At 56.4% G+C, this 126,665-nt stretch overlaps 2 protein-coding genes across 7 annotated transcripts; one reads left to right on the top strand and one right to left on the bottom strand.

Annotated features, from left to right (window-relative positions):
• Positions 1 to 10,189: 10,189 nt before the first annotated feature.
• Positions 10,190 to 12,404, bottom strand: FZD2 (frizzled class receptor 2). Its single transcript, XM_054176970.1, has one exon. The coding sequence runs from the start codon at positions 11,864 to 11,866 to the stop codon at positions 10,193 to 10,195; it is 1,674 nt and encodes a 557-aa protein (XP_054032945.1). The 5' UTR covers positions 11,867 to 12,404; the 3' UTR covers positions 10,190 to 10,192.
• A 13,511-nt stretch (positions 12,405 to 25,915) lies between these two features.
• GPATCH8 (G-patch domain containing 8) lies at positions 25,916 to 121,678 on the top strand. Of its 6 annotated transcripts, XM_054176980.1 has the most exons (10): positions 26,040 to 26,059; positions 55,153 to 55,227; positions 61,883 to 61,900; positions 66,468 to 66,540; positions 84,808 to 84,852; positions 89,499 to 89,566; positions 90,424 to 90,510; positions 100,760 to 100,903; positions 116,142 to 116,272; positions 116,973 to 121,678. In XM_054176980.1, the coding sequence occupies exons 6-10, from the start codon at positions 89,540 to 89,542 to the stop codon at positions 120,814 to 120,816; spliced, it is 4,233 nt and encodes a 1,410-aa protein (XP_054032955.1). In that variant the 5' UTR covers positions 26,040 to 26,059; positions 55,153 to 55,227; positions 61,883 to 61,900; positions 66,468 to 66,540; positions 84,808 to 84,852; positions 89,499 to 89,539; the 3' UTR covers positions 120,817 to 121,678. The 6 variants fall into 6 exon arrangements, with proteins under 6 accessions (XP_054032953.1, XP_054032955.1, XP_054032954.1 ...); XM_054176979.1 differs by lacking the exon at positions 84,808 to 84,852; XM_054176982.1 differs by lacking the exons at positions 26,040 to 26,059; positions 84,808 to 84,852 and adding an exon at positions 56,295 to 56,329.
• Positions 121,679 to 126,665: the final 4,987 nt, after the last annotated feature.

The raw sequence follows: 126,665 nt of genomic DNA, 5'->3' as shown, positions 1-126,665 counted from the left end.
GGGGCAGTGCAGTGCAGGGGTGCAGTGTGAGGGGGCAGTGTGCAGGTGCAGTGCAGGGGTGCAGTGTGAGGGGGCAGTGTGCAGGTGCAGTGCAGGGGTGCAGTGTGAGGGGGCAGTGTGCAGGTGCAGTGCAGGGGTGCAGTATGAGGGGGCAGTGTGCAGGTGCAGTGCAGGGGTGCAGTGTGAGGGGGCAGTGTGCAGGTGCAGTGCAGGGGTGCAGTATGAGGGGGCAGTGTGCAGGTGCAGTGCAGGGGTGCAGTGTGAGGGGGCAGTGTGCAGGTGCAGTGTGAGGGGGCAGTGTGAGGGGGCAGTGTGCAGGTGCAGTGCAGGGGTGCAGTGTGAGGGGGCAGTGTGCAGGTGCAGTGCAGGGGTGCAGTGTGAGGGGGCAGTGTGCAGGTGCAGTGCAGGGGTGCAGTGTGAGGGGGCAGTGTGCAGGTGCAGTGCAGGGGTGCAGCGTGAGGGGGCAGTGCAGGCTTTGGTGCAGCACGGCACTGGCATGCAGTGCAAGGCTGCAGCACCGTCGCGCAGCATGCTCCCCCCTAGAGCTGCACATTGCCAGGGTGCCAGGCAGGCAGTGGGTGCCAGGCAGGCAGTGGGTGCCCGTGGGGGTGCAGAGCCACCCCCAGCACGGGAGGCTGGGCAGTGCCCGGCGGCCTCACAGCCACCCAGAGAGCAGCTCCGAAGTGCTCAGGTGGAGCAGGAGCCCCCAGCACCCCCCGCAGTGCAGGGAACCTCCACCGAGGGGGAAGCAGCCCCGGGGAAACCTCCAGTGTGGGGCGGCCCTGCGCCCTTCACACCCCTGCGCCGGCTGGGTGCCCCTGACCCCCGCGGCGGGGCGCAGGGTGCCAGCACGCAGGGTGCCAGCAGTGCCCCGCACGGCGCCCAGGGCCCTCCCCTTGCTGCCGCAGCATTGCTATAAATGGTCCTGCAGCGCCTGCGGCTCGGGCCGGGCTGCAAGCACCGGGCACCGCGGGGGTGCGACCGCCTGGGGGGGCTGAGGGTGGGCACAGCTCCTGGCACTGCCCAGCGGGGCTGGGGACAAACCCAGCTCATCACATTGCCTGAGAGCGCTGAGGATGGGCACAGCTCCTCACAGTGCCCAGGGGGACCAGGAATGGGCACAGACCATCACAGTGCCCAGGGGACCAGGAATGGGCACAGATCATCACAGTGCCCAGGGAGACCAGGAATGGGCACAGACCATCACAGTGCCCAGGGGACCAGGAATGGGCACAGATCATCACAGTGCCCAGGGGGACCAGGAATGGGCACAGATCATCACAGTGCCCAGGGAGACCAGGAATGGGCACAGACCATCACAGTGCCCAGGGGACCAGGAATGGGCACAGATCATCACAGTGCCCAGGGGGACCAGGAATGGGCACAGATCATCACAGTGCCCAGGGGAAACTGAGGATGGGCACAGCTCATCACAGTGCCCAGGGGGACAAGGAATGGGCACAGATCATCACAGTGCCCAGGGGAAACTGAGGATGGGCACAGATCATCACGGTGCCCAGGGGGACAAGGAATGGGCACAGATCATCACAGTGCCCAGGGGAAACTGAGGATGGGCACAGATCATCACGGTGCCCAGGGCAGTGCCGGTGCCCAGCACACATCTGTTGGGTCCCTGCAGGGGAGCTGAGGGGCACGGTGAGGCCCCAGCCACCCCCAGCAGCCCCCTGGGGTCTTCCTGCTGCACACACACTCATTTGCACACCCCCTCACCAGCAGGGCCACAGCGTGGGCATCCCCCCCTGGCACACGGGTGCACCTGCCTGTGTGCTTCCCCCACACAGACACACTCACACCCCCCTGAACCCCCCTGCACCCCCTGCACCCCCTGCCTGTGTGCTTCCCCCACACAGACACACTCACACCCCCCTGCACCCCCTTGCACTCCCCCTGCTCACACACGTTCCCTGTGCACTCACACACGTCCCTGGGGTGTTCCCTGTCACAAGCACTTGCTCTGTGTCACACGTTGCCCCCCCTCAGCCGCCTGTGTCCCCCCTTGCACACACACAGCCCTCTGCACCCCCTTTGCACACACTCTTCCCCTTTCATCTCCCTCCCCACAGACTCAAGTGCCTCCCACTTGCACCCCCGCTCGTGGAAGCTCCCTTTGCACACCCCCTCCTTGCACCAGCTGCTACTCTCCTTTGCACCCCCCCTTGCACACTCTCCCCTTTGCACACCCCCCCCCCGCGGGCACACCCCCACTCACCATCCCCCAGCCCCACGCCCCTGTGCATGCACCCTGCTTGCACACACCCCCCCCCCCCGCACCCCACTTTGCACCCCACTGTGAACACCTCCACCTTGGCACCCTCCCTTGCACACAGACACACACTCCTCTTTGCACACTCCCCCCCCTGCACAGACTCCTCACCCCGCTTGTGCTCCCCTCTCCCTGCACCCTCCTTTGCACAACCCCTCCCTGTCCCCCACCTTGTGCACACCCTCCCTCCTGGACCTCCCCCCGCACAGACTCCCTCCTTGCACCCCCTCTTGCACACACATACCCACTCCTCTTTACATCCCCCCCCCGCCTTCCACACACCTACCCCCCCCTTGCACCCCCCTTGTGAACACAACCCCCTCTCCCTGCACCCCCCCATACACCCTGTCCCTGCGCCCCCCTTCATGCACCCCCCCTCCTTGCACCCCCCTTGCACGCACACACACACACACACACTCTCCTCTTTGCACACTCGCCCCCCCTTGCACAAGCCCACCCTTCCTTGCCCCCCGCCTTGTGCCCCCACCCCACCCCGCACAGATTCACACTTCCCTTTGCACAACCCTCCCCCGGCTGCCCCTTGTGCAATCCCCCCCCGGCGCCCCCCCCCGCCCCCTCCCCTAACCGACTCCAGCTGTAAAAACATTCCCCGCATTCAGAGGCGCCGCCGCCTCCGGAGCCGCCCCCGGGCCCCCCCCATCTTCATCCCCTCGGGTCCCCCCCGGCCCCACCACCCCGGCCCGCGCCGGATTCCTCCCCCCAGGACCCCCCCCCGCCGGGTCCCCCTCGGGCCGCGGCAGCTGCGCCGGAACCGCGTGGCCGTGGGGCAGCCCCACAGCAGGGCCCCGGCGGGCGGCAGGGGGCAGTGAGGGGTGGGATGGGGCTGGGGAGGAGGTGGGGAACCGTCTCTGCCCACTCCACTTGGGTCCGTCTACTCGGTTCCACCCATCCCAGGTCCATTCATTCCAGGTCCCTCCACCCCACATTCTGATCTGCTCTGGGTCCCTCTGTCCCACGCTGCCTCTGTGGGGTGCTTAGGTGGAGGTGGGTCCAATGTCCATCCATCCATCCATCCATCCATCCATCCATCCATCCACCCACCCATCCATCCATCCTTCCCTCCCTCCCATGTTCTCCAGGAGGTACACCAGGATGGGAATGTGGTCCCATGCCTGTCCATTCCACTTCCATCCACCCATGTTCTCTGGATAGGGTGCTGGGATGTAAATGGGGTCCCATGCCCACCCATGCCACTTCCATCCATCCTTTATTCTCCAGGATGGATATTCAGATGGACGTGGGGGGGCTGTGTACATCCACCCCATGGAGGCCCACAAGGATGGAGAGGGCTCCCAAGCCCCCCATCCCTTGTCCATCTGTCACACCTTCTCTGTGTGGGTGCTGGAATGGAGACAGGGTTCCATGCTGGGATGCAGAGGGGTACCCCACATCCTCAGCCCAAGATCTCCAGGAGGGATGCTGGGATGCAGAGGGGTAGGTACCCCACATCCTCAGCCCAAGATCTCCAGGAGGGATGCTGGGATGCAGAGGGGTACCCCACATCCTCAGCCCATGATCTCCAGAAGGGTTGCTGGGATGCAGAGGGGTAGGTACCCCACATCCTCAGCCCAAGATCTCCAGAAGGGTTGCTGGGATGCAGAGGGGTACCCCACATCCTCAGCCCAAGATCTCCAGGAGGGATGCTGGGATGCAGAGGGGTAGGTACCCCACATTCTCAGCCCAAGATCTCCAGCAGGACGCTGGGATAGAGAAGTGGCCCCATGTCCTCTACCCCCAGCCCCTCCAGGCTGACCCCTGCACAGAGATGGGGTCCCACACCATCAGGGTGGGATGGAGACAGGGTCCTCCTTCTGCTTTGGGAAAGGCACCCCTGGGTGGGGACACCCCGAGCCGCGGGGGGGGCCAGGCTGTGCTCCTTTAAGAGCGTGGCAGGCAGGAGCCCAATTTAGCCCCCGCGGCTGCTCGTCCTCGCTGGCGCCCGGCCAGGGCTCTGCCGGCCGAGATCCCGCTGCAGCGGCACGGCTTGGGGGACAGGGGGGCCGGAACACCCAGAGGGATTCCCTCTGCCCACAGCACCCATGGGTGCTGGTCCCCGTGGCCTCGGGTCCCCGACGGCTTCGTCCTCCCGGGGGTTGAGGCACACGGAGCTGCCAGCGCACCAGGCACAGCCAGCGGTGTCCCCGCTGGGGCACAGGGACCTGTCACACCGTGAAGAGCTAAGAGAAACGATCCCCGGGGATGTGTGATGTGTCACCAGGAGCTGTCCCTTGTCACCTCCCTGCTCCTCATCACCTCCCTCTGCCACCACCCCCGCCCCAATCACTACTGGGGATGGAGGACAAGGGGGGATGGTGACAGGAGGGAAGAGGGGAGATGGACACCCCCCCAACCCTGAGGGACTTGCCCCCGGGACTGAGCTGGTGGAATGGGTCCCCACAGGGCAAGGGGTGACCTAGAGCCCCCCTAGGGGAGTCCTCAGGGAACAAGGGACAGGACAGCCACGGGAACAGGACAGGACGGCCCATGGACCAGGGACCTGGAGGACAGCAGGCAGGGAGCTCATGGGTGTGGAGACAGGAGTCCCATGGGCCAGGGGACAAGAGTGACCATGGCCTGGGGGACAGGAGACAGTGCTGAGGACATCCTGTGACCTGTCCTTCTCCCAGTTCCTTCTTCCAGCACACCTTTCCCTGCACTGGTTTCACCCTGGGGCTGCCTCCCTGCTGGGACAGAGTCCGGTGCCATCACCCTGCAGGTGACCCAGGCAGGGCCCCTCCCGGGGACACCCCAGCAGATGGAGCCCTGTGAGCCGCCCTGGGCACCGCAGTCGTGAGCTGAGGGTGCTGTGGGGCCGGGCAGGGCCGGCGTTTGCTGGGGCAGGAGGGGTCAGGGTGTACTTTAATTGACTTCTGCTGCTGGGCAGCTGTGAAAACAGAGCAGGGCTCATCAGGGGACATCAAAGGACCCCTGGCACGGCCGGGCGGGGGGCCACGGCAGGACCCGCCACCGGCGTTTGCTCTCTCTTCACTCGGCTTAAAGGAGGAAGAGGAGGATGGGAGTCACCGGCCTGGGAGGGCTGAGGCTCAGCACTGTGCAGGGAGGGGGTCCCTGTCCCCAGGGTTAGCCAGACCTGGGGGGACCTATTCTCTGGGTTAGCCAGACCAGGGGTGAGCTGTCCCTAGGGTTACCTGGACGTGGGTTGACCAATCCCTGGGGTTGGTTGGACTTGGGGTGACCTGTCCCTGGGGTGACCTGTCCCCGGGGTGACCTGTCCCCGGGGTGACCAGTCCCCAGGGTTAGGTGAACCTGGAGTGACCCATCCCTAGGACAAACTGGCCCTGGGATGACCTACCCCCAGGGTGACCAGTCCTCAGGGTGGCCTGGACCTGTCACCAGCATTCGCTGGACCCAAGGTGACCCATCCCCAGGGAGATCCACTCTTGGGCATGGGGTGACCTATTGCTATTGGATTTGGGGTGATCTGTCCCCAGGGTGACCTACCCTTAGGGAGATCCATCCATGGGGTGACCTGTCCCTGGGGTTAGCCTGACCCAGGGGGCCCCATCCCTGAAGTGACAGACCAGGGCACAGAGGGGACACATGCTGACCATTGCTGGCAAACACCTTCCAGCTCCTTCCCTCCTTAGGCTCCAAAGAGCCCCAAGAGCCAAAGCTCTCCAACCCCCCTAAAACAGGACCTGAGAGAGGCCCTGGGCTGAGCCCCACAGCCGCTGCCGGGGCAGGATCCAGCCCAACGCCTCCAGCTCCAAACCTCCATGGACATTTCAGGAGCCTGTGAGGTTGAGGAGGGGGTGACAGACAAAGCCCCCCAGGTGGGTGCCAGCAGCACCTAAGGGGTGCTCAGCAGCCGCAGAGCCCATGGGCTGGGTGCAGGCTCCAATCCCAGCTTTGGAAGCCGGAGCTGGGACATCGAAGCCTTTCAAACCTCCTCATCTCCCAGCTCCCACATTCCTGGGTGGAGAGTTTACATTCCCCATCCTGCCATCCCAGCTTAGCCTCCGGAAAACAAAGCTGCCTCGGGTCAGAGCCGCCTTTTGGGGAGCGGGATCCACCTTTGGGGGGGCAGGAGCCAGCTTTTGGGGAGTGGGATCCAGCTTTTGGGGGGCAGGATCCACCCTTTCGGGAGTGGGATCCACCTTTTGGGGGGTGTGATCCAGCTTTTAGGGAGCAGGACCCAGCTTTTGGGGGACAGAATCTGCCTTTTGGGGAGTGGGATCTACCGGGGGGGGAGGGAGAGGGGCAGAATCTGCCTTTTGGGGAGTGGGATCTACCTTTTGGGGGGTGGGATCCAACTTCTAGGGAGCAGGACCCAGCTTTTGTGGGGCAGAGTATGGCTTTTGAGGAGTGGGATCTACCTTTGGGGGGGCAGGATCTGCCTTTTGGGGAGTAGGATCTACCTTTTGGGGGGTGGGATCCACCGTTTGGAGAGTGGGATCTACTGGGGGGGGCAGGATCTGCCTTGTGGGGAGTGGGATCCACTTCGTGGGGAGTGGGATCTGCATTTTGGGGAGCAGGACCTTCCAGCTGGAGCACAGGTGATGGGCAGCACCCCCAGGCCCAAACACCCAATGCCAGGGCTGGATGTGGCCCTGGGGGGGCCAGTGGGGGCAAAGCCACCCATGTGATGGCACCTTTGGGTGAGTGGGGTTGAGGGGTGCGGGGGGGGTCCCCCAACCCCCTGGCTGAGTCTTGCCCTGGTTCTGCTGCCCCTGGCCTCAGGAGGGAGGCAAAGACATCGCAGCAATAACACCAACCCCATTTTAATTCCCAGTCTGAGGGGCATCGAAGGCTTGGGGTGCTGGGGAGGGGCGCTGAGGGGGTGCTGGGGGGGGTCCCAGCCAGCCCAGTTCCACCCTCAAACTGCTTCTCCAAACCACGGAGCAGGGGATTCAAAAAAGAGAAACCCTTGGATCCGTTTCCCCCTCCCTGCTCTCTCCCCCCTGCTCTCTCCCCCCTTCCAAGTCATCGCTGGAAAATTAAACCGGATCCAAAGAGTTTTTCCTTTCCAAAATGTGCTGGAGAGGCTCTGCCTTAACCCCTTCGGCTCCACTCCTCCTGCAACGCACAACTCGGGGCTTTAAGGGGGTTTGGGGATTGTCCCAGAGCTTTGCTGGGGGAAGGGGAACGACTCCCCCCCACCCCCACCCCCCCCAAAGCCTTTTTTATGCTCAGAGAATCCCCAGGATCCCTCCAAACGATGGAGCTGAGAGACTCCAGACCTCCCCAGGGCTGCTTTTGGGGCTCCTGTGGGGTCCCCCAGCCAGGTCTCCCTCTCCCTTTTGGGAAGGATTTCTTTCTTTTCCACTTCCATTCAAGGCAGCTGATTAAATCCATCCTTCCCTGCGCCCAGCCCCGCTCCCTCCCCCGCGGCTGGAACCCCCCCCATCGCCCGACAAACCCGAGCAGAGCCAGGACCCGCTGCTCTCCAGAGACCCCAGGATCGGGGGCCCACGGCCAGCCCCAAAAAACCCTAATCCTGCAGAAAATGTGAGCTATTTCCTTCGGGGGGGGGGGGGGGGGGGGGTGGTGAGGGGGGGGGAAGAGAGCTTCCACCCCCCCCAACCCCCCCCCGGCAAACCCAAAAATCCTTATTTTAGGGGTTAAACGGCTTTCCTCCCCCCCCCCACGCTGTGAAGAGCTTTGTTCCAGCTGGAGGGAGGTGCTAGGTGGTGCAACGGGAGTGGGGGGGCCCGAGCGGCACCCATGGGACATCCTCCCCTCCCTGCCCCCCCCCCCCGCCTTTAAGTCTTTATTATTTTTTAGGGGGAGGGAAAGCCCTGAGGAGCGAGTCAGGAGTTTGCTCTTCCCGTTCGTAGTTGCAAAAAATCCTTGAAAAAGTGATTTGGGAGGAAAAATCTGCGGGCGAGCCAGGGTTGGGGCGGGGAGGGGGGAGGTGAGGGAGGGAGGGACGGACACACAGACAGGCGGAGGGATACGCAGGGACCCCAACCCCGGGTGGCTGCGCAGGGAGGGACCCAGCCCCATGAGAGCGGCTGGTGGGAGTGGGCAAAGGAGGGGATGAAAAAAAAATGAACTTTCCTGGGGAGCTTCCAAAAGGGAGGGAAGAAAATTGGGAGGTTTATTGCCTTTGGGGTTGGGGTTTTGGGGTTTTTTTCCCTCCCCCCCCCCCCCCCCTTTTTTTTTTCCAGCGGCTGGTGGAGCAGAGCCCGGGGAGCGGGCAGGGAGCGGGCAGGGAGCGGGCAGGGAGCGGGCAGGGAGCGGCGTGGGAGCAGCCGGTCCCGGGGCCCGTCCCAACCCGGAGCCATTCCCGCAGCCGTTCCCGGTCCTGGCCCCTCGGCCAACGCCGACAGCCCTGGCGGGGAGGGGGGGGACCCAAGCAGGCAGCGGAGAGAGGGGGAGAGGGAGGATGGGAATCTGCTCCCACACTCGGTGGAGAGTTTTTCCTTTTGCTCCTTTTCCCTCTCCTTTTTTTTCTCCTTTTTCCCAGCGTTTCTTCCCTTCTCCTTTTCCTCATTTCCCCTCTTTCCCCCTTCTTTTCCTCCCTTTTCTTTAATCTCATTTTACTGCATTTTTACTTCTGTTTTCCCCTTCTCCCCGTTTCTCTCCCTCTTCTTCTCTTTTTTCCCTCTTCAGCCTTTTCTCTTTCTCCTTCTCCCTCTTCTATTTTTCTCCTTCTCCCCATTTTTCCTTCCTCTTCTCCCTATTTTTCTATTTTCCTTCCCTCTTCTCCCCTCTTTTCCTTCCCTCTTCTCCCCTCTTTTCCTTCCCTCTTCTCCACTCTTTTCCTTCCCTCTTCTTTTTTTCCCTCCCTCTTCTCCACTTTTTTCTGCCTCTTCACCCTTTTTCTACCACTTCTCCTTCCTTCCTTTTTTCCTCTCTCTTCTTCCATCTCTTTTCTCCCTCTTCTTCTTCTCCCTTTCCTCCCTCTTTTCTCTCCTTTCCTCCCTCTTTTCTCTCCTTTCCTCCCTCTTTTCTCTCTTCTTCCCCCTTTCATCCCTCTTTTCTCTCCTTTACTCCCTCTTTTCTCTCCTTTCCTCCCCCTTTCCTCCCTCTTCTTCCCCCTTTCCTCCCTCTTCTCCCCCCTTTCCTCCCTCTTCTCCCCCCTTTCCTCCCTCTTCTTCCCCCTTTCCTCCCGCTTCGTCCCCCTTTCCTCCCTGTTCTGCCCCCTTCCTCCCTCTTCTTCCCCCTTTCCTCCCTCTTCTTCCCCCTTTCCTCCCTCTTCTTCCCCCTTTCCTCCCTCTTCTTCCCCCTTTCCTCCCTCTTCTCCCCCCTTTCCTCCCTCTTCTCCCCCCTTTCCTCCCTCTTCTCCCCCCTTTCCTCCCTCTTCTTCCCCCTTTCCTCCCTCTTCTTCCCCCTTTCCTCCCTCTTCTTCCCCCTTTCCTCCCTCTTCTTCCCCCCTTTCCTCCCTCTTCTCCCCCCTTTCCTCCCTCTTCTCCCCCCTTTCCTCCCTCTTCTCCCCCCTTTCCTCCCTCTTCTCCCCCCTTTCCTCCCTCTTCTCCCCCCTTTCCTCCCTCTTCTCCCCCCTTTCCTCCCTCTTCTTCCCCCTTTCCTCCCTCTTCTTCCCCCTTTCCTCCCTCTTCTTCCCCCTTTCCTCCCCCTTCTTCCCCCTTTCCTCCCCCTTCTTCCCCCTTTCCTCCCTCTTCCCCCTCCCCTCCTGCCCCCAGCTCCGATGCAAACAGCGACATATCATTAAATTTACAAATGCTATGTACAGGTTTAATTACAAACCCAAGGGCCCGGCGGGCAGCGCGGACACAGACACCCCTCAGACGTTAATAAATCTAACAAATAAAAAATATATAATAAACTTCCTTCCTCCCCTTCTCCCCCTCCCCCCCCCCGCCCCTTCTTCCCCCCCTTCCCAAGCCCCCTCTCTCCCCTCTCCCCCCCCCCCAACATTTCAAGCCACAGGGCGGCGGCGGCCGGGCTGAGGCCGGGGGGGGGTCACACCGTCGTCTCGCCCTGCTTGCTGTTGGTGAGCCGCGTGTAGAACTTCCTCCAGGAGTGCAGGGTCTTCCCCGACCATATCCAAAAGCCGGAGGTGATGCCCACGATGAGAGTCATGAGATACTTGATCATGTAGACGGTGAAGTCGGGGGTCATGCGGGGGGTGAAGTGGAGCGGGCAGGGGATGGCCAAGCTCTTGCAGTTCTGGCTGATCCAGCTGCGCTCCCAGTGCTCGCGGAAAGCCTGCTCGTAGAAGTAGCAGGCGATGACGATGGTGGCGGGGACGGTGTAGAGGACGCTGAAGACCCCGATGCGGACCATCAGCCGCTCCAGCTTCTCCGTCTTGGTCCCGCCGTGCTTCATGATGGTGCGGATGCGGAAGAGGGAGACGAAGCCGGCCAGCAGGAAGGAGGTGCCGATGAAGAGGTAGACGAAGAGCGGGGCCAGCACGAAGCCCCGCAGAGGGTCGATGTTGTTGAGGCCCACGAAGCAGACGCCGCTCAGCAGGTCCCCGTCGATCTGCCCCATGGCCAGGATGGTGATGGTCTTGACGGCCGGCACGGCCCAGGCAGCCAGGTGGAAGTACTGCGAGTTGGCCTCGATGGCCTCGTGGCCCCACTTCATGCCGGCAGCCAGGAACCAGGTGAGGGAGAGGATGACCCACCAGATCGAGCTGGCCATGCTGAAGAAGTAGAGCATCATGAAGAGGATGGTGCAGCCTTCCTTCTTGGTGCCCTGTACCACCGTGCGGTAGCCGTCCTCCTGGAACCGCTCGTTGCAGACCACCCTCTCCTCCAGCACGAAGCCAGCAATGTAGGCCACCGACACCATGGTGTAGCAGCCCGAGAGGAAGATGATGGGGCGCTCGGGGTAGCGGAAACGCTGCATGTCCACCAGGTAGGTGGTGACGGTGAAGAAGGTCGAGGCACAACACAAGACAGACCAGATGAGGATCCAGATGCGGGCGAAACGGATCTCGTCCTCGTTGAAGAACATGTGGCCGTCGGGCCGGGTGGGCTCGCAGGGCGCCGCGCAGTCCTTCTCCCCCAGGAACTTGTAGTTGAGGTAGCTGGGCACCTTCAGCGCCCGCGGGCAGTGGAAGGGGTGGTCGAGGGTGGCGTAACGAGGGGCGCCCGGGGTGCCCTGGCCGGCCAGCGGCGTGGCGCTGGTGAGCAGCGCCGGGGAGCCACCGTCCTCCGAGTGGTTCTGCCCCACGCAGATCTGCTCGGCGCCGTGCCGGGGGAAGTTCTCGCACCGTAACCGCTCGGGCCACTGGAAACCAAACTTATTCATGAGGGCCTCGCAGCCCTGGCGCGCCCGCTCGCAGATGGAGCGGCAGGGCGGGATGGCCTGCTCCAGCACCGTGCACACCGGCGCGTACATGGAGCACAGGAAGAACTTCAGCTCCAGCGAGCACTGCACCTTCACCAAGGGGTAGAACTGGTGGACCTCCAAGCCCGCGTCCTCCTGGTTGGTGTGTCCCAGCAGGTTGGGCATGATGGTCTGGTTGTAGGCGATGTCTGTGCAGAGTGGGATGGAGATGGGTTGGCAGAAGCCGTGGTCGGGGATGGAGATGCCCTTCTCGCCGTGTGGCTGGCTCCGGCACGGCAACGGCACGCTCAGCCCCACCAGCAGCCAGGCCAGGGCGGGCAGCATGCCGGGAGGGCCCATGGTGCCCGGATTTACCGTGCCCGGTGCCCAGCTAGCCGGACGGTCCTCCCGTCTGGATCTGCCGTGCCCGGTGCTGCCTGGATGTCTTCCCGGTGGTCAGTTTTGCCGTACTCGATGGTGCCTGGACGACTCCCGGCGACTCGATACACTCAGGTCCTGCCCGGATGACTCCCGGTGACCGGATTTGCCGTGTCCGGTGCCGCCTGGACGACTCCTAGTGATCCGATTTGCCGTGCCCGGTGCTGCCTGGAAGACTCCCGGTGACTGGATACGCTCAAGTCCCGCCTGGACGGCTCCCGGTGCCCGAAACGTGCGCGCCCCTCTGCTCGGTTCGCCGGCTCCTGGTGTCCCGATCTACCGTGCGCGGCAGGACAGCTCCGGGTTCTCGGACGTGGCGGTCCCGGTACCCGGCCCGGCCTCTCTCGGTGCTCCGCAGCGCTGCTCCGTGCCCGGAATCGGCGCTCCCGGTGCTCCCGCTGCCCCGACCCGGTGCCAGAGCCCCGGGGGGGTGGTGGCTCTGGCGAGGTGCCGGGGGTGGGTGGGGGGGAATGCCGGGGGGGGGATATCGGGGGGGGGTACCGGGGTGCCGGGTACCGAAGCGGCCGCACCGGACGCTCCCGCCGCCTTTGTGCGGGGCAGCGCCGCGTCCCCGCAGGGCGGAGCGGCCCCCCCGAGCCCCGCCCCCGGTGAGCCCCGCCCCCCCGCCCGGCCAACCACATTCAAACTCCGCAGACGCCCCGCCCCCGGTCCCGCCCCCGTTCTGCCCCCCCCGCCCCCGGGGGTCATCGGGCCGGGACCGGGGGGAGCTTGCCCCCCTTCCCTACCCCCCGGCTAACTTCTACCCCCCCGCGGCGTGGGGTCGGGACGGGGCCGCGGGGAAAGGTCCCTCCCCTGTGCCACCCCCGTGTCCCCTGTGCCCCACCCCGTACCCCTCTGTGTCCTTTGCCCTCCCGTGTCCCTCCTTCTCCTTGGTGACCCGTGTCCGCCGTACCCCTCCTCCGTGTCCCCTCTGCCCCCCTCGCGTCTCCTGCACCCCATCGTTTTCCTCTGCACCTCTCTGGAGTGCCCTGGGACCCCCCTGTCCCTTCACCGTAGAGCTACTTCACCCCCCTGGCCTGGGACCCGCATTCCTCGCCCCCCCCTTCACCTCGCTCCCGCCCCCCGGTGCAGTATGTGTCCCACTGTCCCCAGCCCCAGGCCCCAGGTGTCTCGGGGCAGGATCACCCCCCATGGCCCCTGGTCACTTACATGGTTCTCAGCCCTCTTGGGGCTCCCTCGGTCCCTGGGTGTCACCCGGGCTGTGCCACTGCCCACGAGGTGCCCGTAGCCACCTTGGGGTGCTGCTGCAGCCAGCCCTACAAGGCCACTGCACAGCCCAGAATGTCCCTGAAGTCCCCAAATCGGGGGGGGGGGGGGGCTGAAGGGGACTTCTGCCCAACGGGCTGCGGCGCTTCTGTCCCCAAACCTGGGGCAGCCAGGGGGGGCTGGGACATACCTGGAGAGGACATGGTGGGGGACTGGGACACACCAGGGAGACACCAGGACATGTGGTGGGGAGACTGGGACGCGCTGGTGTGACTGGGATGGATTTGATTCGGGGGGATTTGGGACGTGCTGGTGGGGGGTGGGACACATCACGGGGACTAGGGCACACCAGGGTGATTTGGGACATGCTGGGGAGGAATTAGGACACATGGAGGGGGTCTGGGACACGCTGAGAGGAGCTGGGACACGTTGGGAGGAATTGAGACACACTGAGGGAGCCTGGGGCACACTGGGACACGCCAGGGGCACTCGGGAGAGGCTAGGGGGATCCAGGCTGGGGAGGGGGCTCACTGGGACACACTGGAGAGGAATGAGACACACTGTGGGGACTGGGACTCGCCAAGGGGGAAGTGAGACACACTGAGGGACATTTGGAACAGGCCAGGGGGATCCAGGACACACGGCGGGGGCCTGGGACGTACCAGAGACCCTCATCAGGGACAGCCCCCATGGGAATCCCCCCCCCCCTTCACTTTGGCCGCAGGGTGGGAGGGGGACTTTGCCCTTCCCACAGCAGCATCCCGCAGCAGGGTCAGCCGGCCGGGGTGGGGGTGGGATGGATCTGGAGGGGTCTGGCTGGCAGCCCAGCGCCCCCGTCCCACTCTTTACTGGGGGGCTCGGGGTTGCGCTGGGCGGCTGCGGCCCCTCCGCCTCCTCCCTCCCTTTCTCGCCCCTTTTCCTGTAACTTCAGCTTTTGTTGTGCGCGGAGCAGCCCGGGCTGCCGTGAAAGGAGGGCCCCTCGGCTTTCAGAGCGTAATTGAAACCATTGCCGGCTCCTGGCCGAGGGGGAAGGGCGGGGGGGGGCTCCAGAAATCAAAGCTGGGGGGGGGGGGGGGGACGATGGGGGACACACGATGCGCACCCGCTCCTGTCCCCCCTCCTCCATCAGCCTTCCCGCCTGGCAGGAGGCTGGGGGCTCCCTGCCGCAGCCCAGGGCTTGGGGGCGGCAGCCAGGGGTGCCCCGGATGGGGCCGGGCCGGTGGCTCTGGGGAGCGGGGCGGGGTGGGATGGGGTCCCCCGGCTGAGGCTCCCAGGGGTGCTGCCTTTGAGGCCGGTGCCGAGCCCACGGCCGCCATGTGCCGGGGAGGGCGGCTGAGCACAGCCAGGCCTTGGCGGTGGCCCAGCGAGGCCTGATCCTGGCCAGCGGCTGCCTCCTGGCCGCTGCCCAGCTGCTCGATCGCCGGCGGGACGCGGGGTGAACTCTCGGGACGCCCGGCTGCAGGGGCTGGCTTGTGTGACCCCCCCCAGCCCCGGCGTCCCCTGCCCCGGTGGCCTCTGCCCCGGCCCTGCCGGATGGGGCTGGGGGCGTGGGGGTGCTGCGCAGCCACGTGGACCTCGGCTTCCTAAAAGCTTCGGATCTTGGCTTCTTTCCCGGGGGGAGGGGGATGCCGCTCCCAGTGGGGGTGGCAGGGGCTCTCCCCATCCTCCCGGGTGCTGCAGGGCTGCTGGTGCCTCAGGACGGGGGATCCCCAGGACCTCTGGGCACCAGGGACACAGAGGGATGTGGTCCTACCTGGAACGGGTGCGGAGTGCTCCTGGGGAGGGAGAAACCCAGAGCAGAGCTACAAGCCAGCCCCAGGAGGGAGCCCTGGGTGGGCTGGGGGTGTCAGGGAATCCCTTTGGTCCCAATCTCTTCCTGTCACCAGGCTCCCAGCTGAGTCCCCAGGGGTGTGATGAGCGGGAGATGGTTCAGTCCCCTCCCCCAGAGCTGTGGAGGGGCCCCCTGGGCAGAGGGGACCCTGTGAGGATCCTGCACCCTTTGGGAGTATGGGGCCAAGACCAGATCCCCCCAGGGCTTCCCTTTGCAGCCCCCCAAGAGCTTGTTAGGGTGGCAGGGACCCAGGAGTCCCTATCCTCCCACTGCTCCTTGCTCACATCATCCCAGTTCTGTACTGGGGGATGCTGGTAGGCACCTGGTGCTGCCTGCCCCCTTGTCCCCAGCACCCCGAGGTTCCTCCCAGGGGATGGCCCGTGGATGCCACCGTTTCAGGAGGGCCTGCTGCCTCCAGTGTCCACATGGGCCATGGTCCCCTTCCTGGGAGTCCTTCAGAGCTGTGAGATGTCAGGGTGCTCGTGGGGTCCTCCCTGAGGGTGCTTGTGGGGTCTTCCCTGCACCCATGAGGGCCGGGGATGGGAATGCAGATGGGTCCCCCCCGGATCTTGCCCTTGGACCCCCAGCAGCACCCCAAGTGGTGTCCAGCACACCCAGCTCAGCCCTGGGCTGCTCTGGTCCTACTTGAGCCTTCTCCCTGGGGACAGGAGGCCTGCTGCACCCATGGGAGACACGGGGGCTGGCACTGCCCCTGCACACTAAACTGCTTTGGGTTTGTGGGCAGCACTCCTTGGGAGGGCAATGATTTTTCAGGGGCAGGGGGGGCGCTGGCAGCACCAGCTCCCATCACCCCCGTTCCCGGGGGATGGGCAGGGAAGAGGGTGAGACAGAAACTGGAGGACGGAGCTGCTGTGCCAAGTGATGCCAGGCAGGATGGGGACGCCTGGGGGTCTCCCAGGAGCTCAGAGGAAAGGCCCCCCCGGCCCCTGCCCTCGGCTTTGTTTCACACTTAAGAGCTTCTAATTAAAACCAGCCACAAAATCCCTGGCTGGCGGCAGGCTGGAGGTGCCAGCGGAGGACGGGGGTCTGTCACCAAGGGAACTGAGAGGGGCACGGGGCCCCCGGCGTGGGCACCGCAGGGCCCCCTGCACCCCTGTGCGTGAGCAGCCACACGTGTGCACACACAGCAGCATGCACACACACCAACATGCACACACACAGATGTGCACACACACCAACATGCACACACACACCAACATGCACACACACCAACACGCACACACACACACCAACATGCACACGCACACACACAGATGTGCACGCACACCAACACACACACACCAGCATGCACACACACAGATGTGCACACACACCAACACACACACACCAGCATGCACACACACAGATGTGCACACACACCAACACACACACACACACACACCAGCATGCACACACACAGATGTGCACACACACCAACACACACACCCCAACATGCACACACACAGATGTGCACACACACCAACATGCACACACCAACATGCACACACACAGATGTGCACACACACCAACACGCACACACACACACCAACATGCACACACACAGATGTGCACACACACCAACATGCACACACACCAACATGCACACACACACCAGCATGCACACACAGCAGCATGCACACACACCAACATGCACACACACAGATGTGCACACACACCAACATGCACACACACACACCAGCATGCACACACACAGATGTGCACACACACCAACATGCACACACACACACCAACATGCACACACACAGATGTGCACACACACCAACACACACACACCAACATGCACACACACAGATGTGCACACACACCAACATGCACACACACACACACCAGCATGCACACACACAGATGTGCACACACACCAACATGCACACACACAGATGTGCACACACACCAACATGCACACACACCAACATGCACACACACACACACCAGCATGCACACACACAGATGTGCACACACACAGATGTGCACACACACCAACATGCACACACACCAGCATGCACACACACCAACATGCACACACACACCAGCATGCACACACACAGATGTGCACACACACCAACATGCACACACACACCAGCATGCACACACACAGATGTGCACACACAGAGATGTGCACACACACCAACATGCACACACACCAACATGCACACACACACACCAGCATGCACACACAGAGATGTGCACACACACCAACACACACACACCAGCATGCACACACAGAGATGTGCACACACACCAACACACACACACCAGCATGCACACACACAGATGTGCACACACACCAACACACACACACCAGCATGCACACACACAGATGTGCACACACACCAACATGCACACACACACACCAGCATGCACACACAGAGATGTGCACACACACCAACACACACACACCAGCATGCACACACACAGATGTGCACACACACCAACACACACACACACCAGCATGCACACACACACAGATGTGCACACTAACACAGATGTGAGCACACCAGCATGCACACACACACATAGATGTGCAAACACACACCAACATGCACACACACAGCAGCATGCACACACACACAGATGTGCACACACACAGAGAGATGTGCACACACACAGAGATGTGCACACACACACCAACATGTGAGCACACCAGCATGCACACACACAGATGTGCACACACAGAGAGATGTGCACACACACCAACATGCACACAAACACCAACATGCACACACACAGAGAGATGTGCACACACACAGAGAGATGTGCACACACACACCAACATGTGAGCACACCAACATGCACACACACACAATGTGCAGACTCACAGATGTGAGCACACCAACATGCACACACACAGATGTGCACACTCACAGATGTGAGCACACCAACATGCACACAGATGTGCACACTCACAGATGTGAGCACACCAACATGCACACACTCACAGATGTGCACACTCACAGATGTGAGCACACCAACATACACACACACAGATGTGCACAGATGCATACACACATGCACACACACAGAGGCACACACAGATGTGCATGCACACAGATGAGCACACACAGATGTGCACAGATGCATGCACACATGTACAGGGGCACACACAGATGTGCACACACAGAGATGTGCACACACCAATGTGCACAGACGTGTACACACATGCACACATGCACAGACAGAGGCACATACAGATGTGCACGCACACAGATGAGCACGCACAGGTGTGCACACACCCCAACATGCACACACACAGATGTGCACACACATGCACACACAGAGATAAGCACACAGAGATGTGCACAGACACATACACACATGCAAACACGCACACACAGAGGCACACACAGATGTGCATGCACACAGATGAGCACACACACGTGCACAGACATGCATAGACACAGGTACACACAGAGGCACACAAAGATGTGCATGCACACAGATGTGCACACACACCAACATGCACACACAAAGATGTGCACACACAGATGTGCACATACACACACACAGATGAGCACACACACCAACATGCACACACACAGATGTGCACACACACCTGTGCACAGACACATACACAGATGCACACACTGAGGCACATACAGATGTGCATGCACACAGATGAGCACACAGAGATGTGCACACACATCAACATGCACGCACAGAGATGTGCACACACGTATGTGCAGACACATACACGCATGCACACACACACAGAGGCACACACAGATGTGCACGCACACAGATGCACATACACAGATGTGCACAGATGTGCATACACACATGCACACACAGAGAGGCACACGCACATGTGCACAGATGTGCATACACACATGCACACACAGAGAGGCACATGCAGATGTGCACAGACGTGCATACACACATGCACACATGGATACACAGAGGCACACAAAGATGTGCACACACCAACAGGCACACACACACATGCACACAGAGATGTGCACAGATGCATACACACATGCACACACGCACACAGAGGCACACACAGATGTGCATGCACACAGATGTGCACAGATGCATACACTCATGCACACGTGTACACACAGAGGCACACAAAGATGTGCACACACACCAACATGCACACACACGTGCACACAGAGATGTGCACAGATGCATACACACATGCACACATGTACACACAGAGGCACACACAGATGTGCACACACACCAACATGCACACACACGTGCACACAGACGTGCACAGATGCATACACACATGCACACATGTACACACAGAGGCACACACAGATGTGCACACACACCAACATGCACACACACGTGCACACAGATGTGCACAGATGCATACACACATGCACGCACACAGAGGCACACACAGATGTGCACGCACACAGATGAGCACACACATGTGCACAGACGTGCATACACACATGCACATGTGTACACACAGAAGCACACACAGATGTGCACACACACCAACATGCACACACACACAGATGAGCACACACAGATGTGCACAGATGCATACACACATGCACACACACAGAGGCACACACAGATGTGAACGCACAGATGAGCACACACAGATGTGCACAGATGTGCATACACACATGCACACGTGTACACACAGAGGCACACAAAGCTGTGCACACACACCAACATGCACACACACGTGCACACAGAGATGTGCACAGATGCATACACACATGCACACACACAGAGGCACACACAGATGTGCACGCACACAGATGAGCACACACATGTGCACAGACGTGCATACACACATGCACATGTGTACACACAGAGGCACACACAGATGTGCACACACACCAACATGCACACACACGTGCACACAGAGATGTGCACAGATGCATACACACATGCACATGTGTACACACAGAGGCACACACAGATGTGCACACACACCAACATGCACACACACACAGATGAGCACACACAGATGTGCACAGATGCATACACACATGCACACACACAGAGGCACACACAGATGTGAACGCACAGATGAGCACACACAGATGTGCACAGACGTGCATACACACATGCACACGTGTACACACAGAGGCACACACAGATGTGCACACACACCAACATGCACACACACACAGATGAGCACACACAGATGTGCACAGATGCATACACACGTGCGCACACGTACACACGGACGTGCACACACGCAGGTGAGCACACACAGACGTGCACAGAGAGATGTGCACACACACACACGTGCACACACACACATGCACACACAGAGATGTGCACACACGTGTTCAGGCTCACATGTACATACACAGATGCACACACACGTACACACAAACAGTGCCCACAGGAGGGGTCAGTATGGGCATGTGGGGCTGGGGGCTGACAGTGTTGGGGGGAGTGTGTGTGAAAGGTCTGTTGGCACGTGTGTGTGCATGTGCGTGTGTGTGCGTGCTTGCATACCTGTGCCCAGCTTTCTTGCACCCCCACCATGGGTTAGGGCAGGCAGGAACCGGTGCCTGCTGCTGTCAGGCAAGGTTTGTACTGGTCTGAACTGGTGTCATGGTCTGCAGTGGCTTTCCACGGGGTGGGAGGGGTCTGTGAGCAGCACTGGCCCCGCAGGCAGTGTGGGGCAAGCAATGGAATAAACCAAGTCCTGGGTGAGATGCAGAGTGAACCAAGCCTTGAGGTGCCCATGGGGTTAGCTGCAGGGTGAACCAAGCCTTGAGGTGCCCATGGGGTTAGCTGCAGGGTGAACCAAGCCTTGAGGTGCCCATGGGGTTAGCTGCAGGGTGAACCAAGCCTTGAGGTGCCCATGGGGTTAGCTGCAGGGTGAACCAAGCCTTGAGGTGCCCATGGGGTTAGCTGCAGGGTGAACCAAGCCTTGAGGTGCCATGGGGTTAGCTGCAGGGTGAACCAAGCCTTGAGGTGCCCATGGGGTTAGCTGCAGGGTGAACCAAGCCTTGAGGTGCCCATGGGGTTTGAGGTGCCCATGGGGTTAGCTGCAGGGTGAACCAAGCCTTGAGGTGCCCATGGGGTTAGCTGCAGGGTGAACCAAGTCTTGAGGTACCCATGGGGTAGGCCATGGGGCAAGTCGAACCCTGGGATACCCATGGGGTTAGCTGCAGGATGAACCAAGCCTTGAGGTACCCATGGGGTAGGCCATGGGGCAAGTTGAGCTCCGGGGTACCTGTGGGACGTGGCAGCAGACCCTGGGCACAACGTGGCGGCTAAGCCCCAGCACCTGGAGGGTCCCCAGTATGGGGGTCAGAGGGCTGGTGGATACCCCCGGGAGCGGTGCGAGGAGCTGGGGGTCTGAGCCACACCGAGGGGGAGGTCTCACTGCCCCAGTCCCCCCGAGGTGCCTCCCCGCCGGGCCGGTGGGGGATAGCAGCCACCCCGAGGCAGGCTGGCAGGCCGGTGGCGCGGCGGTGGGCGCGGGGGGAAGGCGGCTAAGCCCACCTTGACCTTGCTGGCAGGGGAGGGATCCCTCCAGCTTGTCCGACACATCTCCTGCCAGCGGCCGGCATTGAGGCGGCGCACGGAGCAGCCGCCATGAAAAGGCAGCTTAGGCATCTCCTGCTGCGAGAGATGGATTAGGGGCTGCGGGGAGGGCTGGGGGACAGCCGGGGGACAGCCACCGCCGCGGGCTGCCGGGCACGGCCGGGCACCGTGCCGCCGCCTGCCCCCGCGCCGTGTCCCGGCGGCAGAAGGGGGCGAAAGGCCGGGCCCGGCGGCGCGGGGTGCTGTGGGCTCCCCGAAATCCAGCGTGGGGAGCAAGAGGAACTGTGCCGGCGTGGAGCGGGACGGCAGAGCCCAGGCCCGCCGGCTCCAGCGCTCCGGCGGCCGCCGGCCCCTCCGCGGGTCCCCAGGCAGCCGCTGCGGGTCCCCAGCTGTTGCTGTCAGGATTGGGTATTTTTAGCGCCGCCCGGGGACCCGCGGGTCGAGCCGTGACCATTTCTGCTGCTGGCAGTGGGCGGTGATGAGCCGGGGGAGGCAGAGGCTTTGAGAACCACCCAGCCCCCGGGAGTTTCCCTTCTTACTCTGATTTGGGGTCAGAAGCGTTCCCTGTGTCCCCTGCTGCTGGCAATGGGTTCTCAAGGTGTGTGTGGGTCCAGCCAGCCTGGCTCTGTCCGAGGGACACATAGAGGGGTTTGGGTCTGTGCTCCAGAGGTGGTGACAGCCCCAACCCCTGGGGAGCCTCAGGAGTATGCCCAGTGTGTGGGGTGGGGGTTGGTGGCCCTGGTGACCCCATGGTGGGGTGCCCTGCTGATGGGAGGGATGGGGCCCCCGTGGCTGTCCCTCCTGTCTCAGGAACAGCTGTGCCCCGGCTGGCGGTGGGGGGACCCTGCCAGCCCCGGGCATGTGACAGGAGGTGACAGTGCTGGCTGCTATTTATACCCAGCTCTTGTCAGGGCTGGCTGTGGGGGATGTGGGCAAGCCCATGCCATGAGGCCGGGGCGGTCCTAAGGGTCCCCTGGGTGCCTGCCTGTGCCTCAGCACCACCCAGACCCCCCTGCAGGGTGCGTGAGGAGGCTGCAGCAGCGCCATGAGGCCCATTCCCAAGTGTCACATGGCCACTCCAGCTGTCCCCAGCCCATGGGGACCCTGAGCTGTCCCTGTGCCCTACAGCGGCACACAGCCTTGCCCATGGGGAACACACTGAGCTGTCTCTGTGCCCAGAGGGGTTACAGAGCTGTGCCTGATGGGGACATCGAGCTGTCCCCATGCCCAGTGGAGGCACAGACTGATTCTCATCCTCAAGGGCATCACTGAAGCATCCTTGTGCCTGACAGTGGCATCAAACTGTGTCCAGCAGGGACACCGAACCCATACCCCCTGGGAGCAGAGGGCTGTGCCCAAGGAGGACACTGAGCTGTCCCTATGTCCCACGGAGGCCTCCAGCTCCTTCTTCCCCATGCCAAGGGGCTGGTGGGGCTGCAGCCCCAGCCCAAAACTCTTTCACCTTTGAAGAGGAGCCCAGGCCCTGCAGCACCACTCCTGGCCTGCAGCAAGGAGCTGCCCTCCTGCACCCTGAGTTCCAGGCCTCCCCCTGCTCACACTTGCACCTATCAGTGCACATTGCACAGACACACTCTGAGGTGGGGGGCTCCTGGCCTGGGGAGAGAAACCTCAGCCCACCCCACAAAGGTTGACTCCCCAAAGAGGGCTGGGCCCTGCCCCAGACCCAGCTCTTTGCTCTGCCCACCCCTATAGCACCGAGGGAAACTGAGGCAGGGGGAGGACCTGAGGGGCAGCACCTAACTCTAGGTTGGGGACCACACCTCCTGGGCTCAGCACTCCCATGGTGCCAGATCTCCTAATCCCAAACCCAAGCTGGCAGGGCTGAGTGGCCCCCACCCACTGGTTATGAAGAGCATCAGCTTGCTGCACCCAGCAGGGTGTGGGGGTCCATGGAAAGACAGGGCATAAGCAGGGTGGCAGCTGCCACCCTCCCTGGGGTTCACCAGGCACCTGCATTCCCTGCCTCAGGGATCAAAATGGGGACACATCCAGCTCAACCTTCCCACGGTGGGGGGGTGGCCCAGGCTGTTAGTGGGGTTCTGACAGTGGTGGGTCCCACTAGCAGGAGCTCCCTCTCATGGGCTGTGCTGAGCAGGGCCTACAGTGCCCATCTAGGACCCACGGGTGGGGTGGCTGCAGGACACACGTGTCCCTTCCATTGAGCCAGCCACAGGGCTGAGCCACACCCTGGGCAGGGATCCTGGCTCCACCCTGCTCGCTTGGATGTGTCCCGGTGCTGCTCAGGAACAGGGTGGGGACAGTCCTCTCTGAAAACTCAGCACTTTTGAAAGGAGAAAGGCTGCTCCCCTATGTGCCTCAGCTTCACCACCCTCCATGGGCAAAGCCTGGGGAAGAAGGAACCATAGGGATGTCATCACAGAAAATGACAATGAGCTGTGGAGAGGCTGAGGCCTGGCAGCTCCAGACCAGCAGCTGCCCCTTGCCCAGGCAGGTGTGCCCACAGACCTGCTGCGGGATGGGATGTGTGACCCCAGCACTGAAGAGCAGAGTGAAGCACAGACATCAACAGGGCTCTCTTAGGGCAATGAAGAGCAAATTCCAGCACAGTTCTGCCCAGCAAAAGCTCTTACAGCCACCCTGCAGTGCCCATGAGGTCTTCCTCAGCACACCAGGCTGACTGGTCCCCAGAGAGAAGCCAGATTAGGGTGATTTCCTGAGGGGATTTCCCCAGGGCTGCTGAAGGTGAGCAGCAGGATGAGAACCACATCTCTCCTAGCCAGCTGCAGGCAGCATGAGGGAGCTCCACGCAGGAGTTCTGGCAGCACAGCACAGCCTGGCACACTGCAGCTACAGATCAAGTCAATCCTGTTACAAGCTGCACCACGTAGCACAAAGCACAGCCACGGCTTCAGCCTCCACTGCATTCGACCCACGGCCTCGCTGCGTAGGGCTATCAGAGGCGTTCATCTCACCGACCAGTCTGGGGGCACGCTCGGAGGAGGCACGGTCTGCTGAACACGCCTCAGCCAGGCCCAGCTCCCAGCTCCTCCTTCCTCCTCGCTCTCGACACGGCAGCAGAGGGCAGCAAGCAAGCAGGATCCGGGCAGTGAGGCTCCTGGTGAGAGAAAGGAAAGGAATGAATGGAGAGACAGATGGAATCCGGTTTTCCTGCTGTCAGGGATGGGGGGAGAGACAGAGACACACGCTGCCATGCTTAGAGACAGCTGGTAACAGCTGTGCTGGTGCATAGAAAAGCAGGGCCTCATCTGCCACAGTTCCTGCACTCAAAGGCTGTGGGCTGCTGAGAGATGGAGACCCCCAGGCGTTGCCTGGTGTGTGCAGGCTCAGGGTGTTGCTTCTCTGCCACCACACGCAGGGACCTGGCTATGGTTACAAAAGCCATGCACACACCTTCCTGCTCAGGGGTGAGGAGAGGCCCCAGAGGCCTGGCTGAAGGACGAGTGGGAACAGAGCTACAACTAAACAGAGCTCTGCCTGTCCCTGCACACTATGCTGAGCCTCAGGGTTGGCTCAGGGAGCACAGTGGTGCAGCTCAGCCTTTGCACTGGGCACCAGGGCCTACCTCAGGCCTGATCCTGGGCACGATCATGTGCCTCAGGGGGAGTTCCAGGCATCATCATCAGCCTCACGGCTGACTCTAGACCCCATCGCTCACCTCAGCACTAGCCCCAGGCCTCATAATCAGTCTCAAGGCTGGCCTGGGGGCTTCACCACCTGCCTCAGGGCTGGCCATGGGCTCCACTGCCTACTTCAGGCGGGCCACAGACCGTATCAACCACCTCAGCTGACCCCTGGCCCTCACTTAGCTGGGCCACGGTATCTTCTCCACCGCCAGAGTGGTACCGGGATACCCTGACACCCCTTGCCGGCGCCCCCCAGCCCACCCGGTGGCCTCTGAAGACTGTCTGGGCATCCATCCACCAGCGACCAGCACGACCCACGGCGTGTGTTAGGGGGCAGTGGCGAGCCCGAGCTCCTATTGGTTCATACCGCCATCACTCGAGAGACTGAAGCAGTTCCATTGGCTAGGGCAAAGAGGGCGGGACGGCCAGAGAGGCGCTCTTCTGTCCCCGGGGTCAAGCCCTCGTCGCCTGACCGCGTTGCGCATGCGCACGCCGGGAGGCGGGGCAGCCCGCGCAACTCGCGTCATGGTTGGATGTTAGAGTGCGCGCGCAAGCGGGGGCTGGCGCATGCGCAGTGCATGCTGCGCGCTGAAGAGCAGTTGGGCCTGGGTGGGGGGACGTGACAGGAGCCGCCGTGGCTGGGGAGACCTAACGGCACAGCCCCGGTGCCCGCCGCCCTCCACTGTCCCGCCAGCCGCCTGTCAGCGGGCCGACTGTAGCGCTGTCCTTCGTTCAGGTCTACCGTGAGGGCGGACCAGGGCCCCGCATGTGACCTGCCCCGCCGCGCATGCGCGGAGCCGCCCGGCGCGGCGGAGGCGGCGCTGGAGGGAGGCGGCCGGAGGCGCTGGGCCGGGCCGGGCCGTGCTGGGCTGAGCGAGGCGGCGGCGGCGCAAAATGGCGGACAGGTTCTCCCGCTTCAACGAGGACAGGGACTTCCAGGTAACAGCCGCGCCACGGGGGGCGGGCGGGCCCTCGCTCTACCCCGGGGCAGCTGTAATCCCCTTAAGCCGAGGCGGGCCGCGCCGCGTCCTCCCCGCGTCCCCCTTTACCGGGGCTTTGTGCGCGGGCCCGGCGCTCCGCGGCGACCCGTAACGGCACAAAGACGGGAGCGCGGGGTGCCGGAGCGGGCTGTCAAGGTGACCCGCGGGAGGGGGACAGTGGACGGCGGTGTCGTAACGGAGGCAGCGGGGGAGCCGTCCCGCGGAGCGGGTCGGCGGGGGGCACTTCTCGCTGAGGTGACTCTCAGCCGGGGAGGTTTGGTGCTTTTACCGGGCCGGTTTTAGGGTCTGTTAGGCCGGAGGCTAGTGGGGAGCCGCATCCCGCTCTGTGACGTTCACCTGCCCAAGCGCTGCTCTGCTCTCTGTGCTGGGGGCTGCCCCCGCTCAAGCTCCGCTGCCCGGTCCAGCCATCCCCGGCTGCCCCTGCCCGTTCCAGCGGTCCCCTGCTATGTCGAAAACCCGTTTTTTTCCCTTCTCGTACCACCCCCCGGAATAAAACATCAGTATTTCAGCGCAATTAGTGCCACTGTTGCTCTTTTAAATAAACAATGGGGAAATGAACGTTGACTCATTAAGCCTGAACAATGACATTTTGTTTTCTGACTTCAGCCGGAGCGAGTCTCGAGGTTAGAAAGAAAAACAAAAGGAGCGATAATCAGCGCAGCTCCAGAGCAGCTGGGGATGAGCTTTTTAGGTGCCCTTGTTTCGGGAGCCTGAAGTTAGGGTCGAGCTTTTCAGCCCAAGTCGAGCTGTTCCTCCCAAGATCTGGGAAGGTTTTATACTCGCGGGGCTTGCGTAATTCTACTCGGTGTAGCACCGAGGTGCAATCCTGGAAAGGGTCAGGACATCCAGAAGTCACTTCTGTCGTTCCTTCTGGATGTTTTAGGGGGTACACGCTTGGCAGGTCGTTATTAAAGCTTTGTAAGTCATTGTGAAACTGTTAGGACCGCACAAGAAAGCAAGAATCGGCGTGGCCGGTGGCACCGTTTGTGTTTCACCTCATCGGGGAACTGCAGGTATGGCTTCCTAACAGCCCCTGCTTTGCATCGTGCCTTGCCTTAAACGAAGAAGTGACTCGTGATTAATACTGAAATGGTCTGATTTGGGGTTGAAGCTCCTGTGGGAGGAAGTGGAGCGAGCCAGATGTTGGGGTTGAAAATGCACTTGACATAATAGTTTGCTTTGCTCTGGGGAGAGGGGGGAGCCGGGGAGCCTCCACACCGCGTCGGGGTGAGCTCCGTGGTCGGTGGCGTGTTGCACAACTCCTTCCCATGTGCTCGGTGTCCTTGTTCTGGTCCCTCCGTGGGGCAACCCCTTTGCCAAAAAAATAATGGCAGCAGCAGCAGCAGCAAAACCTGTTACTGTGTCATTGCTCTGGTCAGGCAGGGAGAATGTGGAGTGATGTCAGAGAGGAAACAGAGCTCCATTACCCGATGCTGAAAGCTTCAAAGCTGCCGAGCATGCTCGGAACAATGACCCAGTCACAAGCCTGCTTTCCCTCCACTTTAAGAAAGGGCACTGGTCTTGACTGGGACTTTATCCATGTCAAGTATCAGACTTCCATTGTCTGTCCCATGGAGTGAAAAATTAAAGGGTAGGGTGGTCAGCTTTCCTGCTAGGGTAACTTTTCTGCCTGAAAACGTGCCGGTGGGAAGACATTTTATGTTGTGCCTTAAAGCCTCCTCGGTGGACAAAGTGGAATCAGTCCTCTGGGAAAGGGTGGTTTGGAGTGGCTTGCAGAGGATTGAGCATGGAAATGGTGAGCTATGAAAGAGTTCATTAGAGGGAGACCAGGCCCAGTTGTCTTGGCCAAGGTCATGCTGCATTGGAGGCAGCTCAAGAGCCTGTGCGGGTACCCCTGACACTACCCCTGAGGGGTGGTCGGTCTAAGCATTTTTCTGAAGCATATTGGTGAAGGAAGGCTTTTTTGTACCTTAGTTGTCTTCCTCCTTCCTCAAAACTGCTCTCAGAGAAGATTTTGAACTTTAAGGAAGGGACTTGCTCTGCTGAGGGCTTGCAGGTCTGCTCTGAATGCTGCACCGTGGCCATTGCTAAGCATAGGTAAAAATCTTCCTGCTCTGGGGAGCAGCTCCTGATTGGCTCCGCAGCGTAGCAGCCTCAAACCCACAGCAGAAATAAGACACTCTGGCAGTGTGAAGTCACTGTGTGCTATGTAGGCTCCCTTTGTAGGAGTGTTTCTGTCGTTCAGGAGTGCCTTTTTCTAGCAGTTATAATTCTAAGCTCCAGCGGGTGACATGTCAGTCCTTCGCCCGGGCACAGCCGCAGAGCTGAGCCGGTGCTGCTGCTGCTCCGTGGGGAGCCCAGCAGGCATATGGCACAAGGGTGCTCCAGAATTACCCAGCTTGGTGCTGCATGGTGAGGGGGAGGGAAGCTGTAGCTGTCCCTCGGGTTTTGTTTTTGGATGATCTGCTTGTGATCTCCTTGCTGAAGTAGGGGGATGTGTTACTGTCTCCGGAGAGGAAGAGGAACAAAAGGTCGGGAGTGAAGCGCATGGGTCAGAGGAACCTTCTAGCTGCTGGGAAGAAAGGCAGAGCCTTGGGATTAGTGATGTGGCTAATGGAAGAGAGTCCCTGGATGAAACAAAAGGCATTTTAAGAGTTCTTTTTATTCACAGTATATTAGAGGTTGGAAGGGACCTCAAGAGATCATCGGGTGCAACCACCCTGCCAACTTATCAGCCCTCTTACTAGAGAGAAATGGGAAAGGTTCTGGGTTTGGGAGGGTTACTTTAGCAAGTGTGAGTCAAGCATTGATGTGGGCAGGGGAGAGTTGAGGTTAGCAGAGGTGATGTTCCATGTTTCTGAGCCTCTGATATGCTGGAGAGAAGTGGATTAGAGCAGCTGGAGCTATTCTTTCCTCCCCTTGGGGCTCGGTGTAATCAGGAAAGGCAGGGGTGGAAACCTTCAGCGCTGGAGGGACATGAACTTGGCAAGGAAAGGACCTAAACCAGCTGAGGAAGAGAAGGTATGAATGGTCTGAAGTGCTTACAAAGGTGGTGAGGACCAAGCAGAGAGGTCAGCAAAGGACTGGGGAAATGAGAGGGAGTGAGGGATGTCACTGCTGCTGAAGCGAGGCCATGGGTATAGAGAAAGCTGCAGGGCGGACAGGGACACTGGCATGGGCTAGTGAGATCCCTGTGGAAGTGAGCAGCTAGAGTAGAAAGATAAGAAAGTCAAGTATCTTTAAAGATAGCTGGTGATATGGAGGGGGAGGAGAAAGATTATCTGCTGGGAAAGTGTTCCCAGCCCTCTCTCAGGTAGCGTGAAGGAACCTCCAAGCTAAGGGTGGCTGGAAAGTTGCACTTGCCAAAGGGAGCAGGAAGTGGCACGGGAGGATGTCTCCCAGTAAGGTGATTAAGAAGCTTTTGTTGTTTTGTTGGGTTTTCAATAGGATTGTCTGGGCTTTTGCTGTGTAGCTTTAGGAGCCACACACAGGGAGCAGACTTCCTTCTCTTTTGCTCTGTGTTCCCAAACCTTAGAAGAATTCGAGGGAAAGCCTCTGGTTTTGACTGTCCTTTGCAGGTGCTGAACTTGAGCTCAGCTCCATTGCAAGGCATTGCTCTGTGCACTAAAGACTTGATCCTTCCCTGCCCAGAGCAGCGCTGTAGCTTCTTTGGGAGACTTTAGGCAGTGAAATGAACTGGAGAGAGAGGAAGGGTATTACTGACCTTCCTTTATTGCCCACCTCTAGGCTCTGGCATGGTAAATGAAGTCTGCAGAAGGGCTTACCACGGTGAATCCCAACCTTTTATTTTCCCTGTTCCAGTTCAGGAGGGGTTAGTTTTGAGTTCAGTCCTCGGGTTAGAGGATTGTGCTACTTCTGTGTCACAGGGGTGTCTGCCACTTGTCTGCCTGTGTCGTCTCCTCGGCTGAGAGGCTTCCCCATGGCAGAGGCAGCTCCCCAGCCACCGCAGCATCGCGTACTGACGAGCGATAGCTGTCAGCTGTGTGCTGGCAGAGCGTTTTAGAGGCACCCCTGCAAGCTGTGTGAGCACCCCAGGCTGCTGCAATGAGTAGCTCTCCTTTTTTACTGCTACTTTTACAGTGCCACTCATTTTACTCTTCAGATCAACTCTGCTGGGCTCGGAATGACTACTGCGGCTGTCTTCCCCGCTGCTGAAATCCAGTGGGGCTCCCAGTGCTGCTCACAGCTGTTGAGAGAATGCTTTCTGGCCACATCTTTCTCCTTTTCATTGTTGAAGCAGAAATATTACAAGCCATATGTGACCATGTGTACAATAACTTCTTCTTCCTACGTAGAGTGCACTGAGTTGCATCATTAGCCAGACGGAACACAAACTGTTCTGTCTCTTGGATGTGGAGTTTGTTGTGTAGTTCCTATAATGGAACAACACTCCCCTCCTCCCCCCCCCCCCAATCCAGCAGAGTGGCCTGGTTTTCTAAACTAGGTTGAAATGTGGCCTCTCTGAACCTCAGTTCTGCTTCTCACAGATTGCATTGAGTTGGAAAGGATCCCCGAAGGTCGTCTTGTCCAACCCCCCTGCAGTTAGCAGGGACCCCTTCCAGGCAGCCCAGGACCACACCAAGTCTGATCTTGAATGTCTCCAGGGATGGGGTCTCAACCACGTCTCTGGGCAACCTGTTCCAGCACCTCACCACCCTCATTGTGCAGAACTTCCTCCTGCTGTCTCACCTAAGTCTCCCCTGATGTAGTTTCCAACTAGTGCCACTCATCCTATCACTGCAAGCCTGAGTAAACAGTCCCTCCCCAGCCTTCCTGTAGGTCCTCTTCAGATACTGAAATGCAGCTCTTAAGTCCTCCCTGGAGCCTTCCTTTCTCCAGGCTGAGAACTCCCAGCTTGTCCCTGAAGGGGAGGTTCTCCAGCCCTCTCCTCTGTGGCCTCCTTGGGAACTACTCCAGCAGGTCCTTGTGCTTCCTGTGCTGGGAGCCCCGCAGCTGGGCACAGTGCTCGACTCTTATGCCAAGGAGATAGGCAGGACTTCCCCTCCTAAGGATTCAGAGAGCTACTGGAGCACATCACTGTTATGGGTTGCTCTGTGCTTCCAGCCCTGCTGCTGCCAGCCAGCTGAGTGCTGATGGCCTGGGGATTTGGTGCTTTTTCATTGGCAGGATGTCAGGGACAAGTTTTGTTCCCAGGCAGCTTAGTCAGTTGGGTTTATGGATGTCTGGGCCAGCAGCATGGAGCTCTGAAACCTGTCCTTCTCCTGAGCCTCTGCCCTCCCTGGCTTTGGCTTCAGTTCACTTCTTAGGTGCTGCCTAAGTAAGGCAAAGGGGCTTTTATTTTTGTACCATAGGATCACAGAATGGTCAGGGTTGGAAGGGACCTCAAGGCTCAGCCAGTCCCAACCCCCTGCCATGAGCAGGGACACCTCACACCACAGCAGGTTGCTCACAGCCACCTCCAGCCTGGCTGCAAACACCTCCAGGCAGGAGGCTTCCACCACCTCCCTGGGCAGCCTGTGCCAGGCTCTCACCACCCTCCTGGGCAACAACTTCTTCCTCACAGCCAATCTCAATCTCCCCACTTCTAGTTCTGCTCCATCCCCCCCAGCCCTATCCCTCCCTGACACCCTCCAAAGTGCCTCCCCAGCTTTCTTGCAGCCCCCTGCAGATCCTGGAAGGCCACAATAAGGTTTCCTCAGAGTCTTCTCTCCAGCCTGCACAACCCCTGTGCTTCAGGGAGATAAATGGGGTCATTTTTTGGGTCTATTTCTACTGATTGGGAGAAGAAAAACTTTGTGTGGGGGAACGAGGATTGAAGTCTCTGCAAGGTCTGTTACGGTGAGCTTCCAGCTGATGCAGGAGCCCTCTGCATGGGTTTGCCTTTGACAGCCATAGCTGAGAGCTGTCAGGAGGTAGCCTGCTCCATGGCATGTTTCCTAACCTGAGAATTCATTCTGCTCTTTGGAGAGCCTCATTTATCATGAGAGCAGGGGTTTATTTCTGGCATGGTCAGGAAGAGCACAGCTCTTGCCTCCTTGGCAGCTCTTGTTGGCCTCTCAGTTGAGCAAAGCAGGAACATCAGCACTGTGTGTGAGACAAAGGGAGGGAGGAGAAGAGTAGGGGAAAGTGCAGGGGTAGGTGGAGTAGTATTGGATCCTTCTGAAGAAGATAATGGGAGAACCTGAACTTCAGTGTGAGCTCATGTGGTGAGTTAATACAGACCTTTCCTCTCTTGGCTCTACCTTTCCTGACTCTTTGTCACTCCTGTTCTCTTCTCTGGTGCAGTGATTGTCTCTCTTGCCAGGGCTGACTGTGTACAAGCATAGAGTCACAGCATGGTCTGAGTTGGAAGGGACCATCCAGTCCAACCCCCCTGCAGTCAGCAGATCAGGTTGCCCAGAGCCCTCTTGAGCCTCACCTTGAATGTGTCCAGGGATGGGGCCTCAACCACCTCCCTGGGCAACTTCTTCCAGTGTTCTACCACCCTCATAGTAAAGAACTTGCTGCTAAACATCTGCTCTGCTCTAGTTTGAAGCCATTGCCCCAGGCCCTGTCCCTGCAGGCCTTTGTAAGCAATCTCTCTCCATCCTTCTTGTAGCCCCTTTCAGGTACTGGAAGGCTGCTATTAGGTCTCCTTGGAGCCTCCTCTTCTACAAGCTGAACAACCTCAGCCTGTCCTTGTAGCAGAGGTGCTCCAACCCCCTGACTATTTTTGTGGCCCTCCTCTGGACCTGCTCCATCAGGTCCATGCCCTTCCTATAATGAGAGCTCCAGGCCTGTACACTGTAGTCCAGGTGAGGTAGGAAAGGAATCAGAGTCCCACAAACCATGTCTAAGCCATCTTGGCTTTTTCTGACTGGCCTTCTCCACAACTCAACCAACCCCTTCTAACTAGGCCCCTAACACCCAGCATGTGAGGGTGCAAAGCTTTGGTGGTTCATCTGATCAGAGCTCAGTTCTGGGCCAACACTCCCTCAGCTGACACACACTTCTCTCCTACCATTCAGCTTTAATCCTTTGTCCTTTTCACCTTCAAGCAAGCTCTGTGAGCAGTTAATTCATCTGAGGTTTCAGCCATTGACAGTTTTAAAGCCAAAAGTTGCTATGAAGATGCTGCTTTGAACATTCAGGTATCACTGAGCCTTCCACTTCCATCATTTGGCCCAGTTTTGAGTCCAGGCATTGGTGTTTGGCTACAGCATCTCTGGAAGACAACCTGGTGATGGTGAGCAGCTTCCAGGGGGATTTGGCCAGAAGGGGCATGCTCCTCTGTTTGTCTGCTAGGTGTTTCCATGTACAGCTTTTAGCTGGTGTGTCTTCTGTCCACCTCTGCTGGGCCAGAGCACAGGTTACAGAATCAGCCAGGTTGGAAGAGACCTCCAAGATCACAGTCTCACAGTATCACCAAGATTGGAAGAGACCTCAAAGACCATCGAGTCCAACCTGGCACCACAGACCTCAGGACTAGACCATGGCACCAAGTGCCACATCCAATCCCCTCTTGAACACTTCCAGGGATGGGGACTCCACCACCTCCCTGGGCAGCACATTCCAGAGGCCAATCTCTCTTGAAGTGAGGAGAAAGTTCTTCACAGCCAGCCTAAACCTCCCCTGGCACAGCTTGAGACTGTGTCCTCTTGTTCTGGTGCTGGGTGCTAGAGAGAAGAGACCAACCCCCACCTGGCTACAACCTCCCTTCAGGTAGTTGTAGAGGGCAATGAGGTCTCCCCTGAGCCTCCTCTTCTGCAGGCTAAGCAACCCCAGCTCCCTCAGCCTCTCCAACCAGGGCTGTGCTCCAGACCCCTCCCCAGCCTTGTTGCCCTTCTCTGGACACCTTCAAGTCTCTCAATGTCCTTCCTAAACTGAGGAGCCCAGAGCTGGACACAGAACTCAAGGTGTGGCCTAACCAGTGCAGAGTCCAGGGGCACAAGGACTTCCCTGCTCCTGCTGGCCACACTGTTCCTGATGCAGGCCAGGATGCCCTTGGCCTTCTTGGCCAGCTGGGCACACTGCTGGCTCATGTTCAGGCAGCTGTCAATCAGCACCCCCAGGTCCCTCTCTGTTTGGCAGCTCTCAGCCACTCTGCCCCCAGCCTGTAGCTCTGCCTGGGGTTGCTGTGGCCAAAGTGCAGCCCCTGGCACTTGGATTTGTTCAGTGCCATCCTGTTGGCCTCTGCCCATCTGCCCAGCCTGTCGAGGTCCCTGTGCAAGATCATCAAGTCCAGCTCATCACCCAACCCTAACTAATCAACCTGACCATGGCACTCAGTGCCTCATCCAGTCACAGTCTTCTCTTATGTGAGGGCACATTAAAGCTTTCCTGGCTCAGTCCTGGCCTCTTGAGACAGAACCAGCTTTCTGATCTGGGAGTTCTCTTGGTTTAAGGCATTTTGCCTTTCCTTTTGTGCTGTTACAGCTTCCTGCATCTTAACATTTTCCACATTTGTGGCTTGAGGACGTGCACAGAGGAGCCTTGAACCCACTCCATCTCCATGCTCTGGAGATAACCATCTTCACTGCTCCAATCCCTATTTGCTGTTCCATTGTCCCACACCCTGGCAGTGTATTTTTATCTTTTCTCCTGCCACCCTGGGATTTAACTGGGCTTTCTGCTGCCTGCTGGGGTGCAGCCCTGTGCTGCAGGAGTGTTTGTCCAGGGTTCTGAGAAAACAGAGCTGTGTGTTGAGTGAGCTCAGGCTGCAGTCACAGGGGTCAGGTTGCTCTGTACAGACACGTCGTCCACGCTGCTGCTTACCATTTGTTAGGCTTCCCACACGGAGCCAGCTGGGTGCTCTGTTGCCCCTCTGGGTCTAGAGAGACCTGGAGAGGCTGCAGAGCTGAGCCCAGGACAGCCTCAGGAGATTCAAGAAGACCAAGGGCAAGGTCCTGCAGTTGGCTCAGGGCAATCCCAGGCACTGCTACAGGCTGGGCAGGGACTGGCTGGAGAGCAGCCCTGAAGAAAAGGCCTTGGGGGTGCTGGGGGAGGAGAAGCTCAGCAGGAGCCAGCAGGGAGCACTTGCAGCCCAGAGAGCCAAGCAGAGCCTGGGCTGCAGCAGCAGAAGTGTGGCCAGCAGGGCAGGGAGGGGATTCTGCCCCTCTGCTCCACTCTGCTGAGACCACAGCTGCAGCTCTGGGGCCAGCTCTGGAGCCTCTGTGCCAGGAAGGCTCTGGAGGGGCTGGAAGGTGTCCAGAGCAGGGCAGGAGGAGGAGCAGAGGGCTGGAGCTGCTCTGCTGTGAGCACAGCCTGAGGGAGTTGGGGTTGTGCAGGCTGGAGAGGAGAAGGCTCTGAGGAGACCTCATTGTGGCCTTCCAGGATCTGCAGGGGGCTGCAAGAAAGCTGGGGAGGGACTTTGGAGGGTGTCAGGGAGGGATAGGACTGGGGGGGATGGAGCAGAACTGGATGTGGGGAGATTGAGATTGGCTGTGAGGAAGAGGTTGTTGCCCAGGAGGGTGGTGAGAGCCTGGCACAGGCTGCCCAGGGAGGTGGTGGAAGCCTCCTGCCTGGAGGTGTTTGCAGCCAGGCTGGAGGTGGCTGTGAGCAACCTGCTGTGGTGTGAGGTGTCCCTGCCCATGGCAGGGGGTTGGGACTGGCTGAGCCTTGAGCTCCCTTCCAGCCCTGACAGTTCTGTGATTCTGGTCATTGAGAGAAATGTTGAATGGTACCAAGTCTTGTGGAATGAGTTAGGAGTTTGAGGCAAGTTAATGTGCTCCTGGGTGAGCTTTGCTGTGGTGATCAGACTTAGAAAACCTCTGCATCAAGGCAAACACCAGACTGAGGGAAAGGGGGAAAAAAAGACCCTATTGTGAAAGCTTGGAAATTTGTAGTGGTAAAGAAATGATACCCAGGCATGAAATGATCAGCACCTGCCCCATTGTTTTCATACTGTGTGTTCAGATGTGTTTTTGTAGAGTCATGGACCTGTTTGGGTTGGAAGAGACCCCAAAGCTCTTCCAGTCCAAGCCCTGCAGCCAGCAGGGACAGCCCCAGCCCCAGCAGGCTGCTCACAGCCCCAACCAACCTCCCCTGCACTGCTGCCAGCCATGGGGCAGCTCCCAGCTCTCTGGGCAGCCTGGGCCAGGCTCTCCCCATCCTCAGTGCCAAACCTTTCTCCTTCTCCCCACTCTCAAGCTCCCTCTTGCCCTTTCCAACCATCCCCCCTTGTCCTGTCCCATCAGGCCCTGCTCAGAGCTCTGTCCCCAGCTCTCTGCTGGGCCCTTGAAGCACTGCAAGGCCACCAGAAGGTCTCCCTGGAGCCTTCTTTCCTGCAGGCTGCCCAAGGCCAACTCTCTCAGCCTGGCTCCCAGCAGAGGGCTTCCAGCCCTGCCAGCACTGCTGTGGCCTCCTCTGGCCCTGCTCCCCCAGGTCCCTGTCTGTGCTGAGGCCTCCAGAGCTGCCCCAGCACTGCAGGGGAGGTGGTGTGTGTCTGATCTGGAGACTCTGTTTGAAAGTCCTGTGAAGATGGAGGTGCTGGAACCTGCAGGCATCTTGTACATGCTAGGGAATGGCTCTGAGGAGGCTGGGGGAGGCAGAGCAGTGCTGATGCTCTTTGTGCAGTTGCTGGGTGGTTGGAGGAGTGCAGAGCATCCCCCGTGCGCTGCAACAGCTTTACAGCTGGCGTTGGTAGCAGCAGAAGGGATCTGAAAGCCATTAAATGGTTGGGTTTGGTGCCAAGGTATGCAAAGCTTAGCAGAGCAGGAACCTGCTGCTGGCTTCCTCTCCTTTCTGTGCAAGCTGTTTACCTCCCAGCTGCAGAACACCTTTTTAATTGGGCAGCTCCAGCTAGGTAGTTGTGTGCCCATTTCCCCCGGTGCAAAGCTCCTGACCTGGGAGGAGGCTGCAAGGTGTTGCCGGCTGGGGGGCGGGGGGGGGGTTTGGCAGTGGGTTTTGGACTTGACAGGTAGGATTCTGCCTTCAAAATGCACTTGGAGTTTGGTAAACAAAAGGTGTCCTCCACTTCTCACCCTGTAATTACAAGGTGCTGCTTTCAGGAGCTGCCAATTTCCATTCCCAGCCAAATCTTCAAGTGATTTGCTTTTGTTGTGTTGCCTTGAGAGGATTTTCCCTTTAAGTGCTCTGGGAATAATTGATGCTTGAGCTTGCCTCAAACGAGGTTTTGCTGCAGCTTCCACCAGATGTTGACTGTAAACACGAAGCTCTTTGGAGGGTGTGAAGATGTGCACTGTCCCTGCTTCCCCACTGCTGTTTGCAAGGAAGGAGTGGGAAAGCTGGCTGTGATTTGAGGAGGGCTGGGAGTGGGCTGGCTGCTGTCTGTGAGGGCTTTGCCTCGGTGTTGCTAGGGAGGGATGAGTGAGTTGTCTGTCTTTGCAGTCACTACAGGGAGCAACAAGGAAAAGGAGGGTTTTCATGGATTGACAGAATGGGTTGGAAGGGACCTTAAAGCTCATCCAGTTCCAACCCCCCTGCCACGGCCAAGGACACCTTCCCCCAGCACAGCTTGCTCAAGGCCTCAGCCAGCCTGGCCTTTGACACCTCCAGGCAGGAGGCAGCCACAGCCTCTCTGGGCAACCTGTGCCAGAGTCTCCCCAGCCTCACTGTAAAGAATTTCTTCTTCCCTTACAGTTTTGTCCTGGGAAACCTTAACAAAGGCTTTCAGGTGCAAGGCTAAAGCTGCTTTTGTGTTGCTTTTGGGGAGACACTGGCACAGGTTGCCCAGGGAGGCTGTGGCTGCCTCCTCCCTGGAGCTGTTCAAGGCCAGTCTGGATGAGGCCTTGAGCAACCTGGGCTGGTGGAAGATGTTCCCTGCCCGTGGCAGAGGGCTGGGACTGGATGATCTTTCAGGTCCCTTCCAACCCAAGCCATTCTGTGACTCTCTGATGATTCTTTTTGTTCGTTTTGAGCATCCCCACAGCCCTTTAAAACTCCCCAGGAGAGCTTCCAGGGCAAGCAGGCTTAGATGGAGTCATCTTCTAGGAGCTTTTTGGTCTTAAACATGTGTTTTCTCCTGGGAGCACAATGAATATTCAAGGAACACTTGAAGCTCCTCTTGCCTGGAGTTGGTTTTGCCTTCTCTGGCTGGGTTTCTAAACATCTACAGGGCTGTCTGCATCGATTACCTTTTGGAGCTCTTCCATGGTGTAGAGTCATCAGTTCCTGCAGAGCTTCAAAGAGCAGCAGAAATCCCTCCCTGAGACTTGCAGTCAGCACACACAGGGCAGTGTGGGCCTTGGGAGGAATTATTACCAACCCCTTAGGTTTTGATTGTAACAAACACTTGCTTAGCTCTGGGTTTGGTTCCGAGCCCTTTCCTCTCCTGTTTGTGTTGGCTAAGGTTTCCTGGGGAGCTTAGGGGATGATGGAGCTGATAGAGCCCCACAAATAAAACAGAACAGGAGGTGGCAGCACACCTTGCCACTCCTGCCTTCCACCTTTGAGCCTTGCTTGGGGTTGGTTTTTTCTTCTCCTGTCTCTGCCCCAGTGGAGCCCTGCAGCTGTGCTTGGTGCACATCTGACCTGCAGATGGTGTGACAGGAGTGGGGCAGGATGAGCTCAGGCTGTGCAGAGCTGGCAGGTCTGGGAACAGCCAACCAAGCTGGAAAGCTTTCTAAAAGGAGATCTAGACCCCCCAAATGCCACACACAATGAGATGAGTGTTGGTTGTGGTTTGCTGGAATTCCTGGTCAGCACAGAAGCATGGAATGCTTTGGCTTGGAAGGGGCCTTTAAAGGTCAGCTAATCCCCACTCCCTGCAGTCAGCAGGGGCATTTGCAACCAGAGCAGGTTGCTGACAGCCCCAAACAACCTCACCTGCAATGCTGCCAGGCATGGGGCAGCTCCCAGCTCTCTGGGCAAGGCTCTCACCACTCAGTGTCAAACATTTCTCCCTTCTCTCCACTCTCAAGCTCCCTCTTGCCCTTTCCAACCATCCCCCCTTGTCCTGTCCCATCAGGCCCTGCTCAAAGCTCTGTCCCCAGCTCTCTGCTGGGCCCTTGAAGCACTGCAAGGCCACCAGAAGGTCTCCCTGGAGCCTTCTCTCCTGCAGGCTGCCCAAGGCCAACTCTCTCAGCCTGGCTCCCAGCAGAGGGCTTCCAGCCCTGCCAGCACTGCTGTGGCCTCCTCTGGCCCTGCTCCAGCAGGTCCCTGTCTGTGCTGAGGCCTCCAGAGCTGCCCCAGCACTGCAGGGGAGGTCTCAGCAGGGGAGGCCTCAGCAGACTGCAGCTGCAGGGCACAGTCCCCTCCCTGCCCCTGCTGCCCATATCTTGGGTCAGGCAAGAGCCTGTTGCTGTCAGCTCTTTGCAGAGCAATTCCTGTGTCTGTCTCCTGGCCACTGCACTGGTGCTGGACTGGCAACCTTCATGCAAGTGTCCTGGATGAGTGCTTGCAAGACAGCTGGGGAGGCACTTTGGACAGGGGCTTGTAGTGCCAGGGTGAGAGGCAATGGCTTTGAGCTGGGAGAGGAGGGGTTTGGACTGGAGATGAGGAGGAAATTCTTTAGAGTGAGGGTGGGGAGACACTGGAACAGATTCCTGGGGAGCTTGTGGATGTCCCCTCCCTGGAGGTGTTGATGGCCAGCTTGGATGAGGCCTTGAGCTGGTGGGAGGTGTCCCTGCCCCTCCAGGGGGTTGGACCTGGATGATCTTGAAGGTCCCTTCCATCCCAGTCCATTCTGTGAATTGTTCCAGGAGCCATCCCTGGGGAAGGCTGATGGGTGTGAAAGGCCTTGGTACTGCAGAGGCTCTCAGAAATGCTTCCTGTCCTCCTTGACCAAAGCAGGTGTGTGTTAGTAGGATATTTGCTTCTGGAATCACTGAGACCTTTTTTCCCCTCTGGAGCTGTGAAGGTGCCAAATGCAGGCAGGCAGTAAGGCTTTGGGAGAGGTGGCATTTGCTCACTTGGGTTCTGCTGCTGCTTTGGTTCCTTGTGGCTGAGCTGAGCCATCCTGGGATGCCTGCAGGAAATGTCAGCTGTGCTGCCCCCACGCCGGAGCAGAGGCCTGAGAGCGCTGCAGAGAGCTCTGCTCTGTGGCTCAGGCTTCATCTGCACTAGGGAATGTCCCTTCCTGGGGGGGCACTTTCATAGAATCAGTAAGGTTGGGAAAGACCTCAGAGAGCATCAAACCCAACCTATCACCCAGCAACTCCTGACTAACCAAACCATGGCTCCAAGTGCCACATCCAATCCCCTCTTGAACACCTCCAGGGATGGGGACTCCACCATCTCCCTGGGCAGCAACACATCCAAGGGCCAGGGGCTGCACATTGGCCACAGCAACCCCAGGCAGTGCTACAGGCTGGGGGCAGAGTGGCTGAGAGCAGCCAGGCAGAGAGGGACCTGGGGGTGCTGGTTGATGGTAGGCTGAACATGAGCCTGCAGTGTGCCCAGGCAGCCAGGAGGGCCAATGGCATCCTGGCCTGCATCAGGCAGAGTGTGGCCAGCAGGAGCAGGGAGGTCATTCTGCCCCTGTACACTGCACTGCTGAGGCCTCAGCTCGAGTCCTGTGTCCAGTTCTGGGCTCCTCAGGTTAGGAAAGAGGTTGAGCTGCTGGAAGGTGTCCAGAGAAGGGCAAGAAAGCTGGGGAGGGGTCTGGGGCACAGCCCTGGGAGGAGAGGCTGAGGGAGCTGGGGTTGCTTAGCCTGCAGAAGAGGAGGCTCAGGGGAGACCTTCTTGCTCTCTGCAACTCCCTGCAGGGAGGTTGTAGCCAGGTGGGGGTTGGTCTCTTCTGCCAGGCAAGCAGCACCAGAACAAGAGGACACAGTCTCAAGCTGTGCCAGGGGAGGTTTAGGCTGGAAGTGAGGAAGAAGTTCTACACAGAGAGAGAGAGATTGCACATTGGAATGGGCTGCCTGGGGAGGTGGTGGAGTCCCCATCCCTGGAGGTGTTCAGGAGGAGACTTGCTGGGGTGCTTGGTGCCATGGGTTAGTTGTTCAGGTGGTGTTGGATTGGTTGATGGGTTGGATGTGATGATCTTGAAGGTCTCTTCCAACCTGGTTTATTCTATTCTGAGTGGAGCTGAATTGCTTTAGTGTTTTAAAGTTCCATTTTCTAAAGGCAGTGCAATGGGAATGGGGGGTTGGGGGGCTGGGTTTGTTTTCTTTTGCTGATACTCTACCAGTGTCAAACTAATTTCTGAGTATCTGAGGAGCACACTGTGCTCTTTTCAAGTGCAGCTGAGTAATCCTCAGCACGCTGGGCTCCTTTCCAGTGCATTTAAGAAATGAGGAGTGAGTGGAGGGAGGGTTGCCTGCAAAACTACTTCCTTTGTGCTGTTATCTGCATGGCCACAGGAGCAGGAGTTTCCATGCACCTTCCTGAGCTGGTCTTGAAGTTCAGTAGGGGCAGGAACAGAGTGTTCCATAGACCTCTTTTGGTGGGAAAAGACCTTTAAGGTCCTTGAGTCACAGAATCACCAAGGTTGGAAGAGACCTCAAAGATCATCAAGTCCAAGCTGTCACCACAGACCTCCTGACTAGACCACAGCTCCAAGTGCCACATCCAATCCCCTCTTGAACACCTCCAGGGATGGGGACTCCACCACCTCCCTGGGCAGCACATTCCAATGACCAATGACTCTCTCAGTGAAGAACTTTCTTCTCACCTCCAGCCTAAACCTCCCCTGGCACAGCTTGAGACTGTGTCCTCTTGTTCTGGTGCTGGTTGCTAGGGAGAAGAGACCAACCCCCTCCTGGCTACAACCACCTTTCAGGTAGTTGTAGAGGGCAATGAGGTCACCCCTGAGCCTCCTCTTCTGCAGGCTAAACAACCCCAGCTCCCTCAGCCTCTCCTCCCAGGGCTGTGCTCCAGACCCCTCCCCAGCCTTGTTGCCCTTCTCTGGACACCTTCAAGTCTCTCAATGTCCTTCTTAACCTGAGGGGCCCAGAACTGGAGACAGGACTCAAGGTGTGGCCTAACCAATGCAGAGTCCAGGGGCACAATGATTTCCCTGCTCCTGCTGGCCACACTCTTCCTGATGCAGGCCAGGATGCCCTTGGCCTTCTTGACCCCCTGGGCACACTGCTGCCTCATGTTTAGGTGGCTGTCAGTCAGCACCCCCAGGTCCCTTTCTGTTTGGCAGCTCTCAGCCACTCTGTCCCCAGCCTGCAGCTCTGCCTGGGGTTGCTGTGGCCAAAGTGCAGCCCCTGGCACTTGGATTTGCTGAATGCCATCATAGAGTCCAACCATTCTCTATACCTACCAAGGCTGGGGCTAAACCATGCCCCTCAGCACCACAGCTCTGTGCCCTTCGAACACCTTCATGCATGGGGATTCAGCCACCTCCCTGAGCAGCCTGTGCCAGTGTTTCAGCACCCCTTGAGTGAAGAAGTTTCTTCAAATGTCCAACCTAAACCTCCCCTGATGCAACCTGAGGCCATTTCATCTCCTCTTATCATTTGTTCATAGGAAGAAGAGACCAACTCTGACCTGGCTCCAGCCTCCTTTCAGGGAGTTGTGGAGTTCTGCTCTGACATCTCAGCAGCTGCATTCTGTGTTTTCCTTCCTCAGACATTGCTGGGTTTAGTGCTCTTAGGCAGAGGAGGTTTTCTGCTGGAGTTTTGCCCTGGTTTACTGCATGCACAGTGCTGAAGATGCTTTCAACAATGTTATCCCTGTGACTTGTGGAGCCAGGCAGTGCTTCTTCCAGGTGCTGTAGTTCTAGGCTCTTGGGGGCAGGAGGAGGGCCACAGGAATGATCTGAGGGCTGGAGCATCCCTCCTACATGACCAGCCTGAGAGAGTTGGGCTTGTTCAGCCTGGAGAAGGCTCCAGAGAGACCTTCTGGTGGCCTTGCAGTGCTTCAAGGGCCCAGCAGAAAGCTGGGGACAGAGCTTTGAGCAGGGCCTGATGGGACAGGACAAGGGGGGATGGTTGGAAAGGGCAAGAGGGAGCTTGAGAGTGGAGAGAAGGGAGAAAGTTTGGCACTGAGGGTGGGGAGAGCCTTGCCCAGTCTGCCCAGAGAGCTGGGAGCTGCCCCATGGCTGGCAGCAGTGCAGGGGAGGTTGGTTGGGGCTGTGAGCAGCCTGCTGGGGCTGGGGCTGTCCCTGCTGGCTGCAGAGGTTGGCCTGGATGAGCTGTAAAGGTCCCTTCCAAGCAAATAGTGATTTGTGACTAACATCACCATCTCATGTCAGTAGCAGAGCTGCTGGAGCTGCGCTCTCAGGCTGAGCAGCAGCTGAATGAAGGTGTTCTGAAAGCCAAGTGCTGCTCTCATGTCTCAGGTATCCTGCTCTTCTGTTGTCATTTTCCCCTGTCTCCAGGTGAGAGCTGTGCTCCAGGGCCTGGCCTCACTGCTGAAACACAGCCTGCCACTTCTCTTCATCTGAGAGAATCCATGGAGAACTTTGGGCTGCTCACCAGAGAGACCACTCACTGCAGCCAGGAATGCACACAGTGTGGAACAGACCCTGCACACTGCCATCTCAGTGTCCCCTGTGCTTGGGCAGGTTGGCAAGAGCCAGTCCAGTAATTAATACTCAGGGAGGTCTAAGAGCCTTGAGCAGCTGAAGTCACTCCTTGGTGTTCCCTGCTGGTGGTGAGGATGCTGCAGGTGATGTGGAAAATGCAGAGATCAGAAGTCAGGTCTGGGTTTGGATTCATGCTTTTGGGGCAGTGGAAGGGAAGGGCAGAGAATATTGTTCTTCTGCCTTGCAGTTAAGAGGCTTTTAGAAGGATTTCCCTCCCTGTGTGTCCTCAGATGCTTTGTCTGTGCCTATCCTCATGAAGAGGTGCCTCAGGTAGAGGAGAGAATTAGTTCTGTGATGCTGAGCTTAACCCTGAGCAATGGACCCAAATCAGCAACTCGTTTGGCTTGCACTGAGTCATGCTGCTTGACTGCTGGCTCAGCTTCAGACAGCTATGTGCTCAGGTGGCCAAGAAGGCCACCAGCAGCCTGGCCTGGATCATCAGTAGTGTGGGCAGCAGGAGCAGGGAAGTGATCATGCCCCTGTACTGGGCACTGGTGAGGCCACATCTTGAACCCTGGGCTCAGTTTTGGGCCTCTCACTGCAAGAAGGACATTGAGAGGCTGGAGCAGGGCCAGGGAAGGGCAACAGAGCTGGGGAAGGGTCTGGAGAGCAGGGCTGGGGAGGAGCAGCTGAGGGAGCTGGGGGTGTTCAGAGTGGAGAAGAGGAGGCTGAGGGAGACCTCATTGTGCTCTACAGCTCTCTGAAAGGAGGCTGCAGGGAGGTGGGGGTTGGGCTCTGCTCCCTAGGATCAGGTGACAGGAGAGGAAATGGCCTGAAATTGTGCCAGGGGAGGCTTAGGTTGGAGATGAGGAGAAATTCTTCCTGCAAGAGTGGTCAGGGACTGGCACAGGCTGCCAGGGAGGTGGTGAAGTCCCCATCCAGGAAGGTGTTCAAGAAACATTTGTCCATGGTCCTTGGGGCCATGGTTTGGTGGCCATGGTGGTGTTGGGTTCCTGGTTGGACTGGATGCTCTTGGAGGCCTTTTCCAACCCAACCAATTCTGTGACTCTGTGATTTGTCTGCAACAATTCTTGCTGCTAAAGGATTTGGACTGAAAGTACTGAAAGTGTGCTTGAGTTCAACAATTCTGTCTGATAGAATAGAATAAACCAGGTTGGAAGAGACCTTCAAGATCATCAAGTCCAACCTATCATCCAGCACCACCTAATCAACTAATCCATGGCACCAAGCACCCCAGCAAGTCTCCTCCTGAACACCTCCAATGATGGTGACTCCACCACCTCCCTGGGCAGCACATTCCCATGGCCAATCTCTCTTGCTGGGGAGGATTTCTTCCTAATATCCAGTCTGAACCTCCCCTGGCACAGCTTGAGACTGTGTCCTCTTGTTCTGGTGCTTCTTGCCTGGGAGAACAGCCCAACCACCACCTGGCTACAACTTCCCTTCAGGGAGTTGCAGAGAGCAAGAAGGTCTCCCCTGAGCCTCCTCTTCTGCAGGCTAAGCAACCCCAGCTCCCTCAGCCTCTCCTCCCAGGGCTGTGCCCCAGACCCCTCCCCAGCTTTGTTGCCCTTCTCTGGACACCTTCCAGCAGCTCAACCTCTTTCCTGACCTGAGGAGCCCAGAGCTGGCCACAGGACTCCAGGTGTGGCCTCACCTTCTATTATTATTACATTATACTGACCAGGTCTCAGCGCAGGAATGTTTGGGACCTTCTTGGTGAGATGGAACCAGGAGTTCTTCCCCTTGGCTACTGAACTTGAAGTGGTTCAGAAAATGCAGTGACTCCTCTTCAGTAGCATTGTTAGGCCAGCACTCTGAAGTATTTACAGCCCAAATAAGGGAGACTAAAGCTCTCAGACCCTGCCCTGAGACAGCTTGTGGTAGTTGCTTTTTTATGTCTGGCTTTGTTTTCCAAGTGCTGTGCTGCTCATAACTTGGTGAGGAAGGCTCAGGAGATGGGAGGCTTGGCCAAGGGTTTCATGCAAAGATCAAAGAGTGGGAAAGTGGAGGAGAGAGCTTGTGACTGTGAGTAAGCAGCAGGGGTAGCTAGCCAGAGTGCAGATGGTGCTGCACAGCACTTGGAGGACACAAAGGTGCTGGCTCCTGGAGCTGAGTGCAAGGAGGAAGCTGAGCGGAGGGCCTGCTCTCTCCTAAGGGTTGTTTAGATCCTGCAGGCTTGGCTCAGCCAAGGAGTAGAATGCATTGAATTTCCATGTAGTGAAGCACCTGGAGTCAGAGCCCTTCTGTGGCCTGAAGTGTGAGTAATAAATGAGGCTGGAGTGGAAACCTCTCATCTTATTAGCTCTAATAGCGTGGGATGGAGGTAGTGTCTGGAGGAGAGGGATGCAAGCAGCGCAAGGCAGCTGGGTTTGCAGAGCAGAAGCGAGGCAGCCTGAAGCAGGCAAGGTTAAAATGGAGGAGCAAGGGGTGAGAGAGGCTGAAAATCAGAGAATCACAGAATGGGTTGGGTTGGGGAAGCTCTCTGAGATCCAACCATCAACCCAACACCACCGTGTCCCCACGTGCCATGGCCACAGGTTGTGTGAACACCTCCAGGGATGGGGACTCCACCCCCGCCCTGGGCAGCCTCTGCCAATCCCTGACCACTCTTGCAGCAAAGAAATCATTTCTCATCTCCAACCTAACCCTCCCCTGGCACAATTTCAGCCCATTTAGTCTTGTTCTGTCCCCTGATCCAAGGCAGAAGAGACCAACCCCCACCTCACTGTGACCTTCTCTCAGGGAGCTGTTGAGGGCCATAAGGTCTCCCTTCGGCTTCCTCTTCTCCAGACTAAACAATCCTGAAGCCCTGAAAGCCTTGCCCAGGGGAGCAGGGCCAGGATTTTCCTGTACCTCCATAAAAGACAGGGGAGAAGATTTGGGAATAGTGTTTGGATGTGCTGGGCTTAAAGCAGCTCTTTCATGGCCTGGTATCCATTCTGTGGGGCTGGAATTCTCATTCTGAGTTCTAGGCCTCCTCTGAAGAGAGAAGCAGAGAGTCATACAATGGTCTGGGTTGGAAAGGACCTCCAAAGCTCATCCAGTCCAACCCCCCTGCAGTCAGCAGGGACATCCTCCACTAGATCAGGATGCCCAGAGCCCTGTTGAGCCTCATCTTGAATATGTCCAGGGCTGGGGCCTCAACCACCTCCCTGGGCAGCCTGTTGCAGTGTTCCAGCAGCCTCCTGCTGAAGGGCTTGTTCCTCACACCCAGTCAAAACCCAGCTGAAGTGTAGTCTGTGCTTACAGCCCCTCTTTGCCAGAGCTGGAGTTTGTTCTCAGCAGACTCAACATTAAGGGCTTAATTAATTGTTAGCTTGAAATGTGAAAGTATTTTGTCTTCCTCTGATTCATTTGCTCAGGCAGCACCAAAACAGAAGTGCTGCTTGGATCCCTTTGACGTGCCAGGCTGAGGGATTGGAAAAGAAGGAAAACAGATGGAGTTTCCCCCTCAGCTTGTTCTTTAGCCAGCCCCAGGGGTGATGAGGAGGGGTAGGGACAGACCCTGCTGCCTGCAGCCCCGGAGGCAGTCACAGAAGGCCTGGCTGTAACGAGCTGCTTGTCCTGGCCCCGGGAGCCAGAACCATTTCTTTCTTTGCTTGTTAGGCACCATCAGGCTGAGCACACTCATCAATTTGTCATGGACTTGCCCTCCCTCTGACTGATGCAGTCTCCTCTTGCTGTTTTCCAGGGTCAGCTGCTTTATGGGGGAAAGGAAATTTTCCCTTTATCATTTGTTTTAAGTATTGATCAATGCAAAGGAGCTGCTGGGCTGACTATTGATTGCAGTTCAGTTTGGGCACTTTGTTATTCTGATCCCATGCACTACCAAACCTGCAACAGTGAACCCCTCATGCAGCAGCACCCTGCCAGCACTGTTGGCACACCCAGGAGTTCAAAGTGATGGGAAGAGCCTTGGCTGCTTCTGGCAGCTCAGCTGTTAGTGTTGGTAATGGTTAAAACAAACAACCTGGCCCCACTCTCACTGCCAGTAACAAGTCCCCCAAAGCAGATGACACAGAGCTGTGTGGTGTGGTTGATGTGCTGGAGCAAAGGGATCCATCCAGAGGGTCCTGGACAGGCTGCAGGGGTAGGGCCTAAGCCAACCTCATGAAGTTCAACAAGGCTAAGTTGCAGGGTCCTGCACCTGGCTCAGGGCAATCCCAAACAGATCCAGGCTGGGCAAGTAGTGGATGGAGAGCAGCCTTGAGGAGGACTTGGGGGTGTTAGTTGGTGACAAGCTGCCCAGGAGCCAGCACTGGTCCCTGGCAGCCCAGAGCCAGCTGAGTGCTGAGCTGCAGGGAGAGCAGCAGCACAGGGAGGGGATTCTGCCCTCTGCTCTGCTCAGCCCCCACCTGCAGCACTGCCTCCAGCTCTGGGGCCCCCAGCACAGGAAGGACCTGGAGCTGCTGGAGAGGGTCCAGAGGAGGACATGAAGATGATCAGAGGCTGGAGACCCTCCCCTGTGGAGAAAGGCTGAGAGAGTTGGGGCTGTTCAGCCTGGAGAAGAGAAGGCTCCAGGGAGACCTCGGAGCTGAAGGGGCTGCAGGAGAGCTGGGGAGGGACTTTGGACAAGGGCTGGGAGTGCCAGGCTGAGGAACAATGGCTTTGAGCTGGGAGAGGGCAGACTGAGAGTGGAGAGGAGGAAGAAATTCTTGAGAGTGAGGCTGGGGAGACTCTGGCACAGGCTGCCCAGGGAGGCTGTGGCTGCCTCCTGCCTGGAGATGTTTAGAGCCAGGATGGATGAGGCCTTGAGCAAGCTGGCTGGGGGGAGGTGTCCCTGCCCATGGCAGGGGGTTGGAGCTGGATGATCTTTGAGGTCCCTTCCAACCCATTCTATGAATCCATAAGGCAGACCATAAACTCCAAATATGCAGAGTTTCTGGAACAGCCCTGAAAGGTTCTCAGACACCTCAGTGTGTGAATACATAAACCAACCCCAGAATATCCAAAGTGAGGAGCAGTGTGATCACTGCAGCTTGCAGGAGTTGCCTTTAGCTGCTCTCTGACTTCTCTGCACTTGGTTGTGGCCCAGGATTGAGTCTTTTGCCCAGTTTGGGGAGGAGACATTGATTTGAGCAGGGAGGAATGGAGCTGTAAAGCCTTGGATCAGCAGGATCTGCTTTCAGCCCGGGGCTGACCCCACGCCTCTGTCAGAACAGCTCTGACTCTGGTGGCAGGCTCTGTGCTGAGGGGGGTGGGGAGGGGGGCAGAAATATTTTGCCAGCTCCAGGTAATTTTTTTTTGGCATCCTCTCAGCTTGCTGCAGGCAGCAGATTTTGCTGTGAAACTGGGGAGGTGGGGGAAGGTCTGTTGCTGCTGAGAGTTTCAAGTGTTTAGCTGGGTGGGTGGTTGGGTGACAAGTGGTGTCCCTCAGGGCTCTGTACTGGGACCAGTGCTGCTCAATCTCTTCATCTGTGCTGCAGACAGTGAGATTGGGGCATGCTCAGCAAGTGGGCAGCTGACACCAAGCTGAGTGGAGTGGTTGGTAAGGGGATGGGATCCATCCAGAGGGACCTGGAGAGGTGGCATGAGGAGGACCTCGTGAGGTTCAAGAAGGCAAAGTGCAAGGCCCTGCAGCTGGGTTGGGGCAACTCTTGGTATCAATCCAGGCTGGGGGATGATGAGATTGAGAGCAGCCCTGCAGAGAAGGACTTGGGAGTGCTGGTGGGGGAGAAGCTGGACAGGAGCCAGCAGTGGGCACTGGCAGCACAGGAGGCCAAGGGCAGCCTGGGCTGCATCCAAAGCAATAGGGCCAGAGATGGGGAGAGGGGATCCTGCCCCTCTGCTCAGACCTCACCTGCAGTGCTGTGTCAAGTTGTGGGACCCCAACACAAGAGACCCAGACCTGATGGAGCAGGTCCAGAGGAGATCACAAAGATGCTCAGGGGACTGGAGCACCTCCCATATGGGGACAGGCTGAGAGAGCTGGGGCTGTTCAGCCTGGAGAAGAGAAGGCTGCAGGGAGACCTTAGAGCAGCAGGGGACCTACAGGCAGGCTGGGGAGGGACTGTTCAGAAGGAGCTGTGGGGATTGGATGAGAGGCAATGGTTTGAAACTGGAGCAGGGCAGAGTTAGGTTGGGCATCAGGAGGAAGTTCTGCACAGTGAGGGTGAGACAATGGAAAAGGCTGTCCAGGGAGGTGCTTGAGTCCCTGGCCCTGGAGACATTCCAGGCCAAACTTGATGGGGCCCTGGGCAGTCTGCTCTAATTGGAGATGGCCCTGCTGGGTGCAGGGAGGTTGGACAAGATGCCCTTGAAGGGTCCCCTCCAATCTAATACAATCTGTGAATCTGTAGATGCCAGCTGGATTTCATACTCCTATAGATAAAGCACTGCTGAGGCCACACCTTGAGTCCTGTGTCCAGTTCTGGGCTCCTGAGGTTAGGAAAGAGGTTGAGCTGCTGGAAGGTGTCCAGAGAAGGGCAAGAAAACTGGGGAGGGGTCTGGAACACAGCCCTGGGAGGAGAGGCTGAGGGAGCTGGGGTTGCTTAGCCTGCAGAAGAGGAGGCTCAGGGGAGACCTTCTTGCTCTCTGCAACTCTCTGCAGGGAGGCTGTAGCCAGGTGGGGGTTGGGCTCTTCTGCCAGGCAAGCAGCAGCAGAACAAGAGGACACAGTCTCTAGCTGTGCCAGGGGAGGTTTAGGCTGGAGGTGAGGAAGAAATTCTTCCCAGCAAGAGAGATTGGCCACTGGGATGTGCTGCCCAGGGAGGTGGAGTCCCCATCCCTGGAGGTGTTTAGGAAGAGCCTGGCTGAGGCCCTTGGTGCCATGGTTGAGTTGCTCAGATGGTGCTGGGGGAGAGGTTGGACTGGATGATCTCTGAGGTCTTTTCCAACCTGGTTAATTCTATTCTATTCATGTGCTTTCATGAGCAAATCCATTGCAGCAGGAGCACTCTGGATGGCTGTTGTCCTGGCTTGGTGAGGCTGGGCTGTGTCCCTGTGCAGTGGAGGCAGGTGGGATGCTGCCTCCTGCCTGCTGAGCTCCCTGCTGTGTGCAGCCTGCGCCTCTGCGCCGTGCCCCTCGCCGCCAGCTGCGAGCAGCTCAGCTCGGTGCCTGCACCGTGAGGCTGCCTTCAGCTCTGCTCCTAAAGACCATCCAAAAAAAACCCCAAAAGGATGGGAGCAGACTGGTGCCTGCAGATGCAAGGCCAGAGCTGCTGTGGAGAGGCCGTGGGAGAGGCGCTGGCTGGGAGCGGAGCGTGGCCGGGGTGAATCGGCGCTGCGGAAGGCGGCTGAAGGATGGGCTGGCACTTGGGACAGCAGCAGCATCCAAGCACATTCTCTTGGCAGCAGGATTCTGTCAGGATGGTCTCTTGCAGATTTGCATCACTGGAGATGAATGCTGGTTGCAAAAGACTTTTGGGGGTTGCTGCCTGGCCTGGGCAGTCCTGACAGGCCCTCCGATACGGCTCCAGTTTGCTCTTACGACGTGCTGGCTTTCATTAACCTTCTTGCAGGAGGATAGGGTGGTGTTGGTGGAGCAGAAGGGAGTGACAAGATGTTTCTCTTGGCAGTGGTGGCTGGGTGGTTCCTCCTCAGAGTAGCTGTGGAGCTGGGATGCAGATAGATCCTACTGGGGGTTGGTGTTGGCTGAGCAGGCAGAAGACTCTTTCGGTGGCCCTGCAGGGCATGGGAAAGGGACAGAGATGGCAGCCAAGGCCACAGCACCTTCTGGGGTTTGACAGGGCTGTGACACTTGGCAGTGCCCAGGAAATGTAGAAGAAATTATCTCCTTTGATGGTTTTTGTGTTGATCTCAGCTGCAGGCATCTCCCTTGTTTGCTTTTGGGTTTGCAGCTGGATTTTTTCCCTTCCCAGGGCTGTGGAATGCTGGTGGCTGCTGCTGTTACATCCCAGACCTGCTGAATGGTCTGATGGTTCACCTGGGTGCAACTCCAGCACTGTGAGGCTTCAGAAACCTCTGAGATCATAGCAGAGCTGCAACAGAGCTGGGTTCTTCTCTGAAAGGGCTGTGGTGTTTCAGCAGCAAGGGCTGTTCTGCAGGACAGACCCTGCTGTTTGCCCTCCCAGCTCAGCAGCCCTCTGTGAAAGGCAGAAGCCTGGAGGGTGGAGTTTTGCTGGAGTGGATGCTGGAGGAGGGTTGCTTGACTCCCCTGAGGGTGTTCCTCAGGACTCAGTATTGGGACTGCTTCAGTGATCTTGAGATAGAGAGCACCCTCACCAAGTTTGCAGACAACACCAAGCTGGGTGGGAATGTTGATCTGCTGGAGGGTAGAGAGACTCTGCAGCAGGGCTTGGACTGGATGGGATGGGCTGAGGTCAGTTGTGGGGTTCAGCAAAGCCAAGTGGGGGGACCATGTGGCTCACTTGGTAGTGCATAAGCCTTTTATTGGGAAGGTTGTGAGTTCAAGCCTGCAGTGGGCAGGAGTGTTCACACTGGGCAGCAGTGCCCTCCCTTCAGGAGCAGATGTTGGTCAGTTAGAGGGCAGAAGGGCTCTGCAGAGGGTCCTCGACCGACTGGACAGATGGGCAGAGGCCAACAGGATGGCATTCAACAAGTCCCAGTGCCAGGGGCTGCACTTTGGCCACAACAACCCCAGGCAGAGCTGCAGGCTGGGGTCAGAGTGGCTGAGAGCTGCCAGAGAGGGACCTGGGGGTGCTGATTGACAGCTGCCTGAACATAAGCCAGCAGTGTGCCCAGGGGGCCAAGAAGGCCAAGGGCATCCTGGCCTGCAGCAGGAAGAGTGTGGCCAGCAGGAGCAGGGAAGTCCTTGTGCCCCTGGACTCTGCATTGGTTGAGTCCTGTGTCCAGTTCTGGGCCCCTCAGTTTAAGAAGGACATTGAGAGGCTGGAGCAGGCCCAGGGAAGCTCAGCAGAGGTGGGGAAGGGTCTAGAGCAGAGGTCTTGCGAGGAGCAGCTGAGGGAGCTGGAGGTGTTCAGCCTGGAGCAAAGGAGGCTGAGGGGGAGACCTCATTGCTCTCTACAGCTCTCTGAAAGGAGGCTGCAGCGAGATGGGGGTTGGGCTCTTCTCCCTAGGAACAAGCTGATAAGAGGAGATGGAATGGCCTCAGGCTGCACCAGGGGAGGTTTAGGTTGCACATTAGGAATATTTTTTTCACTGAAAGGGTCCTCAGGCATCCCTGGATGTGTTTAAAAGCTGTGCAGATGTGCTTGGGGATGTGGCTTAGTGGTGCACTTAGCAGAGTAGAGTTAATGGGTGGACTTGATGATCTTGAAGGTATTTTCCAACCTGAATGACTTTATGGTTCTGTGATTGCATTCTCCACTCCAGTGCCTGCTGTGTTGTGCTTGTGTTGGGCAGGGGAGAGGCTGCCCTGTGCACACCATCATGACAGTCCTGCTTCATTGTCCTGTCCACTTCAGGGCCACCCTGTAGGACTAAAGATGTTCCATTGAGTTGCTCCAAGAGCAAAAGGAAGCAAGGTGCTTGGGTTCATTCCTCCTTGTAGCATTTTGGAGGGCCACTAAGATGATTGGAGGGGCTGGAGCACCTCTGCTGCAAGGACAGGCTGAGGGGGCTAGGGTTGTTCAGCCCTGAGAAGAGAAGGGTCTGAGAAGACTACTTGAAGGGAGGTTGTAGCCAGGTGGGGGTTGGTCTCTTATCCCAGGTAAGCAGCATCAGGACAAGAGGACACAGTCTCAAGCTGTGCCAGGGGAGGTTCAGGCTGGATGTGAGGAAGAAATTCTTCCCAGACAGAGAGATTGGCCATTGGAATGTGCTGCCCAGGGAGGTGGTGGAGTCCCCATCCCTGGACGTGTTCAGGAAGAGCCTGGATGAGGCACTTGGAGCCATGGTTTAGTTGCTCAGATGGTGCTGGGTGGTAAGTTGGACTCGATGATCTCTGAGGTCTTTTCCAACCTGGTTAATGCTGTTCTATTCAAGTACCTGAAGGGGGCTGCAAGAAGGCTGCAGAAGGACTGTTTACAAAGGCCTGCAGTGACAGGATGAGGTGCAGTGCTTTGAAATGAGAGCAGAGCAGATTGAGATTGGATGTTGGGAACAAGTTCTGCACCAGGAGGCTGCTGGAACATTGCAACAAGCTCCTCAGGGGAGGGGGTTGCAGCCCCATGCCTGCAGATCCTTGAGGTCAGGGTTAACAAGGCTCTGAGCAGCCTGATCTGGTGGAGGATGTCCTTGCTGACTGCAGAGGGGTTGGACTGGATGAAGACCCTTCCAATGCAATCCATTCCATGATTGTTGCTGTGAGGCTCTGCAGCCCTGCCTGGGGCACTCCCCTGCCTGTCCTTTCCTCAGGCCTGTGCCTGTCACTTCCCACACAGCAGCTTTGGCTGCTCTGCTCACAACTGCTCTCAGCTGGGACCTCTGGGACAAACAGTTCTGTTCTGTGGGCTGCTAGAGGTGGGACCAAACAGCTCTTTAGCATGCTGGGGGATCACTGTGCAGCTACCCAGGGGCACGGACAAGTGCTGTGGGCATGGAGAGAGGTTTCCTTTGGCACCACTGTGGGATTTGGTTGGCTTAAGGTGTGTGAAATCACTTGTGTGCCTCTAGCAATTTGGGTTCCCTGCTGGAAGGAAAACTTTCAAGAGAAAAGACAAGAAAACTCTTTGTGGGGGGTGGGGGTCAGTTCTTCCTGCCTGCCCTGTGTGCTGGCCAGCACTGGTCAGTGTTTTCATAGTCCTTCTGCAGGTAAAACCTCCAACGTGTGGCCAGCGTAAACGGTTGGTACTTTGCCAGCTTCTCTAGCTCATGATTGACATCAAGCTGGCTTAGTTTGTAGAGTAATTATTGGAATTTTGGCTTTTATAGCCTCTAGAGTGAATTGAGCCTGTGTTTAATAAACACATTTGTTAGCAAAATGAATACAGCACCGATCACAGCGTGGCAGAGTGCAGCGGGTTGGGAGAGACCCTCAGAGGTCATCTTGTCCGACCTCCCTGCACTCAGCAGGGACATCTCCAACTGGAGCAGGCTGCCCAGGGCCACATCAAGTTTGACCTGGAATGTCTCCAGGGACAGGGCCACCACCACCTGTGGGCAACCTGTTCCAGTGCCTCACCACCCTTGTGCAGAACTTCCTCCTCATGTCTAATTCCAGTCTCCCTTATTCCAGTTTCAAACCATTGCCCCTTGTCCTATCCCCACAGAGCCTTGTGAGCAGTCCCTCCCCAGCTTTCCTACAGGTCCCTTTCAGATACTGAAATGCAGCTCTCAGGTCTCCCCAGAACCTTCACTTCTCCAGGCTTGAACAGCCACAACTGTGTGATAGGATGAGGGGGAATGGATTTAAGCTTGAGGAGGGGAGATTTAAACTGGAGATGAGGAAGAAATTCTTTCCAGTGAGGGTAGGGAGACACTGGCACAGGTTGCCCAGGGAGGTGTTGAAGGCCAGGTTGGATGAGGCCTTGAGCAGCCTGGGCTGGTGGGAGGTGTCCCTGCCTGTGGCAGGGGGTTGGAACTGGATGAGAGTGGTGAGATGCTGGCACAGCTTGCCTAGGGATGTGGTTGAGGCCCTGTCCTTGGACACAATCAGTATCAGACTTGTGCCCCTGGGCAGCCTGATCCAGTTGGAGGTGTCCCTGCTGTCTGCAGGGGGTTGGACAAGATGCCCTTGGAGGGTCCCTTCCAACCTGATGCAATCTGTGAACCTTCGAAGTCCCTTCCAACCCCAACCCGTTCTCTGAACCTGTGAACCTGAATCACGGCAGCAGGCTGTTGGCAGCAGGTTTCTGTGCTGTGGAACTAACTGTGTTTTTCTTTCCCAGGGCAATCACTTTGATCAGTATGAAGAAGGGCACCTGGAGATAGAGCAGGCGTCTCTAGACAAGCCGATCGAATCGGTAAGGCACCCCCCGGCATCAGCCACCCACCAGAGATTAGGCCCTGCTCGGATGGTACTTGATGTGAATGCAGTCAAATTGGGCAGGAGCCAGCCTCTTCCTGGCAGCACAGGGTTAATTTTTGGTGGTAAATTGCATGCTGAGACCAAGTGGGCCTGGGATTTAATGGTTGAGTTGGTCTAAAACTGAAGGATGTTGGAAATTCTAGTTCAAGAGGATGCTTCAGAGATGATTGCAAATGCTCCTTCCTAGACAGTTCCCCTCCCCACACTTTTCTTTAAAGACTCAGGTAAATTCCTAGACAAAGCTGATGGAAGCAGGGTACCAAAACGTGTTTTGATCTTTAAGTTTCTGTTCTTCTGCAAATGAAGAGATTGGTTCAAGCCAAGCGTTAGGCTGAGGCCAGGCAGTACAGAAGCACTTCCCTGTGACTCTGAAGCTGCACTGGGAGCTGCTGTACAGCATTGCTTTGAGTCAGCTCTGGAGAGCATGGCCATGAGATGGGGAAGAATGGCATTTTTTTTTTTTTTTGCTCAGTTTTACCATTTGAAACTTCTGAATTGTCACCTTTGCAAAGCACCTTCTGCTGCTCTTGGGCACAACCTAAGCTGGCCCCAACCTTGGCCTTTAGCTTTAAGTTTGTGCGAGAGGGAGAAAACCTGGAGTGTGAGGTGTCCCTGCCCATCGCGGCAGGGGGGTTGGAACTAGATGATCCTCGAGGTCCCTTCCAACCCTGACAGTTCTCTGATTCCAATCATTGGGGGGTCACTGAGTTAATGTTGGGGGGGGTGGTGGTGGGAGGAAATCTCAACCCACCACAGGTGCCCTGCTTCAGGGTCGACTTTTTGTTCCGAACCCACCCCCCACCAAATCCCCGCCCAGCGTTTCCCCTTCCCTGTTGAACAACTGAAGCTCTCCCTTGGTGTGCACTCAGTGCTAGGCAGAGCTGGGTTCTCTAGCTGGTTCTTTGGTGTGTAGGTTGGTGTTGTGTGTGTTTGTGTGTGCGTGTTTAGATGTTTACACAGAAATTTACACAACTTGGGGTGTTCGACGTTTTTCTTCCGCAGCAGTTGGCCCATAGTAGCTAAGCAGCCCTGATCTGGTTTGTATTGCACGGTCTGCCTTTTTTAATTTCTTCTCTAGGGTTTCCTTTCTCCCCCCTCCCCCCCTCCCCCTTTCTGATTTCTGTTCTTCTGGTCCAGTGAACACTGCATATAGTACCTCCTGTCTTAATGTGCTGGCATGATGCTAGATTTAGGCATGGCAGTAATTGATGACGCATGAGATAATGCTGCAGAGATGGGAATTGGTATTCAATGTTCTCCTGAATACTTCAATCTGGAAACGCTGGGAGGTGGGGAGCTTAATTAAAATGCCAAGCTTGTTTCTTTACCTAAATATCATGAGGAGTGCTTCTTGGTTGCCATGCTGGAAACTGGCATTTCAAAAGAATTCAAATGCAGCTCGGCCCAGACTGCTTTAGCTGAGTGCTAAAAGTGCTTTCCCAAACGGAGGAGGGAGAGGTGGGCACAGATGCCATCTCTCTGGTGTTCTGCAGGGAGTGATGCCTGCAGGAGCCTGTAAAACGTTGGCACAGGACCTGGCAGCACAGGCTCGCAGGGCAGCTTGGATCTTGGTTTGTTGCAGTTTGATTAACGTTGAGCTGTGACAGAAACGGTAAATTCAGTCCTGGCTGGAAGGTTTGATTGGTGTACCTCTCCCTGGCCAACTGCTGGGGCATTGTTAATCTTCACAGCTTTTGAGGGTAGGGTTTAGGGAGCTCAGCTCAGCCTAATAGTTACATGTAAAAGCACTTTGATGGAGCGTGGATGAGGGAGTGGCTTAGTTCTTCAGGAGGAGCAAGAGGTAAAACCTCAAATTGCTCTTTAAAAGTCCACTTTGTTTCACTCTTGTCTGTAATGATGACCTTTGGAGGCCCCTTCCAGCCCAAACCAGTCAATGATTCGTTGAGTCTAATAAGAGAGACAGACATTTGAGATGTCAAACCCCAAGCTGGGACACCCAAGCCCTTGGATGGAGGGACAGAGCTCAGTAGTTTCCTGTCCTGCTTTGTCACAGCAGCCACGCTCGGTCAGAGTACCTGAGCTGGCTCCGTGGGCTGCTCCCAGAGCTTGAATGCTGTGAGTGCTGCACAGGGTGATTTCTAATCTCCTGAACAAGCCCTGTGTCAGAAACAACCTGGCCACTTTTAATCTTCAATAAATGCATTAGTGCTGCTTAAGTTCTGTAGCTGGGAAGCATGAATCATCTTGGCAGGTGGAAATGGTTCTGCTTCCACGCTGCTAATGACCTGTGTGCTTTTTGAATTGGCAAAGGACACCCAGCAAGAGAAGGACCTCTCCATCTCAGAGTTCAGTGGTGCACCTCTCCTGCAGGATTTTTTTCCCCCCAGGAAAGAGATGATCATCCTGCTGCTTTTGGGGGTTTTTGCTGGTTTTCCCAACCTTGTTTTGCTGACCCAGGAGGGGATGACATCTGTGAGCTGAAATCGAGAGGGAAGGAGCAAGGGCGAGCCTCTAATTTGCAAATGCCACCCATCTAAATATTTGCAACGTTAACAAATTGGTTTATAATCCTTAACCAGGTCTCTGTTAGCAGTTCAAGTGACCTTTAGAAAGGAATCTGCTCAGAGCAGTGAGTAAGAGCCTGTGCCTCACATTATGGAAATGATTTGGGTGACAGATGTCTGTGTGAGGAAGGCTGTTTGCAACCGCAGCTGATCAAAGCTCCTCCCAGTTAAAAGCTTCAAGTTTGGTGATTCTACAGACTGAAGAGTGTATTAAGAACAGTCTCTTAAATATGCTTCCTGCAGCTTCTCACATCTTAGTGATATGGAAATGCTTTAAGGGCTGAAGGCAGCTGGCATTTGGGAATGGCAGGGGCAGAGGGGGTTCCCTTGCAGCGCTCATTGCCAACCCCGCTGAGGCGGGATCCATCTCTGCAGCATTACCTGTTGAGAGGTGCTGACTGTACTGCTACAGCATGCAACTCAAAGGTGGCTGGAAAAATAGGTTTGGGAGTCTACAGATCATTACAATGTTGAAAGGTGCCCTCAATTAGCCTGCTGCTGGGTGGAGGTCCTGTTTTGGACAGCTTGTTTAGGCCAAAGCTGTCTGGACTGGGAGAAGCGACTAGAAGCAGAGCACATTGCTGGAGAGCAGAGCTGCCAGGAGCCAGTGGATGTTCACAGCCCAAGCAAGGAGCCAGCTATTTTCCATTACTAGCTGAAGAAAATATTTCCTATCAATGGACTCTTCATAGCTGCAAATACTGATATTTTCTTCCCTCCCATCCCCACTATTAAGAAGTTTTTTTGGTGGTGGCTGTTGCTCTGGTTTGCAAGCTGCTGTGTTTGCACTGACTCTTCCTGTCGGTGTCCTTGGCAAACCAGAGCCCCTTAGGCCCTTTGGGTTTGAAATTCAAGATGCTGCACGCATTTGTTGGGAGCTATTTCAAGGGCACCGAGTCCAGGTACTCGACTGGGAAGCCACCAAGTATTGCAGCTTAAATAGAATCCAGATTTTCTTCACCTCAACTCCTCCTTTCCCCTTGTTTCCTGACACTTGTTGCTGTGAATTTAGGGCTTTCTTTGTCCCAGCAGTGCAGGTGGAGTAGCAGGGAGCAACATCCCCCTAGAGCCAGCGCCAGAGGCAGCCCTTGGCCCGCACAGGCAGCGCGCAGCGCGTCAGGCGCTGCACCCAAGCTGTCACCACTGCAGGTTGGGGGCCAGAGTGCCAATCTCCCACCTGTTCTGGAAGCTTGGTAGTTTGCCCTTGTCCCAGCTAACACATGTCCTTTCCCCCCACCCCCTCCTAATTCTCAGTTACAGCAGGAGCCCCTCGAGCACGCAGGGATCAGGCGGCAGTTGGTGGCAGGGGGAGGCTCCCAGGCCGTTGGGGGTGACTTGAGGAGCCGAGGCTGGGCTTTGTTGCACTGATATCTGTACAGATCTGTGGACTCCACTAGTTCCAAAGTGTCATTTGATGAGGCTGCTGATTTGACATTTAGCAGTAGCCATCTGTGGAGAGCGCTATAAATAACGTGCTTCTTGAAGCTGAATGGTGTAGCATTACTATTGGGCTTTTCTCTCTGGTCTTCCATTGTGTCATCTGTAGTGAGCTCTAGGTTTTGTTTGGGGAATCTCTTCAACCTCTTTATTTGCATGGGTTCACCCAGTAGCATCCAGTCCTTGCTTCTAGATTCCTCCATACACAGTCAGCACAGCTTACAGCCCACTCAAGAGTCGGATGGTTGCTGCTCAGGGGCGGATGGTGTGGGCACAACACCCTGGGGGGGGGACCTCATGGCAAACCTGAGTTGGGTAAAACTACTGCTTGGTATATCCACAGCACAGCTCAACCTGCCCACTGTGGATTGTATCCCACCTATGGCATCACCAAACCTTCCACTGTACCCAGCTCTTCACTGAATGTGTTTTCTTCTTGGTCAGCAAGAGGTATTCCCATCAGGAATCATGGATAGGATAGAATAGAATAAACCAGGCTGGAAGAGACCTTTGAGATCGAGTCCAACCTATCACCCAGCACCATCTGATCAACTAAACCATGGCACCAAGAGCCCTATCCAGTCTCTGATAACCATGGAAAGCAGCCAGGGCTTAGGATGGGGAAACGAGGAGGTTGGTTTGAGCTGCTGGAGAAGGTAACTCTGAGGTTTTTCCAAAGTAGCTTAGCCAGCTCCTGTGAAGGTTGGGTGAGGTCAAGACCTTTCCATTTCCTAGAGGCTTTTGGAAAAGGCATGCTTCACCTGTAATGCAAAAGATCTCTATCTGTAAATTGAAATGATCCTTACTGAACAGCTCCACAGCTGGGAGAGCAGTGCCAGGAGGTGGAAATGGTTCCATTGAGGGCCTGCTGAGCACCCCACAGTCTGGTGTCCAGCATGTCTCCATGATTGGTGCCCTGGCAGATTGTGCTGGGGTTGAGAGTAGCTTGGACAGTGAAGGAGAGCTCCTTGCTCACTCAGACACCCATTTGAAGACTTGTTGTGGCTGCCTGGAGGATTTTTGTGGTGCCTGTAACACAAGGAGTTCCACAGGGTAGAAAGTGAGGAGATGAAGGTTAGCTCTCCAGGGGGATTTCCTCCTTGGGCTGATGCTGGCTTTGGAGCTCACTGCACCTCCTCATTGCTAGAGGGTGAGGATAGCTGATTGAAAAAGGAATGGCAGTTCTTGACATGGGCAGGAAGTTTGGTGTGCAAACCACATCTTTCCTGTGTGAAAGAGCCCAGAAGATTACAACCCTTCAACTTCAAAATGCAGTTTCACCACAAGCTCCCAGCTGCTGGAACATTTGCTGCCCCCTGTCATGTTTTGGTCCTGCTATCCCTGGCTGCTCCCCAGTCCTGCAGGGGTTGCAGAACAGCTCTCAGGTAGGAGCCCAGCAAGCCTGGCCTTCCATAAGGGAATTTTTAGGGCAGCTTTGAGGCTGTTGAGCAGCCCTGCCTCTGAGAGAGGGCTGTGGTAGCCATCTGAGCTGGAGGAGGAAGGTGGAACAGGGGTAGAAAACAGCAGGCTGACAACTAGGTCCCAGCTGAGATGTTAATGTTAAACTCCTAGGGTTGTTCTCCCTCTTCAGGGTATCAGATCTTTCCATTTCATGGACTCACAGAATGGTTGGGGTTGGAAGAGACCTCAAAGATCGTCTAGTTGCAACCCCTCAGCCATGGGCAGGGACACCTCCCACTAGACCAAGTTCCCAAATTGAGACTACTTCAAATCAGGAAGAGATTTCACTCCTTAAACAAAAAAGGGAATCACTGGGGGGGTGGGGGTGGGGAGGAACCCCCTCATTCCTGGGTACCATTCCAGTGCAATTCCAATTCCTTGTCAAACAACTGGTGACCATCCTCTTGAGTGGCTTTGTAAGAGTGGTGCTAATGTGTATAACCCTTCTAAAGTTCTTTTTCTTTTCTTTGGGTTTTTTTTTCCCTTTTTTTATTTTTCTCCCCCCCTCCCCTTAACATTTATTTCCCTACCCCCCCCATCCCCCTCCCCCTTCTCCCCCTCCTCCCCCTCCTTCCCCTTCACTGTGTCAGTCACAACACACCGCTCTCGAACCTCCCAGCTGGTCTTGACTTGTTGAATTTCTTTTATGCTTTTCACTCTTCTTTAATAAATACATTACTTGCAAGCAGTGAATTGAAAACAAAGCAGGAAAAAAAGGAGAGGGGAAAAAAAAAAAAGGGGGAAAAAAAAAAGGGGGGAAAAAAAAAGAAAAAAAAAGAGGAAAAAAAGAGAAAAAAAAGAAAGGAAAAAGGAAATAAAGGAAAGAGAAAAGGAAAAAGAAAAGGAAAAAGGAAAGGAAAAGAAAATAAAAAAGAAAAGGAAAAGAGAATTAAAAAGGAAAAATAAAAGGGAAAAAAAAGGAAAAAGAAAAGAAAAAAAGGAAAAAAGGGAAAAAAAGGAAAAAGAAAAGAAAAAAGGAAAAAAGAAAAAAGGAAAAAAAAAGGAAAAAAAGGAAAAAAAAGAAAAAAAAGGAAAAAAAAAAGAAAAAAAAAGGAAAAAAAAAGAAGATAAAAGCAAAAAAAAAAACTATAATAAAAAATAAAAGAACTACCATTAGTGATTGGACAGTTTCTTACTTTGTGTTACATTTAACTGTTCTTTTGACAGCCCAGTTTTTAAAGCCAGGTTCGTATGGAAATGCTTTCACTCCACTTGCACTGCTTTTGGAAATAGCCTACTTGCTTCATCTGTCTTTTCTTTTTAGTGCATTCATAACACAACACAGTCAGCACAATGTCTCATCTCCACCCAGCCAAAGGCTCCCCAAAAGTGCTCCTTGTCCTTTTCTCTTTAATTTGTTTATTTCTTTCTTCCCCTCCAAGCCCCAACCCCATCCCCCCCCTCCCCCCTCCCCAGAATCAAAGCAGCCATTTTTGGCAGCGCTGCCTTTTTACAGCTGGCTTCAATACTCCTTTGTCAGCCACCCTTGGGATGCTGGGGGTAGAACAATTGGGGTGTTCTCCACAACCCCTCTCACACCTCCCCACCCCCAGCTCTCTGGGCTCTCAGTGGGAAGGGCCTGGCTGTGGTTGTGGCTGGTGCAGAGCGAGCTGCAGCAGATGTGTTTGCAGGTAAGTTTGCCAAACCCTTCCCAACTGCTGAGCTCCTCCATGGTGGTGTGGTTGGAATCCAGGGTTGTGAAGTTTCCCTCTTTTTTTTCTTTTGGCATAGACTGGTTTAAGCTTTTATTATTCCCAAGTATTTCCTTATTTTTCTTTCAGTTATTGTGGGGTTTTTTTTTCCATGTAACCCTGCTTCTCTCTAGATCATAGAATGGTAGGGGTTGGAAGGCTCCTCCAAAGGTCACTGAGTCCAGCCCTCCTGCAAAGCAGGATCACCCAGGGCAGGTCACACAGGAAGGCATCCAGGTGGGTTTGAGATCTCTCCAGAGAAGGAGATGCCACAGCCTCTCTGGGCAGCCTGCTTCAGGCCTCCAGCAGCCTCACACCAAAGAAGTTTCTCTTCATGTTGGGGTGGAACCTCCTGTGACTGAGTTTACAGCCATTGTCCCTCATCCTGTCGCTGGCTATCACTGAAGAGACTGGCTCCATCCTCCTGAACAGCCACCCACCCCTCAGATATTTATAGACATTGATAAGGTCACCTCTCAGCCTTCTCATGTCCAGGCTAAACAGCCCCAGGTCTCACAGCCTTTCTTCATCAGGGGTTCTCCAGCACCTTCATCATCCTCAGAGCCTTCCACTGAACCCTCCAGTAGTTCCCTGTCCCTCTTGAACTGGGGACCCCAGAACTGGACACACTTTTGCAGATAGATGATCTCTAGAGGTCCCTTCCAACCCTTATGATTCCATGGCCTTGGGAGAGGTGGTGGGGTGTGGAAGCTGTTCTCTCTTGCCTTGAAAAAGACATCAAACCAAACCATCTAGTTTAATGCCATAGCAGAACAAACCAATCCACTATGGAACTGGTACTTGATGGAATGTATCTTGAGGAAAACCCTACCCATGCAGCCAGCATCCTTGGGAAGATCCTGACATTCAGGCTGATTCACCAGAAGCCTGCAAGCTGTGTGGTCATTTTCTGCAGTCTGGAGTGGTGAAAAACACCACTGCTCTGAAGAGTTCTGCTGATGACTTGGTTACAGCTTGGAACTGGAAGAGGCTGGATTTAGATTAGAAATGCTGGAGGGAAGGGTTCCATCCAGAAGGACCTGGACAGGCTGCAGAGGTGAGCCCAAGCCAACCTCATGAAGTTCAACAAGGCCAAGTGTGAGGTCCTGCACCTGGGTCAGGGCACTCCCAAGCACAAATCCAGGCTGGGCAAGGAGTGGCTGGAGAGCAGCCTTGAGGAGAAGGCCTTGGGGGTGTCAGCTGGTGATAAACTCCCCAGGAGCCAGCACTGGTCCCTGACAGCCCAGAGCCAGCCCTGTGCTGAGCTGCATCCAGAGCAGGGAGAGCAGCAGCACAGGGAGGGGATTCTGCCCTCTGCTCTGCTCAGAGCCCACCTGCAGCACTGCCTCCAGCTCTGGGCCCCCAGCACAGGAAGGACCTGGAGCTGCTGGAGAGGGTCCAGAGGAGGACACAAATTGGATCAGAGGCTGGAGACCCTGCCCTGTGGAGAAGGGCTGAGAGTTGGGGCTGTTCAGTCTGGAGAAGAGAAGGCTCCAGGGAGACCTCAGAGCAGCCTTCCAGTACCTGAAGGGCTCCAGGAGAGCTGGGGAGGGACTTTGGACAAGGGCTGGGAGTGCCAGGCTGAGGAACAATGGCTTTGAGCTGGGAGAGGGCAGACTGAGACTGGGGATGAGGAAGAAATTCTTCAGAGTGGGGGTGGTGGAACACTGCCACAGGCTGCTCAGAGATGTGGTTAAGGCCTCGTGCTGGGAGATCCTCAAGGTCAGGCTGGACAAGGCTCTGAGCAACCTGACCTGGTGGAGGATGCCCCTGCTGCCTGCAGGGGGCTTGGCCTGGATCACCTTGGGGAATCCCTTCCACCCCAGCCCCATTCTCCCATTCTAGGATGAAACCACAACCAAACAGCAGGCAGAGCCCTGCTCAGCCCTCCTTTGAGAAGCTGGCAGTGAATTGCTGCATTGATTCCAAACCAGCTTGTATTATTTTTCCCTTTGCCCCCCCCTCCATCCCTCCACCCCCCCAACCCATCCCCCCCACCCCACCCCGAGGATGAGACATTCTGCTCATTGTTTTCCCCTCCATGCACTAATGGTTCCTTGCTGTTAACTTACTTGCTAGGCCTGTTCCATTCTAACATCTTAGTATTTTTGTTAGTTTCCATGTGAAATGCATCACCCAAAGTCTGTGCTTGAGCTCATTTGATTTATTGATTTTTTATTTTTCTTAATTGATTTTTAGTTTCTTTTTATTTTGGTTTTTTTATTCTTATTTCCTATTGTTTTGGGGTTTATTTTTAAACTAACCTCACTGTTGGTTCTTTTGTTGTTGTTTTTGTCTTCTTTTATTTCAGTTGAATATTGGCTGCATGCTAGTTTATATATATTGATATATATATATACACACACACACACACACACATATTAAAACCCCAATCAAGTCTAGCCTGGATTTTGCTCTGGTTGTGTTTTGGGTCCTAGTGGTGGGGCAGCCTTGCACTTACAACTCAGCCTTCTCACAAGCCTTGACACACACAGGAAAATAAAACCAACCAACCAACCAACTAAACAAACACCTTGGTAGATTTTCTTGACCCTCCCTTCCCCCCCAACCCTCCCTTCACACCCCACACCCCCCCCAGACCCCAATGGCCACAAATCCTGAGAGGTGCTGTGTAGGTGATGGAAATGATTGTAGACATGAACTTGATTTCAGGCTTTTTATTTTGTTATGAGTTAATTTACTGTACAATTTTAGTGCTACTTTCTCTTTTTTTTTTTTTCCTCCCACATTTGCATTTTTTAAGTGGTTTTTTTTTCCCTCCCTTTGATTTTGATTTCCAAAGCCTTTGATTGATTTGGATTTTCTAAGCCTTTTGAGTTTGATTTTGATTTCCAAATCCTTTTGAGTTTGATTTTGATTTCCAAATCCTTTTGAGTTTGATTTTGATTTCCAAATCCTTTTGAGTTTGATTTTGATTTTTTAAGCCTTTTGAGTTTGATTTTGATTTTCCAAGCCCTTTGAGTTTGATGATTTTTTTCTCCCCTCCAAGCCCTTTGAGTTTGGTGGGTTTTGAGGTCCCCTCCAGGCCCTTGGAGTTTGATTTTTGGAGTCCCCTCCAGGCCCTTTGAGTTTGGTGATTTTTGGTCCCCCCTCCAGGCCCTTTGTGTAAGATTTTTTTCCCCACCCCCCAGGCCCTTTGAGTTTGGTGATTTTTGGGGTCCCCTCCAGGCCCTTTGAGTTTGGTGATTTTTGGGGTCCCCTCCAGGCCCTTTGAGTTTGATTTTTTGGTCCCTCCAGGCCCTTTGAGTTTGATTTTTTTGGTCCCTCCAGGCCCTTTGAGTTTGGTGATTTTTGGTCCCCTCCAAGCCCTTTGAGTTTGGTGTTTTTTTTCCCCACCCCCCAGGCCCTTTGGTGATTTTTGGGGTCCCCTCCAAGGCCCTTTGAGTTTGGTGATTTCTGGGGTCCCCTCCAGGCCCTTTGAGTTTGGTGATTTCTGGGGTTCCCTCCAGGGCCTTTGAGTTTGGTGATTTCTGGGGTCCCCTCCAGGGCCTTTGAGTTTGGTGATTTCTGGTCCCCTCCAAGCCCTTTGTGTTTGATTTTTTTCCCCACCCTCCAGGCCCTTTGTGTTTGATGATTTTTGGTCCCCTCCAAGCCCTTTGAGTTTGATTTTTTTTTTTTCCCCACCCCCCAGGCCCTTTGAGTTTGATGATTTTTGTTTCCCCCTCCAGGCCCTCTGAGTTTTGGCTATTTCGAATCCTTCCCCAAGTGATGCACCAAAGTTTGCCCAACACACCATCAGAAAGTGACCCTCCCTGACTTCCCCATCTTCCCTTTTCCCCTTCCCCCTCCTCCTCCCAGAGGAAAAACCCACCCTCCAGCCAGCAATTTTGTGACATTTGTCTCTCCCTTTCCTCGGGCCTAGAAATTGCCTTTTTCAGTAGCAGTTTTTCCTTTTGCATGCCTGTATGTATGTAGAACAACCAACCAAACCAAAAAAGCAGTCAAATCTCTCTTGCTCCTCACATGTTGAACTGTCAGTGGGAAGGGAAGAATATATTATTGGAATATTTTTGGTTTGTTCTCTCTCTTCTGTCTGTCAGGATAATATTGGACACCGCTTACTCCAGAAACATGGCTGGAAGCTGGGCCAGGGATTGGGAAAATCACTGCAGGGTAAGTCCAGCAGCTCCTCTCTGAAATGTGCAACACCAGCTTCAGTCTGGAACCAAATGATTTCTGCTCTCTTGTTCCTAGATTAGAGCTTTCTTTCCGTTGTTGATCCATCCAAGCAAAGGCACCGTGGAGTTTCCTTGAGTTTAGCACTTTGCAAGCAGAAGGTGCTGCCCCTCTTGGTCCAGGGCGGGTTGCTGGCCTTCTGGTTTGGGTTTGTGCTGCCCCTCTTGGTCCAGGGGGGGTTGCTGCCCCTCTTGGTCCGGGTTTGTGCTGCCCCTGTTGGTCCAGGTGGGGGTTGCTGGCCTTCTGGTCTGGGTTTGTGCTGCCCGTCTTGGTCTGGATTTGTGCTGCCCCTGTTGGTCCAGGGCGGGTTGCTGCTTGTCTTGGTCTGGATTTGTGCTGCCCCTGTTGGTCCAGGGCGGGTTGCTGCCCCTCTTGGTCCAGGTTTGTGCTGCCCCTGTTGGTCCAGGGGGGGTTGCTGGCCTTCTGGTCTGGGTTTGTGCTGCCCCTCTTGGTCTAGGGGGGTTTGCTGCCCCTCTTGGTCTGGGTTTGTGCTGCCCCTGTTGGTCCAGGTGGCTGTTGCTGGCCTTCTGGTCTGGGTTTGTGCTGCCCCTCTTGGTCTAGGGGGGTTTGCTGGCCTTCTGGTCTGGGTTTGTGCTGCCCCTGTTGGTCCAGGGGGGGTTGCTGCCCCTCTGGAACAGCTCAGCTGTGAGCTGTGTGTTGTGGATGTGTAAGAATCGCTGTGCTGGGCCTCTGTGGAGGGAGGTGGATTAACTGCCTGCTTACTAGCAGAGAGCTGTGCAGCTTCTGAAGCTCTGCTGATGTTCTGCTGGCTGGATGCTTTGAGAGACAAGAGTAGTTACAGTGACCCTGTGTGTGTGTTTCATGGTGGTGGCAGAAGCCATTAGAAGGCAAGTGAAGGACCCACTGAAGGCTGTAAGTGGTGATAGAAGCCCTCATGGTTGAGAAGCCTGCTTCTAGCTCTCCAGAGAGCTTTCATTTGGTTTTCTTTCTTTCTGTTCTTCAGGCCTCAGTCTGTCAGGGGTTTAGCTAACCTTGAGATGCTGTAGGGCTTGGTTGAACCAAAGCACTGAGTCCTTGTGCTGCCTTGTGCCTGAGTCCTCCCTGCTCTGCTGAATCCCACCATGGGAACTGAGCCAGTGCTGCTCTCAGTTCATGTGGGAGGCTTTAGCCATGCCCCTGGCCAGTAGTTCCTGTTCAGAGTGTGGCCAGCAGGTTGAGGGAGGTTCTCTTCCCCTTGTATTCTGCCCTAGGGAGGACACATCTGGAGTCCAGTTTTGGGCTCCCCAGGTCAAGAGAGACAGAGGGCTACTGAAGAGAGTCCAGTGGAGGCTGCAAAGCTGCTGTGGGGCCTGCAGCAGCTCTGTGAGGAACAAAGGCTGAGAGCCCTGGGGCTGAGAGCCTGCAGAAGAGCAGCCCCAGAGAGGGGAGCTGAGCAATGCTCAGCAAGAGGTTGGACTCAGTGATCTTTGAGGTCTCTTCCAACCTTAGTGATACTGTGAAGAGCTAAAGGCTGGGGGGCAAGAGGCTGGGGCCAGACTCTGCTCAGTGATGCCCAGGGACAGGACAAGGGGCAATGGGCACAGAGTGGAGCCCAGGAGATTCTGTCTGAGCAGGAGGAGAAAGTTGTTTGGTGTGAGGGTGCTGGAGGCCTGGAGCAGGCTGCCCAGAGGGGTTGTGGAGTCTCCTCTGGAAAGATTTGAAACCCACTTGGACCTTGTGCTCCTGGGCAAGCTGCTGTGGGTTGGACCTGTGAAGATCTTCCAGTCCCTGGTGGGATCCTGCCAGGGTGAGAGCACACAGTCATATTGTGCCAGGCAGTGCTGCAGTCAGCTTCTGGTGAGCTGCCTGTGTGTCAGCACCAGCTCACAACACTGTGGGTGAGAGGCTGGATATTCACCACAGGCACGGAGCTGTGTGCCCAGGGGGCTTCTGTGGCAACCTCTTGAAGTGCTTGAAAAGCTCTGAGTTCCTCAGAGTGACCTACTCCTGTTCCTGTACCTTTGGTCTGAAGACCTGGGAGCTTGTAATTGGAGCTGGTGCCCCTACAGGGAGCCTGGCTAGAGATAAGTGTGCCTGTGCCGTGGAGTACTGCTGAGAGGTAATGAGTTCCCTGAGCTATGGGAGTGGACATTAACCCCTGGGCCGAGGCACTCTGACCCCTCAGACAGTGCCTGGGTGGTCAGTGCTTCTTGCTTGCCCTCACCTGGAGTCCCTTGGTTGGTGCATGGCACTCCTGCAGCCCTCTCCTGGGCTGTGCTGGTGCCAGAGCTCAGGATGCGGTCGTGGTTGTCACCCCGTGCTTTGGCATGGCTCTCAGTGGCTCTGTCCTGTGGTCTGGCTTGGCTTTTGGGTGCCCTGTGTTGCTCTGTGTGTCGCCAAAGCGGACCCCCAGAGACTTGAAAGAAGCCAGAGCCCTCTGGCAGCCCCAGCTGGCTGCAGAGGCCCAGCCCTGTGCAGGGTGGGTGGCAGGCAGAGAGGCGACAGCGAGCAGCAGGTGGCTCTGGGCGGTGGCAGCGTGTCCTGAGATGCAGAGAGCCCGCAGGGCTGATCAGACCTTTGTGGCTTTGATCCTGGTCCAGATGTGGATGTTCCTCCCACTGTGCCTTTTGAAGCCTCAGACCTGTGACTCAGGGATTATTGGAGCTCTGCTGATCTGAACTGTCTGGAAGCTGCAGGCAGATCGTGGGGGTAGGCTGCGAGGGTTTTCCTGCTCCTCCTGATGGATGTGCAGGAGGGAAAACAGACCTGCTGTAGGTGCTGAAACCTTCCTGGCCTGGGCTTTGGAGAGCATGCAGCAATCATCTGGTGCCTTTCACCTTGCAGTGTCCTGTCCACCTGCCAGCCAGGCTCTGGAGCGCTGCTGTGCCTCAGATCTGCTCAGCACACACAGCAACAGCCCCCTGGGTAGCTAGGAGCAGCTGGAGCCTCTGGCATTGATGATGGACATGTTGGGAGGGTTTAATTCGTTATCCAGTGACCTTTTTACATGAATCTTGGGTTGTCCCAAATATAAACTGCTGGGAAGGAAATGTTTGCATCCAATTGTGACCTGGTTTTAGGAGTCTGAAGAGTGAAGTCACTTAGAAGAGAATCAGGGAATCATTCAGGCTGGAAAAGACCATCAGGTTCAACCTTTAACCCTACACTACCTAGTTCACCACTAAACTGTATCCCTAAGGACCTTTAAACACATCCCAGGGATGGTGACTCAGCCATTTGATATGCCCTGAGAATGGAAGAGCAAGCCAAAAGAGTTTCTTCCCCTCTTCCAACTCACCTCTTGCTCAGGAGAGGTGTCTGAAGGGGTGGAAGAACAGCAGGCACAGAGTATCTCTGTTGTAAACTCTGCTTGCTTCCTGCTGGGCTTGAGCCTGCAAATCTCACCCAGCCTGTGGGTAGGAGGTGCAGAAGTAGAACCACTTTCAGTGTGGATGTGGTACCTGACCTCCTGCAGAAGCCTTGGCAGCACCCCCTCAAACCCCTGCACTGGGAGTTACAGGTATGGGATGGATCCTGCCTTTCTCTTTTGTCCATGCAGTTGATTCTGGTTTGAAAGGAGGTTGATGAGCTCAGGGTGCTGCTTGTTGTTGTTAAGCAGCTTTTGATTCAGCAGTAAATTGGCTGACGACACCAAGCTGGGGGCAGGAGTTGATCTGCTGGAGGGGAGAGAGGCTCTGCAGAGGGACCTGGCCAGGCTGGGCAGATGGGCAGAGGCCAAGGGCAGGAGATTGAACACATCCAAGTGCCAGGGGCTGCACATTGGCCACAGCAACCCCAGGCAGTGCTACAGGCTGGGGGCAGAGTGGCTGAGAGCAGCCAGGCAGAGAGGGACCTGGGGGTGCTGGTCGATGGTAGGCTGAACATGAGCCTGCAGTGTGCCCAGGTGGCCAAGAGGGCCAGTGGCATCCTGGGCTGCATCAGGAACAGTGTGGCCAGCAGGAGCAGGGAGGTCATTCTGCCCCTGTACACTGCACTGCTGAGGCCTCAGCTTGAGTCCTGTGTCCAGCTCTGGGCTCCTCAGTTCAGGAAGGAGGTTGACTTGCTGGAAGGTGTCCAGAGAAGGGCAAGAAAGCTGGGGAGGGGTCTGGAACACAGCCCTGGGAGGAGAGGCTGAGGGAGCTGGGGTTGCTTAGCCTGCAGAAGAGGAGACTCAGGGGTGACCTTATTACTCTCTGCAACTCCCTGCAGGGAGGTTGTAGCCAGGTGGGGGTTGGTCTCTTCTCCCAGGCAAGCAGCAGCAGAACAAGAGGACACAGTCTCAAGCTGTGCCAGGGGAGGTTTAGGCTGGATGTTAGGAAGAAGTTCTACACAGAGAGAGAGATTGCCCATTGGAATGGGCTGCCTGGGGAGGTGGTGGAGTCACCATCCCTGGAGGTGTTCAGGAGGAGACTTGCTGGGGTGCTTGGTGCCATGGGTTAGTTGTTTAGGTGGTGTTGGATTGGTTGATGGGTTGGATGTGATGATCTTGAAGGTCTCTTCCAACCTGGTTTATTCTATTCTATGTATTCTAGGTGTTCATCTCAAGTGGGGCTCCAGTTAGGTTCAGGCAATCCTGAGGTTCTGCTGTGTCCCACTGGCCACTCAGAAATGGGAATTTCTTCTAGGGAGGCTGCTGCAGGGCTGTGCTTTGTGGTGCTTCTTGCTGACCACCCACTGAGGGTATCACCCAGCAGAGAGAGTGCTGATGTGGATGGCAACCAGAAGAGAGCCAGGTTCACACCTGCTGAGTGCTGCTGGTCACAGCCTGCAGCTGTTGTGCACAGGGACCCAGCAGGATGCTCTGCAGGATCAGAGAATGGTTTCAGGTGGAAAAGACCTTCCAGATAAACTCCAACCATTCTGGAGCTCTGCCAAGGTTAGGGCTAAACCATGGCCCTCACTGCCACACCTCAGCATCTTCCAGGGGTGGGCATTCAGCCACCTCCCTGGGCAGCCTGTGCCAGACTTTGAGAACCCTTTCAGTGAAGAAATTTCTTCTGATGTCCAACCTGAACCTCCCCTGGTACAACTTGAGGCCATTTCCTGTTGTACTGCTTGTTCCTTGGGAGAAGAGACCAACCCCACTTGACTCCCACCTTCTGCCAGGGAGCTAGAGAGCCACAAGGTCTCCCTTCAGCCTCCTCTTCTCCAGACCAAACTCACTCAGTTGCCTCAGCTGCTCTTCCCCAGCCCTGCTCTCCAGACCCTTCCCCAGCTTTGTTGCCCTTCTCTGGACCTGCTCCAGACCCTCAGTATCCTTCCTGTACTGAAGCTCATCCAGTGCCAACCCCCTGCCGTGGGCAGGGACCCCTGCCACCAGCCCAGCCTGCTCAAGGCCTCATCCAGTTTGCCCTTCAACACCTCCAGGGAGGGGACAGCCACAGCCTCCCTGGGCAGCCTGTGCCAGAGTCTCCCCACTCTCTACAGTGCTTCTTCCTCACCTCCAGTCTCAATCTGCCCTCCTCAAGCTTCAATCCATTCCCTCTCATCCTGTCACTAGAAGCCCTTGTCAGAAGTCCCTCCCCAGCTTCCTTGTGTTCCTCTCCTCTCTTCTCCTTGATCTTTTGCACATTTTTTTTGTCATCCAAAACCACCCAAACCCAACACCCCAGCTTGTGTTATATTTGGAGATGTTGCTTCAGCTTGCTAACAGGCAGTGAATCTGGAGAAGCAGGAGAGGAGGTTGCCAAGGATCTTTTTTCATCTAGGAAGCCCAGCTCCTGGAGCCACTGTTGTGTGGAGACTCTGATGGTTGTGCTCCAACAGATGAGGAAGGTTGTAGGATGCTTTCTCTGTGGAGATGAGCATGGGCAGCTAGTAAGCATAGAATGGCTCAGGTGGGAAGGGACCCCACAGATCATCTAATCCAAACCCCCTGCCATGGGCAGGGACACCTCCCACCAGCACAGCTTGCTCAAGGCCTCATCCAACCTGGCCCTTGAACCTGGCCAGGGAGGAGGCAGCCACAGCCTCCCTGGGCAGCCTGTGCCAGAATCTCAGCACCCTCATACTGAAGAACTAAGCTCCAGTCTAACCCTGCTCTCCCTCAGCTTCAAACCATCTCCCCTTGTTCTGTCTCCAGACACCCTCAGGAAAAGTCTCTCTGCAGCCTTCCTGCAGGATCCCTTCAGGTCCTGGCAGCAGCTCTGAGGTCCCCCTGGAGCCTTCTCCTCTGCAGGCTGCACAGCCCCAGCTCCCTCAGCCTGTGCTCACAGCAGAGCTGCTCCAGCCCTTGGATCATCTTTGTGGCCTCCTCTGGACTCTTTCCAGCAGCTCTGTGTCCTTTTTCCTTGGAGACACCAGACCTGGGGGCAGGGTTGGAGGTGAGGTCTGAGCAGAGTCCAGGGGCAGAATCCCCTCTGCTGCCCTGCTGCCCACCCTGCTCTGGCTCCAGGGCTGCAGGAGGCCACTGCTGGCTCCTGGGGAGAATCTGCAATTCTGCAGTCTGCTGAAAAAGGAAGCAGCAAAGGTGCTTCAGAACAGTGCTTGACCTTCATGTGAAGCCCTGTGGTAGCTGAGAGTGAGGCCTGGGGATAATCAGAGGAGTTACATAAGTGAGAAGGAGGAGCAGAGGGCTGAGTGAAGCCCTGAAGTCAAAGGCTCCAACAATTTCTCTTGGAATATGAACTGCCAGGATTAAGTGAAGGAATTGTTGTGAAAATCAGGGAGAGGTTGGCATGCAGAACAGGATTGTTTTAATCCTGCATCTGTAAATGTTTTTGTAAGCTCCTCACAATTTCCCTGGTTCCAGTGTTAGGGCAGATCTTGTCTGGAGAAACAAGAAGCAGCTAATTGTGCTGGAAGCTGCTGGGCTTTCTTTTGGGCTTGTGAGGAGGTAACAGAACTGCAGGGGCAGAGGTGTGAGACTAAACCCAGGAGTTCACAGGTGCATAGACTGTGTGGTGTTGGAAAGGACCCTCAGAGGTCATCTTGTCCAACCCCCTGCACTCTCAGCAGGGACAGCTCCAGCTAGAGCAGGCTGCCCAGGGCTACACCAAGTCTGATCCTGAATGTCTCCAGGGTCAGGGTCTCAACCACCTCCCTGGGCAACCTGTTCCAGGATTTCACCACCCTCATTGTGAAGAACTTTTTCCTGTTTTCCAACCTAAACCTCCCCTGCTCCAGTTTCAAACCATTGCCTCTTGTCCTATCCCCACAATCCCTTCTGAACAGACCCTCCCCAGCCTGCCTGTAGGTCCCCTTCAGGTACTGAAATGCAGCTCTGGGGTCTTTCTGCAGCCTTCTCTTCTCTAGTCTGACCAGCCCCAGCTCTCAGCCTGTCCCCATATGGGAGATGCTCCAGCCTCTGACTATCTTTGTGGCCTCCTCTGAACCTGTCACCAGCTCCATGTCCTTCCTGTGTTGGCCTCCACAGCTGGACACAGCCCTGCAGGTGAGGTCTCCCCAGAGCAGAGCAGAGGGGCAGGATCCTCTCTCCCCATCTCTGGCCATGCTGCTTTGGATGCAGCCCAGGCTGCCACTGGCCTTCTGTGCTGCCAGTGCTCATTGCTGGCTCCTGTCCTGCTTCTCACCCACAGCACCCCCCTCACTCCTTGTCTGCTCTCAGTCTCATCCTCCAGCCTGGACTGATACCAAGGCTTGCCCTGACCTAGGTGCAGGATGTGCCTTCTGAGGCAGTCAGTGGAAGTAGCAGTGGCTTGGCTGGGGCCTTTGGTCCCAAAGAAGTGCCTTCTGTCCCCTGATTGCTATTCCTCTGTAGTAACAGCAGCTTCCTTTTTGTTCTTAGCCAAGTGCTGGCATCACTTCAGCAGCAGTGTCCTGAGACATTGGCTGCACCTTCCCAAAGAGCAGCCACACCACTGCCATGGCAGAGGCTGCCTGTGCCCAGAGCTGTGCCTGGTGCCACAGGAGCTCCTGGCAGTGCCATAGGTACCCCTTCCTCATGCCTGTTCTCCTCCACTCAGACTAAAACCAGCAGCAGACCCTGTCCACATCAGCAAGGCAGTGCTGTGCCTGTTGCTGAAGGTGTGCTGCAGGCTCCTGGAGTGCACTGTGGGCAGCAGCAGTTCCAGGGGTGCCTGGCACAACCTGGGGGTTGTTTTATCCTTTCTTAAGCACACAAATGAGCAGGCTGTGAAGGGTCTGGAGAGCAGGGCTGGGGAGGAGCAGCTGAGGGACCTGGGGTTGTTCAGTATGGAGAAGAGGAGGCTGAGGAGAGACCTCATTGCTCCCTGCAGCTCCCTGGGAGGAGGTTGCAGTGAGGAGGGGGTTGGTCTCTTCTCCTTAATGTCAGGTGATAGAAGGAGAGGAAATTGTGCCAAGGAGCTCTGGGTTGGACATGAGGAAAAATTCCTTGCTGCAAGAGTGGTCAGGGATTAGACCAGGCTGCCCAGGGAGGTGGTGGAGTCCCCATCTCAAGAGATGTGTGGCCGTGGCACTCTGGGGCCGTGGTTTGGTAGCCATGGGGGTGCTGGGTTGCTGGTTGGATGTCCTCAGAAGGCTTTTCTAACCCCAACAAGTCCATGATTGTCTAAATCAGCTACCAAGGCAGCCAAATCAGTCATAGCCAGTTTGGTAGAAGGTGCTGGAATTCAGGCCCTCCACCAAACTGTGCTTTTGTTGCCTGATTCTCTATTTTAAAGGCCCAAGTGGAGCTCTGCTCTGACTTGCAAATGCAGGGAGGATAAATATAGTCCCTGCTACCCCCTCCCCCCCCACTTCCACTACCATGCAGGTCTTACTTGGCACCTTCTTCACTAAATCTGTTCAGACAAGCTCTTGTTTTCCTTCTTGGTGTAAAGGATGAGTAGAATGGGAAGGCAGAGCTGGCTGCCAGAGCTGCTGGGAGCTGTGTGTGGAGGGGAGAGCTGGCAGGTGAGAGCGGTCCCGAGGCTGCGGCAGGAAGCTGTCCTGTGGCAGCGAGAATGCTCCTGACCAAGATGAGGGGCAGCAGGAATCACTCTCCCACCACTGGCCCAGTGGAGGCCAGGGACAAGCAGAGGCCCTCAGGGATCAGTCCTGGGACCAGGCTTGTTCAACATCTCTGTGGGTGCCAGGGACAGTGGCACTGAGTGCAGCCTCAGCAGGGTTGCTGCTGGCACCAAGCTGTGTGGGGCAGCAGACAGCTGGAGGGAAGGGATCCATCCAGAGGGACCTGAGCAGGCTGGAGAGGTGGGCACAAGCCAAGCTCAGGAGGTTCAACCAGACCAAGGGCAGGGTCCTGCAGCTGGGTGGAGGCAATCCCAGGCACAAATGCAGGCTGGGCAGGGACTGGCTGGAAAGCAGCCCTGAGGAGAGAGCCTTGGGGGTGCTGGGGGAGGAGAAGCTCAGCAGGAGCCAGCAGGGAGCACTTGCAGCCCAGAGAGCCAAGCAGAGCCTGGGCTGCAGCAAGAGAAGTGTGGCCAGCAGGGCCAGGGAGGGGATTCTGCCCCTCTGCTCAGCTCTGGGGAGACCCCACCTGGAGTACTGCCTCCAGCTCTGGAGCCCCTATTGCAAGAGGGATCTGGAGGTGCTGGAAGGTGTCCAGAGCAGGGCCAGGAGGATGAGCAGAGGGCTGGAGCTGCTCTGCTGTGAGCACAGCCTGAGGGAGTTGGGGCTGTTCAGTCTGGAGAAGAGAAGGCTCTGAGGTGACCTCATTGTGGCCTTCCAGGATCTGCAGGGGGCCTCCAAGAAGGCTGGGGAGGGACTGCTCAGGATCTCAGGTAGTGATAGGACTGGGGGGAATGGAATGAAGCTGGAGGTGGGGAGATTGAGGCTGGAGGTGAGGAGGAAGTTCTTCCCCATGAGAGTGGTGAAGCCCTGGGATGGGTTGTCCAGGGAGGTGGTTGAGGCCCCAGCCCTGGAGGTGTTTAAGCCCAGGCTGGATGAGGCTCTGGCCAGGCTGATCCAGTGTGGGGTGTCCCTGCCCATGGCAGGGGGGTTGGAACCAGATGAACTACCTGAAGGGAGGTTGTAGACAGACGGATGTTGGTCTCTTCTCCCAGGCAGCCAGTACCAGAACAAGAGGACACAGTCTCAGGCTGTGCCAGGGGAGGTTCAGGCTGGATGTTAGGAAAAAGTTCTATACAGAAAGAGTGATTGCCCATTGGAATGGGCTGCCTGGGGAGGTGGTGGAGTCACCATCACTGGAGGTTTTCAGGAGGAGACTTGCTGGGGTGCTTGGTGCTGTGGGTTAGTTGTTTGGGCGGTGTTGGATTGGTTGATGGGTTGGACGTGATGATCTTGAAGGTCTCTTCCAACCTGGTTTATTCTATGTATCTTTGTGGTTCCTTCCAACCCTGACTGATGCTAGGATACTGTGACTGTGTCAGGTGGCCATGGGTGCTGCAGGCTGTTTGCTGGGTGCTGGCTTCTCTAGATGGCAGCAGCAGCAGTAAGCAGAGCTTTGCCCCTTCCAGGAACAGTGGCCAACGCGATCGCTTGGCAGCTGCGGTGTGGGGAACTAAGCTCAGGGTTTGAACTGCAGAAATAAGCTCAGGGTTTGATTGCAGAGGTCTTGAATCATAGAACTGTCAGCGAGGTGATCTTCATGTGGAGGCCTGAGCTCCAGCAGGGCTGCAGAGAGCCAGGACCATGCTGTGCCCAGCCACACTGCACCGTGGTCTGGGCTGCTCTGGAGATGCCAACCCCTCCCTGCCAGGGCTGGAGGAGGAGAGCAGTGGGAGGCTACACACAGGCTTCCTTCCAGGCTCTGCCTGCCTGAGGATGCTGCCAGTGCATCCCAGAGAAGGAAGTTGGCTCTTTGTGGATAGCAAAGGTTGGGGAGAAGATAGAATCACAGAATAGTCAGGGTTGGAAGGGACCTCAAGGCTCAGGCAGCTCCAACCCCCTGCCATGGGCAGGGACACCTCACACCACAGCAGGTTGCTCACAGCCACCTCCAGCCTGGCTGCAAACACCTCCAGGCAGGAGGCTTCCACCACCTCCCTGGGCAGCCTGTGCCAGGCTCTCACCACCCTCCTGGGGAACAACTTCTTCCTCACAGCCAATCTGAGTTTTGCTCCATCCCCCCCAGTCCTATCCCTCCCTGACATCCTCAGAAGTCCCTCCCCAGCTTTCCTGCAGCCCCCTTCAGATCCTGGAAGGCCACAATGAGGTCTCCTGGGAGCTTTCTCCTCTCCACACTGCACAACCCCAGCTCTCTCAGCTTGTCCTCACAGGAGAGCAGCTCCAGCCCCCTGCTCCTCCTCCTGGCCCTCCCCTGGACTCCTTCCAGCACACTGGGCTCTGTCAGCAGGTCACCAAGTGGTGAGCACATGAATAGATTTTTCCATTGGTTCCCTCCTTTGGTCTCCCCAAGGCAGGCAGAGTGTGGCTGTTTGTCAGGCCTTGAGAGCAGGGAACAATGAGCATCTGAGAGAAACACCGGGAGGAAACAAGGACTGTTCCCTTTCTCTGGGGAGAGGGGGGTGGGGGGTTGGAAGCTTTGGGTGAAACACAAGAAAATATGGCAGGGAAAGGTAAGAGAAGTTGGACAGTGCCTTGCTTCATGGAGTACGAAAGGGTTTGCAGTGGTAGCCCAGGCAGGGATGTGAACACCACCTTAGCTCCTTGTATCTGAGCACGTCCTCCCGGGAACCCGAGGGCTGGCATGGAGCTGGCTTTCCACACTTGTGCTTGCACCATAAATCACTGCAGGGGTTCAGCACCCCAAGGCTTTCCTGTGAGCTTTGCAAAGGCAGGGTGGCTCTGAGAGCCTGCCCTCGCCGCGCTGCGCTGGCATCGCTGCGCTCTTCGCGTTGGAAGCCGCAAGGGCCCAGGCCTGGAGCGAGGTCTGCAGGCTGACAGACTGCCCTGGGTTGTAAGGGACACTCAAAGGTCATCTTGTCCAACCCCCTGCAGTCAGCAGGGACACCTCCAACACTAGATCAAGCTGCCCAGGCTCTTACCATCTCATTCCCTCTCCCCATCCCTGGGCGTGCTGCTTTGGATGCAGCCCAGGCTGCCCTTGGCCTCCTGTGCTGCCAGTGCCCACTGCTGGCTCCTGTCCAGCTTCTCCCCCACCAGCACTCCCAAGTCCTTCTCTGCAGGGCTGCTCTCAATCTCATCAGCCCCCAGCCTGGATTGATACCAAGAGTTGCCCCAACCCAGCTGCAGGGCCGTGCACTTTGCCTTCTTGAACCTCACGAGGTCCTCCTTATGCCACCTCTCCAGGTCCCTCTGGATGGATCCCATCCCTCAGTCTTATCAACCACACCACTCAGCTTGGTGTCAGCTGCACACTTGCTGAGCATGCCCCAATCTCACTGGCTGTAGCACTGATGAAGATACCAGGCATCAATGCTGCAGACAGACTGGGGGCAACCTGTAGCATTGATGAAGAGATTGATCAGCACTGGTCCCAGTACAGACCCCTCAGGGACACCACTTGTTCCCCCTCCTCTGGGGACAGCAACTTGCCCCTTGTTTGCTTTTGAATGTGCAGGATCCTTCCTTTGAGTGGTGGGGGGGAGTTTTTTGGGTTCCTTGAGTGTGTGCAGTCAGTGAAGCCATTCTTCCTGCAGCCACATCTGTGTGTTGTGACAGAGACACCCTTGGCTTCGTGTCAGCCTCACTGCCCTTTGTGTAAGGCTAAAGCAACTTTATGAAGCTGTGGAAGATGTGTGTAGGAAGTGACTAAGCATGGCCCTGCACAAATCAGACAGGGCCCTTCAGCCCTCTCTCTGCTTCCTGAGATAAAGTAAACCAGCAGCTCTTCTCTCTGATGTCATTCTAGAGCAAGCAGGGTGTCTGCTCTTCCCCTGACATCTCCTGTGTTCACCAGTGCTGTTCAGCATCATTTGGGTGAGGGATCCACAGAGTGCTTTGGGCTGGAAAGAGCCTGGAAGGTCATCTAGTTCTAATCCCCTGCCATGGGCAGGGACACCTTCCACCAGCCCAGGCTGCCTGAGGTCTCATGCAACCTGGCCTTCAACACCTCCAGGGAGGGGACATCCACAGCCTGCCTGGGCAACCTGTGCCAGAGTCTCCCCACCCTCACTAAAGAATTCCTTCCTGACCTCTAGTCTCTATCTGACCCAGACTCCAGGAGGTGCTCTCCCTTGCAGAAGTTCAGGGAGCTCTGCTTGGTTTTTTTCTGCAGGTGTCACCTTTGGCTTGTGTGCTAAAGAAGTTCTGAGCTCTTTTCTTCAAGTTTTCCATCTGATTGGGGTGTTTGTAACTTGTCTTTAGCTTGGCATTTCTCTCCTGCTCAGTAAGGATGAAGTTCACAGCAGAGTTTTTAGGTGCCTGGAAAGTGGTTTCCCTTCGCTGGGTCTTTGATGCCTGTCACAGAGGATGACAGACATTCCAGACTTCACTTGAATCTGATTGTTCATGACCCCTTCCAGCAATCTGACATCAACAGGCTGAGCTCACACATCCAGAGCCCCAAAGGAGACCAAGATAAAAGGTCACCCTTGTTTGTTTGCCTGCTCCTTGCAGCGAGCTGGAGAGCAGAATGTCACTGCCAGCCAGCAAGGAGCATCGCACAGCACGCCAGAGCTTAGTCAGTCTCCTCCTCCCCCATTTGGAGGGACTGGCTGAGGAGTCTGGAGTTTTCAACAGGACAGCTGGGGGGCTGTTGAGATGTGGTAGGAAGGCTTAGAGAGGTTGGGGAGCCCTGCTGTGTGACAATGCAGCTCAGCCACGACCACGGCGACTCCTGACCTCACCCAGAGATGCTGTAGCTGGGTGCTGACTGTGCCCTGTGTTGCTGGGGGGGTTGATGCCTGGCTTCAGCCTCCTGCAGCGGGGTTTGTACTGCAGGGGCCTCAAAACTGCTCAGAGGGCTGGAGCACCTCTCCTGTGGGCACAGCCTGGGAGAGAGTTGGGGCTGTTCAGCCTGGAAGAAGGAAGGCTCCAGGGTGACCTTAGAGCTGCATTTCAGTATGTGAAGGGGCCAAAGGAGAGCTGGGGTGGGACTTTATAGAAGGGCTGGAAGTGATAGGGTGAGGGGTAGTGGTTTGAAACTGGAGTAGGGCACATTGAGATTGGACATGAGGAGGCAGTTCTGCACAATGAGGATGGTGGAACACTGGAATGGGCTGCCCAGGGATGTGGTTGAGACCCTGTCCTGGAGACATTCGAGTCCAGACTGGATGTGGCCCTGGGCAGCCTGCTCTGGTTAGAGGTGTCCCTGGTGAGTTGAGGGCATTTGGACAAGATGACCTTTGAGGGTCCCTTCCAACCTGATGCACTCTGTGACTCTCTAATCCATGAGAGCAGATCTGGGGATGTGATCAAGAAGCTGTCCAGTGCTGTGTATCTAACCCCTGCTGTAGATGCCCTTTCCAAGAGCCATTCAGACCTCCTGGTGCTCCTCTCAACAGCAGCTCTGGTTTTGGTTGTGGCACAAGGATGGTGACCAAGTCCCTTGTGCTGAGGGAGATCACATCCTGCTGTCTGTGTCTTCCCCAGACTCCCAGTTGATGCAGCTCTCCCCCTGTGAGCAGTGTGACAGCAATCAGGCTGGGATTGCAGCCCACCAAGTTGTACCTGGGAGGAATCTCTGTGAAGGTGTTGACACCACAGGCAGCATTAAGGCTGCTCTGTCACCCCTCTGGTGCCCACATGCTCTGCAGAAGTGATGCACTGAGACTGAGCTGTGGTAACAGAGACTTTTGGGGGTGCAATCTCTCTTTCAGTGGGAGCTTCCTGATCTTTCTCTGCCATTAGACCTTCAGGAACATCTTGTGCTCTGTGGGGGACAGGCTGGGACAATTGGGACTGTTCAACCTGGGGAAGAGAAGGCTCCAGGGAGAACTTAGAGCAGCTTTCCAGTACCTGAAGGGGGCTGCAGGAGAGCTGGGGAAGGACTTGAGTACCTTGAGTCCTGTGTCCAGTTCTGGGCCTCTCAGTTTAAGAAGGACATTGGGACACATGAAGGTGTCCAGAGGAGGGCAACAAGGCTGGGGAGGGGTCTGGAGCACAGCCCTGGGAGGAGAGGCTGAGGGAGCTGGGGTTGCTTAGCCTGCAGAAGAGGAGGCTCAGGGGAGACCTTCTTGCTCTCTGCAACTCCCTGCAGGGAGGTTGGAGCCAGGTGGGGGTTGGTCTCTTCTCCCAGGCAGCCAGTACCAGAACAAGAGGACACAGTCTCAAGCTGTGCCAGGCTTAGGTTTAGGCTGGAGGTGAGGAGAAAGTTCTTCCCAGAGAGAGTTGTTGGCCATTGGGATGTGCTGCCCAGGGAGGTGGTGGAGTCCCCATCCCTGGAGGTGTTCAGGAGGGGATTGGATGTGGCACTTGGTGCCATGGTCTAGCCATGAGGTCTGTGGTGACAGGTTGGACTCGATGAGCTTTGAGGTCTCTTCCAACCTTGGTGATACTGTGAGACTGTGACTTTTGCCAAGGGCTGGGAGTGCCAGGCTGAGGAACAATGGCTTTGAGCTGGGAGAGGGGAGACTGAGACTGGAGATGAGGAAGGAGTTTTTCAGAGTGGGAGTGGAGAGACTCTGGCACAGGTTGCCCAGGGAACTGTGGCTGCCTTCTCCCTGGAGATGATCAAGGCCAGGCTGGATGAGGCCTTGAGCAGGCTGGGCTGGTGGGGGGTGTCCCTGCCCATGGCAGAGGTGTTGGAACTGGATGATTTTTCAAGTCCCTTGCAACCCAAACCAATCTATGAATCACTTGCAGTGCCTGACGCTGCTGGAGGGAGGGGCTCTCTTGTCTGTAAATTGTCAGTGCAAAACTGTGGTGGTGTTTTTTTCCAGGTTGGACTGTTTATGAAAAGAGATAAAGCCATCAGTGGTGTTGACAGCACCAAGTGTTCCCAGCCAGGCTCGGAGGGCAGGACCAGCTGGTGGAGTGTCCTGGTCTGAAGAACCTTGTCCGGAGCTGGAGCATGCACCTGGCAGCTGCCAGGCAGCCATCCTCCATGTGCAGCACACCAAACCCCAGAGCCCTGGGATTAGCTGCCCCTGTACACTGCACTGGTTAGGCTGCACCTCCAGTCCTGTGTCCAGTTCTGGGCCCCTCAGTTTAGGAAGGAGGTTGACTTGCTGGAAGGTGTCCAGAGAAGAGCAACAAAGCTGGGGAGGGGTCTGGAACACAGCCCTGGGAGGAGAGGCTGAGGGAGCTGGGGTTGCTTAGCCTGCAGAAGAGGAGGCTCAGGGGAGACCTTCTTGCTCTCTGCAACTCCCTGCAGGGAGGCTGTAGCCAGGTGGGGGTTGGGCTCTTCTGCCAGGCAGCCAGTACCAGAACAAGAGGACACAGTCTCTGGCTGTGCCAGGGGAGGTTTAGGTTGGATGTTAGGAAGAAGTTCTATACAGAGTGAGTGATTGCCCTTTGGAATGTGCTGCCTGGGGAGGTGGTGGAGTCACCATCACTGGAGGTGTTCAGGAGGAGCCTTGCTGGGGTGCTTGGTGCCATGGGTTAGTTGTTTAGGTGGTGTTGGATTGGTTGATGGGTTGGACTCGATGGTCTTGAAGGTCTCTTCCAACCTGGTTTATTCTGTGTTAAATTCTATGTTAACATTTGTTCATTTCTGGGGCTGCTCTTTGCTCCTCTCCACAGACTTTGTGCATCAGGAGGGAGTGGGTTTGGAGAAGCAAGGCAAGGAAGGGTTGGCCTTTCAACCCACCACACCTGCCCAGCGCGGTGCTGCCTGCTCCCTGCTGCAGGCAGGACTCCAGGCAGGTGTGGGGCACTAGGAACAGGGGTGGTGGCTGTTGGGGAGTGTTGGGAGGTGACCAGTTTTTCATGAGCTGAGAGAAAGGTTTTTTCCTTGGCTCTGTAGGCAGAGGGGTTGGTCTCTTCTCCCAGGCAAGCAGCACCAGAACAAGAGGACACAGTCTCAAGCTGTGCCAGGGGAGGTTTAGACTCGAGGTGAGGAGAAAGTTCTTCACCGAGAGAGTCGTTCGGCATTGGGATGTGCTGCCCAGGGAGGTGGTGGAGTCCCCATCCCTGGAGGGGTTCAAGAGGGGATTGGATGTGGCACTTGGTGCCATGGTTTAGTCATGAGGTCTGTGGAGACAGGTTGGACTCGATGATCCTCGAGGTCTTATCCAGCCTTGGTGATACTGTGTAAGCAAACCAAGTGGATGTGGTCAGCTCTGCAATCTCCTCTCATTGCTGAAGCAGGAAACTGTAATTTCCCTGAAGAGATTTGGATTTGCTAAGGTGTGGCTCCTGTGCAAGCTGTTTGCTTTCCCCATCCTTTATGCTTGGTCCTCCCCACAGAGGTTTGCTCCTTTGTGGAAGTCTTCTAAGCACTAACCCTCTCTTGTTTGGGCTTTGTAGCCTGTGAGCAGTCAGGGAAGGAAAGTTTGTGACCTGGGTCAGGAGGAGAATCTATTTCCTGGGGTGGAGGGGCATGGCTGCAGCTCTGTGTTCTGCATGATTTGCTGTACAGGGAGGGTCAGTGCCTGCAGCCCTGCATAGTGGCACAAAGCCTGGGAATTCTGGCCCTTCCCTCCAGGCTCAGCTTTTGCCTTTGGAGTGTCTCAGTGCATCCAGGAAGGGTCAGCAGCGGCCCGAAACCTGCCGGCCCCGCAGTGTCCGAGCCCCACGTTACGTGCTGGGAGAGAGCCCACAGCAGGTCTGGAATAAATTGTCTTGAGGAAGTTCTTTGAAAGGAGAACTTAAAGAGCTTAACTTCAAAAGTCCCTTTTCCCCCTTTGGCTGTTCTCCAGCCCACTTGGCAGCCCGTGGGGGAGAGGTGGCCCTTCGGCAGCACCGAGCCTGCTCCTTTCCCTTCCCCTCTGCTGCAGTGGCTTTCCTAGGACACAGAGTGAAGTCCTCTCGCCCTGATGCCCAACCTTGTGGCCAGCAGTGGGTCCTGCTGCCCCAGCTGGAGCCCTGGTGCCAGGGCTGGGGCTGGGCACTGCTGCCTGGAGCTGTGTTACGAGCTCAGAGCGCTCGGTCCTGGACGTCGCTCCGGGCAGCCGCCGCGGTGTTCCGTTCCTCAGGCCACGACGGTTGGGTCCGAGACAAAGGCACCCCTTGTCACACTGAGCATTCTCCTCTTACCTGCAAACACAGCTGCCTTTGACCCCAAGCATCTGTGACTGCCTTCAGATCCCGACTGGTTTCCTTTGTAAGCTGCCTGCATACCTGGGTCATCCCCAGCAGCTCAACCCTTCCCCGAACCCCCATCTCCGAGCACCAAAGAACCCCCCCCAAACCACCTCCCCTCTCCCTGATTCCACAGGGCAAAAAAACAAAACCCAAAGCATGGTGATGGGGTGGAGGAGGAGGAGGAGGAGGGGGTGAGGAAGAAACCTCCTTATTTTGCTTCTTTTTCTTTAACCCTGCCTCCCTGCCTCCTGCAAACGGCCTGTTTCTGCCCCGGATGGTTTCTGCCTAACAAATGGTGTTTCTTTTTTACAGCGTTATGATCCTGGACTTGTTGTGGTGATGGTAAACTTAGCAGTGGTAATTTTTTATTTTCAGACTGAATTACTTCCTTTTGTCATCAGTGCACCAATATGTTAGGCTTACTTTCTCTGTTGTAGCCATCATCCTTCTGCTTGGTCTTTTTTCATTATTTTTTTTTCTTTATTTCCTCCCCCCCCCCCCCCCTTTTTTTCCTTTTTCCTTTCTTTCTGCACACTTGTCTGATCCTTGTTCATTCCAAGGGTATGGCTAAGAAGGGATCGTTTCTGTTTGTGTTAGAACTGCCAAAATCAGTTTCAATGTCAATTTCTAATACTGTCCAACCTTGATTTTTTTTTTTTGTTAGCTTGTTATTTTTATCCTCCCTCCCCACCCCCTGCCTCCCTCTCCCCCAACACAATGGGCGCTAGCACTTGCTACTGCAATTTCCCTGTAGATTTGCCTTTTGAACAAAAAACAAAACCAACCAAAAGCCTCCCTCTCAACCCAACCCCCCCCCCGCCAAACCCTTCCCTCTCAACCCAAAACCCACCACCCAAACCCTTCCCTCTCAACCCAACCCCCCCCCGCCAAACCCTTCCCTCTCAACCCAACCCCCCCCCTTCCCAACCCCTTCCCTCTCAACCCAACCCCCCCCCAAACCCTTCCCTCTCAACCCAACCCCCCCCAAACCCTTCCCTCTCAACCCAACCCCCCCCAAACTCTTCCCTCTCAACCCAACCCCCCCCAAACTCTTCCCTCTCAACCCAACCCCCCCCAAACCTTTCCCTCTCAACCCAAAACCCCCACCCAAACCCTTCCCTCTCAACCCAAACCCCCCCACCCAACCCCTTCCCTCTCAACCCAACCCCCCCCACCCAAACCCTTCCCTCTCAACCCAACCCCCCCCAAACCCTTCCCTCTCAACCCAACCCCCCCCACCCAAACCCTTCCCTCTCAACCCAAAACCCCCACCCAAACCCTTCCCTCTCAACCCAAAACCCCCACCCAAACCCTTCCCTCTCAACCCAAAACCCCCACCCAAACCCTTCCCTCTCAACCCAAAACCCCCACCCAAACCCTTCCCTCTCAACCCAAAACCCCCACCCAAACCCTTCCCTCTCAACCCAAAACCCCCACCCAAACCCTTCCCTCTCAACCCAACCCCCCCCACCCAAACCCTTCCCTCTCAACCCAAAACCCTCCCAACCCAAAAGCTTTGACTGCCTTAGAAGGCAAAAAGCATCCGATGCATTGTTCTGTACACAGGGGTTTACCAGGGCAATGAGGCAGCTTTGGAGAGTCTCTGTTGGTGGAGAGACACCCCCTGAAAAAAAAAAAAGAAAGGAAAGAAAAAAGAAATTTAAAAAGGCAGGGGGAAAAAAAAACCACAAAAAAACACGTTTTGGGGGGAAAAAAAGAGAGAAAAAAAATAGAAGGAGAAAAAAAAAGGTTGGGTGGGAAAAAAGGTTGGGGGAAAAAAAAGAACAAAAAAGAAAAGCTTTGGGGGAAAAAAAGGCAAGAAATAAAAAGGAAAGAAGAAAAGCTTTGGGGGGGAAAAAGAGGGGAAAAATAAAAGGAAAAGAAAAAGAATGGGGGAAAAAAAACCAAGAAAAGCTTTGGAAAAAAGAAACAGAAAAGGAAAGAAAAAAAAATAAAAGCTTGGGGGAAAAAAAAAACAAAACAGAAAAATGAAGAGCTTTGGGAAAAAAAAGAAAAGCTCTGGGGAAAAAGAGAACAAAAATAGAAGGGAAAAAAAGAGAAAATATTTGAAGAAAGAAAGTTTGGGGAAACAGAAACCACAACAAAGAGAAGCTTTGGAGAAAAAGGGGAGGAAGAAGGAAAGGGGAGAAAGGGGAGGAAGAAGGAAAGGGGAGAAAGGGGAGGAAGAAGGAAAGGGGAGAAAGGGGAGGAAGAAGGAAAGGGGAGAAAGGGGAGGAAGAAGGAAAGGGGAGAAAGGGGAGGAAGAAGGAAAGGGGAGAAAGGGGAGGAAGAAGGAAAGGGCAGAAAGGGGAGGAAGAAGGAATGGGCAGAAAGGGGAGGAAGAAGGAAAGGGGAGAAAGGGGAGGAAGAAGGAAAGGGGAGAAAGGGGAGGAAGAAGGAAAGGGGAGAAAGGGGAGGAAGAAGGAAAGGGGAGAAAGGGGAGGAAGAAGGAAAGGGGAGAAAGGGGAGGAAGAAGGAAGGGGGAGAAAGGGGAGGAAGAAGGAAAGGGAGGAAAGGGGAGGAAGAAGGAAAGGGAGGAAAGGGGAGGAAGAAGGAAAGGGAGGAAAGGGGAGGAAGAAGGAAAGGGGAGAAAGGGGAGGAAGAAGGAAAGGGAGGAAAGGGGAGGAAGAAGGAAAGGGGAGAAAGGGGAGGAAGAAGGAAAAGGGGAGAAAGGGGAGGAAGAAGGAAAAGGGGAGAAAGGGGAGGAAGAAGGAAAAGGGGAGGAAGAAGGAAAAGGGGAGGAAGAAGGAAAAGGGGAGAAAGGGGAGGAAGAAGGAAAAGGGGAGAAAGGGGAGGAAGAAGGAAAAGGGGAGAAAGGGGAGGAAGAAGGAAAAGGGGAGAAAGGGGAGGAAGAAGGAAAAGGGGAGAAAGGCAATATTTTAAACCACAAAGAAGAAAAGCTTTGGGGAAAAAAGAGGAAAAGTTTTGGAAAAGAAAAGCTTTGAAAAAAGGCTATGGAAAAAAAAAAGGAGAGCCTGGGAAGGGGAAGAGGGAAGGAGAGCCTGGGAAGGGGAAGAGGGAAGGAGAGCCTGGGAAGGGGAAGAGGGAAGGAGAGCCTGGGAAGGGGAAGAGGGAAGGAGAGCCTGGGAAGGGGAAGAGGGAAGGAGAGCAGGAAAGCTTCTTAAGAAAAAGTAAACTGAAGAGAACAGATAAATTTAAAAAAGCTTAAAATTGAAAGAAAAAAATGGAAGGAAAACAACCAAAAAGAAAAATGATAAATTGTTGGCCCTTGCTGCCAACCAATCCATTTGGGTCCCCCCCTGACCAGTAGATCCCTGGCTGAGTCGTTGTGACAGTGACATTGCACTTAGGAAGTCATTTTTATAACCTGTCTTTGATTTGGTCCTTTTGCTAAAACTTGCAGTCACTGCTTCCCTTCTTATACCTTTGGGCTTAAGAGAAGAGCTTCCAGACCCACAGCACTTCCCCCAAACCAAAGGCAAAGCTGCTGTGGATCAAGGGGAGAGCTGGTTTTGGTGGGTCCCTGCCCATCAAATGTGTGGGCATCTAAACAAAAGTGATGTTTAATGACATGGAATTGATGGCTTAGGTGGAACTGGCTGGGTGATTAGCCCAGCCTCACTGCAGGGGCTTGGACTGGATGACCTCTGGAGGTCCCTTCCAGCCCAAACCGTTCTGTGAGGCTGTGATGAAGGGAGTGGATTTGTTTTCTGGAAGCCAAAACCTACTTCTGGCCTTGAGGAGTTCACGAAAGACAAACCTGATCTGAGCAGCTTCCCTCTGAGCGCTCTGCCTGCCTCTCATAGCAGAGCTCAAGCAGCTCTTGGGAGAAGAGAATCGATGCCCAGAGAGACGTTTTGGAGGCCCTTTGAAAGCCTCGATCCTGTCCTGCCTGTGGCCGGCAGGGGAATACCTTCGGCCTGACGCAAAGCTTTTGGAGGTCTTTTAGCCCAAAGGTATAAGAGCTGTGTCTGTGTGTATAACAAAGCAGTTGTTTACACCGACCCCAGAGCAATAACCAGGGCAGTAAACACTCTGTTTTCTCACTCAAGGTCCCCCCTCCGCGGCAGGTAAGTACTTTCCTCAGGGGCCTTACATCACAACCCAGAGCCAGTTGTGATGTAACAAAACCAAACCAGAATGAGAACAATACCAACCCCCCCCCCTTGCCCTCCTCCCCTCAAAAGCTGTGGTAGTAAAGTGCTTGTCTGCCCCATTTATGCTTTGTTTGGCTGGTTATGAGTGGATTAAAGATGTTTGGGTTTTTTTGGGGGGGTTGTCTTTTTTTTTTCCCCCCTCTCCTTTTTTCCTCTTTTTTTTTTTTTTCCTCCTTTCAAACAAATAAAAAAAAAAATCTCCAGCCTAGTTTGATTAGTTCCAAGTCAATTTTCTTCGCTACCAGTCCTTTTCACAGCTTACCAGTGGCACAACCGGTGCTTGAGCAGCTAGCTTGGGAGCCTGGGGGGTGGGGGAGCAGCTGCTCCACCACCTGCCCTCGATGGTCGATTAGGGGTTGGGGCGGGGAGGGGAGAAGTTTGGCTCCTCTGCCAGCTTTCCTCACCCCTGGGGTGGGGCAAAACTTGGTGGGAGGGGAGACTTCCACAGCTCTGCCAGGAAAAGTCCTAATGGATGTATTAATGGGGGAGGGCAGGGGAAATGTATCGAAGAGCTTTGGGAGCAGAAGCTGAGGAGTCTGCATTGCCTCAGGTGGAAGCACGGAGGGGAAGGGTTTTGCTTTGTTGCCAGCCCTCCCCCTAGGACTTGAACATTAACCAGGAGAATATTGCCTGTCACCAGTTAATGTTCAGAAAGTGACCATTTGGCAGCAGCGGTGGGGGGGAGGGAAGGTGGGGCTGGGAGCAGCCTGGAGCTGAGAAGCAGGTTTGTCTGTAAGCTGTGAGAATGGCTCGTGTTTGGTTCACTGTAGCTTTCTGGTCTCTGCACTCCAAGGCAAGATCTCTAACCACCCAAACCCAATGTGTCAAGCGAGCTGTGGTGAGGAGCCAGCCTGCTGACCACCCCTGTGTGTGTTCCTCTTACAGGGAGGACAGATCCCATCCCTATCGTCGTCAAGTACGATGTCATGGGCATGGGGCGGATGGAGATGGAGGTAAGCAGCTGAGCCCTGCGCCCTGACGCCCCTTGCATGGCTCTCGGGGAGGTGGTAGGGAAGAAGTTAAGAGCTTGTGCTTCAAAGGTAAAGGAAAAACTTCCTCCTGGATCCACACAAGTCAGAAAGCTCTCCTCACAGCACACACACACACTGTTAAGCCCTGGGTGCTGGAGTTCTGGGTGCCATCTGTGGGGACAGGCTGGGAGAGTTGGGGCTGTTCAGCCTGGAGAGGAGGAGGCTCCAGGGAGACCTCAGAGCAGCTTCCCAGTACCTGAAGGGAGCTGAAGGAGAGCTGGGGAGGGACTTTGGCCAAGGATGAGAGGCAGCAGCTTTGAGCTGGAAAAGGGGAGATGGAGACTGGAGATTAGGAAGAAATCATTTAGAGTGGGGCTGGGGAGACTCTGGCACTGGCTGCCCAGGGGGGCTGTGGCTGCCTCCTCCCTGGAGGTGTTGAAGGCCAGGCTGGATGAGCAAGCTGGGCTGGTGGGGGGTGTCCTTGCCTGTGCACAGCAGCTGGGTTGGAACTGGATGATCTTCAAGGTCTCTTCCAACCCATCCCTTTCCATGGTTCTGTGAATCTGGAGTTCCTGGGCTTTGCCACTTTGCTGTAGTGGCTGCTGGCCAGGGCCAGGCCTGCGAGAGCCTCCACCTGGGAGGCGTAACAAAGCGCACTGCCTGTGGGCTGCACCGGGGGGTGGCAGAGCAGGGAGAAGCAAGTGCAGGGAGCAAAGCTGCTGCCTCAAAGCTCACCTCCTTCAAACTGCAGGCTCTGGCAGGCTGAGCAGTGCAGGGTATTGAGGGGACAAATCACATCTCTGCTGCTTTCCCCCCCCCCCCCCTTTTAACGTACCAAGCTTGACTACGCCGAAGATGCCACCGAGCGGAGGCGTGTGCTGGAGGTGGAGAAAGAAGACACCGAGGAGCTGAGGCAGAAGTACAAGGTACAGAAATGGGGACATCAACTGCAAAGCTGCTGTGGGCTGCATGGGAGAATGCTGTGGGCTGAAGGCAGAGGGGGTGGGTCCTGATGGGACACAGCCAGCTGGTTTAGCTGCGGGAACGGTGGTGGAAGCAAGCTCCTGGCCTTTGTGGGTGTTGATGGTTGCTTGCAGGTGACACCAAATTGAGTGTAAGTGTTGATGTGCTGGAGGGCAGGAAGGCTGCCCTCTGTTAGCTGAGGTCAATGGGATGAGGTTCAACGAGGTCAAGTGCCCAGTCCTGCACTTTACAGTCATGGAATTGTTTTGGTCATAAAAGACCTTTACGGTCGTGGAGTCCAACCAGTGGTAACAGCAACCCTGTGAATGCTCCAGGCCTGGGCAGAGTAGCTGGGAAGTGGAAAAGAACCTGGGGGTGCAGGCAGGCAGTTGGCACTGGCAGACAAGCCAGTGTGTGTGTACCCAGGTGACCAAGAAGGCCAACAGCATCCTGGCCTGGATCAGCAATGTTGGGAAGTGATCATGTGCCTCTACTGGGCACTGATGAGGCTGCACCTTAAGTACTGGGTTCAGTTTTGGATCCCTCACTCTAAGGAGGACATTGAGAGGCTGGAGCAGGTCCAGAGAAGGACAACAAAGCTGGGGAAGGGTCTGGAGAGTAGGGCTGGTGGGGAGCAGCTGAGGGAACTGGGGTTGCTCAGCCTGGAGAAAGAGCCTCAAGTTGCCCCAGGGGAGGTTCAGGTTGGACATGAGGAACAACTTCTTCCCCTTAAGGGTTGTCAAGGCCTGGCCCAGGCTGCCCAGGGCAGTGGTGGAGACCCCATGCCTGGAGGGGTTTCAGAGCCTTGCAGGTGTGGTGCTGAGGGCCAGGGGTTGGTGGTGCCCTGGCAGTGCTGGGGTAAGGCTTGGACTGGATGTTCTTGAAGGCTGTTTCCCACCCAGATGATTCAGTGGCTCTCTGGTTATTTGTTTTAACAAAGGTGGTGTTCACTTCCTGGAATTAACCTTGGTGTTGGCTTAGCTGCTGAAGAGCTACAGGATAACAGCAGGGCTTCCTTTGTGTGCTTCCCTCCTGTTGTGGAAAGACCAGTCCTGGGCTAAGCAGGACATTTCCTTCCCTAGCCTTGGGGCTGCCAACTTTCTGTAGTGAACCTGCCACATTTCCAGTGCAGAATCTGCAGCTGCAGTGGGCAGTTGTCAGCTGGAAGGGGAGTAGATCTTGGGCTGTTACTAAGCAAGCAGTGCAGTGTGATAGTGCTCCATAATCCTGCTTGCTTTGAGGAGAGGCACTACATGGCCCCAGGCTGCAGACATCCATGGGCTCTGTCTCTTCAGAAGAGCCAGCAGTGGCCTCCTGCAGCCCAGCAGGCAGCTGTGTGCTGGGCTGCTGCCAGAGGAGTGTGGGCAGCAGGGCAGGAGAGGAGATTCTGTCCCTTCACTCTGCTCAGGTCCTCCAATCCTGCCTCCAGTTCAGCACAAGAAGGACACAGAGCTGCTGGAGTGAGTTCAGGGGAGGCCACAAAGATGATTCAAGAGCTGGAGCAGCTCTGCTGTGAGCACAGGCTGAGGGAGCTGGGGGTGATCAGTCTGGGGAAGAGAAGACTCCAGGGGGACCTCCGAGCTGCCTGCCAGTGCCTGAAGGTATCCTCCAGGCAGGATGCAGAGGAACCTTTCCTGAAGGTCTCTGGAGACAGAACAAGGGGAAATGGTTTGAAGCTGAGGCAGAGCAGGGTTAGTCTGGAGCTGAGGAAGATGCTCTGCAGTGCAAGGGTGGAGAGGCTCTGTCACAGGCTGCCCAGAGTGGCTGTGGCTGCCTCCTCCCTGGAGGTATTCAAGACTGGAGTGCATGGAGCCTTGAGCAACCAAGTCTGGTTGAGAGGAGTCCCTGCCTGTGGCAGGGACTTTGAGGTAGATCTCTGAGGTCCCTTCCAACCTGAGCCATTCTGTGAAGTTCTCAGGCAGCATTAAAACTGAGCAGCACATTCTGCATCTCCATGGGCTTTGCAGAGCCCATGGAGGGCTTTGTGAGCCAAAGGCTGTTACCTTCTGAGTGATAACAGCTCACTCCATGGTGCTGCCTGTGAGTGTGACATGTTGGGGCTCTCTTGGATTAGTTGTCACCTGGTTTCTGTGCAGCCTTTGCTGCTCCTTTAATCCACTCTCCTGCTTACCAGCCTGGAAAGCACAGAAGCCAGGCTTGGGAATGCCTGCTTGTTAAATTGTGCTGAGATTTAAGGGGCACCAGGGTTGAAGAGCAGCCCCAGACAGCAGGATCAAGTGCTGGGTTTGCATACATTTTAATTCTTGAAGGAATAATGGGAAAGGAGTTTAAATCCCATTAAAATGTAAGCTAACTCCTGGCAGATTGGAAATTCCATTCCACTGCTCCAGCAGTTAATGAGCCCAGCAGCTTGGGCAGCCTGCTCTCCAGAGGGGTTTTGGAGGTGGTTGCTCCAGAATGGTTTGAGGTGGAAGGGACACAAAGGGTGGCAAAGCTGGGGAAGGGTCTGGAGAAGAGGGCTGGGGAGGAGCAGCTGAGGGAGCTGGGGGTGTTCAGCCTGGAGTTAAGGAGGCTGAGGGAGACCTCATTGCTCTCCACAGCTCCCTGGAAGGTGGTTGGAGCCAGGTGGGGGTTGGGCTCTTCTCCCTAGTCTCAGGTGGTATAAGGAGAGGAAATAGCCTGGGGTGGTGCCAGGGGAGGCTTAGGTTGGAGAGAGGAAAGCATTGTTTTCTGCAGGGGTGGTCAGGGCCTGGCACAGGCTGCCCAGGGAGGTGGTGGAGTCCCCATGCCTGGAGGTGTTCCAGAAACCTGTGGCCATGGCCCTTGGGGCTGTGGTCTGATGGCCATGGTGGGGTTGGGTTGACAGTTGGACTGGATGATCTTGGAGGCCTTTTCCAACCCAAACAGTTCTGTAAGGTCATGCAGTCCAAGCCCCTGCAGCCAGCAGGGACAGCCCCAGCCACAGCAGGCTGCTCACAGCCCCAAACAGCCTCCCCTGCAGTGGTGCCAGGCATGGGGCAGCTCCCAGCTCTCTGGGCAGCCTGGGCCAGGCTCTCCCCACCCTCAGCATCAATTATTTCTCCCTTCTCTCCAGTCTGAGTCTCCCTCTTCCATTTTCAAGCCTTTATCCCTTTGCTGAGGCTGAGCCTTTGGCTTGCTCAGTGCACTGCTGCTGTATTTCTTCATCTGAAAACCAAAGGCCATTGTGATGCCCTTCACAGCTACTGATTAGACTGGAGCTGAAGGCAGTTAACCATCTCCTCTGGCACACTTTGAAGTACCACTGTGCTCCTGGGTGGCCTTCTGCAGCTGGTGCCAGCTGGTTCCTCCACATCCAGGTGCACCTTCTCCTGGGAGGAGTCACAGATTGCATTGGGGTGGAAGGGGCTCTCAAAGGTCCTCTTGTCCAATCCCCCTGCAGTCTGCAGGGACATCTCCAATGAGATCAGGCTGCCCAGGGCCACATCTTGAATGTCTCCAGGGATGGGGCCTCAGCCACATCCCTGATGTTTCTCTTTCCATGCTCTCCACTCTCCTGTGGGCTGGCACTCTGCTGGCACATGGTGAAGGGCAGCTTTGGCTCTGCTGTTGGCCATTCTGGCAGGCCAGATCCTTCCCTGCAGCAGATCCTCCGTGCTGGGCACCCTTGGGCAGCAGCAGCTGTCAGGCACAGAGTGTTTGTGGGTGTCAGAGTGGTTGGTAGCAGCTCATGTGAGCTGTGTGGGGTAAGGAGGTGTCTCAGGTCTGCAGTGTCATTTATGGATGAGAGGAAATGGCCTCAAGCTGTTCCAGGGAGGTTTAGAAGCCTCTCAGATCATTGAGTCCAACCATCAACCTGAGAGCACCATGGCCATTAGACCATGCCCTGAAGTGCCCTGGCCACACAGGGACACTTGGGACAGGAGGAACAATTTCTTTCCCCAAAGGGTTGTGCAGTCCTGGAGCAGGCTGGAGTCCTCAGCACAGGAAGGATTGAAAAGCCCTGGAGATGTGGTGCTGAGGGACATGGTGAAGTCCCCATCCCTGCAGACATTCAAGGTCAACCTTGATGGGGCCCTGAGCAACCTGCTCTAGTTAAAGGTGTCCCTGCTCCCTGCAGGGGTTGGGCAAGATGACCTTAAAGGGTCCCTTCTGTGATTGTATTCTGTGGGTTAGCAGTGGCCTTGGTAGTGTTGGGTTGATGTTGGGCTTCAGAGGACCACAGAATGGTCTCAGTTGGAAGGGACCTCAAAGCTCATCCAGTTCCAACCCCCTGCCATGGGCAGGGACACCTCCCACCAGCCCAGGTTGCTCAGGGCCTTATCCAGCCTGGCTTTAAACATCTTCAGGGAGGGAGGAGGCATCCCCAGCCTCCCTGGGCAGCCTCTGCCAGAGCCTCCCCAGCCTCACTCTCAACAGTTTCTTACTCCAGTCTCAGTCTGCCCTCTCCCAGCTCAAAGCCATTGTTCTTCAGCCTGGCACTCCCAGCCCTTGTCCCAAGTCCCTCCCCAGCTCTCCTGGAGCCCTTCAGGTACTGGAAGGCTGCTCTGAGGTCTCCCTGGAGCCTTCTCTTCTCCAGGCTGAACAGCCCCAACTCTCCCATAGGGGATGTTCTCCAGCCCCTGATCCTCTTTGTGTCTTCCTCTGGAGCCTCTCCAGCAGCTCCAGGTCCATAGAATAGAATAGAATAAACCAGGTTGAAAGAGACCTTCAAGATCATTGAGTCCAACCTATCAACCAATCCAGCACCACCTAAACAACTAACCCATGGCACCAAGCACCCCAGCAAGTCTCCTCCTGAACACCTCCAGGGATGGGGACTCCACCACCTCCCTGGGCAGCACATTCCAGGGGCCAATTCCTCTGTCTGGGAAGAACTTTCTCCTCACCTCCAGCCTAAGCCTCCCCTGGCACAGCCTGAGACTGTGTCCTCTTGTTCTGGTGCTGCTTGGCTGGGAGAAGAGACCAACCCCCACCTGGCTCCAACCTCCCTTCAGGGAGTTGCAGAGAGCAAGAAGGTCTCCCCTGAGCCTCCTCTTCTGCAGGCTAAGCAACCCCAGCTCCCTCAGCCTCTCCTCCCAGGGCTGTGCTCCAGACCCCTCCCCAACTTCATTGACCTTCTCTGGACATGCTCCAGCAAGTCCTCCTCCTTCCTAAACTGAGGGGCCCAGAATTGGACACAGGACTGGAGGTGCAGCCTAACCAGTGCAGTGTACAGGGGCAGAATGACCTCCCTGCTCCTGCTGGCCACACTCTTCCTGCTGCAGGCCAGGATGCCATTGGCCTTCTTGGCTGCCTGGGCACACTGCAGGCTCATGTTCAGCCTGCCACCGACCTTCTTGTGCTGGGGGCCCCAGAGCTGGCCACAGCGCTCCGGATCCTCTCAGCCTTTCCCGCCTGGCTGTAGAAGCTGCGCTGCCGTCTGAGGCAGGTTTGCCCTGCTGCCCTTCCTCAGCACAGCTTCTCAGGCTGTCTGAGCAGCAGCAGCAGCCTCTCCCAGCTCTGGTGGGCTTCCCTGGCGAGGCCCTGTCCTTGGGCTTGCCCGATTCTGTATGAATCTGTGAAAAAAAAACCCTCGGCAGGAGTCGTTTTCCCCTGGCTCCGCAGGAGGCCATTATGCAACTGCCAACTGTGGCCGCATCCTGATGAAGCATTCAGGCAGTCTCAAAGGCACGGCAGATAACTCTGCAACCAAGAAATGGCCTTTAATTCCTCCCTTTTGTAGAGCCTCTGATCGCTCCCAGGGCTGTGTTTTCATTGTGGAGCCACAGGATGCTTTCTGAAAGAGCCCTGCACATGCTGCAGGAAGCTTGGTCGGGGCTCCAGAGGAACTTCAGACCTCGTTGCTCAGCCAGGCTCACGCTGCTCTCTTTCCCATTCTTCCCTTCCTGGGGACCTGCTTCAGCCTCCTCAAACCTCCAGACAGTTTTGCTGATGTGTTTCATCCTCACCATAAGAAGGGCCTCTGGTAATGGATGGAAGCAGGAACTTGAAACAGATTCTTTATGCAGAAGGTGGACAGGGCTCTAAATGGAAACAAAAACCCTCTTAGCAGCTGAACTCTTCAGATGTATTCCCCTCTCCCCTCCTGGCCCTTGGGGTGTTGAAAGTGGTTTTGCATTGGAGCAGACAAGCTCAGCAGCCTTGGTTTTGGTGGAAATGTGATGTGGTACCTGGGAGATCAACCACAGTGCCTGGAGCAAGGTCTTAAATCCAAAGGAAAAAAGGCTTGCAGGGTTTATCTTCTTTAAATGTGTGCTGGCTCCTGCCAGGATGATGCCAGGTAGAAGTTTGTAGAGTGATGGAATTGCTTGGGTTGGGAAGGCCCCCCAGGATCATCCAGTCCAGCTGCCAGCCCAGCACCACCATGGCCACAGGTTTCTGGAACACCTCCAGGGGTGGGGACTCCACCACCTCCCTGGGCAGCCTCTTCCAATCCCTGACCACTCTTGCAGCAAAGAAATTTCTTCTCCTCTCCAACCTAAGCCTCCCCTGGCACAATTTCAGGCCATTTCCTCTCCTCCTGTCACCTGATACTGGGGAGCAGAGCCCACCCCCCACCTGGCTGCAGCCTCCTTCCAGGGAGCTGTGGAGAGCAATGAGGTCTCCCCTCTGCCTCCTTCACTCCAGCTGAATGACCTCAGGTCCCTCAGCTGCTCCTCCCCACCCCTGTTCGCCAGACCCTTCCCCAGCTTGCTTGCCCTTCTCTGGACCTGCTCCAGCCTCTCAATGTCCTTCTTGGAGAGAGAAACCCAAAACTGAACCCAGGACTTGAGCTGTTGTCTCAGCAGTGCCCAGTGCAGGGGGGCAGAGTCACTGCCCTGCTCCTGCTGGCCTCACTCTTGCTGATCCATGCCAGGATGCTGGTAGCCTTCTTGGCCACCTGTGCCCATTGCTGGCTCAGTTTCAACTGCTGTTAACCAACCCCCCCCAGGTCCTTTTCCACTGGACAGTTTCCAGCCACTCTGCCCCCAGCCTGGAGCATTCATGGGGTTATTGTGACCCAGCACTTGGCCTTGCTGAACCTCATTCAGCTGTCCTCAGCCCATGGATGCAGCCTGGCCAGATGTCTTTGCAGAGCAACACTGCCACCCACTTTAACTCTCTGATCCCTCAAGTGTTAGGTGTTTGTTTTCCCTCCCCTCATTTCTCTTTATCCCAGTGCAGTGCAGCTGGTGAAGAGCTGTGTGTGGTGTGCTGTGTGAGCACAGCCTGCCTCATGCTGCAGCAGCTGTAGGGGGGTTAGCTCACAGCAGTGGAAGTGTTTCCACCCTGGTAAGGTAAACCTGCCCCTGCTTCCTTCCCAGCAGTGCTGTGTTGGATTAATTTGGCTGGAGGGGTTGTCACTGAAAGCACCTGGCTAGAGGAAGAGGCTGCTTAGACCTGGTGGTCATGGAATGCCAGCTTGGAAGGGACCCCAAGGATCACCTGGTCCAAGCTTGCTGGGTGATGGTTCTGGCCCAGCAGCCTGGCAAGCTGAGGCTGACAACTGTCCCATGCAGGGGACTCCACCACCTCCCCTGGGAGATGATTCCAGCCTCTGGCTGTGCTCATGGCCAAACCTTTCCATCTGCAGTCCCATGGGAATGTCCCCAGCAGTAACTTCTCCTCATCACCTCTTGTCTTCTCCAAGGGACTCCTTGTGAGGAGGGAGTCTGCATCCTCCTGGTAGCCACCCTTTCAGTGCTTGTCCATGGCAAGAAGGTCTCCCCTGAGACTTCTCAAGGCTGAACACCCTCAGCTCTCTCAGCCTCTCCTCCCATGGCAGGGCTGCCAGGCCCTGGAGCATCCTCCTGGTGTGTGAGAGTCTCTTGGTGCCAGGTGCAGTTCAGAGCCCTTGTGGCTCTGAGACCTCATTACTCTCTACAGCTCCCTGAAAGGAGGTGGGAGCCAGGTGGGGGTTGGTCTTTTCTGCCAAGGAAAAGTGATAGGACAAGAGGAAATGACCTGAAGTTGCTCCAGGGGAGTTTTAGGCTGGACATGAGGAACAATTTCTTCCCCTTGAGGGTTATCAAGGCTGCCCAGGGCAGTGGTGGGGTTTCAGGGCTGTAGAGGTGTGATGCTGAGGGCTGTGGTTTAGTGGTGCCCTGACAATGCTGTGGTAGTGTTGGACTGGAGGATCTGAAAGGTCTTTTCCAAGCAAAACAATTCACTGGTTCTGTATCAGGGGAAGAAGGAAGCACTGCCTGCTCTCCCGAGCTGATGTCCCTTCCCCTCTTCTGTTAGATGGCAGCCACCTGCACCCACTTCTGGTGCCACTGCTGTGTCTGAGCTGTGCTCAGTGGGCAGCATCTCTCCAGGGAGGGTGTCACTGTGTGGGGACAGTGCTGTGATCCAAGCCCAGAGCTTTCTGAGCTGAGCTTCTCCAGCCACAGGTCTGAGTCCCTCCTGTTGAGCTGCTGGCAGGCTGAGCTGCAGCAGACATCTGTTAGCGCTCAAGCTGGGGGAAGCAGCAGCAGTTAAAGTTCTGGGGTTCTGTTCCCAAAGCTCTTCCCTGGTTTGAGGCATATTGTGCACATCTTATCCAAGCAGGCAGCTGCCAGTTTGTTTGTGTGAGCTCAAGGCTTGGAGCCTCTCCTTTTATCTCAGAGCATCCTCCTGCAGCGTTCAGTGGCTGTCTGCGAGCAGTCTGCTTCTGATCCTCTGCTGAGGGCAGCCTGGTGGCCTGTGGGAGCAGGCTGAGTCACAGCTAGCTTGGTGCTGTTGCAAAGTTACCTTCAGAGGCTCTACACAGGGGCCTGGCCAGGCTGGATCAATGGCTAAATAAATGCCAGAGGGATCAGGTTCAGCAAGGCCAAGGGCTGGGAGCTGCACCTGGGTCACAGCACCCCCAGGAACACTCCGGGCTGGGGGCAGAGTGGCTGGAAAGTGCCCAGTGGAAAAGGACCTGGGGGGGTTGGTTAACAGCAGTTGAAAATGAGCCAGCAATGGGCACAGGTGGCCAAGAAGGCCACCAGCATCCTGGCATGGGTCAGCAATGGTGTGGTCAGCAGGAGCAGGGCAGTGATCATGCTCCTGTACTAGGCACTGGTGAGGACACACTTTGAATCCTGGGTTCAGTGTTGGGCTTCTCTCTCCAAGAAGGACATTGAGAGGCTGGAGCAGGGCCAGAGAAGGGCAAGCAAGCTGGGGGAAGGGTCTGGAGAACAGGGGTGGGGAGGAGCAGCTGAGGGAGCTGGGGGTGTTTAGTTTGGGGAAGAGGAGGCAGAGGGGAGACCTCATTGCTCTCTACTGCTCCCTGAGAGGAGGCTGGAGCCAGCTGGGGTTGGTCTCTTCTCCCTAGTAATAAGTGACAGAGTAAGAGGAAACAGCCTCAAATTGTGCTGGGGGGGGGTTTTAGGTTGGACATGAGAAACAATTTCTTCCCCAAAAGGGTTGTCAAGCTCTGGCCCAGGCTGCCCAGGGCAGTGGTGGAGTCCCCATCCCTGAAGGGGTCTCAGAGCTGTGGTGCTGAGGGCCATGGGTTACCATTGGACTTGGTAGTGTTGCTTAAGGGCTGGACTCAATGATATTCAAATTCTTTGCCATCAGAAATGATTTTGTGTTCTGGGATTTATGCCTTGGAATCTGCAAAGCCTGATCAGCTCAATCAATACAATGATTGCTGCATGCTGAGCTTTCTCTCAGGGCCTGTTTGCCCCTGCAGGCCTCCTTCATCTCCCAGCTTGTTGTGCAGGTGGCCTGCATCAGAAAGAGTGTGGTGAGCAGGGAGGTCCTTGTGCCCTGTGCTCAGCACTGCTGAGGCCACACCTGGAGTCCTGTCTCCAGTTCTGGGCTCCTCAGGTTAAGAAGGACATTGAGAGACTTGAAGGTGTCCAGAGAAGGGCAAGAAAGCTGGGGAGGGGTCTGGAGCACAGCCCTGGGAGGAGAGGCTGAGGGAGCTGGGGTTGCTTAGCCTGCAGAAGAGGAGGCTCAGGGGAGACCTTCTTGCTCTCTGCAACTCCCTGCAGGGAGGTTGGAGCCAGGTGGGGGTTGGTCTCTTCTCCCAGGCAAGCAGCACCAGAACAAGAGGACACAGTCTCAAGCTGTGCCAGGGGAGGTTTAGGCTGGAGGTGAGGAGAAAGTTCTTCCCAGACAGAGGAATTGGCCCCTGGAATGTGCTGCCCAGGGAGGTGGTGGAGTCCCCATCCCTGGAGGTGTTCAAGAGGGGATTGGATGTGGCACTTGGAGCCATGGTTGAGTTGTCAGGAGGTGTTGGGTGACAGCTTGGACCTGATGATCTCTGAGGTCTTTTCCAACCTGTCTGATTCTGTGATTCTATGAATTTTGCAGGACTATGTGGACAAGGAGAAGGCAATTGCCAAGGCTTTGGAAGACCTGAGAGCAAACTTCTACTGTGAACTCTGTGACAAGCAGTACCAAAAGCATCAGGAGTTTGACAACCACATCAACTCCTACGACCACGCTCACAAGCAGGTAACCAAGCTGCTGGCAGCAGAGCCCAGCTGCTTGCATCCATGGCAGTCACCTTGTCTGTGGTTGGTCACTTGGCACTTCCCCTGTGTCCCTGGTTTCCTCCTAGCCCCAGCTGTAGCTGTGTTCTGCTGATGGTTAAGGTTCCTGTGCCCACCACGCAGTTAATAAACTCCCCCTCCAAATAAGAAAGAGGAGGGGGGGGAGGGGGGGAAACAACAACAAACAAACCCCAGAGCAAGAAAGGAAAAAAATAATCCTCAAAGAAGAAAGGGGGAAAAAAAACAAACCCCAGAACAAGAAAGAAAGAAAAACCCCAAAACAAAGAAAAAAAACAAGCCCACACTCACCTCCTCTTCCCCCCCCCCAAACCCACACTCACCTCCTCTTCCACCCCCCAAGCTCACACTCACCTCCTCTTCCACCCCCCAAGCCCACACTCACCTCCTCTTCCCCCCCCAAGCCCACACTCACCTCCTCGTCCCCCCCCCCAAGCCCACACTCACCTCCTCTTCCACCCCCCAAGCTCACACTCACCTCCTCTTCCACCCCCCAAGCTCACACTCACCTCCTCTTCCACCCCCCAAGCCCACACTCACCTCCTCTTCCACCCCCCAAGCCCACACTCACCTCCTCTTCCCCCCCCAAGCCCACACTCACCTCCTCGTCCCCCCCCCAAGCCCACACTCACCTCCTCGTCCCCCCCCCAAGCCCACACTCACCTCCTCGTCCCCCCCCCAAGCCCACACTCACCTCCTCATCCCCCCCCAAGCCCACACTCACCTCCTCATCCCCCCCCAAGCCCACACTCACCTCCTCTTCCCCCCCACAAGCCCACACTCACCTCCTCTTCCCCCCCCCAAGCCCACACTCACCTCCTCTTCCCCCCCCAAGCCCACACTCACCTCCTCTCCCCCCGCCAGGCCCACAATCAAACCCACAAGCTGCCACACTCCCCCCACCCCCCAAAACCAACCTGCACCCCCTCCAAACAACAACCAAACCAAGCCCCAGTCGGTGGCTGGCACCCAGGAGCCTGACTGTGAGTGCCCCAGGAGCAGGGCTGTGCTGCTGTGCCCCTGGGCAGAGCAGATGTGGAGGGGGATGGCTCCCAGTCTGCAGCAGCTCTCGACCAGCACGGCTGGGGGACTGTGCAGGTGCCACTGGGGGTGAGCTGCAGCGCTCCAGGCTGCTGAGGAGAGAGTGAGGAGTCCTGGGGCTGTGGCAAAGGGATGGTGAAAAGCAGCCCCCCAGATTCTGGAGCCCTCAGGAGAAGGACATGGAGCTGTTGGAGGGAGCTCCAAGGGGGTCACAGGGATGATTCCAGGGCTGGAGCCCCTCTGCTGTGGGGACAGGCTGAGGGAGCTGGGGGTGTGCAGCCTGGGGAAGAGAAGGCTCTAAGGAGACCTCAGAGCTGCCTGCCAACACCTGAAGGGATCCTCCAGGAAGGCTGCAGAGGGACTTCTCATGAGGGTGTCTGGAGACAGGACAAGGGGGAATGGTTTGAAGCTGAGGCAGAGCAGGGTCAGACTGGAGCTGGAGAAGAAGATCTTTAGAGTGAGGGTGGTGAGGCACAGGCACAGGCTGCCCAGGGAGGCTGTGGCTGCCTCTTCCCTGGAGGTGTTCAAGGCCAGCTTGGATGAGGCCTTGGGCAGCTGAGTCTGGTTGAGAGGTGCTCCTGGGCATGGCAGGGGGCTTGGAGTAGATAACCTCTGAGGTCTGTTCCAGGCTGAGCCATTCTGTAGTGACTTGCATCTGTGTGGCACTGCCTCTGTCCCCAGGCAGGGGCACAGCAGAGTGCCTGCAGGGTGCTGCTTGCTGCTCAGGGAAGAGCAGAAGTTCAGGTGTCAGCCTGAGCCCTTTCCAGAGCTGCTAACTGAGATGTAAATGGGCCTCAGATGGCAGAGCTGTGAGAGGTGGAATTGCTCCAAGGAGGCTTTGTGTTACTCCTGCTCATAAATTCTAACAACACAATCATAAAAGCGAAGCTGCTGAGCTCTGGAGGATGTCTGTGGAGTGCTGGATCCTGCAAGCCAGCAGTGAAGCAGCAGCTGAAGGACAGGAATCTGCCATCAGAGTTTGGTGTTCTCCTGTCCCCTGTGGATTCAGCCTGGGGTGTGGGAGCTGAGGGTGAGGTCACCAGGGGAGCCTCGCTGCACCGAGCAGGGCAGTGCCTCTTGGAGTTGTGTGGTGAGCTGGGGCTGGACAGAATGAAGAGCAGGAATGAATTCATTGCCAGAGCAGCTCCCTTTGCCCAGTGCCCTGGCCCAGCTGGTGGCACAGGTGTGACACCTGAGAGCTGTGCCCTCCTCTGCAAGTTTTCCACCAGCTTGGCTGAAACCCGAGTGCAGAGGCATGCAGTGAGATCAGAGGTGGAGGACCTGGTGGTGTCACATTCCTGCAGCCTGCTGGTGCAGAATGGTTGTGTCAGCTCCTGTCTGAGACCCTGGGGTGATTATCAGGGGCCTGACATGAGGTGGGAAAGGCTGAGAGGATCTGGAGCACTGCCTCCAGTTCTGGTACCCTCAGCACAAGGAGGACCTGGAGCTGCTGGAGAGAGTCCAGAGGAGGCCACAAGATTATCAGAGGGCTGCAGAACCTCCCCTGTGGGGACAGACTGAGAGGGTTAGGGCTCTCTGGAGACTTCAGGAAGAGCTTAGAACAGCCTTCCAGTACCTGAAGGGCTCCAGGAGAGCTGGGGAAGGACTTTGAACAAGGGCTGGGAGTGCCAGGCTGAGGAACAATGGCTTTGAGCTGGGAGAGGGGAGACTGAGCCTGGAGATGAGGAAGAAGTTCTTGAGAGTGAGGCTGGGGAGACTCTGGCACAGGTTGCCCAGGGAGGCTGTGGCTGTCCCCTCCCTGGAGGTGTTGAAGGGCAGGCTGGATGAGGCCTTGAGCAGGCTGGGCTGGGGGGAGGTGTCCCTGCCAGGGAGGTTGGAACTGGCTGAGCTTTAAGATTCCTTCCAACCCAAACCTCTCTGTGAGTCTGTGAATGCAGGGATGCTGTGGAGGGAGGAACAGCCCTGTGGAGGGCAGCCAGCCCTCCTTGGTGTAAGAGGACTCATCAGCAGGGGTGCAAGAAGGGTGACCTGCAATGGAAACAGCTTGGGACACAACAGGGGTGGGTTTAATCTCCTCCTCAGCAGGAAGGATTTGGGGGTTGCTTGGTGCTGCTGCTGATTGTGACAGGCATTGCTGTCTGCCTTGGGAGCGGATGAGCCCTCAGGCTGGGCTTACCTCACCCAGCATTAATTTCTGGTTACACAGGGATTTAAACAAAGCAGCAATCATGCTTTGCTCAGGGGAAAAGAGGAGGCCAAAAATTGCTTGTCAAGCTCTCTGTGCTGTGGGGATGTGTGTGTGACCCTGCTGGGTCAGTGTGCAGGGAGGGAACTTGCAGCTGCCTAGGAGGGGCAGTTTGCATCCTTCACTCCAGCTCCCTCCTGCTCAGTCCCACTCCCTGCAGGCTCAATTCTGACAGACTGCTCTGCATGGTAAGGGCCTCTAAAAAAAGACAGACAAGCCCAGCCCTTCCCTTGTCTTCACACTTGGCTCAGGGATGGTTTGTGGTTTGCCTCTTGGGACAAGAAGGGCAAAGATGCCTAAAGGTTCGGTAGCGTTTTAGGCCTTTTTCTTGAGGTAAACCATGAAGCTTTCTTCCAAGCAGGCTAAGCAGTGAGCTTTGATGGGAAGAGGAGGCATTGCAGTGCCCTAGGTGATGCCCATCAAGCCCCTTTGCTGTCATGGTCTGCAGTGTTCTGTCTTCTCAGCAGGGACTCTTGAGGCAGCTTTGCCTTCTGCCTTCTCCCTGGCTCAGGGAGCAGCTCTCCAGGGCATCGGTTTGGCTGTTCGGTCCTCCCCACCACCTTCAAGTGTTTGCTTCTTCCCTCTGTGGCTCAGCCAGCCTTAGGCTGGCCCTGTCCATAGCTGCTCCATCCTCAGATCCCTCTCTTGCTCCCCAGTTATAAAGACACTGTCTTGTATTCCAGGGAGGAGCTCAGGATTATTGCGAAACAGGGACCCTAGGTAAGTGGACTGATCCCTACCGGCTGCATTTCTGGACCTACCACCTTCTTAACCACCAAAACAATTAAAGGGGAGGTTTTGACTCTTCTGATTTCCTGCCTCTGCTGGGTTTCACACAGCATTTGGGCATGGCTGGCTGGCCCTCAGCACCCAGTCTCTAGCTGTGTTTCGAGATTAGCTCAGCTGGGGAGCCTCATCTGCAGTTTCTTCTCGCAAAGCGTTGGGCTGTTGGACCCCAGAGGTCTTGGGGGAGCTGTGCAGTGTTGCCCTCCAGGGCCTAGGGGTGAGGCTGCCACTGGGATGAGAAGTGCAGGTGTTTTACAGAACAGCAGCTCAACCTCCTCAACCAAATGCCCAGGGGAAACCAGGCAACTTGAGTCTGTGCAGGTGGCACTGCAAGAGGGGAAAATAAACTCAGACCGCTTCAAGATCCTTCAGTGAGCAGCTGGAAAGAAAGCTGTGACCAGAGCTGTTAGACCATCTTGTGCCCTGGAAAGCCACTGAGGTCTCCAGTGGGTGGATTGAGATGCCAAGGAGATTTAGGTTGGATGTGAGGAACAAGTTCTGCACCGTGAGGGTGGTGGAAGTCTGGAACAGGTTGCCCAGGGAGATAGTTGAGGCCTCATCCCTGGAGATGTTCAAGGTGATACAGAATGAACCAGGTTGGAAAAGACCTTTGAGATCATGGAGTCCAACCTCTCACCCAACACCATCTGATCAACTCAACCATGGTACTGAGTGCCTCATCCAGGCTCTTTTTAAAGACTTCCAGTGATGGGGACTCCACAAGGCTCTGGGCAACCTGATCTAGTGGAGGATGTCCCTGCTGACTGCAGGGGGCTTGGACTGGATGACCTTTGGAGGTCCCTTCCAACCCCAGCCATTCTGTGATTGTAGCTGGAGGATCTTGAGCCTGGCAAATTCAGAGTGGTTATGAAGGACTCTGCCTCTGTCACACAGCCCTGGCATCAGGTACAGGAGAAAACCATCTCCTGCAGCTAGTGAGGGACCTGCTTGTGAAGGTGGACCTGGTTTGTGCTGCTTTCCTGCACATCTGTGGTGTCATAGAATGGCTTAGGTTGGAAGGCATCCCAGAGATCATCTACTCCAAACCCCCTGCCATGGCCAGGGACGCCTCTAAACTAGCCTTGGTTGTCCAAGGCTTCATCCAACCTGGCCTTGAAACCTCCAGGGAGGAGGACTCCACAACCACTCTGGGAAACCTAGAATCAGAATCAATCAGGTTGGAAAAGAGCTCAGAGCTCATCAAGTCCAAGCTGTCACCCAACACCTCCTGACAACTAAACCATGGCTCCAAGTGCCACATCCAATCCCCTCTTGAGCACCTCCAGGGATCCTGTTCCAGAGTCTCACCACCCTTGTACTGCAGACCCTCTTCCTAAGCTAAGTCTAACCCTGCTCCCCCTCAGCTTCAAACCATTTCCTCTTGTCCTGTTCCTAGACACCCTCATGAGAAGTCCCTCTGCAGCCTTCTGCAGGCTCCCTTCAGGTACTGGAAGGCAGCTCTGAGGTCTCCTTGGAGCCTTCTCTTCTCCAGCCTGACCAAGCCCAGTGCCCTCAGCCTGTGCTCACAGCAGAGGTGCTTCAGCCCTTGGGTCATCCATGTCCAGCTGCTCAAGAGCTCCTGCAGCCCTAGGGCACTCCAGGCACAGTGGGAACATATCCTTAGGGCACTGCACCCAAAAGGGCCTTTAACTGGAGGTTGGGCTTTGCCTTCAAGACAGAGCAGTTGATGTCAGCTTTGTGTGAAGATGAATGTGGGGCACTTCCCCTGGGGCTGTACCCAGCTTGTGCCTCCATGTCAGACAAACCTGGTGGCCCTCGTGGCCAAGGAGGCCAATGGCATCCTTGGGGTGCATTGCAAAGAGTGTGGCCACCAGGTCAGGGGAGGTTCCCCTCCCCCTCTGCTCTGCCTTGGTGAGACAGCTGCTGGAGTGTTGTGGCCAGTTCTGGGCTGCCCAGTCCAAGAGAGACAGGGAACTGCTGGAGAGAGCCCAGCAGATGGTGTGAGGATGAAGGGCCTGGAACATCTGTGTGAGCAGGAAAGGCTGAGAGCCTTGGGGCTGTCAAGCCTGGAGAAAGAAGGCTGAGAGGGATCTGATCAATGCTTACAAATATCTCAAGGGTGGGTGTCAGGAGGGGGCCAGGCTCTTCTCAGGGGTGTCCTGTGACAGGCCAAGGGGCAATGGACACAAACTGGAACCTAGGAGGTTCCACCTCAAGATGAGGAAAAACTTCCTTGGTGTGAGGCTGCTGGAGGCCTGGAGCAGGCTGCCCAGAGAGGTTCTGCAGTCTCCTCTGGGGTCTTTCAAGCCCCACCTGGATGTGTTCTGTGTGCCCTGCCCTGGGTGATCCTGCATTGGTTGGACTGGATGATCTCCAGAGGTCCCTTCCAACCCCTAGCATTCTGTGATTCTCTGACCTGTGGCCCCTGGAGCAGCTTGTGAGAGCTGTCAGAGTGGCAATTGCCTGCTGTGGGAGGGATGCAGCAATTCCAGGCAGCCTTTGCTGGGTTCTTTACTTGATCTTGGAGAGCTCAGAGACTCCTTCCTCCTGGCATGCCTGGTGATGGGCTGAGCTGTTGCCTGAGTCACTGACCCAGCAGAACAAAAACCCTTCACCTGCTGAACTGAGTGTGAAAAGCAAACATGCTCCTGTGTGAACTCTTGCCAGGGTAGCTGTGGGAACACAAACCTCTCTTGAAATGCAGCCTTTGCTCCAGCCTCTGTGTTGGCTGTTTGGAAGTGCCTGGGAGGTGTAGGTGATTCAGTTCAGCACAGATCCTCCTTGTGAAAGGACAAAGGGATTGTGTTTCCATCAAGAGGTTCTTGGGGAAGGAAGGTGGAGCCAAGAACTGAGCACAGGTAGTGCTCTTTGTGCCTTGATTATCTGATTCTGTGCTTTTGGTGCTGAGCAGGGAGGGATCTGGTGAAGCACAGCAGAAGTTGCCAGCAGTCACTGCTGGGCTTGGTGAGGACTCTGAATGCAACCTCTGAGCTTTTTGGTTTGGGCAGAGTTGGACTTGTGCTGCCCAAAATCTTCTGTCTTTAGTAAGAGCTTGGTTTGGAGGACTGAAGAGTCTCCCAGGTGCCACAGCTCAGCTGTGTGCTGGGCTGCAGCCAGAGCAGGGAGAGCAGCAGCACAGGGAGGGGATTCTGCCCCTCTGTTCTGCCCTGCTTAGACCCCACCTGCAGCACTGCCTCCAATTCTGGGCCCCCCAGCACAAGAAGGACCTGGAGCTGCTGGAGAGGCTCCAGAGGAGGCCACAGAGATGATCAGAAGGCTGCAGAACCTCCCCTGTGGGGACAGGCTGGGAGAGTTGGGGCTGTTAGGCCTGGGGAAGAGAAGGCTCTAGGGAGACCTCAGAGCAGCCTTCCAGGACCTGAAGGGCTGCAGGAGAGCTGGGGAGAGACTCTGGACAAGGGCTGGGAGTGGCAGGCTAAGGAACAATGGCTTTGAGCTGGGAGAGGGGAGACTGAGACTGGAGAGGAGGAAGAAATTCTTTAGAGTGAGGCTGGGGAGACTCTGGCACAGGCTGCCCAGGGAGGCTGTGGCTGCTTCCTCCCTGGAGGTGTTGAAGGCCAGGCTGGATGAGACCTTGAGCAAGCTGGGCTGGGGGGAGGTGTCCCTGCCTGTGGCAGAGTTAGAACTGGATGATCTTTGAGCTCCCTTCCAACCCAACCCATTCTGTGGCTCTCTGATCTGTTTAGCTGCTCAGCTGCTCCTTTGCTGATGGCTCTCCTCTCTGGGAGGAGAGCATTTCTGCATGGGGAGTGTTCAATAGGAGGCCTGGAGGTGGTGATGAGGAGTGGGGGTGCTGTCCCAGAGGGCAGGCAGGCAGGCAGGGTGGTGTCACTGGGTCATCTGGGCTGTGGGGACACCTGCTGTGTTGTGCTGAGTTGAAAAGGAGCTGTTGGGGAAGCACTGAAGATGGAATCAAGCTGCAGTTGGGTGCCCTTTCCCCTCTTGCTCTTCTCACTTCCTTGAGGAGTGTGCCAAGAATGTTGAGCAGCAAAGCTGAGCAGGGCTTGGTGCTGTGGCCTGCATGAAATGATGAAGGCTTCCATCCCTTGAGCTGATGTTTAGCTGAGGCTGCAGATCCCTGCCAGAAGCTTTTGTGGCAATCAAATCAAGCAAAACTTGAGTCAGGCAGCAGTGTGCTGGCTGGGAGTGAAAAGTCCTTCAGTGGTGTTTGAGTTCCTAGGGGCTGGCAGAGGGAGAGAGAGCAATGGCAGGGGAGCAGCAGGCTCCAGTGGGATTGTGCTGTCACCTGAGCCCACCTCAAACCAGGCCAGAAACCTCACCCTGCTTGGATCTTGGTCTCCTCAGTTTAAGGTTTGTCATCAAGGATCAGGTCTCCTAAAGCAGGTTTCTCATTGAAGAATCAGAGCTTTAAGATCTAACTCTGCCAAGGCTGGGGCTAGGCCATGGCCCTCAGCACCACATCTCTGCCTCTTTTAGACACCTCCAGGGATGGGGATTCAACCACATCCCTGAGCAGCTTGTGCCAGGGCTTAGGAAGCCTTTCAGTGAAGAAGCTTCTTCTACTGTCCAGCCTAAACCTTCCCTGATACAACTTGAGGCCATTTCCTCTTATCCTGTCACTCATTCCTTGGGAGCAGAGCCCAACCCCCCCTGGCTCCAGCCTCCTTTCAGGGAGCTGGAGAGAGCAATGAGGTCTCCCTTCAGCCTTCTCTTCTCTAAACTAAACACCCCCAGCTCCCTCAGCTGCTCCTCCCCAGCCCTGCTCTCCAGACCCTTCCATAGCTTGTCCTTCTCTGGCCCTGCTCCAGCCTCTCAATGTCCACAACTGAAGGCAGTATTCAAGGTATGGCCTCACCAGTGCCCAGTGCAAGGGGACCCTTCACCAGCTGCTTTACCCTTCTCTCAGCCCCCTCCAGCACCTCAAAATCTCTTTCTGCTTGACAATTTCAGGCAAAGAGAGAGCCTCAGCTCAGCTCAGCACAACTCTGTGGCTTTGTCACCTTAAATTGAGCAAGGCCATTTGCTGCTGTTTGGGCTTCTGACTCCCTGAAGGACACTGAGAGGCTGGGGAAGGGTCTGGAGAAGAGGGCTGGGGAGGAACAGCTGAGGGAGCTGGGGGTGTTCAGCCTGGAGAGAAGGAGGCTGAGAGGGGAGACCTCATTGCTCCCTACAGCTCCCTGAGAGGAGGCTGGGCTGAGGTGAGGGTTGATCTCTTCTCCCAAGGAAGCAGTGGCAGGGCAAGAGGAAATGACCTCAGGTTGCACCAGGGGAGGTTTAGGTTGGACATGAGCAAAAATTTCCTCACAAAAAGGATCACCAAGGCCTGGCCCAGGCTGCCCAGGGCAGTGGTGGAGTCCCCATGCCTGGAGGGGTTTCAAAGCTGTTTGGATGGGGAGCTTGGGGATGTGGTCTAGCAGCTGTCTACAGGGAGGGGGTTAGGGCCTGGTGGGGAGGGGGTTAGGGCCTGGTGGGGAGGGGGTTAGGGCCTGGTGGGGAGGGGGTTAGGGCCTGGTGGGAAAGGGGTTAGGGTCTGGTGGGAAAGGGGTTAGGGCCTGGTGGGAAAGGGGTTAGGGTCTGGTGGGAAAGGGGTTAGGGTCTGGTAGGACCTGAAGGTCTTTCTGTGCTTCTGCTGCCCTGAGCCTGAAAATCAGCCCCCTCCAGATTGGGACTGGGAGGCTCTTACCTCGATGCCAGCACCCCCTCACTAGCAAATCCCCTCCTGGGAGTGCCTGGGCTGAGTTCTTCTGTGGCAGGACAGTTCCTGCCTCCTGCCTGTCCCCTCTGCCTGAGCCAGCTGCCCTGCCTGGGGCCCTGCCAGGCTGCCGCACTGCAGCTCCTTTAAGCCGCTTTGGAGAGAGTCGTGAGGTAATGGCAGCCTCTGCCAACTTGGCCCCTCCTGAGCCATGCAGTGATGGGCAGATAATCCATTCCTGAAGCCTCTGTGTGCTGGAGTGCTGAGGGAGCTGTGGGTTTACAGGAAGCTGATCCTGAAGAGCTCCCTTGGCTCTCCCAGGCCAGGGCAGGGACTTCTTGTTAGCAGCGGGGCTGCAGACTGCAAATATTCTTAGCTGCCACCCACCACAGATTGGAGCAATTCATGGAGCCCCAGCTGAGGGGAGAGAGGGGGGAGGTGGTGAAAGTGCTGCTGCTGGCATGCTGGAATCTGGACAGTGCTGGAGGTTGGTGGCCCTGCTGCTGGTGGCCCTGCTGCTGGTGGCCCTGCTGCTGGTGGCCCTGCTGCTGTGGCCCTTCTTACAGCTGGAGGAGTTAAGCAGCAAGGAAAAAAGGTTTTCTTGGCTTCCTGGTGGCTGTCAGCTCCAGTTGGTGAATGTCTTGCTGCACAGAGAAGCCTTCTGCTCCCTCAGAGAGCGTGCTGCCAGGGAGGGGAAAAGGCTGCCTGGGTTGTAAATCCTGTAGTAGCATGAAGCTGTAGGTTTGATTGAGTGCAGGTTGGGGGCTCTGATCCCCTGGCAGGCATTATGGGCTTGCTGAGCGCTGTGGCAAGCCTGGAAAAGGCTGGTTTCACCCCAGGAAGAGGAGTTCCCAGGGCTTCTTTTCCTTCCTTTGGTGGGGGGAGAAGCTCCCTGAGGATGTTCTTTACCATGAGGGTGCTGGAGCACTGCAACAGGTTGCCCAAGGAGGGTAGTTGAGGCCTCATGCCTGGATGTAGCCAAGGTCAGGCTCAACAAGGCTCTGAGCAGCCTGATCTAGTGGAGGATGTCCCTGCTGGCTGCAGGGGGGTTGGACTGGGTGACCTTTGGAGGTGCTTTCCAGCCCAGGCCATTCTGTGGTGGAGTGAGTGGCTCTGCTTGAAACTCCTCTCTCGGTACCTTCATGGGGTGGGGGTGGGAAGGGGCAGCTGTGGGAGTCTCCCTTCAGCACTGTCCAGCCTCTGTGAGCAGCCACACAGAATTGCTGTGGTCCCAAAAAGTCATTTAGAGATTTTGGAGGATTAAAATAATGAAGCTTGCCTGAGGATTAGGTGGAAACTTCTTTAGTGTAAGCCTGGCTTAAATAGATGGGAGTTCAAACAGCTTTCTGGGGAGGCTCAGGCCTGGAGTGTGCTGCAGAGCATTTCCTTGCTTCCCTGCCCTCCCCTCACTGCTGAGGACAGCATCAGGCTCTTGATTGCTTCAGCCCAGTTAGGGCTGGGGAGGAGGCTGGGCCTAGCAGCAGCTAACTGCTTATCCCCTGGGAGGGAACAGCTTCTGATGGGGAGTCTGAGAAGCTGTGGCTATGCTCAAAGCTCAGCACTAACCAGCTGCCTCTGCCCCTGTGGTGGTTGGGGGCTGCAGGGGAGCAGCCTGGGCTTGTCCCTCCTCCTCCTTCCCCAGGCTGCATTTATGTAGAAGTGCAGCCAGGCTGTGTGGAGTTTGGCTCCCTGCAGCCCTGAGACATTGCCTCTGACAGCAGGAGCCTCAGTTGAGGTCAGTCACAGATGCTGAGCTGCAGTGTCCCCACTCTGACACTGCCAGGGAGGTGGCAGGCTGCAGCTGTGCAGCTTTTCTGTCCTGTGCTTACCCAGCCAGCCCCTTCTGGCCCCTGGCTCAGCCTTGAGGTCTCTCAGTCCTTTACAGTCAGCTTTGTGAAATCACAGCAGCTTCCCCCAGGCTAGGGAGGAATGAACTCTCAGCAGGTAGGGAGTCCTGCACCTGGGGAAGAGCAGCCCCATGGATCAGCCCAGGCTGGAGCTGAGCTGTTGGAGAGCAGCTCTGGGGAAAAGGACCTGGGAGTGCTGGGGCACAGCAGTGTGCCCATGAGCCAGTAGTGTGCCCTCATGGCCCAGAAGGCCAATGGCATCCTGGGGGGCACCAAGGAGAGTGTGGCCAGGGGTGACTGAAGCTCTCCTCTCCCTCTGCTCTGCCCTGCTGAGGCCTCATCAGGAGCCCTGGGTCCAGTTCTGTGCTCCCCAGTTAAAGGAGGACAGGGAACTGCTGGAGAGGTCACAGCAAGGGGCTGCTGAGGGGCCTGGAGCATCTGTGCTGAGCAAAGGGCTGCTGAGGGGCCTGGAACATCTGTGCTGAGCAAAGGCTGAGAGGATTGGGGCTGTTTGGTCTGGAGAAGAGCAGCCTGAGGGGGAGCTCAGCAGTGCTGAGCAATACTTCACGGGTGGGTGGCAGGAGGCTGGGGCCAGGCTCTGCTCAGGGGTGCCCAGGGACAGGACAGGGGGTAGGGGGCACAGGCTGGAGCACAGGAAGCTCATCTAAACAGGAGGAGGAACTTCTTTAAGGATGATGGAGCCCTGGAGCAGGCTGCCTAGGGAGGTGGTGGAGTCTCCATGTCTGGGGGCATTCAAGATCCACCTGGCTGTGTTCCTGAGGGACCTTCTGTAGGTGACTCTGCCTTGGCAGGGGACTTGGGCTCAGTGATCTCCAGAGGTCCCTTCCAGCCCTCACCATTCCTCAGGTCTGTGAAGGCCCAGGTGTGAGTGTGGCTGGCTGTTGCAGTACACCAGGGCAGCTCATTTGCTTCATCACTTCTAAGTGTTGAGGGTGGGAGGTTGAGGGCAGCAGGGGCACCCAAAGGGCAGCATTAAGGCACTGGACATCTGATCCTGGCCATGGCAACAAAGGCAGAGCTGCACTGCTACCAACTGTCTCTGAGCCTGTTCCATGGGTCTGGATGATCCCCACAGGTCCCTTCCAGCCCTCACCACTCTGTGACTGCAGTGCACAGGGAGGTGTTGGGGGGGTGGGTGCCCAGTTCCACCTTCCTCTCTGGCAGTTGAAGGTCACAGTTCAGCTCTGTTGTAAATAGCTGGCTGAGATGGTTTTCTCCAGCTGGGTGAGGGATCCAGGGCCTTGGCATCCAAGCCCAGTTAAACAGTTCTGTCAGCTGTTGGTGACTTGAACTCCCTGCAGCAGCTTTAGATGTGCTTTGGAAATCAGCAGGAAAAAAAGCTGATGGCATTGCTTAGCCCCTTTGGTTTGGTTCTGAGTTCTTCTCTCCTTCCCCTCCCAACCAACCCACCCAAATTGCCTCTTTTTTGCACATCCACCACAAACCCTCCTGAGCCCTTTACTTGTCCTGGTGATGAAGTAGCTCTGTGGTCCAGGTGGGATCATTGCTGTGTCCGTGTGTGGCTGTGGTTCCCCTCTCTCCTGCAGCCTCCCCTCAGCTCCCCACCTCCCCCTGGAGCTTTGCTGTGGCTCAGCTCCTGCTGCCTGCAGCAGCTGCCAGGGCTGGGGCTGCCTGGGTAGTAATGCTGCCTTTTTTTCCCCCTCCTTTCCCTTTGGTTTTCTTTCTCTTTTCCACTCCTGTTATATTTTTTTTTTCCCTTTTCACTTTCTTTTTCTCTTTGTGATGTGATGTTCTCAGCTGATCTAGTGAAAGCAAACCCTTCTAATTTGGGAGTCCAGATCACAAGAGTGAGTTTCTTTCTACTAGTGTCTGTAGCTGTAATTTGATTATTTCTCATTCATTGATTTTCTCTGTGTGTCCTTCCTCTGCCTCCCCTCTCCCCAGCCCCCCACCCCATTATTTTTTTGATGGTCATGCTCAACTGCATTTAGCAAATAGGATTAGGTAAGAGAATCCTCTCTGTCTTGTCACCTCTCCCCCTCCACCCTGTTTCACAAAGCAATGTTCTCTTTACATTGGGGCAATTCAATTCCTCTCATTTGGGGTTAGGTTGCAGATCTCTTTCTTCCTGTCCCAGTTCAGCTCTGCTCCCTCAGACAGGCAGCCAGAAGATCCCTTGGTGGCTTCTGAGCCCTGCTCCTGGCTGCCCAGAGCACCTTGGTGGCTTCTGAGCCCCCCTCCTGGCTGCCCAGAGAGCCTTTGGTGGCTTCTGAGCCCCCCTCCTGGCTGCCCAGAGCACCTTGGTGGCTTCTGAGCCCCTCTCCTGGCTGCCTAGAGAGCCTTTGGTGGCTTCTGAGCCCCCCTCCTGGCTGCCCAGAGAGCCTTGGTGGCTTCTGAGCCCCCCTCCTGGCTGCCCAGAGAGCCTTTGGTGGCTTCTGAGTCCCCCTCCTGGCTGCCCAGAGCCTGCACCTCCTGGCTGCCTTGGCTGAGAGGTTTTTTTCCCTACTGCTTTAAGTACCCTCAGCCTTTCAGGCCCCTTATGAAGTGCCTCAAAAGCCTTTCCCACAGCTGGGCACATGCTGCTCTCTGTAATTGGGCCCTTGGAAAGGCTTTGGAATTGTGCACCAAAAAGCCCCCAACAACCAGGCCAAGGACTCCCATGGGATGGCAGAGGTTTGTCTTTGCTGCTTTCTGTCACTCAAAGCACAGAGCACTCAGAAACTGCCTTCCCTTGTGTCCAGAGGACAAACAGCAGCCTCTTTTCCTGGTGTTTGGGACAAGGACTTTCAAACATTGCCTGAAGTCTTCAGATGTTCGATTTGTGATGGAATTGGAGCTGGAGGTTTCCTCAGTGATGTTTGAAATCCCTTGGGCTTGGGTTTCCCTCCTCTCAGGAGCAGATTCTTTTGGGGTTTAGTGGTTGTGATTTCTCCCTGCAGCACCCCCTCCCCACCACTGCCTTTTCAGAACACCTTGTTTCTGGAGAGCCCATCTCAGAACCACTGTCAGGAAAGCAGAGTAACTCTTTGTGGTGTATGTTGTGTTCTTGATTCTTTTCTGCTTACTTGGAACCACTTGCATGGGGATCTTTCGGGGGGGGCACCTTCTCTCCAATGTAACTTGTACATTGCTTTTGTAAGAGGAAAAAGTAACCTGGGTGACTCTTGCACCAGCTAATCCCTTTCTGCTCCTCAGCCCCATGCTATTGAGAGTCTGTCCTGTGCTGTCTGTCCCCAAGTACATTTCGCACCCTGCAAGAGCAGCAAGAGTCCTGGTTTGTTTTGGTTGTTTGGTTCTGTTTTGGTTTGGTTTGTTTTGGTTCCCTCCCCCCCTTCCCTCCCCTTTTTCCTCCCAGAAGTTGCTTGTTGCTTTGAAATCAGCTTTGTTGTACCATGCTAAAGAGAGTCCCGGTCCTGCCGATTGGAAATGCACACGCCCAGGCTTGAAGGCCATAGCCAAAAAGCTGACCAGCAGTTGTCTCCTAACCATCCTCCCAGCAGCTCAGTCACGTCTGCCCCAGTGGGTTTGCCGAGCTAAGATGCTCCTGCTCCCATCCTAGCCCACCAAATGCTGCTGGGGAGGGGTTTTGCCACGTGTTCCCCAGCGCTGCAGCAGCAGAGAGATGCTTTCGGACACTTCACTGCAGTCTGCTGCTCTCTAATCCCCTCCTGCTTTCTGTTTGCCTCAGAGGTTGAAAGATCTGAAGCAGAGGGAGTTTGCTCGCAATGTCTCCTCGAGATCACGGAAGGATGAAAGGAAGCAGGAGAAAGCCCTGCGGCGTCTGCACGAGCTGGCGGAGCAGAGGCGGCAGCCGGAGTGGTGAGTGGGGGTCACCCCTCAGCACCCTGCAGCATGGCTGCCTGAAGGGGTCCTGGGGGGGACTGCAGCCCTTCACGGGATCCCAGTGCGGTGGGGATTGGAAGGGACCTCTGGGGATCGTCCAGTCCAACCTCCCCTGCTAAAGGAGGGGCATCCACAGCAGCTTGCCCAGGGTCACAATGGCCACGTGGGTTTGGAATCTCTCCAGGCAAGGAGACTCCACAACCTCTCTGGACAGTCTGCTCCAGGCCTCCAGCGACCTCACACCAAAGAAGTTTCTCCTCCTTTCAGATGGAACCTTCTGGGTTCTAGTTTGTGCTCCTTGCCCCTTGCCCTGTCCCTGGGCACTGCTGACAAGAGCCAGGCCCCATCCTCTTGAAAGGATTCTGCACTGGCATTCTTGCTCCTCTAATCCTGCACAGCTTTGGAGGGCAAAAAGGTTGGCCTCATGCTGTGGTGTTGGTAGGAGTGAATTCACTGAAACAGAGCATCCCCAGCTTGCTTTGTCCAGCACTACCTTCAGATCTTCCGTAGCATCACAGCACTGCTCTGGCTGTGTGATGCTGGTTTAATGCAAAGTATTTCTGACACAAGAGTGCTTGAAGTGCAGAAAGGACTCTTGTAGGTGAGGTATGACTCCCACCACAGAGGTGTGCAGATGGCAGTCAGCTTTTCTCTCTCTCCTCCCTTGTTCACACAGCGCTCCTGGAAGCGGCCCCATGTTCAGAACCACCACGGTGGCTGTGGATGAGGAAGGTGGAGAGGAGGAGGATTCCGCAGCCAACAGCAGCTCCTTCGTCCAGACAGCTTCTGGCCAGGCCTCGGAGCTGCCTATGGACAGAGGTTTCCTAGGCATTGGCCAAGCGGGCGGCAGCCTCGCTCCCAGCCAAATGCCCCTCCAGACGACACAAGCCATCAGCTTTGGCATCAAGAGCACCCTGGGCACTCCGCTGCAGAAGATCGGCGTCTCCTTTTCCTTTGCCAAGAAGACGCCGGTGAAGCTGGAGACCATCGCCTCTGTCTTCAAGGACCACGTGGACGAGTCCAGCTCTGCAGATGGAGCAAAAGCTGATGAGAGAGGGTCCTCAGACACGGGCAGCCTGCAGAAGTCTGGCGAGGGCGAGAGCACCACCAACTCTGATGGCAAGGGGGAGGAAGATGACCAACACGACAAAGACGGTGGCTCCCTGGCCACTACCTTATCGAAGCTCAAAAAGATGAGGCGAGAAGAGGGACCAACGGCAGTCGAGCCGGAATACTACCACTACATCCCCCCAGCCCACTGCAAAGTCAAGCCCAATTTTCAGTTCCTCCTCTTCATGAAGGCCACGGAGCAGACGGAAGCTGAAAACGCCAACAAAAAGCCCAGCCCCGAAGCGAGGAAGGGCAGCTCTCCAAAACCCAAACCTGGCAAGCACCCAGAGAAGGCTGCCGAGAGCGGGGGGCAGCAGAAGGAGCAGAGCACTACTGAATCCGCAGCTCAGCAGAGCAAGACGGAGCCGAAAGAAGCCCCAGAGAATGTGAGCCCGCAGGAGGGCAGCAAGCAGCCTGCAGCCAGCGATGCCCCCGAGCCAGACGCTGCTAAAGAGGCCGCTCAGCCTGTCCCAGGCTGCAGAGATGCCTCTAAAGGACCAAAGCACCCAACAGGACCTTTTTTCCCCGTTCTGAGTAAAGATGAGAGCACCACTCTGCAGTGGCCTTCAGAGCTCCTCATCTTTACCAAAGCAGAGCCGTCGGTCTCCTACAGCTGTAACCCTCTCTACTTCGACTTCAAGCTGTCCCGCAACAAAGATGCGAAAGGTAAAGGGGGGGCAGAGAGAGCCAAGGAGCCCGGGGGGCTTTGCAAAGAGAGCCTTCAGAATGCAGAACCTGGTGAGGCCGGCAGAGCCAAGGAGGCAGAAAGCACGGCTAACAGCTCTGCCCTCAAAGCGGAAAGCAAATCCGTGTCCTCCTGTAGCTCCCAGAGCAAGCAGGAGTCCGCCGTGGCCGGTGTTAGTAAGGGGGAGGGGGAGGAGAGCGGGAAAGGCCTTCCCAGTAAGGGCAAGTCTGGCAGATCCCACAAACACAAAAAGAAAAAGAAGCACAAAAAGTCCGGCAAACACAAACGGAAACACAAGGAGGAGGCGGAGGAGAAGGGCCGGAAGAGCGACCCGGGCGAGGAGAAACCCAAGAAGCGGAGGAGACGCCGGCACAAAAAAGGCAAAGCCTCGCTCTCGGCCGACTCGGAGCGGGCGCCCAAAGCCGACCTGCCCGAGGAGTGCGGCCACTCCCAGCGGAAGAAGCGCTGCTCCCAGGAGTCCCAGAGGAAGTCCCTGTCTGCCGAGGAGGGGTGCAGCGGGAAGAAGGAGGAGGGCAGCAACTCCTGCCCGGAGCACGGCGGCAAGAAACACAAAGCGGAGCTGCAGCAGCCGCCCGCTCCCAGGAGACGCTGCTCAGGCCCTTCCCTGGGCAGGGCCGGGCGCCGGAGCCGGCCGAGCAGCGGCGAGGAGGACAGCGACGAAGGCTCCCAGCGCAAGCGCTGCCGCCAGAAGTCCCCCTCGCAGTACAGCGACGACTACGACTCGGGCAGCGAGGCCTCGCGCAGCCGCTCGCGCTCCGGCCGCCGCCGCTCCTCCCGCAGGTCCTACTCCAGCAGCTCCGACGACGCCTCCTCGGCCCACAGCCGCTACAGCCGGCGCCGCAGCTACTCGGACGACAGCTACAGCGACTACAGCGACCGCTCCCGGTGCCGCTCCAAGCGCTCCCACGACTCGGAGGATGACTCCGACTACAACAGCTCCAACCACAGGTCCAAGCGCCACAAGTACTCCTCGTCGGAAGACGACTACAGCTCCAGCAGGAGCAGGTCGAGGAGCCGCAGCCGGAGCCGCAGGTCGCGCACGAGGAGCCGGGGCAGGACGCGCAGCAGCAGCTGCAGCCGCAGCCGCAGCAAGAGGAGGAGCCGCAGCGGCACGGGGCGCAGCTGGAAGCGGAGCCGCAGCTACAGCAGGGACCGGAGCCGCAGCACCAGGAGCCACTCGCAGAGATCTCTGTCGCGGAAGGGGTCGAGGGGCCACGAGAGCCCCGAAGAGAGGCGGTCGGGGAGGAGGGACTTCATCAGGTCCAAGATCTATCGCTCGCAGTCTCCTCACTACTTCCGGACAGGCCGGGGCGAGGGCTCGGCCCTGAAGAAAGAGGATGGCAAAGGGGAGGACCTGAAGGGGTCTGGCTCCCTCTCGCAGAACAGCAGCAGCTCAGGCACGGGGAGGGTCTCGGAAGGGGACTGCAGCCCAGAGGAGAGGAACTCTGTCACTGCTAAACTCCTCCTGGAGAAGATTCAGTCCAGGAAGGTGGAGAAGAAGCCATGTGTCACTGACGAGATGCTGGCAGGGGCAAACAAGGTGGGCATAAAGCTCAAAGATCCTCCCCAGGGCTACTTTGGCCCCAAACTTCCTCCTTCCTTAGGCAACAAACCGGTTCTGCCCCTGATCGGGAAGCTGCCGACCGTGCGGAAACCCAGCGCCAAGCGATACGAGGAGTCGGGCTTGGAGAGGGGCGAGGAGCCAGAGCTGTCCGACTCGGAGGACGCCTCCCAAGGCACGGAGGAGGCTCAGCTGGCGGGCCAGTCCCTCCTGGAGGACGTGGTGATGGTGATGCAGGACAAGCCCCTGGATGAGCAGAAGCGTGAGGAAGCCAACGCGGAAGTGGCGTCCATCCCCCTGGAGGCGCCGGTGCTGCCCGAGTGCTTCGGCTCCGGGGAGCTGGTCATGCAGCACAGCTTCCTCTCGGATCCCGGCGACGGCGACGGGCTGGAAGCTGTGGATGGGGGCAGCCAGCCGGGCCCGGTGGAGACCAGCATGATGCCCTTAGTCCCAGATGTTGAGCATTTTCCTGGCTACGTGCCTCAGAGCGGGGAGCCCAGCATCGAAGGGGACCGGGAAGGAGAGGACTCCTCCCTGGCGCCCCTGGAGAGCCAGCCCATCACTTTCACCCCTGAAGAGATGGAGAAGTACAGCAAGCTGCAGCAGGCCGCCCAGCAGCACATCCAGCAGCAGCTGCTGGCGAAGCAGGTCAAGACCTTCCCCGCCTCGGCGGCGGCCCTGGCCCCGGCGGCGCCTGCCCTGCAGCCCATCCACATCCAGCAGCCGGCGGGCGGCTCGGCCACGTCCATCACGACGGTGCAGCACGCCATCCTGCAGCACCACGCCGCCGCCGCCGCCGCCGCCATCGGCATCCACCCGCACCCGCACCCCCAGCCCCTCGCTCAGGTCCACCACATCCCCCAGCCCCACCTGACGCCCATTTCCTTGTCCCACTTGACCCACTCCATCATCCCCGGGCACCCTGCCACCTTCCTGGCCAGCCACCCCATCCACATCATTCCAGCCTCCGCCATCCACCCGGGCCCCTTCACTTTCCACCCCGTTCCTCACGCCCTGTACCCGACCCTCCTGGCCCCCCGACCTGCCGCCGCTGCCGCCGCCACGGCCTTGCACCTCCACCCCCTGCTGCACCCCATCTTCTCAGGACAGGACTTGCAGCATCCCCCCAGTCACGGCACATGAAGGACAATAACCAGGTTCACCTTGGAGAAAGGGGAAATGTTGTTGAGTTGTGGGCAGGGGTTGAAGTTGGTCCAGCGGGCAGGTGAGGCCGGAGAATTTCCTTTCACTCTTTAGCAGCCAAAGAAGCCGAAGGCTGGAGGGGCTGGGTGGCAGCAGGCGGCGGTGTGGATCCACTCTGGGGGCTGGCTCGGTCCCTGACACCTCCATGCCTGTGGCAGTGCTGTCCTGGAAGGATCATTGCAGCTCTAGACCAGCAAGGCACTTGGAAAGGCCTTTTTGTTTTGGTTTGGTTTTGTCCCCCCCCCCCTACACTGGGTTCTTACACTTGGTCTTCTTCCTCCTGCCTGATGCTAAATGAGGTTTCATGCTCACTCATAGGTCTCTCCAAACCCTGTTAATGAGTTCATCTAATTAAAACAGTCAGCAAGAGCGACTCTGGCTTGGCATCAGCAGCCAGCTGGTCAGGAGCTGCCAGCTGGGGGGCTCTGGCCAGGAGGTGACAAAGGGCAGTGCCACTCTGCTTTGGCTGGGCCAGGTCTGAAGGCATTACCAGAGGCTTCCTGGCACCCCAGGGCTGCACGCTTGGGATTTTCCCTGCTGCGAGCAGCGAAGGTGGAAGGAAGCAAAGGCAGAGAGGAGCTCTGCGTGCGCGCAGGGCTCTCCCCCTTCTCCCTCTGTCTCCTGCAGGTGGAGGGCTGGGGGGGAGAGGGGTTGGGGATTTCAGTCTGGGCTCTGAGAGCAGAGAGAGCAGGGGGAGGAAAAACCATCAGTGGCTTCCACCTGTGGCGTCGGGAAAGAGGCACTGGGATGAGAGAGGGAAGAGCAATCCCTTAGGAACTGAAGCAATACAGAGGGGCAGAGCAGGGGGGGTGTGAGTGGCTGGGGGGGGTCTGTCAGGTGTCTCTCTCTCTTCCCTCTCTTGCCACTGCTGATTTTCCTTCTTAATTTATAGGATTTCTCTTTTTTTTTTGGAGGGGGGGGGGGAGGGGAGGGGGAAGGTTTTTTGTTTTGGTTTTGTTTGGGGGAGGGGGCTTGGGGTTGTTTTGTTTTTAATGTAAAGAATTGCACTGAACTCTGTAAAACAAGAAGATGCTGCTTTTTGTAGCTCATATATAAAGAAAACCCAAGCAACAAAGCAAAGGTTACAGTTTGTAGTCTACTGCAATAACATTTTTTACTGCCAGCTCCTTTCTGGGTGGTACTCGTTCTGGTGGCTTTCTGTGTAAATATCTTCTGCTGTAGGTGAAAATAAAGAGACACACACACACCCAAAAATAACCAACCCACCCACCACCCCTTCCCCTTGTGAAGGTTCCACTCTTCCAGCTTCCCAGCTTAGCTGCAAGACCACCTCCTCCCCTGTGTGTTCCCAGCCACGTTTTGCAAGGTTTTGTGTACTATGCAGAGGACACCAAGCTGGGGGCAGGAGCTGAGCTGTTAGAGGGTGGGAGAGCTCTGCAGAGGGAGCTTGCCAGGCTGGGCAGATGGGCAGAGGCCAAGGGCAGGAGATTGAACACAGCCAAGTGCCAGGGGCTGCACATTGGCCACAGCAACCCCAGGCAGTGCTGCAGGCTGGGGGCAGAGTGGCTGAGAGCAGCCAGGCAGAGAGGGACCTGGGGGTAGTGGTGGAGAGCAGCTGAACAGGAGCCAGGGAGCCAAGCAGGCCAAGGGCATCCTGGCCTGCAGCAGGAAGAGTGTGGCCAGCAGGAGCAGGGAAGTCCTTGTGCCCTGTGCTCAGCACTGCTTAGGCCACACCTTGAGTCCTGTGTCCAGCTCTGGGCTCCTGAGGTTAGGAAAGAGGTTGAGCTGCTGGAAGGTGTCCAGAGAAGGGCAAGAAAGCTGGGGAGGGGTCTGGGGCACAGCCCTGGGAGGAGAGGCTGAGGGAGCTGGGGTTGCTTAGCCTGGAGAGGAGGAGGCTCAGGGGAGACCTTCTTGCTCTCTGTAACTCCCTGCAGGGAGGTTGGAGCCAGCTGGGGGTTGGTCCTTTCTGCCAGGCAAGCAGCACCAGAACAAGAGGACACAGTCTCAAGCTGTGCCAGGGGAAGTTTAGGCCCAAGGTGAGGAGAAAGTTCCTCACAGAGAGAGTCATTGGCCACTGGGATGTGCTGCCCAGGGAGGTGGTGGAGTCCCCATCCCTGGAGGTGTTTAGGAAGAGCCTGGATGAGGCCCTCGGTGCCATAGTTTAGTTGCCAGGAGGTGTTGGGTGCCAGGTTGGACTTGCTGATCCCTGAGGTCTTTTCCAACCTTATTGATTCTATGATTCTATACAGTGTAAATAAACCCCTCAAAAAACCAAACCCATTTCCATTCAGCATTTTGAAGCAGGAAAAAGAGGGGGGAGGTGGGAGAGGGGGACCCACAAGTGAAGCTTGGGCTCGTTGGGAACAGGGTGAGGAGCCAGGAGCTGACACTGGAGGGCAGGGATTTGGGGTGCAAAATCCTCCCTGCTTTTGGGGGGGGGGGGGGGTTTGTTTTGATTCAGTTTTAGTTTCCTTTAGTTTACCCCTTGGTTGGGTTGGGTTTTGTTCTCCTTTCCCCTGGCTCTGCACAGGTGGCTTGCAGGGCTCCAGCCTTGCCCTGCAGCTTCCCCCTATGGTCTGGGGAAGGAAGAGAGGCTTGGTTTAGAGGCAGCAAGCAGGGAGAGGAGGCTTGGGAGGAGATCCATGAGAGCAGAGGGATCCCTAACACACCCCAGGGGCAGGCTGAGCCTGCCCCTGGGGTGTGTTAGGGATCCCTCTGTTCTCTCAGCATTGTCAACCTCTGACCATGAGAAGCTCCTCCAGCCAGCCAGGAGCTGTTGCTGTGTCCCCACTGCCTTAGGCAGACCAAGCTCAGGTTCCACTCAGGCTGGGAGCACCTTTAGGCTGTGCTCTGGTGGGGTTGGACTGCAGAGCAGGCAACCTTCCCCCCGCTTCTTCCTCCTGCCCAACCAGCAGAACCTTGGGGGAAGGTCTCAGCCTCTCCCAGGCAAGGCAGAGACTCAACAAGGGTCAAAAATGAGAGCTTCCTCCCTCTCCAAACAAGAAACTTTGTGGGGCTGGACCAAAATGTGGTCCAAAAAAGGACCCAAAAGGGACTGAAATCTCTGTAGACAGCATCCATGGCTCAGTGCTGAGCTCCACCAGCTTCTGGCCTCCCTGTGCCACCTTCTGGGCCCCCATCAGGGCCTGGGCAGGGTGGGGTTTGACAGCCAGGGTAGTGCTAATACAAACAATTAACCTGTCCTTAATTAACCAAGAGGAGCAGCCTGTATTTAACTTTTGTCCTATTATATATATATATAAATAAATATATATGCTGTAAAAGGAGAGGGGAGGGAAGGGGAGGGGGGGGGGGGGGAAACCCTTTCTAATAAACCAATGATTTGTGGAAGAAAACAAAACTGGAGAGGAAAAGCAAGAGTGTGGTGGTGTGAGATGAGCTCAGAGCTGCTGCCCCTGCTGGGGAGGAAGGGGCCCAGGGCCTTGTTCCTAAGAAGAGCCACAAAGGTCTAAGCCCTCCTCCTTGAGGGGTAAAAAAAACCACCTGGGAGGGGGATGGTTCGCTGGGAAGGCACTGAGCAGGGCACAGGAAATGTGCTCCGAGTTTGGGGTGGGAGCCCTCACTCTGAGGAGGATATTGAGGGGCTGGAGCAGGGCCAGGGAAGGGCAGGGTGGAAGGGACCTCTGGGATCATGCAGTCCAAGCCCCTGCTCCAGCAGGGCACCCCCAGCAGCTTGCCCAGAAGGGCCAGGGGGGGTTGGAAGCTCTCCACACCAGGACACTCCACAACCTTTCTGGGCAGCCTGCTCCAGGCCTCCAGCACCCTCACACCAAAGAAGTTTCTCCTCCTCTTCAGATGGAACCTGCTGGGTGCCACTTTGTGCCCCTTGCCCTTTGTCCTGTCCCTGGGCAGCACTGAGCAGAGTCTGGCCCCAGCTTCTTGCCCCCCAGCCTTTAGCTCTTGCTGAGCATTGCTCAGCTGCCCTCTGGGGCTGCTCTTCTGCAGGCTCTCAGCCCCAGGGCTCTCAGCCTGCTCCAGGCCCCTCAGCAGCTTTGGAACCTCCACTGGACTCTCTCCAGCAGTTCTCTGTCCCTCTTGAACTGGGGAGCCCAGAACTGGACCAAAGATTCTGGATGTGGCACTACCCTGAGCAGAGAGGGGGGAGAACCTCCCTCGCCCTGCTGGTCACTGCTTAATGCCTCCCAGGACCCCATTGCCCTTCTTGCCCACCAGGGCACACTGCTGACCCTTTTGTCCCCCAGCTCTCCCAGGTCCTCCTTGGAGCTGCTTCCCAGCAGGTCTCCCCTCACCTGTCCTGGTGGAGGTTGTTCTTCCCCCAGGGGCAGGACCCTGCACTTGCCCTGGTTGAACTTCATGAGGTTCCCTCTGCCCTGCTCTCCAGCCTGGCCAGGTCCCATTGGATGCCAGCACAGCCTGGGGGGTGTCAGCCACTCCTCCCAGCTTGGCACCAGCAGCACAGTGGCTTCTCTGGGTCTTCCCTTGCTCTTGTTTCTGCTGGCAGGTGCCACCAACCCTGCAGAGGGCAGAGCAGGCAGCTGAGGTGAGTGTGGTTCCATCGCCAAGCCGAGGGCTGGGCAGCTCCTGGCATCTCTGGATCTGGCATTGCCCACAGTGCCCCCCTCCATCCTAGGGCTGCCAGAGGCTTTGGTGGCCACAACTTGGCTCTGAAGGCCTGGGAGAGGAGGTGAGTGCTGGGGTGAGGTTCAGTCCAAGGAGGATTCCAAGCCCCGGGTGGGGCACGGGATGCAGCCTGCCCTTCGCTGGGCTGCCTTCTGCTGCTGTCCCCGGAGCAGGGGGCTGGGGAAGGACAGCGAGGAGGCGCTGCGAGGAGCAGGAAATGCTCTCACTTGATGGGCAAAGGAATTTCATTGTCTTGAAAGTGCTCCGGTGAGGGTTTCAGCTGCGTTTGGATGCTCACTGCTGGGAAGGGACCTCCCGAAGAGGAGCAGCTGCAGCTCGGTGCAGCCCCCGCAGCTCAGCCCCCTCCTGTCTCGGGAGCCGGAGCTGAGCCAGGCACAGCTGAACCCTTCCCAAACTCCAGAGCCTGGCAGCCTGGGCTCAGCCCCAGCTCTGGGCACATCCCACCCGTTCCTGATGGCAGCTATGAGACCAGAGCCACCTCCCAGCTGCTACAGAGAGCTGGTGCAGACCCTCTGGGGAGCCCAGGACCCCCCACACTCCCCAGGCGCTGCCTCACTTCCCTCCTGCAGCTTCAGACTGGAGTCCAAGGAGGAAAATCCCAGTTGCAGCTGGGGGCTGGATCAGGGACATGCACCAGGGGCACCAGCTCTGGGGATGCACCAATGCCACCAGCTCTGGGGAGCACACTGAGCCCCCACAGCTGGCTGCCCTTAATGCAGTGAAGTGAAATGAGCTGCAGTGGGGCTGGCCGAAGGGCTTTGGCCCAGAGGGTCTGGTGGCCATCATGGCAGCGTTGGGCCCCAGCAGCTGCTGGCCACCTGGCTTGGCAGGGGGGGACATCTCCTCCAGTGAGGACAAGGAGCCCCCTTGTTCCCTTGGCTGCAGGCTGTCCCCAGCCCTGGCACCCATCCCCACACCCTGCCACCCATCCCCTCACCCTGCCACCTATCCCCTCACCCTGCCACCTATCCCCTCACCCTAGCACCTATCCCCTCACCCTGGCACCTATCCCCTCACCCTGGCACCTGTCCCCTCTCTTGAGCCATGTCCCTGCCAGGCAGTGCTGCTTGGTGCCTGGGCTGCCCCTGTCCCACTCTCGCTCCACTGAGAGGGGCTTGGGGTGCCCCCTGTGGAAGGGGAGGTGGGTTGGTGGCAGTGCCCAGTGCTGGGGGTGAGAGTGGGGAGCCTGGAGAGATGATGGACAA

Source organism: Dryobates pubescens, chromosome 36 (assembly GCF_014839835.1).
Source record: "Dryobates pubescens isolate bDryPub1 chromosome 36, bDryPub1.pri, whole genome shotgun sequence".
Taxonomy (NCBI): domain Eukaryota; kingdom Metazoa; phylum Chordata; class Aves; order Piciformes; family Picidae; genus Dryobates; species Dryobates pubescens.
This window is presented reverse-complemented; position numbering and strand designations above follow the sequence as displayed.

Bases quoted from the DNA above. Each gene is read 5' to 3' on its own strand.
- FZD2 (XM_054176970.1), bottom strand. From the start codon at position 11,866: ATGGGCCCTCCCGGCATGCTGCCCGCCCTGGCCTGGCTGCTGGTGGGG.
- GPATCH8 (XM_054176978.1), top strand. From the start codon at position 26,015: ATGGCGGACAGGTTCTCCCGCTTCAACGAGGACAGGGACTTCCAG. The intron at 90,511-100,759 runs GTACAGAAATGG...TGAATTTTGCAG, and splicing joins AGCTGAGGCAGAAGTACAAG to GACTATGTGGACAAGGAGAA. The intron at 116,273-116,972 runs GTGAGTGGGGGT...TTGTTCACACAG, and splicing joins CAGAGGCGGCAGCCGGAGTG to CGCTCCTGGAAGCGGCCCCA.